We start from the raw sequence: 144,179 nt of genomic DNA, 5'->3' as shown, positions 1-144,179 counted from the left end.
CTCCATGATTTTAGCCCCCAGAATGATGCAACTTTTCAACTCGATTCTACTAGGTGGTAGCTTCCCAGAGGAAATGCTGTTAGCCAACATGTCACTGATCCCTAAACCCAATAAGAATCATAATTTACCTCAAAACTTTAGGCCAATTTCGGTTATAAATAATGATATCAAAGTATTTAGCAGAATCTTAGCTGACAGACTAGCAAAATTTATCCCTTCTCTAATTTCCCCCTTCCAATCTGGGTTTATTCCGCATCGTTTTATCACTGACAATATACGCCTTGCCTCCAATGTTATCCAAGATGCCAACCTTTTTTCTCGTAAGCTCCTCCTGTTGAGTTTAGACATACAGAAGGCATTTGACAGTGTTACATGGAACTATTTAGACACACTTTTGCCTCTCATGGGCTTTCGGGGTAACTTTCTAGCAGGATTCCAAGCCCTCTACAATAATCCTATGACTCGCATTAAGTTGCCCGGCTGTAACTCGGAATTCTTTCCCATAGGTAAAGGCACTAGACAGGGGTGTCCCCTTTCCCCTTTGATCTTTGCCCTAGCCCTGGAGCCCCTCGCAATTGCTCTCCTTAGACATCCTGATATTACTGGTTACACTAAGCGGTCCGAAACGTATAAATTTTGCATGTATGCAGATGATGTTTTGATGTTTATTACTAACCCTCATGTCTCCCTCCCTAATCTTTTCTTGACTCTGTCTCATTTTGCGAAAATCTCTGGCCTGTCCATTAATGTGTCTAAATCTGTAGCCCTCCCTATAGGCTTTACACCCGATGATTTGGCTCTTATTAAACAAAACTACTCATTTACTTGGGCCTCCACCCACATTTCTTATCTGGGGGTTGGTCTACCCGGGAATTTCGGGGACCTCTTTGGGGTTAATTATCCCCCACTGATTAGCAAACTTAAAAACACCCTGAAAAGTTGGCTCTCTCTACGTATCCCCTTTATAGGTCGAATCACCGCCCTCAAAATGGTCATCCTACCCAGGCTGCTATATCTATTTCGCTCTCTATCGGTTAAGCTCCCCAAGAGCTTTCTCCTTGACCTTCAATCTCATTTCAATAGGTTTGTTTGGAACAATAGACCTCCCAGGTTTGCGAGAGGGGTACTTTATAGATCTACGAAAAATGGTGGGCTGGGGGTGCCTCAGATTTGGTTGTACTACCTTGCCTGTAGATTTACTCAACAGGCACAGTGGTCGATCCCTAATTCTAAAGTCCCCTGGGTGAGGTTTGAGGGTGAGTCGATCACTCCATTCTATCTCCCCGGCCTTATGTGGTCAACTAATCATCCTCTCCTGACTCTAGCCACGCGCAATACTATAGTGGCGGATTGCCTCCAACTGTGGCACCGCTTTAAGCAGAGTTACGACAGCACCCTGGGACGCTCTTTAGGGGCCTCCTTCCTGGGTGACCCTAGGTTCCCCCAGGCTTATCTCCATCCTGAATCTTTTGATATTTGGGTCCGTTGTGGGCTTACCCAGTTGAAGGACTTTGTGACGGGCTCTGGCTTTGCTCAATTTTCGACTCTGCAGGCCCAGCACCAACTCCCGGACTCTGAATGCTATAGTTACTTGCAGATCCGCCACTTCTTCCTCTCCCGGTATGGACTCCGTCCTGGGGCACAGCTCACTGTCTTTGAGGACGTGTGTTTCAATTTCCCACGCCAAAAGGGATTGATCTCTCTGATATATAGGGCCCTTGAGGGACATTCGGAGTGCCAATCCCTTCGATATAGAGCTTGCTGGGAGGAGGAGTTGGCTCTGGAGACGGGAGTGGTGGATTGGGAGGAAGGTTGGAACAACATGCGCAAATGCACTAGATCCCTAACTGTTAGGGAGACTGCCATTAAGGTTCTCACTAGATGGTACTACACCCCAGTACGTTTGCACCAGATTTATCCCCTTACATCCCCCAACTGTTTTAGAGGGTGCAATCGTCCCGGCAACTTTGTACACATTTTTTGGGAATGTGACTTAATTCGCCCTGTCTGGCAGGAGGTCTTAAAGCTGGTGGATGGGCTCGCGGGCCGAACACTGTCCCTCTCTTTTCACCACTGCCTTCTATTCCAGACCCCCCCCGACACCCCTAAACATTTTATAAGACTAGTGCACTCGATCTGTGTTGCTGTACTGTGGACTATTGCTCTCCATTGGAAGTCCCCGTCTATACCTTTAGCACAGGTTCTCACTCGTATTGATCAGGTAATGCTGTCTGAAAAAATCTTTCACACCCTACATGACACTGAACACATCTATGACCTTAAATGGAACCCATGGTTCTTGTTTCGTTTACAGCAGTGATCGCACCTTAGGTTTTTCCTTTTGTTTCTCTTTTCTGTTTGCTTTTTCTCCTCTTTTTCCTTTGTTTCTCTCTGCTCTCCCTCCCCCTTCTCCCTGTCATGATCTTTTTTTCATAATTGGGTTATGATGGTCAGCACGGTTAACCTGTCATTTTCTTTACCATTTTGATTTATGGTTGGAATATAAGACCCATACAGTGTATCATTTATCTATTGTTTGTCCTGCAGGGTTCTGTTATGTGTTTATTACCTTTTGATAACCTGGTCTTCAACCATTTTATGCCAATGTTGAAATATGCTTCTTTTTGCTGACTTTGTATTTCTATTGATAACTTTAATAAAACCTCTTTTGAAAACAAAAAAAAAACTGTAATAGGTGGTTGAGAAATGAAATGTGTAATTTATGCTCCTAGAATGCCTGAAGGTGCTACTTCAAAATTAGGCCTCTGTATATGGTCAGGCTGTGCGAAAGTCTCACACATGTGGTATCGTTATATTTAGGAGGAGTAGGAGAATGTATTTTGGGGTGTTATTTGTGGTATGCACATTCCGTGTGGGAGAAATAAGCTATTACAATAAAAATTTTGTGGGAAAAAAAAAAATCTTAATTTTGCAAAGAATTGTGGGAAAAAATGACAACTTAAAATAACTAACCATGCCTCTTACTAAATACATTGGAATGTCTACTTTCCAAAAAGGGGTCATTTGGGGGGCATTTGTACTTTCCTGGCTTGTTAGGGTCTCAAGAATGGAGATAGGCCTTAGTACATCAGATGTGATCTTTTTTTGCAAATCTTTATGATTTGCACCATAGCTTGTAGACTCTATAAATTTCACACAGATCATATAATATGCAAAAATTTGGGTTATTTTTACCAAAGATGTGTAGTAGTATAAATTGTGGCCAAAATTTATGAAGAAAAATTGCTAATTTGCTACATTTTGTCACAGAAACGAAGAAAAATTCATTTTTTTTCAAAATTTTCGGTCTTTTTTCATTTATAGCGCAGAAAATAAAAAACCGAGAGGTGATCAAATACCATCAAAAGAAAGCTCTATTGGTATGAAGAAAAGGACAAAAAAATCATTTGGTTACTGTGTTGCATGACTGAGTAATTGTCATTCAAAATGTGAGAGCACTGAAAGCTGAAAATTGGTCTGGGACTGAGGGGGGTTTAAGTGCCCAGTAAGCAAGTGGTTAAGTGGATCTGTCGTCAGTCTCTGCAGTTTTCCGGCCATCTACCTCGGGAAACCCCTAGACACTTACGAGGTGAAGAAGGTAATGGTAAGCCCAATCAAATCAGCCGCTCCTTTGAGAGTCAGTGTTACAGTAAAGAAAGAAACTATAAAATCATAATGAGGTGGTACCCGAGCCCAGTGGACCTAAATAAAATAAATAAGGTCAATACAGATATCTGTTGGAGATGTCTTAAGGTTAGAGGAACAATGATACATATCTGGTATGGGTGCCATAAGGTGAGGGATTTCTAATATAAGATATTTCCGATATATCAGGAATTGAGATACAACCAACTGTCAATATCGATACTATCCATAATACCAGGGGCAATTAAATCCATTAGGATGGATATTCTTCACTAAATGATAACAGCTGCCAGGACAATAATAGCCCAAAATTGGTCGAAAAGCAAAAAGTCCTATAATAGTAAAATGTGGGGTAAAAGGGGGGTAGCCCATTTTGGCCCCCTTTGCCTCTTGGGACCGTGGTGTCGGCTAATATAATATATATATATATATATATATATATATATATATATATAGTTAGGGACTTAGGGTCATGTGTCCTTGGAACTTTTTGTAAGCTGTTTGGAGGGCTATTTATAGAACCCCCCTGACTGGAATTTAGCCAGTCGCCAGAGAAGAGTCGTAAGAAGAGCTTCAGCAAAAGAGCTATAATACAACAGAGGATACCGCTGGTATCATGAAGATGCTGGTTTGACCACTTTTAGAGAGAGCAGAAGCAGTGGGAGGAGAAGAATGGCTGCGGAGCTGTTTAGCTTTACCTTCGGGTCAAGACTCATTCGGAGCCGGTGGCAGAATTAGCGGAGGAACGGAGGAGCTGGAACAGGTCGGCACCAGAGCTATGCATCGCCATGTTTGTTCCATGGAGGGAGAAGAGCCGGCGGAAGAAGACGCAGAGGTCGGGAGACAGGAAGGCGTCATCTGGAGGGGCAAAGAGGACGGTTGGAGGGGTGGAAAGAGGCGGCACCAGAAATGAAGGAGCTTCAGTCCTGTCACTCACACTACCCCTGGAGGCAGAGGAGGGAGGTCAGTGGACAGCACACAGGAGCAGAGCCATCATGGAGGGGAAGAGGTGGACGGAGACAAAGTCTTGAGTCACAAGCCAGATGCATCGCCATGGAGAGAAGGCAGGGATGGTCTACTAACAAGGCTGCATGCTGTTGATGAGGCAGCAGCACAAGGGCCAAGCAGAGGAGTTATTTTAGGGGCAGTTGAAGCCGGCAATGCTATTCCTGTATGGCAGGGGCAGACTGACAACATCCAGGGCCCCCGGACCAAATTAAGCAAGGGCCCCCTGTCAGGCCCTGCCCATGACCCGCCCCTGGCCCTGCTCCTTCATTTTGCATAAAGTACAACTTCTGCCTTTTTTTTTTTTTAAACACTATTTAACAGAGTCTAATGGGACCTGGAGGGAGGTCTTTCTCTGACAATGTCCATTGGACAGTCTGTTACAAAGTGTCCCCTCCAGGCCCCATTAGAGACTACAACAGAGTCTAATGGGACCTGGAGGGGGTCTCTTTCTAACAGTGTGCATCAGAAAGTCTCTGTTAGAGAGCGAGACCACCTCCAGGACCCATTGGAGAATTCAAAAGAGTCTAATGGGACTTTCAGTGTCCATTGTAGAATCTGAGTCACCCCTTTAGGTCCAATTATAGACTGAAAAGGAGTATAATGGGACCTGGAGGGGGGCCTCTTTGTAATAGACTGAAAAGTTAACACCTTCATTCACTCTGGCCCTCAGGGGATCCCCTCCTTGTGCCATGGCTCTCAGCCCTGCCCATAGGTGTGCGTGGCCTACTGTATTGGAGTGTGCACCTCAAAGCTCCAACATATATGCATTTGTGACATATTAACCGGCCTTGTCCCCACTCATCATCCTAAAACAATGGGGGGGGGAGCAGGTGAGCACACAGGGGGACCTGGGCAGCAGAAAGAAAATGAACTGGGAAAAGAGGGTGGCATACATTGGTACCAATCCCTGTATTTTCCCCGATGGGGTAGGTGCCAGGTAGATAGCAGGCGGGCAGGCACAGCAGCTGCATATTATGGGCACAAAGCCTGCAATTGATGGAGCACAGTTGGCTGAATTTGCTGTGATTATAGGGGGTGTATGAAGAATGTATGGAGTGTGCTGTGAGTATAGGGGGTGTATGAATAACGCATGGAGTGTGCTGTGAGTATAGGGGGTGTATGAAGAACGCATGGAGTGTGCTGTGAGTATAGGGGGTGTATGAAGAATGCATGGAGTGTGCTGTGAGTATAGGGGGTGTATGAAGAACGCATGGAGTGTGCTGTGAGTATAGGGGGTGTATGAAGAACGCATGGAGTGTGCTGTGAGTATAGGGGGTGTATTATGAATGCATGGAGTGTGCTGTGAGTATAGGGGGTGTATGAAGAATGCATGGAGTGTGCTGTGAGTATAGGGGGTGTATGATGAATGCATGGAGTGTGCTGTGAGTATAAGGGGTGTATGAGGAATGCATGGAGTGTCCTGTGAGTATATGGGGTGTATGAGGAATGCATGGACTGTCCTGTGAGTATAGGGGGTGTATGAGGAATGCATGGAGTGTCCTGTGAGTATATGGGGTGTATGAGGAATGCATGGAGTGTCCTGTGAGTATATGGGTGTATGAGGAATGCATGGAGTGTGCTGTGAGTATAGGGGGTGTATGAGGAATGCATGGAGTGTGCTGTGAGTATAGGGGGTGTATGAGGAATGCATGGAGTGTGCTGTGAGTATAGGGGGTGTATGAGGAATGCATGGTGTGTGCTGTGAGTATAGGGGCTGCATGAGGAATGCATTGAGTGTGCGTATGAGGAATGCATGGAGTGTGCTGTGAGTATAGGGGGTGTATGAGGAATGCATGGAGTGTGCTGTGAGTGTAGGGGGTGTATGAGGAATGCATGGAGTGTGCTGTGAGTGTAGGGGTGTATGAGAAATGCATGGAGTGTGCTGTGAGTATAGTGGGTGTGGTGAATGGGTGGGTGTGGTGAATGCATGGAGTGTCTTTATATCTATATATATGTCTTTATGTCTTTTAGATCTTTTTCTGCTGTTTATAAAAAATATATATATTTTTTAAGGGGGTGGGGGTTGGGCTTGCCCAGGGCACAGTATAGTCTAGCACTGGATCTGTTTGGGCACTGTAAATCAGGCACTCCTGATCTGGGAGGGCAATCTAATGATTTCAGTGCCAGTGCCCAAGGCAAATCAGAGTGCCAAGATCACAGGGCAGAATTCCTATAGCAGCAGATCAGGCTGCCTGCTGCTGACATAAATCAAATGACAGGACCACAGAGTGGAGTTTCCCTCCCCCTCCCCAGGCTCAGCAACAGCTCCCTTATGAAAACAACAGCCATCAACCATCCTAATTCCTCCTCTTCACCACAGCCAGCCTGCACAACAGGGAACCCCCTCCCCCTCCTGCCAGATGACTCGGTCAGCTCTCTGCCTACAGCAGCTCTGCTCCCTCCCCCACGGTCTAGCAAGGAAACAGCTCAGCAGTCATCATCTTACCTTCCTTGCTTCTGGGCTCTCAATCTTTCTGCTACACCCTGTCTTCTCTCTTCTCTCTTCTCCCTTCTCTCTTCTCTCGCCAGATGCAGAGGCACCATGTGACACAGGGGAGCTTTTAAAAGGTAGCACCTCTGCACAACATTCTGAATCAATCCGCCCCCCTCTCAGCCGGGACTAACTAAACATCATCGGCTTATGCAGCTGTATCCCTCCTCTACAAAAAAAGAGTCCCCAGCCAAGTAGCAGACAGGATTCACAGCAGGTACAATATTATTTAAAATAAATCATGTGAATTGTATGCCAATACCTCAGTCAATTTTTGAGGGTGCTATGAGGTGCCACCCCTGTGGAGCGCTCATGGGGCCCCCCTAACTACGGGCCCTCGGTCCATGCCGAGTGACCGACTGGTCAGTCCGCCCCTGCTGTACGGTGTGAATCTCCTATGCACAACCAAACAATACCACCTAATGTGACACCTGTTGATAATGGTATGCATGAATCGTTAAATCAGTTGTCAGCATTATTATCCTCTTTAGAGCAACTACTGCATGCTTTAAGAAAGAATATTGAAGTGCAGCCTATACAAGATGGGGTTGAATGAACAATTAGATTGTATCATAGCACAGAGTGGTACTGTGGATATATAAAAAGTAACAGAGTACCGCGTCCTATAAATTGTTTGTAAAAGTAGGGGGGAGGGACTTTGGACTTTTTAGGCACAGTAACAAAAGGGTTAATACAAAAATATTTATTGAAAAAGCATATAAAAAATATACATTTGCATAAAAAACACACAAAAAATAGATACACATATATTCAATGTAATTACTGCTGTGCAAAACCATAAACCTATAGAAACACTTGGAAATATGGGCGTCATTCCATGGTAAACGAAGGTCCGAGAGTATGGTTGAACAGCAGACAGACAGTATAGTATTTCAACATAGAAGTGTGCTCAACATGTTGCGCGTGCATTCACGCTTCTTCAGGAGTATTGTGGCTAACAGGAATATAGAAAATCATACAATTAATATAGAGTAATATAACAGCAGAGATCAATGTCATAATTCGTCACAGCTAAATACCATGTGGTGCTAAACTCAAGCAATGCAAGATAGGTAGAAGGGAACAAATACAGTCACTACAGGGGCGTACTGTCAGGGCTGGCTTAGCCCTTCATTCTCTGGGCTGGCTGCTCAGCTGTCCGCTAATTGCCAGCTCTCATCTCACTCCACAGTTACCAGCTGTTCCTGATCATGCTCGTCTGACCTGCCTACTTAAAGCTGTCCAGCTCCCTTCACCTCTGCCTTCGCCTTGGTCATATCACAAGAAACCATCTCCTGCGGTTCTGTTTAAAGACTGGCTTGCTGACATTCCTTCTGGCTCCTTATCCTGCTTGCCAGATCCCTGACTTCTGACCTGGCTGACTACCCAATCTGGTTATTGAACTCTGGCCTGGCTGACTACTCTATCCGGTTACTGGACTCTGGCTATGCTTTGACTACTCTTTTTCTATTTACCTTTTTATTTTTATTTAATAAACAAGTGTAATTTAATTGTACTTCTGTCTTGGTCTGATTCATGGTTTCTGACACGTACATAACATTTTACCAGGATGTAGAAGTAGGGAATTAATTAATAAACTGGTTATTGTATGAGAAATTTTGAAAAGTAGCCAGAAATACCACACCCAATAGTAGTGACAATATAGATAACTATATCCAAGATAAATGGTAGGTAATTGTAGCCTAAAGTCGAAGTTTAATAAGATACAGGTAGTGCTTACTGCATGTAGTGTATTAGAATGGAGAATTTAAAACCAGAAATAAGAGCAAAGACATCTACAGGAACGGTATCAGAGGCGCTAGGTGATGGGGAAAGTATATAAAATGAGGTCCAGTGCCACTAGTCCCCTAGTTTAATCACTGCCTATAAAGGAACATAGAAAATGTAATAATAATGAAGAATGGCAATGGCCAAAATACTTAGTAAGGTAGATAAATTGCAAAAAAATCACCAATTAGAAGGTAAACTGAGTCCCGCACAGGATAGAAAAAGGGGGGTATCAATAGGGTAACCTAGAAAGTAAACAGCATGACCAGATAAGAATAGTATAATGGACAGGACTCTACAGTGAATACAAACAACCCATAAGGGTAAAAAGGTAATAGGGCAGGACATACCTTAATAACATGGACCCCACCGGGACCAGCAAGCTGAAATAGTCACTGCGCATGCGCCCGATCAGTGAACGCGCCATCTGGATGTGATGATGCCACATCAAGGAAAGGGAAGCATTTGGACTGACTGACGGTGGTCAGCGGAGGTGGAGAGCATGGAGCTCCCCCCTCTGGCCAGAGCGTGTGCCACACCAACAAATGTATAGATGGTGTGACGCTGGGGGCCGCGTAATAACTGGAATAGAACTCTAATTCCACCCATCTGCAGTGAGTGAGCCAGAGAAACACAGGGGATATGCTGCTGGACAATAATATACAAATATGTACACCAAAACGATACTATAGTAGCAGTAATATAAATATACAGAGAGACAAACTTATCAATAATTACAAATGGCAGTAACAGTGATCGGTGCCCACAGATGGGAACCACACACTGACATAGCAATGAACAAAATACTGATGTAGAGCATTAATAATGCGATCTAGCCGTCTACAATCTACACAACGACGTGCACACTCCCCAACCGACTATACAAGGCATTCAAACCTTCCTGCAAAATATTAATCTCCCTTGCTTATCAGCAGATCATATCACCTACCTTAATGCTCCGTTCACACTCCAGGAGCTACAAAAAATAATTTGTTCGATGTCCAGTGGTAAATCCCCAGGCCCGGATGGCTTCGGGAATGAATATTATAAAATCTTCCAAGGCTCACTATCCCCACACCTTCTGGAAGTTTTCACTAAAGCTCAACTGACATCTTCCTTCCCCCCTGAGATGCTGAGAGCTCATATAGTGACTTTACCGAAACCGGGTAAAGATCCTACTACTCCTTCCAACTTTCGGCCGATCTCTCTCCTAAATTCTGACACAAAAATCTATGCGAAACTACTAGCCAACAGGCTGATGACAGTCATACCACACCTTATATCTAAAGACCAGATGGGCTTTGGGAGGGGGCGGCAAACCTCAGACGCCACCAGGCGCATTGTTAATGTTATTCACCATGCAAGATCATCGCGAACGCCTTCTCTGCTTCTCTCTGTAGACGCAGAGAAGGCATTTGATAGAGTACACTGGACGTATATGAGGGCTGTGTTACATAAATTTGGTTTCCAGGGACCAATACTTAATGCCATCTTGGCACTTTATTCCTGCCCATCGGCACAGGTGTATACGGTGGGCCTGTTATCCAAATCTTTTACCATAACCAACGGCACTCGCCAGGGGTGCCCTCTTTCCCCTACCATATTCAACCTAATCATAGAACCGTTAGTAGAATCTATACGGGTGAATGATCTCATCAAAGGTTTCTCATTTAACCACTTGCCGACCGCCGCACGATGATGTACGTCGACAGAATGGCACGGGCAGGCATATGGGCGTACCTGTACGTCCCTGCCTTCCCGTGGGTGGGGGGCCCGATCGGGCCCCCCCCCCGGTGCCTGTGGCGGTTGGTATTCGTTCGGGAGCGATCCGGGATGAGGGGACGGCCATTCATTCATGGCCACCCCCTCGCGATCGCTCCCGATGAATGGAAATGCTCCGTGACATCACTTCCTCTCCTGTAATGTAAACACAGGAGAGGAAGTGATGTAATCTCTCCTCCGCGTCGGTATTTTTCGTTCCGGCACCGAGGAGAGAGGATCGGTGAGTTGCACCAACACGACACTTCACAGTAGAACATGCCAGGCACACTCACACCCCCCCTTCACCCCCCGATCACCCCCCCCAATTACCCCTGCCCCCCCAGTCACAGTGACACCAATTGCATTTTTTATTTTTTTTTGCATTGGTGTCATTTGTGACTGTAATAACTGTTAGGGCAGTTAGGGTTAGCCCCCTTTAGTTCTAATGTACCCCCCTAACCCCCTCAATAAAGGTTTAACCCCGTGATCACCCCCCGTCGCCAGTGTCACTAAGGCTGGGTTCACATTGCAGCGGTTTATGAGAACGGATGTGATTCGCACCACACTGCAGTGCAAATCACATCCGATCTCTGTGCGATTCGAGTTCAGCCATACAGATAGTATGGCTGAATTTGCGTCGCACCCGCCGCACCCGCCGCAAATTCGCACGGGACCCTTTTTTTGGTCCGCAGCATAATCGGACCGCATGGGTGTTCACACCATGCGATCCGAATTTGCAGATCGCACTGCGATATGCGAACTGATCTGGGGGTGTCATTAACATTTCACTGACACTCCCAGCAGTTCGCATAGGGCAGTGTGAACTGCCGCCGGGAGGCATGCGATGCGGGAACCCGCCGCGGATTCGTGGCGTTCCCGCATCGCTCCAGTGTGAACCCAGCCTAATAAGCGATCATTTTTCTGATCGCTGTATTAGTGTCACAGGTGACGCTAGTTAGGCAGGTAGGTATTTAGGTTCGCCGCAGCTTTTTATAGCGCCAGGGACCCCCATATACTACCGCATAAAGCCCCCTGATTGCCCCCTAGTTAACCCTTTCACCAGTAATCACCATATAACTGTTACAGGTGACGCTGGTTGGTTAGTTATTTTTTTATAGTTTCAGGGCACCCGCCATTTATTACCTAATAAAGGTTTAACCCCCTGATCACCCGGCGGGTGTCATTTGTGACTGTAATAACTGTTAGGGCAGTTAGGGTTAGCCCCGTTTAGTTCTAAGGTACCCCCCTAACCCCCCCCAATAAAGGTTTAACCCCGTGATCACCCCCCGTCGCCAGTATCACTAAGGCTGGGTTCACATTGCAGCAGTTTATGAGAACGGATGTGATTCGCACCACACTGCAGTGCAAATCACATCCGATCTCTGTGCGATTCGAGTTCAGCCATACAGATAGTATGGCTGAATTCGCGTCGCACACGCCGCACCCGCCGCAAACTCGCACGGGACCCTTTTTTTGGTCCGCAGCAGAATCGGATCGCATGGGTGTTCACACCATGCGATCCAAGTTTGCAGATCGCACTGCGATATGCGAACTGATCTGGGGGTGTCATTAACATTTCACTGACACTCCCAGCAGTTCGCATAGGGCAGGCATGCGATGCGGGAACCCGCCGCGGATTCGTGGCGTTCCTGCATCGCTCCAGTTTGAACCCAGCCTAATAAGCGATCGTTTTTCTGATCGCTGTATTAGTGTCACAGGTGACGCTAGTTAGGCAGGTAGGTATTTAGGTTCGCCGCAGCTTTTTATAGCGCCAGGGACCCCCATATTCTACCGCATAAAGCCCCCTGATTGCCCCCTAGTTAACCCTTTCACCAGTGATCACCATATAACTGTTACAGGTGACGCTGGTTGGTTAGTTATTTTTTTATAGTTTCAGGGCAACCGCCATTTATTACCTAGTCTCACTAGTGTACCCCTAAATTTAGGGGTGTCTACTTTCCAAAATGGGGTCATTTGGGGGGGGTTTGTGCCATCTTGGCCTTCAAAACTGTAAAGCCCTTAGAAAGCCTGAAGGCGGTGCTTGGTTTTCGGGGCCCCGTACGCGGCTAGGCTCCCAAAAAGTCCCACATATGTGGTATCCCCGTACTCAGGAGAAGCAGCAGAATTTATTTTGGGGTGTCATTTCACATATGCCCATGGCATGCGTGAGCAATATATCATTTAGTGACAACTTTGTGAAAAAAAAAAAAAAAAAGTTTGTAATTTTCCCGCAACTTGTGGCAAAATATAAAATATTCCATGGACTCAACATGCCTCTCAGCAAATAGCTTGGGGTGTCTACTTTCTAAAATGGGGTCATTTGTGGGGGTTTTGTGCCATCTTGGCATTTTATGGCCTTCAAAACTGTAATAGGTAGTGAGGAGTGAAGTCAAATATTTACGCCCTTAGAAAACCTGAAGGCGGTTCTTGGCTTTCGGGGCCCCGTACGCGGCTAGGCTCCCAAAAAATCCCACACATGTGGTATCCCCATACTCAGGAGAAGCAACAGAATTTATTTTGGGGTGTCATTTCACATATGCCCATGGCATGCGTGAGCAATATATAATTTAGTGACAACTTTGTGAAAAAAAAATAAAAAAAATTAAAGTTTGTAATTTTCCCGCAACTTGTGGCAAAATATAAAATATTCCATGGACTCAACATGCCTCTCAGCAAATAGCTTGGGGTGTCTACTTTCTAAAATGGGGTCATTTGTGGGGATTTTGTGCCATCTTGGCATTTTATGGCCTTCAAAACTGTAATAGGTAGTGAGAAGTGAAATCAAAAATTTACGCCCTTAGAAAGCCTGAAGGCGGTGCTTGGTTTTCGGGGCCCCGTACGCGGCTAGGCTCCCAAAAAGTCCCACATATGTGGTATCCCCGTACTCAAGAGAAGCAGCAGAATTTATTTTGGGGTGTCATTTCACATATGCCCATAGCATGTGTGAGCAATATATCATTTAGTGACAACTTTGTGTAAAAAAAATAAAAATAAAAATTTTTTTGTCATTATTCAATCGCTTGAGGCAAAAAAATAAAATATTCAATGGGCTCAACATGCCACTTATCAATTTCCTTAGGGGGTCTACTTTCCAAAATGGGGTCATTTGGGGGGTTTTGTACTGCCCTGCCATTTTAGCACCTCAAGAAATGAGATAGGCAGTCGTAAACTAAAAGCTGCGTAAATTCCAGAAAACGTACCTTAGTTAGTAGATGTGACAACTTTTGCGCAAACCAATAAATATACAGTTATTGACTTTTTTTTTACCAAAGACATGTGGCTGAATACATTTTGGCCTAAATGTATGACTAAAATTGAGTTTATTGGATTTTTCTAATAACAAAAATTTGAAAATATAATTTTTTTTCAAAATTTGCGGTCTTTTTACGTTTATATCGCAAAAAATAAAAATCGCAGAGGCAATCAAATACCATCAAAAGAAAGCTCTATTTGTGGGAGGAAAAGGACGCAAATTTTGTTTGGGTACAACATTGCATGACCGCGCAATTACCAGTTAAAGCAGCGCAGTGCCAAATTGTAAAAAGACCTCTGGTCATTGACCAGCAAAATGGTCCGGTCTGAAAGTGGTTAATAAATCCAAACATGTCATAAACTTGTTTGCTGATGACATCATACTATTACTGACAGACTCTATACGTTCCCTCCCTCAAGCCCACAAAGTTCTATCGGACTTTGGAGATGTATCCTACTATAAAGTTAACCACACCAAATCATTGATCTTGGATCTAGGAGTCCACCCAACTGCTAAAATGCTCTTGCAAACTACCCTCCCTTACTGGTCTAAAACAGGTATCACTTATTTAGGTCTGACATTGACGGGTACAATATCCACTTTAGCTGAAAAGAATTTTATACCATTATTGACAAACATAGATCGACAACTTGCGGACATTGGGAAGAAAGAGCTATCTTGGTTAGGCAGAATTGCAGCCTATAAAATGTCCATACTACCACAGATACTATACATATTTCGCTCCTTGCCAATTCCAATACCCCTTCAGTACATTAATGCGTTGTCAAAAAGTATGTGGAAATTCACGTGGGGAGGTAAAAGGGCTAGATGTCCTCGTCGGGTTCTTCTGCCCCATAAATCGTTTGGGGGAGCTGGTTATGTAGACCTCAAAGATTACATGTGGGCCACCAGACTTGATCAACTCAAACATTGGTTCCGCTCTGTAGAAAGCCCACTGTGGGTGACCATAGAAACTTCTATGCTCCCCGTAGATGACCCCTCAGACTTCCTACTCAGCGATGCATGGGATCTCTGGGTCACTAGTCATATGTCCCCGACCATACAGGTGTCACTACAAGCGTGGTGTTATCTCCTTAAATACAAGAGCGCGGAAGTGACTGAGCTACACTATGACTTACCTATAGAAATCTTACACGCCAAACTCCCGTCACTACAGACGTCGCGCCTCAAGGCGAAAAACGTATGCTATATAAAGGACCTATTCCAGGACACAGTGCCTAAATCAGTAAATCACATTATGTCAGAATTTGACTTATCACACTCAATGTGGTTCTCATGCACTCGCGCCCATCATTTTTTAAAATCACGCCCGATACCTACTATCTCACTGCCCACCAAAGCCTGGGATTTCTACTCAAAATCAAAACCAAATACCAAAGGCATCTCACTGTTTTATAACACCTTCTAGGACAAACAATGGTTTCACAAACAGTCTGCCCTTAGTAAATGGGAAAGGGATTTAGCAACCACCTTCACTGAAGAACAATGTCTCTCTGCCTTCAAAACCATCCAAAAATCATCTCACTGCGTTAGTCACTGGGAAATGACCCTGAAAATCTTACATAGATGGCATTATATTTCTTACAGGTTGTCTGTCATGTTCCCGTCCTCCTCACCTCTATGCTGGCGTAACTGTGGTCAAATTGGGAACCTGATACACGTTTTGTGGGACTGCAGGTGCCTGAGAAGCCTATGGAACAAGACATTCCAAACAATCTCAGATCTAACAGGTATTCTAACTCACCCGAACCCTAATTTAGCCATCTTACACATTGGTATAGACGCGTTTCCATGTGGTGATAGGGCCATGGTAACACACATTCTCCTGGCAACACGTAACCTGATTCTTCGTAATTGGAAGAGTACACTAGCCCTTAACTTCTCTGAGGTGATTGCTATTGTGAATAGAAACCACTCCTTTGAAAGATTGTTGGCACTCAATTCTTTTTCATGTAAAACCTTTGATAGTGATTGGAAATTATGGACCACTAGGTTTAAACCTTGTTAATGGTATTATCTTGTTGCATTGTCTATATTGCCGATACTGTATGATCTTCCATCTCCAGATCTTTCCATGCTTTACTGTGTCCAATAACCCAACCCAACCCACCTTTCTTTATTTCCTTGTATTTTGTTTTGTATATCTATAAAAATTCCAATAAAAATGTATTGAAATAAAAGAAAATGAAATGAGAAAAAAAATAAAAAATAATGCGATCTAGAACAACTTTTTTAATGGACTAGAAGATAGGTCGCAGTAAGGAACTAAAGACATTAGGGCAGAATAAGACAATAATTATCTAAACATTAGAGCTATCTATATGTGAATTGGCAAGATATCTTTAACAGGTGAGAGTAAAAGTCAAATAGGTTACAGAAATGGTTTATAGGACTAAGCCTCATTAATGCCAGGGACATGGATGGCATCAAGGTGCTCCATCCACAAGGTTTCCTTCCTAAGGACCTTATTGTCCCAATCGCCACCTTGTGGGTCCTTTGGGACAACTGCAAGAGCAATAAAGGAAACAACAGAGGTGTCAAACTTGTGGTACAAATCGAGATGTCTACTCATTGAGGTGACCATCTGGCCACCCGCAGAGTAATAAACATGGTCCTTTATATGGGATCAAAAGTGTCTAGCGGTTTTACCCACATAGTAAGCTCTCTCCTGCTCTCCACCTCCGCTGACCACTGCCAGTTACTCCAAATGCTTCCCTTTCCTTGATGTGGCATCATCACGTCCAGATGGCGCGCCCACTGATCGGGCGCATGCTCAGTGATGATTCGGCCAAGTCCAGATGACGTCACATCGGCTTAGCCGATTTGCTGATGACGGCAGGACGTACTGTAAATACAAATAGGACAGGTTTGAGGCACATTCTAGCAGCTGACACTGCTGACGGTCGCTGGACTATTTCAGCTCGCTGGTCCTGGGGGGTCCATGTTATTAAGGTATGTTCTGCCCTATTACATTTTTTAACATCAAAGAATTTTTATTGAAAGAAGATGGTTCATATAACAAATAAGAATGGAACATGCACATCATGTTTGGTACATAACTTGTCATGGAAACATGAACTGACATAAACATAAACATAACAGCCTCTTCTGTGGGTCACGGCCACTTGTCTTTTATAAACTTAATCTCACTGCGGCTAGTAGCGGCCTACTATTTTCTACCGCCCTTGCCCAACTCTTGAAATCAATTATGTTTTTGCACATTTTGAGTAGTGTGGAGAAAACAGGAAAGAGACAGAAAGAAGTAAGAGCGTGAGATTAGAAAAGTTTAGAAGAGAAGAATGATTTTGGAATGCAGTCGATAGTTGGTATGGTGTCTGGTCTAGGTTGAGATACACCTTAAGCTTTCCAGCCTCTAATGGTGTTACTTGAAGAATCTGTTAATGGTTGATCAGACTATGGTACTCTCGAGAGTGTCTAAAAACAAAATAACGGAGACCTAGTGGCATAATAGCGTTCAACCCTTTCCTCAGATTGGGCACAGGTATCTTCCAATTCACAGATGTATGCAATTTTTTGTAACCAGTCTGACATGGAAGGGACCGACGTGGATTTCCACGACAGTGGAATGAGGGATTTAGCTGCATTTAGAAGGTGTCTAGTGAGTGAATTTCTGTATCTCCTAGAGTAAGAGTTTGAGATGTGCAATAAGCAACATGCTGCATCAAGCTTAAGCTTGGTCTCCGTGATTTTATGTGTTAATGCTATTACTCTGAATGTGCTAATTCACTTACAATACCACTAGACATGGATTAAGGTACCTTTTTCCTTGCCGCACCTCCAGCAGACGTTCGTTGCCTGCGGGTACCACTTATGGATTTTGTCTGGAGTTGCATACCAGTGGGTCAGATTAATGGATTCTTCAAGAGTTGGGATATGCTGTTTCCTGCATCCTTGTGCTCAAAGAGCATTCATGTGCCATAGTGCAGGCCCGTTTCCATTGGGCGTCTGTGATTGCCATGTCTATATCCTCTGACCATCTCTCCCTGAGCCTATCAGTGTCTGGGTCTGACATATTTGTTAGCCATTTGTAAGCTTTTGAGGTGGTTTTTGAAACCTGTTCTCCTTTTAAACATATCGCTTCCACGCTAATGAAGTATCGTTTGCGATCGGCCATGTTCACATAGTTTCAGACCTGGAGGTAAGTCCACAGCATTAAGGTAGGCAAGTTATTATCTTCCTTGAGGTTGGCCAGATCTTTAATTTTCTTGTTGTGAAAGCATTGACCTGCTAGGAGTGGCTGTTTTTTATCTTTTGAGCGCAGAGAGTGGTTTGTTAAACCCAGTGGGAAGTCCGGGTTGCCTTGCAGAGGGGTCAAGGGGCCCGGGGGGGTGAAAGTCTGTGTTTTTTTTTATAAGTTGGTGTAAAATTCCCAATGTGGTACCTATCATGGGGTGTTCCCTCAACTTTTGGGGGTATTTGGCATAGGGGATCCAAGGGGAGAACCACAGGGAAATCGGGCTGGAGTCATTTTCTATTGATAGTCCTTGGCCTCCGCGTGGCAGTGCCAATCTATCACTCTGGCCACATGCATGGCATGATAGTATCTTCTATAGTCTGGGATCCCCATCCCCCCTCTGGTTTGCTTCTCGTTAATAAGGAGAATTTAATGCGTGGATGTTTATGGGCCCATATGAATTGCATCTGTATGGTCTGCGGGGATCTAAAGAAGTTTTGAGGTATCTTTACGGTGGTCATTTTGCATATAGCTACCCTGCCGAACCATGAAAAATATTTGACGTGCCAGTTATTTAAATCCTTTTCAATCGTTTTGAGGAGCGGGGGTAAATTTCTTGCAAAAAGCGAGGTTAGGTTGGGCGTCAGCATTACCCCATGGTATTTAATAGCATGGGTTTCCCACTTGAAAGGGCTATTGTTCTTTACTATAAAAACAAAACAAAAATATTGCGCTTGGGGCAAACCTGAGAGCTGCAACTAAAAACCATCTAATATCAAAATATGGGTCAAATCAGAAAAATTATACATAAAGTTGCGCTAAATATACGTGAAAATTGAAGTGAAAAACTCAATACAAATCACAAAGAAAATGCAAATCAAAAAAACATCCTGTGTAAAGTTCAATCAAGAAAAAAAGGAGTCTTTGTAATCAGGGAATCTTAGTTCCAAAAAGAAGCCAGCGAACAGGAAAATCAATCCTTTTTATGAATATAGTGGAATCTTCCTGACTTTGCCACTATCACATCCAGATCTGAAAAAGGTATGACTCTTACCGCAATGGGTGGACTGCAAACCAACGGAGTCGTTAGCGCGAGCAGACAGCCCTCTGCAGGGTTCTTTTGCGTGTATTCCAACAGTTCTCGTACTCTGTTTGATGGACATGAGGCACTTGGCAGCAGAAGCGGAGTTTGCGGGAACGTCAAATACCCTTTTAAAGGAGGCAACAAACTCAGGGTAACTCAAGACAACAGGTTTTTGCGTCTCCCATAGAGGGTTAGCCCAGGCCAAGGCTCTCTCAGAAAGCAAAGATATCACGAAACCTACTTTGCTTCTGTCTGTGGGAGCCACAGTGGGGGATTCCAGGTGAGCCGTGCGACTCAGGAGCGTTTGTAAACTGATCCATGCGGTGATCTTGCTCATCCAGACTGGAAAAAATATTGCTACCAAGTGGATTGACTGTATCTTCTGAATTCATGGCCTTTGCCTACTGTCAGAAACCATGATTCAGACCGAGACAGAAGTACAATTAAATCACACTTGTTTATTAAATAAAAATAAAAAGGTAAATAGAGAAAGCGTAGTCAAAGCATAGCCAGAGTCCAGTAACCGGATCGAGTAGTCAGCCAGCCCAGAGTTCAATAACCAGATCAGGTAATCAGCCAGGCCAGAAGTCAGGGATCCAAGTAGAGCAACAGCAAGCAGTATAAGGAGCCAGAAGGGATGTCAGCAATCCGGTCTTTGAACAGAACCGCAGGAGATGGTTTCTTCTGATGTGACCAAGACGAAGGCAAATATGAAGTGAGCTGGACAGCTTTAAGTAGGCAGGTCAGACGAGCTGGATAAGGAACAGCTGGTAACTGTGAAGAGAGAGGAGCTGGAAATTAGCTGACAGCTGAGCAGCCATCCCAGAGAAGGAAGGGCTAAGCCAGCCCTGACAGCAGGGCATAGTTCGCAGACTCGAGACCCAAGAATGTAATCAGACTCAGGTGATGCGATTCCTTCAAGATCTAGCTTCCCACTTTGAGCAGCTCCAGGCCTCCTTGGGAACCCCGAACTTGCAACCTCAAGTAAGTCAGCAGCTGCACCTAGCGCACCAGTTACAACCATGCATTCATTATTACTGCCAGCTCCGTCCCGTTTCTCTGGGGACTCCAAGGCCTGCAGGGGCTTCCTCAGCCAATGCACCATTCATTTTGAGCTCCAGCCTCAAAACTTTCTGTCTGATTGGGCTAAGGTAGATAATATCATTTCCCTCCTCTCCAGTGAAGCTTTAGCCTGGGCTGCCCCCCTGTGGGAGAAGAGTGATCCGGTGGTTTCCAGGCTGTCCGACTTCTTGAAGCTCTTTTGTAATATCTTTGAAGGCCCAGCTTGGGTTTCTTCTGCGGCTAGTGCCCTTTTATGCCTTCACCAAGAATCTTGTTCAGTGGGACAATATGCGCTTCAGTTCCATACCCTCACAGCTGAATTGAGCTGCAACAATGAGGCCCTGGTCGCAACCTTTTTACATGGCCTCTCTGACCGAGTGAAGGACGAATTAGCAGGAAGAGCCATCCCCACCAGTCTGGACGATGTAATTTCCTTGTGCAATCAGATTGACATTAGTTTCCAGGAGAGGTCCCTAGAAAAAAGAAAAAAAGATGCCAGCACTCCCTAGGTCCTAGTCAGCCTGAACTCTTCCCCATTGCCCTGTGGAGTATCCTCTGCCTGCTTAGGAACCTATGCAGCTGGGCTAGACCAGACTAACCCCCGAAGAACATGCTAGATGCAGAACTCTGGGCTTGTGTCTTTATTGTGAGGGCAAGGGTCATTTTCGTGACTCCTGCTCGCTTTGTCCGGGAAACGCTTGGGTCTAATACATTTGGAAGGTGGAGTATTGGACCCAGAAACATCACCTTCTCGTCTTCTTCTTCCAGTGTTCCTCCATGTAGGCACTTCTCCCCAATCAGTCCTAGCATATCTGGACTCTGGGGCTGCCGGCAATTTTATGGATTGGAGAACTGCTTCTTCTATGAAGCTTACCCTTTCTCTCCTCGCTACATCACTGGTAGTCTTGGCAATTGATGGCACTGCGCTCCCAAAGGGCCCTATCCGTTTCCAGACGCTTCCTATTAGGATGTCGGTAGGGATATTCCACCAGGAGTGGATTTCCTTCCTCATTCTACCCAAGGCCTCTACCCCCATTGTATTGGGCCTTCCTTGGCTACAGCACCACTCTCCACATGTGGACTGGGTCTCTGGGCAGATCCTGGCTTGGGGTCCTTCGTGTTTTTCATCCTGTCTTCTCAAGGTGGCTCCCAAGGGGAAACTTCCCATTGCTACCACATCCGTATCGTCTGATCTTCCCATGGCATACATCGATTAGCGGGATGTGTTCTGTAAGAAGTCTGATGAGGTGCTTGCTCCCCACAGATCTTTTGACTGTGCTATCGACTATGTCCCTGGAGCAACCCTGCCCAGGGATCGTACCTACCCTCTGTCCATTCCAGAGACCAGGCCATGTCTGAGTATGTCGCTGAGAATCTGGAGAGAAGTTTCATCTGGAAATCCTCATCACCTGCAGGAGCAGGGTTCTTTTTCGTTGCCAAAAGGGATGGTACCCTAAGACCCTGCATCGACTATAGAGGGTTAAACGCAGAGACTATCAAAACCGATACCCCTTACCTCAAATTTCTGAGCTATTCGGCAGGTTTAAGGGGGCTTCCATTTTCACTAAGTTGGATCTCAGAGGTGCATACAATCTCATTCGAATACGGGAAGGTGACGAATGGAAAACTGTGTTTAACACTAGCAACGGGTATTACGAATACCTGGTTATGCCTTTTGGTTTGTGTAATGCTCCAGTTGTGTTCCAGAACTTTGTTAATAAAATCTTCAGGGATCTACTGTACCAGTTTGTTGTCATCTATCTGGATGACATTCTCATCTTTTCTGAAAAGCTGCTTGCTCACAGAAACCATGTCTGCACCATACTTCAGTGCCTTAGAGAGAATAATCTCTATGCCAAGCTGGAGAAATGTTCCTTTGAATGTTCTGAGGTCCTGTTTCTGGGATGTTTTGTTTCTAGCTTGGGTCTTCATATGCATCCCGGAAAGGTCTCGGCTATTACCAACTGGCCCCTTCCTGCTAGCCTCAAGGTCACACAGCGCTTTCTTGGTTTCACAAATTATTATAGGCAGTTTATAAGGAACTACTCTTCCATTGCCACGCCTATTATCGCTTTGACCAAGAAGGGTGCGAATGCCAAAGACTGGCCTCCTGAGGTTGTCTCTGCATTTCACGACCTAAAACAGGCCTTTGTCTCTGGACCTCTCTTGAGGAGATCAAATCCTGGGGAACCATTTTTTATTGAAGTAGACGCTTCTTCGATGGGGGTGGGAGCTGTGCTTCTTCAGTTCTTTAAGAAGAAACGTCAACCATGTGCGTTCTTCTCCAAAAAAAATTCTCAGGCAGAGAGAAATTATGCCATTGGTGATCGGGAACTTCTCGCAATTAAATTGGCATTGGGGCAGTGGCACCATCTCTTGGAAGGTTCCCCTCACTCAATAACGATCTTTACTGATCACAAGAATCTACAATACCTACAGAATGCTCATTTAATGCCTCTGCTCGGCTGGCTGAGCTCCAAAAGGAGTTGAACCTGCCCAAGAACCGCCTTATATGTGACATGCCCACCAGGTGGAACTCAACGTTGGCTATGCTGCAGCGGCTGCACATGCAGCAGAGGGCCATCAATGAGTACCTGTGCGACTACGGCACCAGGACAGGGTCAGGGGAGCTTGTTTTTTTTCTCACCACGCCAGTGGAGCATGATCAGGGATGCATGGACTGTCCTGTCACCGTTTGAGGAGGCCACAAGGATGGTGAGCAGTGACAGTGCATGCATCAGTGACACTGTACCTCTTGTCCACCTCTTGGAGCATACGCTGCGTGGAATAATGGACAGGGCACTTGAGGCAGAACAGAGGCAGGAAGAGAAGGACTTCCTTGCCTCTCAAGGCCCCCTTTATCCAGACAGTGTTCCTGCTGTGCCACCCATCACACAGGAAGAGGATGAGGAGGAGGAAGAGGAGGAGGAGGATGATTGTGTCAGCATGGAGGTGGAGGTTGGCACTCAGCATCAGCAGCAGCAGCAGTCTTGTAGGGATGATTTACAGTCCCAAGAAACACGTGGACTTGTACGTGGCTGGGAGGAGGTAGCTGCGGATCATGTTGCCCTTAGTGACCCAGAGAACTCCGGACCGAATGCCTCAGCTAACCTACGCTGCATAGCCTCCCTGATCCTGCAAAGCCTGCGGAAGGATCCTCGTATTCTTTGGATCAAGGAGAGGGACCATTACTGGCTGGCCACTCTCCTTGATCCACGGTACAAGGGTAAGGTTGCCGACCTTATCTTGCCATCGCAGAGGGAGCAGAGGATGAGACATCTCCGGGAGGCCTTGCAGAAAGGTCTGTGCGACGCGTTCCCAGAGACTGGGAGGTTACAAACGTGTTGCTGAGGCATCGGTCAGAAGGAGCGGTGGAGAAGGTGGCCGTCTGACTGATGCTTTCAGACAATTTTTTAGTCCGCAGCCCCAAGGTATGATCGGTTCCAGCAACCATCGCCAGCGTCTGATTTACATGGTGCAGGAATATCTAGGGGCAAGGTCAGACTTGGACACCTTTCCCACCGAAAATCCTCTGGCTTACTGGGTCTTGAGGATGAATCACTGGCCAGAGCTTGCACAGTATGCAATTGATCTACTGGCCTGTCCTGCATCCAGCGTTCTTTCGGAACGCACCTTCAGTGCTGCTGGTGGCTTTGTTACCGATCACAGGGTGCGCCTGTCCACCGAGTCAGTTGATCGACTGACCTTCATCAAGATGAATCAATCTTGGATCACCCACAGCTACCAAGCACCTGAAGCTTATGTAACCGAATAATTTTTTTTTAAATATTACATCCCTTCAAGACTGCCTATGCTGATGCTGAGTGACTGTCCTGTTATGTTGATTGTCTATCCTCTTCCTCCTCCGCTGATATGTTGGAAGAACATTTCTGGGTCTGGGCAATTTTTCTGCCCCTGGGGCTAATTCCTGCAATAAAACTAGAGTATATGGGATAGGTTGCAGTGTGGTGGCACCAGCACCAGTGCCTAAAGCCCAATTTTTCTGCCCCTGTTTAACAGGGGCGTTTAAGTACAATTTTTGATGCAATGCTTTGCAGCAGGGCTAATTCCTGCAATAAAACTAGAGTATATGGGAGAGGTTGCAGTGTCGTGGCACCAGCACCAGTGCCTAAGGCCCAATTTTTCTGCCCCTGTTTAACAGGGGCGTTTAAGTACAATTTTTGATGCAATGCTTTGCAGCAGGGCTAATTTCTGCAATAAAACTAGAGTATATGGGAGAGGTTGCAGTGTCGTGGCACCAGTGCCTAAGGCCCAGTTTTTCTGCCCCTGTTTAACAGGGGCGTTTGAGTACAATTTTTGATGCAATTCTTTGCAGCAGGGCTAATTCCTGCAATAAAAATAGAGTATATGGGAGAGGTTGCAGTGTGGTGGCACCAGCACCAGTGCCTAAAGCCCAATTTTTCTGCCCCTGTTTAACAGGGGCGTTTAACCACTTGAGACCCGCGCTATAGCCGAATGACGGCTACAGTGCGGATCTCCTTTGCCGGGACTACATCTATTGACGTTGTCCCGTGCACGAGCGGCCTGCGCGCCCCCTGAGGGGCACGCACGGCGTGCTCTGTGATTAGCGAGTCTATGAGACTCGCCTGATCACCGATCCGTGCAAGGGGTCGATCCCGACCCCTTATCACGTGATCAGCTGTCAGCCAATGACAGCTGATCATGTGATATAACGGAGCCGGTAATCGGCTATTATTCCTCCTCGCGCTGACAGCGCGAGGAGAAAAAAAAAGCCGATCACCGGCGGCCGTGATCGGGACATCAGTCCCGATCACGGCCAGCCCTGCCAGTGCCCACCTGCCCCCTGCCAGTGCCCACCTGCCCCCTGCTTTGCCACATGAATAAAAAATGTGTCCCCCCTGTCAGTGCCACCCAGCAGTGCCCATAGTGCCACCCAGCAGTGCCCACAGTGCCACCCAGCAGTGCCCACAATCTGCCTCAACAAAGGTGCTGCACCCCAGTGCCACATATCTGTGCCCAGCAGTGCCGCCCATCAGTGCCCATCAGTGCCCAGCAGTGCCGCCCATCAGTGCCCAGCAGTGCCACCTATCAGAGCCACCTATCAGTGCCACCTATCAGTGCCCATCAGTCCCACCTATCAGTGGTACCTATCAGTGCCCCTTAGTGCCACCCATCCGTGCCATCCATCTGTGCCACCCATCCATACCTTCTTATCTGTGCCCATCTTTGCCCATCAGTGCCACCTTATCTGTGCCTATTAGTGCCGCCTTAACTATGCCTATCAGTGCCCACCAGTGCAGCCTATCAGTGCCCACCAATGCAGCCTATCAGTGCTCACCAGTGCAGCCTATCAGTGCCGCCTCATCAGCGCACTTCAATGAAGGAGAAAAATGACCTGTTTGCAAAATTTTATTATAAACTATTAAACATGATTTTTTTTTTTTGCATCTTTTTTTGTTTGTTTAGCAAAAAATAAAACTCCCAGCTGTGATTAAATACCACCAAAAGAAAGCTCTATTTGTGGGAAAAAAATGATAAAAATGTCATTTGGGTACAGTGTTGTATGCCCGCGCAATTGTCATTCAAAGTGCATCATCGCTGAAAGCTGAAAATTGGTCTGGGACTGAGGGGGGGTTTAAGTGCCCAGTAAGCAAGTGGTTAATTACAATTTTTGATGCAATGCTTTGCAGCAGGGCTAATTCCTGCAATAAAACTAGAGTATATGGGAGAGGTTGCAGTGTGGTGGCACCAGCACCAGTGCCTAAAGCCCAATTTTTCTGCCCCTGTTTAACAGGGGCGTTTAATTACAATTTTTGATGCAATGCTTTGCAGCAGGGCTAATTCCTGCAATAAAACTAGAGTATATGGGAGAGGTTGCAGTGTCATGGCACCAGCACCAGTGCCTGAGGCCGCGTACACACGCGGGGACTGTTCGCCCAACTTTGTTCGTCAAACAGTTTGAGCGGACAGTCCGCTCAAAATTAGCATGGACGGACTTGGCCACACACGACGAACGAACAGTCCGCTGAAACTTGCGTGATGACGTGAACGGCACGTACGACGGGACTAGAAATACGACGTCCTATACACTGCAATGCAACCTTCGGCGTGTAAATCCTTTCTGAGCATGCGCGGAACTTAGTTTGACGAACAAGCCTACACACGGGCGGACTGTCCGCTCAAACTAAGTTTCAGCGGACAGTTTTACGGAATTTCCGAAAAACTTTGTTCGTCAGACTGTCCGCTGAAACTGTCCGCTGAAGCCCACACACGAGCGGACTGTCTGCCGAAACACTGTTCAGCGGATAAAGTTGAGCGAACAGTCCCCGCGTGTGTACGCGGCCTGAGGCCCAATTTTTCTGCCCCTGTTTAACAGGGACATGTAATTACAATTCTTGATATAATATTTCACAGGAGGGCCCGTTCCTGTGCCCACCCAGAGTAACTGTGAGGACTTATAGTGTTGTGGCACCAGCACCACAACCACCAAAGGTCAATTTTTCTACCACTGTTCAACAATGGCATGTAATTACAATTCTTGATATAATCGTTCACAGCAGGGCGCTCCAGCGCCCAGCAAGAGTCACTTTGAGGGCTTACAATGTTGTGGCAAAACCAACACCTTGTTCCGCCATTTCTGCAGAGCATATAGGGCAGGCCCCTACTTTCAAACATCCAACTTACAAACATCTCCTACTTGCAAACGGAAGGAGACAACAGCAAGTGAGATGAAAAAAGATGGACGACAAAACAAATTATACAGGGGTGATAACCCTTCCCTATGTTTTCCAAAAAGCTTAAAAATAGTTTTTTAGACTGGAGCAACATTTTAAAAATGTACCAGTTGAAAATTACAAACAGATTCAACTTAACACAACAAACCTACACAGTCCCTGTCTTGTTTGCACCGCCTGTATACTGCTGTTCTGAGTATATAGGGCCTGGGGGCCACACGCATTTCCTTTTTTTAATATGGGTACTGGGTTCCCCTTAATATGCGTACAAGACCCAAAGGGGCTGGTAATGGGCAGGGAGGGCTACCCATGCCATTTTTCTCAATGATTTTCAACCATATTGCAGGAACCAGATATAACATTAAAACCGCAAGCAGTTTTAAATGATGTTATTTCCGTTTAATGTCATTTTGTGCAGGGACTGTTCTAAACACGGGAAACACGTGGCACTTCACAGGCATACTACAGACTACTTTTTTTTTTACTTTAATCATCATTAAAATCAGTGCTCCAGCCAAAACGGCCATTTTTAAAAACATTTTAGGCATTGACCCATGTCCCCTGGGGCAGGAGCCAGGTCCCCAAACCCTTTTTTAGGACAGTATCTTGCATATTAGCCGTTAAAATTAGCACTTTTAATTTCAAACGTTCGAGTCCCATGGACTTCAATGGGGTTCTAAAGTTCGTACGAATTTGGGGTCCTGGTGCGAACCGAACCGGGGGGTGTTCGGCTCATCCCTACTCAAGAGTTAGGTTTCTCATCTCGTCATGTTGAGCTGGAGAGTGGCATCCAAGGTATGTATCAGTTTTATGGCATACACTTATCGGATGTTGGTTTGGACATTCTGAACCTCAACCTGCAAACATGCATAGAAAAGGCAGATGTTTTGGAGGGTGGTGACAGAAGGGCTGTTTTATGAATAGCCTCCTTCCTGTCGGTTGGTATATGTGAAAATATGTTTAAAGAAGAGATGATGATCAACCCGGGTCTTAGTGGCTGGGTTGAGTTTTGGTGAATTGTGAAGATGAATTATGTTAAAAAATTATTTAAGTAATATGAAGTGATATATAACTTTGTTGTAAACCAATAAACCAGGCCGTGGCCATATTTTATCCAAGTTGAACTTTGTGTGTGGTGTGGTTTGTATTTTATTATACGTGTTTGCAGGTTGTTTGTGTTGGCCTGATGTCTACGGTCCCATGTAGGGTAAAAAGGGGGTAGCCCATATATATCATTTCAACAAAGGGATTATTCTATTGGTCACAGAGAAGAGAAGTTACCAGAGGATGAGAAGGCGGAAGGTGATAGGTCAGTTAGGGTCAGGTTTCCTTAGAACTTTTCTGGAAGCCAAACCCCCCCTCCTGTCACAGCCGGTTTATGTGGTAGTGTCCCTTAGGTCAGAGACCCCCCTCCTGTCACAGCCGGTTTATGTGGTAGTGTCCCTTTGGTCAGAGAGTCAAGGGGGATATGTAAGAATATGTTTAAAGAAGAGATGATGGTCAACCCAAGTCTTAGTGGCTGGGTTGAGTTTTGGTGACATCTGAAGATAAATTTTGTTTAAAATATTATAAGTAATATGAAACATGTTTGCAGGCTGTTTGTGTTGGCCTGACATCTACAGTCCCATGGGTTTGTGAAATGCAACACATGGAGGAACAGATAAGGAGAGAAGAGAATGTAAGAAATCAAAGGCCAAAAATATGGCAACAATGCGAAGCAATTTGATTCTAGATAGGTAGGCATAATAAAATACTTATGAAAGGATAGGTACCGCCCCATGGAAATGTGGTGGGGTTTTTTTTGGGGGGGGGGGGGGTTTGTGAGTAATTTTGTTTTGTTTTGGTTTATCTAAGAGATATAGTTTAAATGTTGTGGGATGTTTGGAAATCAAGTAGAAAATGCACGAGGTTCTGTGTAGGTGACAAAGGTAAGATGGAATGATATAGAAATGGAGGATAGAACATAATATAAGGAATTACTGCTCAGGGACATAGAACATTATTTAGAGCTATAAAGTAAGGTAAATGTATTTGTATAAATTGTTTATAAAATAATAAAAAGAGATTGAAACAAACAATACACAGACAATTTTGAAAAAAAAATAATTTTTACTTTCTGCTATGTTAATATTATTATTATTATACAGGTTTTATATAGCTCCAACAGTTTGCACAGAGCTTAAAAAAATAAAGGCAGGCATTACAGTTAAAATACAATTTGGTACAAGAGGAATCAGAGGGCCCTGCTCATTAGAGCTTACAATCTATAAAAGATATCCAATAAAAAAAAAGGAAAACAATCTAATTTCTTCATAAATTTAGACCAATATGTGTTCTGCTGCAATTTTTGGTAACAAAAAAATCCATGTATATTGATTGGTTTTTAAAACAAGTGTGTAGCATTACCCTTGTGATGGCTGCCGATAGAATACATACCCCACTGGTTGCCCCGACTCTGTAAATCCTCCGTCACATCTGACACCCTGGGTTCAGTCATTTTTACCAACTGTCAGCTATAATAAGGAACTTACACAATACCAGTGAGACAGTTCAAGTTTGTTTACTGTGGTAAAAGGGACACACAAAAGTGTAAAACATTATTCTGAACAATATAGCACTGGTTATAAACAATATTTGCAATTGATAACTTTTTGGTAGTAAAGAGAAATGCAAAGTATAAAAAATTACCCAAATTGTGCTAAACCCTGGTTCCGTCACAGTAATATACTGTATGTGAACAGGTCAGCAGAAGGATAGGGGACTGACAGTTGATTCACTATGTCAGGTTTACTCCCCTCTGTTTCCTCAGCCCACAGGCCATTAACATCAGTACAACATGACAAACATAATGCAAACTACTGTGCTTAAATTGGCTGGCTTCTTTAAATAGTGTTCCAGAGAAAGTGAGAGCAGACCCTTTGTGCTAAAAACCACTTTAGTCACTTTAGCGAATAAAGAGAGGTTAAAAGGGGTTGAAGTTACTCCTTTGAATCTGGCAAATCTTCAGCTAGCCTTGATGTATTAATAAAAGGGTGATCCTTGCTAATAGGGTAAAGCAAATTTGGCTGATCTGTGGTGTATCTGTATTTTACTTCACACTTTTCCTATATAGCTGGGATAATATTGTATCCAATGAGATTGCTGATGGTAAAGATGTGAACAGGATATAGATGTCTGCATACAGTGTTCGTTAGAAAACTGGGTTGAATAAGGGATGTCTATATGCAGTGTCTTAACAGAATCTAAATGGGCAAATGCCTGATCACCAGGACTGGACTGGCCGTCTGACCTGGGGCCGCTGTGGGAGACTGCTGTGTCACTGAGCTGAGTGTGAAAAGTTTGGCCGAACTGTGATAAAAGTCCCGCCCTCCTCCTAGACCAGCTCGTGTGATAGATTCAGTGTTCAGTGTTTTTACACTCAGCTCCGTGACACAGCGGGAGATGCCCGCTGTTCTCAATGCACACACTGACTGGTGAGGCTGCAATGAGGGCACAGTAAGGCGGCAATGATGGTGAGGGAGGCTGCAATGAGGGCACAGTAAGGCTGCATTGATGGTGAGGGAGGCTGCAATGAGGACACAGTAAGGCGGCAATGATGGTGAGGGAGGCTGCAATGAGGGCACAGTAAGGCTGCAATGATGGTGAGGCTGCAATGAGGGCATGGTAAGGCGGCAATGATGGGCACAGTGAGGCTGCAATGATGGGAACCATGAGGCTACAAAGATGGGCATGTGAGGCTGCAATGAGGGCACGGTAAGGCGGAAATGGTGGGCACAGTGAGGCTGCAATGATGGGAATGATGAGGCTACAATGATGGGAATGTGAGGCTGTGATGATGAGCATGGTGAGGCTGCAATGATAGGCATGGTGAAGCGGCAATTATGGGCACAGTAAGGCTGCAATAATGGTGAGGCTGAAATGAGAGCACATTGAGGCCGCAATGAGGGCGTGGTAAGGCGGCAATGATGGGCACAGTAAGGCGACAATGATGGGCACCGTGAGGCTGCAATGATGGGCACAGTGAGACTGCATTGACAGGCACAGTAAGGCTGAATTTGATGGGCACTGGTGAAGCTGCATTGCTCTCTTGTATCATGTCCGCAGTCTCTGACCATCTCTTGTATCATGTCCGCAGTCTCTGACCATCTCCTGTATAATGTTTACATTCTCTTAACATCTTTAGTATCATGTCCTAAGTCTCTAACCATCTCCTGTACCATGCCCACAGCCTCTGACATCTTGACATCTCCTGTACTATGTCTGCAGCCTCTAACCATTTCTTGTATTATTTACGCAAAATCTGACCATCTCTTGTCTTATATCATGTCTGCAGTCTCTGAGGGAGTCTGGAGAGGAGTCAAGAATGGGAGCACCCCTGGGATGGGGATCATGGGAGAAGTCAGACGTGTGTGGACTGTGGAGAAGAGACTATAGGAAAACCAGAGCCACCAAGCTGGAGCCAACTGACTGATCCCTGCAAGGTGCACCTGAGAGGAGGTCAGTGACAGTGCGCCAGGCCAGTCTGAGGGGGGGGGTCACTGATGTAAGGGGGAGTAAATACAATAATGTAAGGGGGCACTGATATAAAGGTTTCCCCCCTATATCATTAATCCTCACCCCCCCCTTACCCTAGTGTATTCTTTCTGTGGAAGGTGGCCTCTGGTCACCAGAGTCCCCCCCCCACATTCCCAGAGTGTCCCCCATGATGATTGCTCCACTTTTACTACTTTTAACTAAAATTTACTGATATATATGTATATACTGTTAAGGCTAATTTGCCTACCTCACTTATATACTTACCTATACATAAAATATGTGATTAAAAACCTTTTATCTATATGAATCAAACCATGAAATTAAGAACGTATGATACATGTACGAAAAGGATAACAATCAAATTTATTTAAACATACTATAGTACAGAAAATAAACGTTAGAGAGCACCCCATAGAATGTGGAGGATACAACCTTAAAAACAACGATGTTACCAAATATTGCTATAATGGTCATACACGTCCTTTGCAAAAAAGGGGGGCACACCGGGATGAAGAGAGATAAGGAAAATACATTTGCATCAACCTCTACCTCAACCTTGCATCAACCTCTGATTGGCTGATTCTGAAGTCTAAATGCCGATTGGTTCTAGTTGGCTCACACTCTGATTGGCTAATTCTGGAGCTCCCTGAAATGTCCATGTTTCGTGCCGGTTCACACTAGCACGATGCCAGACATCGCATTTAATTCGCAGTGCACTGCTGTTCACATTACATGCGATGTCTGTGCAGGTGCGATGTCAGCCATACAGATAGTATGGCTGATATCGCACCGCATATGGTCCAAACACGCACAGGACCCTTTTTTCTGTTCGGACCAGAATCGGATCGCATGTGTGTTCACACATATGCGTTCCGATTCATGTCCGAACTATCAGTTCGCAGTGCGATATGCGAGCTGAAATGGGGGTGTCGTTAACATATAATGACACTCCCCATGAGATCTTATATGGCAGTGTGAACTGCCATGCGTGTCAAGTGCGATGCGGGAACCCGCAGTTGATTCGCAGCCTCAATGTCTGCAAAGATGATTGGTAACACAAAAGGGGAATTCACCTAACACCTGGGGACATTCAATGATTCCTAAAAGGTAATCTTATCCTGATATCTTCCAGTAAAAACCTCTGCCCACATACACACATAAACCTGAAAATATTAAGTCATACATTCCTATATATATATATATATATATATATATATATATATATATATATATATATATATATATATATATATATATATATATTACATAAAACGGGGCATGGAAATTTAATTAGAAAGTCTTCAGAATGGTTTCCTTTAAGCTCCTTGCTATAAATATTGGTTTTTATTCTCAGTCCGGCCCTGCCACTCACCACACTGGTCACAGAAGCTGCTGGCAGCGATGCAAATCAGGTGAAAAATATTATCAAATATTATTTCAAACATAGTACAGTAAGTCATGAAAAAGTCTATTAAAAGATCAACATAAATGTCTGTGCAAAACACTGCAAAAAATATAAAATAAAGTGCAAACTTATAGTGTCCCAATATAACACATATAAAGTGCTGGTGTTAGTAATTACAATAATAATAATGTCCGTGCAAACAATTTAAAATATGTGTAAGCTTAAAGTGACCAAGGATATCACAAATAAAGTGCTCGTGCTGATAGGTTTTTCTTGCAGTGCAGTGCCTGTGATGGGTGATTTTCTCCCCTTCTCCGTAATTAAATGGATGGGTGTCCCCTTACCTTACTGCTGTAAGTTTACAGCATGAAAATAGGCTTTGTAATGGGACCCTTGTATGTCCCCAGGAGGGGTGTCCCCAAAATGGCCTCACGGGTGTCTGGTCATTTGGTGTCCCTTTAAGTTCACTTGGAGCGAGTATGTGGTCTCCCTTTTTACACACTCCCCTTTTTCGCTGGAGTAGGTGAACCTCATAAACAGGGCAAGAGGGATGCTCGATAGTGTAGTATTTTTTTTTAAATATTTATTGATACAACATGGTAAAAAATAGATACTGACATTAATCAGTGATAAACAGGCAAAACAGAGACGAGCAGCGAGCTTGTGTACATCACTTCCGGTATCTCGTTTCCCTCCGGTATCTCGGAAAACAAGATACCGGAAGTGATACTGGAAGTGATGTACAGGAGCTCGCTGCTCGTCTCTGTTTTGCCTGTTTATCACTGATTAATGTGAGCACCTATTTTTTTTACCATGTTGTACCAATAAATATATTTAAAAAAAATACAAACATCTAAGGTGTGCAGGCATAACAGGGGCTGTTACAAAGGAACTGCATTTGGAGTGCGCTCGATCTGTGGCTGTTAGCTGGGCTCCTGGTTGACCCAAACCACTCTTGTAAGTTCCAGAACCTGGTTCAAATGTATGGGCTGTGATATGCTCATGTTACCTTGCCCACTGGGTATAATATTATGGATGAACCAAACTGCCCTGGGTTTGGTTTGAGAAGGGTTCATTGAACTTCAAAGAACTTCAAAGAAGTTAGGGTGCCCAAACTGAATCCTAATGAAATCAATAGTAGCTATATCTGTGAAATTAAAAATGCCAATTTTCTGGGCTAATAGGCAAAGGGTTGTAAAAAAAAATAGCATGGGGTGGGCAATTCAATTTGGTTGTGAGCAGTGATTTTTTTTTTTTAAGCACTGACATTTACAAAAAAAATGGTTTTAATTGCCTGCAAATTACAATTCTCTTCTGGCTTCTTTGGCATGTTGTTGTTGGCTTTTGTTTAAATGGCTTTTGCCCTCCTAGCTGCTTTGTTATAGGACTCTCATCATACATCTATTAGATAAAAGGCAGTGTAGGCAGATTAATAAATAGACTGGATTAGCTTTACTAGAGCAATCTTCTTGGGGAAGAGAAAACAACAGGAAAAGTAGGGGCAGAAGGCTGTTTGTGAGTCTTGATTTTTTTAATCATGTGTTGGCAATACCCTGCTGCAGTTACTAAAGTAGGGGAAAATGAGAAGTCCTTATCAGACTCAAAACCATTCAGCCAGAGAAAGCCAGCTAGCGTTTTCAGAGGGGCATCTTCCATATGTCTCTTTGAGAAGGTTCCTCTAAAAATTAAACTACTTAAAACTGCCGATCACAAAAAAGCATTTTTAGGAAAATTGCATTCATGGAAAATATCTATTGAAAAACGGGTTCTCACAATTTTCTGTTTTATAAATAGATGCAAATCAATATTGGCAAAATGAAAAAAAATATCCTAGAAATCCCACTGACCTTGGTATCAGCAGTTGCAAATTAGTTTCCTTTTCTATCCACTGATTTCATTAAAACATGCAATTGCATCTACCGTATTTCCAGAATTTCAGTGGACAATTTCAATGGACAAGTGTTAAGGCCGGTTCACACAGGGGCGACTTGTCAGGTGACTTAACCGCCTGACAAGTCGCATTTCGTTCTGTACTATGGAACCGTTCTATTAGGAGCGACTCAAGTCACTCCGTCTTGGAAAAAGGTTCTTGTATTACTTTTGGGGCAACTTCAGGTGGCTTGCATTGACTTCCATACAGAAGTCATTTTGCATGCCACCTCTGAATTCGTGTGCAGGTCGCCTGAGGCAGATGCTTTGACTCTATACAGACAAGCTACATGAAGTAAACAGTATTTGCCACAACTTGTTCTGTCTCATTTCTTGTACCTAATTAGGCCTAATTGGCCATGGTCACAAATTTCCATTACAGCAATCCCCTTTTATATTATACAGTATATTGAACTTGTGTATAGTTATTCATTTTCGGGTCATTGCAAAGGACAAGGGGATACTATTTACAACTGGAGGAAAAGAGATTCTACTTCCACATACATAAATGCTTCTTTATAGTAAGATCTGTGAAAATGTGAAATGGACTCCCTCAAGAACTACTTGTGGCCCCCTCAGAATATTGTTTTAAAAAGAGCTAGATGCATTCCCAAATGCGCAAAATATTACTGGATACTAACATTTATAGGTAATAACACCGGAGAATGTTGATCCACGGAATATACTGTATAATTGGTGCCTGGAGGATCAGGGAGACATTTTTTTCTCCTGCTGAAGCAACTTGGATCATACTTCATAGTGTTTTTTTTGCCTTCCCCTCGATCAACTGTGGGTATAGGATTGTGGAGGTAACTGTTCTGAAGAAATTGTGGTTTGTTTCATGAATAGGAGGGTCTGAGTATATTATGCTCTCTTGGGCAAAGTCAGTATCTGTGTTTCCTTAGAAGTGAACAAGTCCAGGATCTTAAGCTGAAGGTCTGTTGACTTCCACCATTTAATCACATGTGAGTAACCCATTTGGGGTAGGGTGGATTGGGCTGTCAAGATTTGAACAAAGCCTATTTTTATATGCCTTTACATATACAAATACTGTTTACAACAATCATAATTGTTATGTTCTCTTTTGATAAAATAAAAAATTTATGGATAAAAAAAAAACACAGTTTTTTTTTTCCTTGTACGTGATTGGTATTGTTTGCAAAATGAATGTTTCCCACATTTAACAAGCTATTGGGAAATTCCCTTGGAAAGTTAACAGCCTATTTGTTCTTAGTAAATCATTCCCATGGTCTTCAGTTTGTATACACACACAAAACATTGAACTGGATAGACTGGTGACTTATCAATCTTACCAACTATGTACATATGTAATTAGTGTATGTATAGGATCAGGAAGTACAATAAACTTATACGAAGCATACATTCATTTGTGACGTTTGGTTAAATCCTTCTAATATCTCCTAGAAGCTTGATTAAAATACCACAAGATCCACCGTTAAAGTGATATTGAACACACACTGTTTAATTTACATTATCCCTGCTCTTTCTGTATGTGGATGATGGCAATGTATTTATTTTAATGAAAGAAAAATCTAAGTATCCTTTTTCCTAATTGATATGCAACTGTCAACAGTGGCAGTAGGTGCTTCTAATCTGCTGCTGCTGGTCACGTGTTCAAAATACAAATACAAAAAACCCATAAAAAAAAAAAAAAAAAAATTAATAAAAATAAACTGTTTCAACCGTTGTACGGACCTAACGGCAGGGGGGATTACACACAATTTGATGTCTGCAGACACCGGGATTGTGTGTGAAACTGACAGGCAGACTCCTGCCTGCAAGGTGAAAGGCTCGCACATACCCCCGGTACCAGCGCTCCTCCCCTCCGCGGCACCCCACTATGCTTACCGGATTCTGTTTGCCCATTGGAAGGCCCAGGATCTCGATGGCGGGGGCCAGCGGGTAGATGGGAAGGAGAAGAGTGGACACACGTCCGCTCTCCTCCCCTTCTTCTTATGACCCGAAAAGCGACGTCTCTGACATCACTTCCGGGCCAAGCTCTCGGTGTCCCCAGTTTGATTTGCAGAGAAAGGATGTTTTGCAATGCAATCTGTACGCCCCCCGCATATACGTACACTGGAATGAGAGCAATAATTCACACCAGTCTTTCTCCGTAACACTAAACTGATACCTATAGGGGGCTTTTAAAGCGTTGGCTATAGAAAATACAGGGTACTGAAGTTTGTCACCATTTCACGGGCGCACATAAACTTAAGGTTTGGGATGTTGGGTATCTATTTACTTGGTGCAACCTCGTCTTTTATATTTTTCCCAAAAATTTGATAATTTATGTTGTTTGCCCTAAAATGTTTTGTTTCCTAGACCTTTCAGGTAATATTGTGTAACATGAAAAATTGCAACCACTATTTTATTCTCTAGGGTGTTTGCTTTCAGAAAATATATAATATTTGTGGGTTTTGTGTAATCTTCAGGCCTAAAATTATTTTTTATACATTTGTGCAAAAAATGCAAAAATGGCTCTAGCAGCGAAATGGTTAAATTGTCATACAAATATATATTTCAAAATCAATATTTTGGCATTAAGATGGAGTGGGCGGATTTCTGCCAGTCAGAGGCTGTGTTACACCCCTCCAGCCTGTGTCTTAGAATAACAGGGAGGTGAAGCCATTGTCAGTGAAGATGTAATATCCTACACCTATTGTGTTTAGCTGGCTAGGGGGTAGGGAGGGAGTGCGCTCCCATTTACCAAAGTGTATAAACCCATCCCCCATGTTGAAGGCATGTGACCTGATATGGTTCAGGAGGGGGGGCGGTCACTACTCACTACTTTCCCCCCCTTTTCCCGACCTCCCAGGCTGCAAGCTTGGATAAGGGTCTGTTATGGATTTAGGTGGGGACCTCACGCTGTTTTTTTTTAAATGTTGCCATTTATTTATTTTTTTACATTTTTTTGGTGACAGATGAATTTTTTTGGTGACTCATCAGTTGTCAAGGACGTAGGCACCTGGCTTCCCAGCCCGCTGCTTAACAACCAGCTATTCTTCGCACAGAATTAAATCGGTCGATTGTTTATTGACCGATCTGAATTCTAATCGTTCTGAAACGTTAGAATTAGTTAGAAAACAAATAAACTAAGCAAATTTTATTGGATTTCAACAAAATGCGTTACTATTTGCTATAGAGGTTGACCGATATGGGTTTTTCTCTGGCCGATGCCGATATTTAGAAATCGCGCCGGCCGATGGCTGATATGTGATGCCGATTTTTTTGGGCCCATATGTTAGGCCGATTTTTTTTTTCTTTTTCTTTTTTTTTCCCCTTTTCTAATGCCCTGTACTCACGGTCGGAAATTCAGATGGAAAAGGTCCGATCGGATTACATTGTCGGAAAATACGAACGTGTGTGGGCCCTATCGGACTTTTTCCTTTGGAAATTCAGATGGAAAAAATTTGAGAGCAGGATCTAAAATTTTCTGACTAAAAAAATCTGATCTGACTTTTTCTGATCATTTGTAGAGAATTCCGACGGACAAAGTGCCACGCATGCTCAGATCAAATTAGGAGATCAAAGCTATTGGCTACTAGCCTCTATGTAGTCCTATTGTACACAACGAACGTCACCACATTCCGAACGATCGGATTTTCTGACAACTTTGTCCGACCATGTGTATGCAACACCAGTTTCTGAAAAAATCCAACAAATTTGGTGGTCGGAATGTCCGACCGTGTGCACAAGGCATAACAGTTAGACACCTTTCACACTGGGGTGTTTTTCAGGCACTTTTGGGCTAAAAATAGCGCCTTTAAAGTGCCAGCAAAACGGCTTCCATGCAATCTCAGTGTGAAAGCCTGAGTGCTTTCACAGTGAGGCGATGCACTGGCAGGACGTTAAAAAAAAATCCTGCAAGCAGCATCTTTGGAGCGGTGCATACCGCTCCTCCACCACTCCTGCCTATTGAAATGAATGGGCACCGCTGCTGAAGTGCCTGCAATGCGATTCGGCAGCGGCGCTTCACGGGCGCATTTAACCCCTTCCTCGGCTGCTAACTGGGTTATAAGCGCCCCACTAGCAGCTGAATAGTGCCGCTAAAATGACACTAAAGCACCGATAAAACTAGCAGCGTTTTACCTGCTCCAGTGTGAAAGCAGCCTTAAAGGGGTTGTAAAGGTAAATATTTTTTCACCTTAATGCATTCTATGCATTAAGGTCAAAAAACATCTTACAGTGCCACCAGCCCCCCCCCCCCCCCTGTTTTACTTACCTGACCCCTGAAAAGTCCTGCGCTCACCCCCGACATCCTCTTCGGCGCTCAGCCTGGCTGCTGATTAGCGGGAGTGGATGGATTGAAAGCAGCGCAGCCATTGGCTCGAGCTGCTATCAATCACATCCAATGATGCGCCGGGGCGGGGCCGAGTGATACAGCGAGGGGCTATAGCTGCCGGCTGTATCACGGGAGCACACCCACAAGTGCTTCTCACCATGCGAGGGAGCTCGCATGAACGTAAGAAGAACTTGCGGGAGGAAGCAGAGACAGCTGCCGAGGGACCCCAGAAGACCAGGTTCGGGGTCACTCTGTGCAAAACGAGCTGCACTTGGGAATACCACCAGGTGGACTAAAGAGGAAGTTAACCCTTTGATAAAAAATTTTCCTTCTCCCTCCACTGCAAAGTAAAGATATAATGTTCTAGTGTGCATCGCATACTAGTACATTATGTGACACTTACCTGCAAATGAAGCCTGTGCAGTCCCCATCCATCATCGCTCCTCTTCCTTCTGGGGCTGCGGACTCCAGCTCTGTGACTGGCCAAAGCCACGTGACGTCACTTATTAGTATAAGGCTTACTTATAGTTACTGTAACTATCGCCTAAATGTGTGCAGTTTAGGAGATATTTACAGTATACTCTGAAGAAATGGGCACCTATAGGTACAAAGTGTAAAGCCTATAAGTAGAGTAGTAATGTGGCTCTTGTAGCGTGCCATGGCAAACTGTGGGTGGGTCCACAATGGGGTAAGAGTGGGAGGAGCATAGTTAAACAAAACAAAAGCCTTCTTTACTCATAAAATATACAGAAATTGCTGTCCTCCAAGCCAGAGTCTCAGGGACATATTAAAACCTCAGTACTATCATTATTTTAAAAATGAAACACTGCCATTACTTATGATTTTATGTAAATAGAGAGCTAACACTCCAAACTATAATCCTTACTCTGTTACCTCTGGGCATCCTCCTTCCCCCATCTGCTCACCTTTGCGGCACAGGCTGTGTAGAGTAGGTGAGTTGGTATGGGGGGGGGGGGGGGAGGTTATGGTGGCAGGGACTAGGAGAGAGGGTGGACTGTAATGAAATTGGGGTTGGAGGAAGGTGTTGTGATTATGGGTAAAAGTGATAAATAATGTAGCACTAACAAATATACACAAATATTGTGAAATATGTGGAAAAATACTAAAAAATTACAGTGATAATGAAAAAAGAACTCAAAAGTCCATCTGTAAAGAATGACAATATGGAAACAATGTGTAATAATGTCCAACAAAGTAAATAATGTAGAACAAAAGCTGTAGCTTCCAACGTCAGATGATAAGAGCTCAAAGATAAGTAGAGTGGAAAAACTATGTCCGTTGAAGAATCATCAGGGCAATAAAACATCAACCATGTAATGATATGTAAATACTCTTACCAGAATAGGTGGACTCTAATGTCAGCAACACAGAGTCTAACAGGCAAAGTGCCGCCAGACGGCAGGTGTGTGGAACTCATGATTGTCCAAACATTCTTGCCCCTGTAGAAGAAACATTGGTCGAAAAGCATAGGGCCTGGTTTACTACTCTCCACACTGCCTTACATTTTATACGTGATCACTTTTTATTTGTATGCTGGTTTTTAGAAATAAATAACCTTTTTGACCTACACATGTGGAAGCTATTTTCCTTCTTTCCACATATTATCTGGATGTGAATGGATGTGTGGTCCTTTTTGAGCTGATTCCCTAGATCCAGCTGTGACAATTTTCGTTTGGAAGTCCACTCGGAGGTTAACCATAGTCCTTCCAGATCCTGCTCTGGATGTTTGGACCATCATGAGTTCCACACACCTGCTGTCTGCAGCACTTTGCCTGTTAGACTCTGTGTTGCTGACATTAGAGTCCACATATTCTGGTAAGAGCATTTACATCTCATTATGTGGTTGATGTTTTATTGCCCTGATGATTCTTCAATGGAGTTTTTCTACTCTACTCATCTGTGAACTCTCATCTGGCGTTGGAAGCTACAGCTTTTGTTCCACACTATTTACTTTGTTGGATATTATTACACATTGTTTGCACATTGTCATTCTTTACAGATGGACTTTTGAGTTCTTTTTTCATTATCACTGTCCTTTTTTAGTATTTTTCCACATATATCACAATATTTGTGCATATTTGTTAGTGCTACATTATTTACCACTTGTATCCATTTTATGTTTGTCACATTAGTATGTAGCTGCTTCTTTTCCCTTTTTTTGGGGGTTAGCGCAGTAATTATTCTAATTTCCATATATGTTGTGCTTATGGGACCTTGTCAATGCTACCACTAGCTTGATACAGAGGTATATATTGCTCAGGAGACTCCTGACTTAAGGAACTACTCCTCCAGATCCAGGGCTGCTGATCTCGCATTCCAGAGAAAATGACAGCAAATTCACTACCCTCTCCTGCGGTATTTAGTGCTTCTGGCCAGCCTGGACCAGTGGTAGAGCTTGCTGTTGTCCCACCTGCTGTGATATCACTACCTGCACTGTGGCTAAATTGTAGGGAAGGGTTCAGTGTGTGTGTTTCCTGGTTTCATTTCTGGAGAGCTAGTGACACTGTGCTGCCAGCTGCCTAAACTGATATCAATACTGCTGTCAGCACACCTTTGCAATCAGTAGATCAACAAAATGTCTTTTGGGCATGGACACATAGTTCTCCTCCTACAATTTATCAGCACAATGCAGGGACTGATATTGCAGTGGGCAGCCTGCAGTAGTCACAGGACCCCATACAGAATGTCAGGGCCCCCTCAGTTTGTTGCCCTGTGGCACCCCTCTGCTTTGGTTAGCTATGTTATATATAGCTATGGTTTGGGGGGGAGGGGGGTGTTAAAGGCGGCCGTACACGTACAAGATTTGGCCAATTCAGCAGGCACTGGGCGAACTTTGATTCATGTACTGGCTAGCTTGTTGTCCACACGTTGATCTATCGATCATCTTGTGTGCAACCAGCCTGTCACGTTTTTCCCAAATGACCAGTGCTGCCAGCTATAGCAGTGATTGTGTGGATGGGGGAATCAGCTCTTTTTTCATTCAACACGCTGGTTGAATGAAAAAAAAAAAGAGTAATATCTGGTCCGCCTTACACTGGCTATAAAGATCATCAATTCATTGGGAAGGAGGAAACGTTGTCTTTGACACAGCTGCTAGCACTTGGAGTCCGTTCACACCAGTGGGCGTGTGTTATGGTCCATTTGATGCATGCAATCTGTTGTGTGCAATTGGTAAAATGCTTTGCATTGTTTGACTTTTCCTTTTTTTAAATCTAGTAAAAATTAAGGAAAGACAATTCATTGTACTTTATGGGCTGTTGTCACATGGGTTGTGCTGCAATAAAAATGCAGACCTGTTTTCTCTGTTAACCACTTAAGCCCCGAAAGAATTTACCCCCTTCCTGACCAGGCCATTTTTTGCGATACTGCACTGCAGCGCTTTATCTGACAATTGCGTGGTTGTGCAATTCTGTACCCAAACAAAATTTACATCCTTTTTTTCCCAAAAATAGAGATTTCTTTTGGTGGTATTTGATCACCTCTGTGGTTTTAATTTTTTGCTCTATAAACAAAAGAAGAGCAACAATTTTGAAAAAAACACAATGGGGGTTATTTACTAAAGGCAAATCCACTTTGTATTACAAGTGCACTGAAAGTGTACTTGGAAGTGCAGTCGCTGTAGACCCGAGAGGACATGCAAGAAAAAAAAAAAACAGCATTTTAGCTTGCACACGATTGGATGATAAAATCAGCAGAGCTTCCCCTCATTTCAGATCTACCCCTCAGATTTACAGCGATTGCACTTCCAAGTGCACTTTCAATGCACGTTTAGTGCAAAGTGGAGTTTCCTTTTGTAAATAACCCCCATAATCTTTTACTTTTTGTTATAATAAATATCACAATTTAAAAAAACCAAAAAAATTTTTTTTTCCTCAGTTTAGGCCGATATGTATTCTTCTACATATTTTTGGTAAACAAAATCCGCAAATGGGTGTATATTGATTGGTTTGCACAAAAGTTATAGCGTCTACAAAACAGGGGATAGATTTATGGCATTTTTATTATTTCCTTTTTTTATATACTAGTTATGGCGGCGATCAGCTATTTTTATCGGGGCTGCGATATTGCGGTGGACAAATTGGACACTTTTCACACATTTTTGGGACCAGTGACAATTATACAGCGATCAGTGCTATAGAAATGCACTGATTACTGTACATATGTCACTGGCAGGGAAGAGGTTAACATTTGGGCCCGATCAAGGGGTTAACTGTGTTTCCTAGGGAGTGATTCTAACTGTAGGGGGAGGGGTTTCACAAGGGGATCACAGGTTAATTTGGTCAGACTGGTTGGTGAGTTGAGCTATGGAATGTTCTGTTTCTGTCTTTCATGTGTTTGCCCTTCCATGTGCTCCTTGCTATGAAGGCCAGTTATAGGTGGGGGCAGGGGCCATTTGTTTGTTACTGGTGTATATATGGTCCAGGGACACACTGGGCACCTTCGCCACCACTGTGCTATTGCTGGGTGTCCAGTGTGCTCTTGTTCCTTTTAGGGGGATTGGGCTGCCTCCAGGCCCACCTGCCCCTCATCTATCCATTTAATGCATGTGCTTCCACTGTGGAGACACTTATAAATTCAGTAGTGTTAGGACTGCAAGCAATACACAGGGTGCCGTGAGGAAGCCTTGCAGCTTATGCATGCGTTTGCAAATGCGTTACTAACGTAATCCCTTTTTTTAACGCAAACTGTTGGACAGGTTCATTTGGTCAGTTGGCAAACTGGTTGATGAGCTGAGCTATAGAATGTTCTGTTTCTGTTTTACAGAACAATACAGCCTGCTGTCTGCGATTTACATAACGATACAGCCAGTAATTTATATATTAATCGGGTACACACACACAGCAAACAGCATTAATGACTTACTGGGCTGGGCCTATCTCAAAGTAGGGGCCTGAAGATACAGCTACAATAGCCCCTATGTTAATCCGACCCCGCCTGATGACCATTGTCACCAAGACAGAAAGTGATAGAAAATACAATATTTCAGCGCTGTCACCAGAACAAGCAGTAAGGGGAGATCTTTCAATGAGAACATGTGTTCTAGTGATAACTAAAGATTTTTGTAGAAATTTCTTTTAATTTCCTGTTGCGTCTTTAGGACAGCATGTGAAAAGAAAGCTCCCCAACTGGACACAGACAGCAAAAAAGTAAATTGACAGGGATTTGAACCCTTCTATACTATATTAACAACTGTAAAAACATTTTGACTATACACACACATTTTTTGTACCCAAATACCCAGTAAACCTGTACCTGAAAGTGTCCCTTTTATCTTGATTTCCTTCAGAAAAACAGCAGTGCAGTTGCTGCTATGAGAAGGTATCTAGACACTCCGTTGCCCTATAGCTGTAGGTACAGCTACATTATAATCAGAAGGTCGGTCATGTTCTTTTTTTATGTTTATCAGGGAGAGGTCATTTTAATGCTCATGACCCATATTCAGCTTCAGATTTGATGAACTTTATTGATCAAACCAGATAGATCAAGTGGTTAAACATTTGCATTTGCCATATGATATTATGATACCTAAATGTTATTTCTAGTAATATACCTTACATCTAATATTTGTGATCATTGACAGACTGCATTTAACTTGATGGTAAAATTGTAAAAACAGCTTTCGGCACTAATCTTTCGATAATGGACTACTGCTAGTGTAATACTGCTGGTGTAATAGTTATTACACCAGGGTTTTGTAGGGATTCTTGTAAACAATAACTCAACACTTGATCAATTTATTTTCTTTATCCTGCATTAAAAAATATGCAACTTCAAAAAACCTGACTGCACCATAAAACCTGCAAAAACCTGTATAGCTAGCTACAGAGGCGGCTCTCTAATTAGGCAAATTAGGCGATTGCCTAAGGCCCCGCAGTCTCAAGGGCCTCGCAATCGACTAATTTGCCTGTGATCAATGCGGTGGCAGCAAGTGCGGGGAGCGGGACAGTAGAGTCCTCTAGGTGGCGCAGTGGCTGGATGACAGACGGCATGAGGGCGGCATATCCATGTGGGACCCTCACCTGAGCTTCTCTCTTGTGCCGCTCACCAGACCTCTCCTCCGCACCTGCCTCCTATTTGGTTCTGGAGTGGGGGGGGGGGGGGGTTGCTGAAAAACCACCCAGCTGGATAGTCCCACCATGAGTGTGAAGAGGGAGGAACTCTTATGCTGCCGACCAGAGGAAAGGTGAGTGCCCATGCCGTGCAGCCTTCCCTGTGTGCCTGAATAGGAGGAGCAGGGCCGCTGATAAGCCAGTACAGCTGACCCTGTTGTACTGGGCCCGGCCAGCAGGGGGGGCCCGAGCAATCTTAACAGCATTTAGAATAATAAAGAAAAAAGTCTGACTACACAGGGCGGACCGAGGGAGGAGGAGAGCGTACCACAGGAGCAAGAGTGGACATGTATCCGGACATGTATTCCTATCAGCACCCGAGCCTCCCTCCCCCCTCCTAGGGAAGGACAGAACATCAGAGCTCTCCTCAAGGCAAGATAACAGGTGACAGATTGCATTCTTCTCCTGTGATCACCGTTGTTCTGTCTCTGTACAAATCTGTGCTGTAAACTTGCACTGTACCTCAGCAGGACAGGTCTGGTGGAAGTGAAACTAAATTCATGAATATGTTAGGAAAATGATGGGACTTTTCAGGTACTACACACAGATGCATTTCACAAAATCATTCTTTTAATATATGTGTATGTTGAATATATTTATATAGCACCTGAAAAGTCCCAGTATATTCCTAACATATTCATAAAGTTGAGTATTAACAGCAAAGAAAGTGTGTTCACTTACCTGTTTCCATGCTCCAGCCAGCTACAGAGCCCTCCTCCTCCACCAAAACTCAGCCTCATCACATCGCAAGGGGGCTGAAGTGTGAGCAACTTGGCTTTAGTCAGTAAAACATACACAAGCACTGTAGGGGACCATTCAGCGCTGGAAGAAGCCAGCTAAAGCAAGAAATTGGGTAAAGCTGGGTACACACACATCAAAATTCAGTTTAGCAGTAATCGGACAAATTTTGATTTATGTGTAGCCCTCCTTGTTAGAAGCCAATCATTATACCACCTTAGTATATTCATATGCCATCCCACATATCGACTCCTACCACCTTTGATCACTTCAAATCACTGAAGTGGTCATTGTGGTTAGAGTGTTCCTTTAATATCTCTCAGAAAAAGTTAACCTTTGTATACTGATTCCACTTCATTTGATCATCATCTAGTTGTGTTAAATTGGTGGGGGGGGTGCTGTCTGTATACCCTAGCCTCTCGGTATAGGGGCGGGGCCAGGCATGGCGCTAAAGGGGGCCCCGTCAGGTAGGCTGTACGGGGCCCCATGATTTCTATCAGCAGCCCTGAGGAGGAGCGGTGGGGAGACTGCACATAGATATTGGAATTGATTTTTCCATATTACTCCATACAGCCGCTGAATGTCTGCAGGGAGGAGAGGTGATCATTCAGCGGTTGCATGGAGGAATATGAAAAAATCAATTTCACTATCTATGTGCAGTCTCTCCACCACTCCTATCTAACTTTTTCTGCATCCCCGTACTCTCCGGCCCCTCCTTGTGCTCCCTGGCTCCGCCCCTCCTTGTGCTCCCTGGCTCCGCCCCTCTGTGTGCTCCCTGGCTCCGCCCCTCTGTGTGCTCCCTGGCTCCGCCCCTCTGTGTGCTCCCTGGCTCCGCCCCTCCGTGCGCTCCCTGGCCCCGCCCCTCCGTGTGCTCACTGGCTGCACCCCTCCTGCTCTCCAGCCCCTCCTTGTGCTCCCTGGCTCCGCCCCTTCTTGTACTCCCTTTCTCCACGCATCCTGCTCTTCAGCCCCTCCCTTTGCTCCCTGGCTCCGCCCCTCCTGCTCTCCAGCCCCTCCTTGTGCTCACTGGCTCCGCCCCTTCTTGTGCTCCCTTTCTCCACGCCTCCTGCTCTTCAGCCCCTCCCTTTGCTCCCTGGCTCCTCCCCTCCTGCTCTCCAGCCCATTCTTGTCCTCCCTGGCTCCACTCCCATTTCGCCAGCACCCCCTGCTCTCCAATTCTTTCTGCCTCCCCTCTCAAGCTCCCCCCCAGCACTCTTCACCCCCCACCCTTAGCACTATCTGGCCCCCAGCACTCTCCACCCTACACCCCCTGCGGCTCTCTCTGGCCCCCAGCACTCTCCACCCCACACCCCCTAGCTCTCTCTTGCCCCCAGCACTCTCCACCCTCCGCCCCCAGCACTCTCCACCCTCCGCCCCCAGCACTCTCCACCCTCCACCCCCAGCACTCTCCACCCTCCACCCCCAGCACTCTCCGGCCCCCACCCCCCAGTACTCCCCGCCCCCCACCCCCCAGCAATCTCTGGTCCCCACCCCCCAGCACTCTCTGGCCCCCAGCACTCTCTGCCCCCACCCCCCAGTACTCTCTGGCCCCCAGCACTCCCCGCCCCCCACCCATCTCTGGCCCCCACCCCCCAGCACTCTCCGGTCCCCACCCCCTAGCACTCTACAGCTTCTCCCTGCTCTTTGCCCCCCCAGGGGCTACAGACAGGGACAGATCTCTAGATCTCTCTCACCCCCTTTCCCTCACCCCCTCTTTCTCACTTCCCCCTCTCTCTCTTACCCCCTCTCTCCCCCTCTTTCTCTTACCCCCCTCTCCCTCCCCCTCTCTCACCACACTCCTCTCCCTTACCCCTTCCCACCCCTCTCTCTCCCTTCTCTCCCTTCTCTCCCTTCCCTCCCTTCCCTCGCTCTCTCCCCTCCCTTCCCTCGCTCTCTCCCATCCCTCGCTCTCTCTCCATCCCTCGCTCTCTCTCCCCTCCCTCGCTCTCTCTCCCCTCCCTCGCTCTCTCTCCCCTCCCTCGCTCTCTCTCCCCTCCCTCGCTCTCTCCCTTCCCTCTATCCCCCCTTCCCTTCCCTCTCTCCCTCCCACTCTCCCTTCCTTCCCTTCCCTCTCTCCTCTCTCTCCCTCCCTCCCCTTCCCTTCCCTCTCTTCTCCCTTGCTTCCCTCTCTTCTCCCTTGCTTCCCTCTCTATCTCCCTTCCCTCTCTCTCCTCTCCCTTCCTTCCCTCTCTCTCTCCCTCCCTTCCTTCCCTCTCTCTCTCCCTCCCTTCCTTCCCTCTCTCTCTCCCTCCCTTCCTTCCCTCTCTCTCTCCCTCCCTTCCTCCCTCTCTCCTCCCTCCCTTCCTTCCCCTCTCTCTCCCTCCCTTCCTTCCCTCTCCCCTCCCTTCCTTTCCTTCCCTCTCTCCCTTCCCTTCCTTCCTTCCTTCTCTCTCTCTCCCTTCCTTTCTCCTCCCTTCCTTTCTCCTTCCTCTCTCCTCCCTTCCCTTCCTTCCCTCCCTCTCTTCCCCCTTCCCTCCCTCTCTCCTTCCCTCTCTCTCTTCCCTCTCTCTCTTCTTCTCTCTCTCTTCCCTCTCTCTCTTCCCTCTCTCTCTTCCTTCCCCCTCCCTTTCCTCCCTCTCTTCCTCCTCCCTCCCTTCTCTCTCTCTCCTCCCTCCCTTCTCTCTCTCTCCTCCCTTCTCTCTCTCTCCTCCCTCCCTTCTCTCTCTCTCTCTCTCCTCCCTCCCTTCTCTCTCTCTCTCCTCCCTCCCTTCTCTCTCTCTCTCTCCTCCCTCCCTTCTCTCTCTCTCTCTCTCCTCCCCCCCTTCTCTCCTCCCTTCCCTCTCTCCCCCTCCCTCCCTTCCCTCCCCTTTCCTTCCCTCCCTTCCCTCCCCTTTCCTTCCTTCCCTCCCCTCCCCTTCCCTTTCCTTCCCTCCCCTTCCCTCCCCTCCCCCTCCCTTCCTTTTCTCCCTCCCTCCCTTCCTTTTCTCCCTTCCTCCCTTCCCTCCTTCCCTCTCTCCTCCTCCCCTCCTTCTATCCTCCCTTCCATCCCTCCCTCTCCATCCCTCCCTCTCTCCTCCCTTCCCTCCCTCCCTCCTCCCCCCTTCCCTTTCCTCCATCCCTCTCTCCTCCCTTTCCTCCATCCCTCTCTCCTCCCTTTCCTCCATCCCTCTCTCCTCCCTTTCCTCCATCCCTCTCTCCTCCCTTTCCTCCATCCCTCTCTCCTCCCTTTCCTCCCTCTCTCCTCCCTTTCCTCCCTCTCTCCTCCCTTTCCTCCCTCTCTCCTCTCTTCCCTCCCTCTCTCCTCTCTTCCCTCCCTCCCTCTCTCCTCCCTTCCCTCTTCCCCCTCTCTCCCCCTTTTTGCCCACCCTTTCTCTCCTCCCCCTCTCTCCCCCTCCCCTCCTCTCCTCTTTCCACCACTCTCTCACCCCCCTCTCCCCCTCTCACTCACAATGTCTTGCTCCCCTCCCCCTCTCTCTCTTTCCCACCCCCTATCTCTCACATTCTCTCTCTTCCCCTCCCCTCTCTCTCCTCTCCTCTCTGTCTCCCTTCCCTACTCTTGCTGCCCCTGCACTGTGCTGGGATCCCCCCGCTCTACTTCCTCTGCGGATATGGAATGGCTCAGTGACATCTCCTCCCCATTCTCCAAAGACACAGGAAATTCTTAGAGGGGTTGCCACCTTGGTGGGCCCCAGATGTTTTAATTGCTGCATATGTCTGATGGGTGAGGAGGGTGCCCTGGAAGTGGTGCAGATGAACTGTTTGCTAGATCTGTGCATCTTTTTGCAGCCATTTTTATTGCTTGAATTTTTTTCCCATTATGGGCGTGATTGGGGCCTCATGTGTAAGTTTTGCCTAAGGCCTCACAAATCCTAGAGCCGCCTCTGGCTAGCTATATACTGTTGACCCCGCAGAAATATCAGATCTTTCCAAAACTGATATTTTACTCTTTGACCCTCTCCTCTAGTTTCTTTTATTTCCTAAGACCCAGCAGTGATATCTCTGCTCAGTTGTTTCAAAGGGCTCTATACTAGCTGCCTTTACAAATTATGTTGAGGAGACCCTATCAGGTCTCTAAAGATATCAAAATGGCAGCTCCCTGCTGGAGAAGAGGATGTATACTCACCTGTCCAGGAACCTGAGTTACTTACTTCGTCTTAATTTCATTGCTCCAGCCTCTACCAGTGTCATCAGCACTTCCCATGACACTTCCAGCATTTCCAGATACCGCTGTTCCATGCCATCCGCTGTGGTTACTTCTTCCGACCCCTACACCACTTAAGGACTTAACAGTGATGTAAGGGATTAAAGGGTGGAACTAAGGTGCATGGGAAAGCAGACATTTCACACTCCTGGAAAAGCATAACAGAGATTGCAGCACTGGAGCAAAGAGGAGGTAGGAGAGGGAAGCTACTGGAGACAAGGTGACTATACTACCTCTTCTCTTGCAAGCAGATGACATTTTCACTTACTGTGGGACCACACAGGGTTCCTTGAAACCGTACCTGTTAGACTTTACCAAGGGGGCCCCCAGATCCCGGCCTCCCCATGTGAATGTGTATGGGGTACATAGTACGCCAAACCATTCACCCCCCAAAAAAACAGTGTAGTGTAAAAAAAAAAAAAGAAAAAAGGTGGTGGTTTTTGACAAGTCCTTTATTTTAAATTAAGACTGTACCCCTGTGGTAGCTAAAACCTCAAACAGGGGTGGTTAAAATATAAATAGATATAAAATAATTTATAGAAGGAAGTATAACCATATGGGGATTTAATGCATGATTAGAAAACAAATACATTAGGATGGCAGAACATTTGTAATGTATGATCTGGTATTTGATAACAAAAAAACTAAACTAGAACAGAATACAATGAGGGTTATTTACGAAAGACAAATCCACTTTGCACTACAAGTGAAAACTACAAGTGCAAAGTGCACTTGAAATTGCACTGAAAGTGCACTTGGAAGTGCAGTCGCTGTAAATCTAAGGGGTAGATCTGAAATGAGGGAAAGCTTTGCTGATTTTATTATCCAATCATGTGCAAGATAAAATGCTGTTTTTTTATTTTCCTTGCATGTCCCCCTTAGATCTACAGCGGCTGCACTTCCAAGTGCACTTTCAGTGAAATTTGTAGTGCAAAGTGGACTTGCCTTTCGTAAACAACCCCCATTGGCTTCTCTGAGTGAATTCTCTGACTTTTATCATCCTCTGATGTTCATATATCTGGTACTTAAAATTCTATTAAAATGATTGTATTAGCTTACCAGATGGTATTACAATAACTAATACAATTTGCATTCTGTTTTTTTCATATTGTATAAAACACAACTTCTTTTCCAAAAGAGATGCAGTTGCCAAATGTCTGGTGTCATCTGTGGCCATCTTTCTGGTTGGAAATCAGACGTTTTACATGCTTGTCTGCTAGCACTCGGCCTGAGTGCTGTGTTTGTGAGTAAATCTGCTTTTTATGACTATTAAAATAAATTATTTATACGGAGAGCACTAGATTGTTCCCTTTTTTTATCCATATGTGCTATGTGACCATCGGCCAGATCGCTTAGGATCGGTACTCCAGGTGTGGGTCATATGCTGTGTGACCTTTACAAGTCGAGTATATGAGGTGAGCGGCTGCAGTATCTGTGGTGGATGGGCTGAAATCACCTCTTTACTGTTTTTTGTTCAAGATTGCACCTTAGGAGGTTCTTCTCATTTAGAAGATTCGTTCTTTCATCAAACAGATGATTCTATGGACTGTTTAATATAATTGCGTTGCACTTTATTTTATTTTTCCAGTTGCCAAATACTCTTGGTATTGTGTTAAACTCCAATTCCTAAATTGATGTTAAGGGTCTTTCTTTTCCAAAAGTGGAGAGAGGTCTGCAGGAATACCAATCCATTCTGGAAGGAAAGCAGCTTCATACTTAAAGAGTTTAAGGAAAGGAGAGTCAGGAAGTGTGTAGTTTGTTAAATAGATGGTTTCACCACCTACTAAGTAGCCCACCCAAACACCAAAGGTCCCTATAGTCATGATGGTGTGGTTACAATGTGCCAAGAGGGCAAAGTCCCGTTCTGGGGATCCCTCGTTACCATCTCCAGCGAAGTGAACATCTCCCAGTGAATTATCAATGTTCTTCTTACACCAGTCCATCCCGTTACTGGTTACAATAAACAGTGGGTTTTCATACTTGTTTCTGAAATAGTCCATGGCCTTTTTCAAATATCCTTTGTCAGCAACCACCCCTTTCCACGAGTTGGGCATAACAAGCACATAGTCCCCTCGACGGACATGTATACCTACAAAAGTGACATTTTTTTTGTCTTCTCGCACATTGTTTAGATATGCATAGGACTCTTCTTTAATGAAGTCATGGAATGTAAATTCTCTGAGAATTTCATCTTTTATGTGGTGGTAAAATGTAAAAGAACATGGGTAGCCATCAAGATGAACATATTCTCCTTCAATATGTCTGTATTCATCAGACATCCAGTCATGAAGTCCGTAACGTTTCCATTTTATGCGGTTAGCTACATCCTGGTGAAGTACTGGCAATGTTATCTTAAACATCCTTGATAATTGATTGTGCATCTGTGGCAAGATGAAGGCATTTCGGCCGTTTATCTTAGCAAGAGAGTAAAGTGTAGCATACTCTCCCATTAAATTACCTAGGCGACCAATTGCATTGACAGTCCACATACCAGTCAACGATTTTGGTTTCTCCACAACTATTGCTTTGTTAGTGGCCAGTTCTTCTGTTGTAGAAAGCGGCTTGCTTTTTTTCATAAAGTCCATAAACACATTGATGTTCATGTTGTTAGTAAAAATGCAGGAAAATTTCATAACAACAAGGAAAACTACAGTAACTCCTATGGTCCAGAAGAGACATTTGATCATTTTGCCAGGGGACTTAGCTGGAGACAAATAAAAAAAAAAGTACACATTAACAAAAAACAATAAAAAAATAAAATCAATTATACATGTGAAAAGCAAAGTCTGCAGACATGTATGACAGCTTACCCAATTTAAAGTACTTGTAAATTAAATTAGCAAGGAGGGCACCCTATACTCCTCTATCTACTCCTATATCAAGAAAGCTTTTCAGGAGTTTAAATAATAGTCATGTGGGTACAGTACTCAACAAGGTTTTCATGGAGCTGGAAAGCCTGTAACATCATTGCTCTATCCCATGCTGTCCCATCTATTATAACAGTGGCAGGGGGTGACAGTGTGCAGAGACTACAGGTATGCTGTGTCAAGGTAGAAATCCCGGAGTAAAGAAAATAAAAGCAATGAATGTAGGGCAGGCATGACTGGGTTAACAGGGTGGCAACTGCAGGAAAAGTTTATTGTTAGATTGACAGTGATTGGATGGGGGAGAAAACGGGGGTGGAGCGGAGTTAACTGAGCAGAAGGAAGGTTTCTCCCCAACTCAGTTTTGCAGGAGGAGCAAGCATGGTAGCATGGCAGCAGTGGAGGATCTGTTTGCCAGGTTGAAGGCTGCATCCAAGGGGCCTAGATGGCTAGAGGAGAGACTGACAGCGGTGCTGGATGAGGGGTCCACAGCAGTCAATACTGCGGGATGGGAGTCTGCACAAGCCCTGCGGTCCCGGCCACTGGCTCACTTCTCTCCAGACCCCCCTTTCTCCTAGAGCGCAGCAGCAGCACAGCAGACTAGGCCGGGCACTTTCAGGGCCCCACACAAAGCGGCGCCCATGGTGGGGTGGCCCGGGAAACATCACCAGGCAAAACGTGGATCCGTGGGTGGAAGCGCCGGCAGCTTCCGGGCGGATGCTGGGCCGAGCCCGAGGCTGGAGAAGGAGAGAGCAGGCCTGGCCTCTGACTTTGATGCAGCGGGGCGGGGCTTCTGCGGGGAAGTACCACGACAATGGCCATTGGGCATTCCAGATCCGCAGCCGGCGGTCCTCCACAGGTGGGACAGAGGGCAGCAGAGAGCAGTGTCCTGGGGCGGCACTGAGGGACGGAGGACAGAGGCCCAAGTAAAGTGACCCACAAAACAGTGGGTGGATCTGGCGTGTGGAGGAGGGGCTTGGAGCACCGCGGATCCCCAGCATCCAGTGACGCATTCGCTGGAGGGTTGTCGACAAGTGAGGAAGAGATGGCGGTCGACCGTTTGGAGGGTGAGTTGTCGCAGTCTGAGGATGAGGGGCATCCTGGTAAGTCAGTATTTTCTTCTTCACATGTTTCGGGTACTGATGTGGGGGGCTTAGTGCAGTGAGTCAGGTCTCAGCGGGGCTGTCGGCCACAACCATGCCCCCCTCTATGGCCGCGATGGTTTCAGACTGTGCAACGGTGGACTCTGGGTTTTTTAGTGGGTTTGAAAGAATTGGTACACAAGTTTGAGCCAGGGCCGAGCGGCATACCATCACCGGCCGCAGAGTGGGTGGCTCCTGGGGGTGAGGGGTGACTAGTGGGGGACCCCAGGGCCAGGCTGGACCCCCCCAGACCTGCTACGGTGCCGGCGGCGCCCGCGACGGAGGTCGTAGGGGTGGTGGAAAAGGTTGCGGCACCCAAGACATCAGGGGATGAAACAGGTGAGGCTTCTAAAAAAAGTGGAGGTTTTTGCGCTATTGCCGCTGGAAAAGTTTAACCTGGATAGGGTTAAGCTAGAGGATCATAAGAAGGAGGATGAAGAAAAAAGGAGGTATAGGCTCATCCAATTCTTCCCAAATTGGTTGCAGGCCTTTCCCATAATGGCAAGCATTATTGGGGAGAAAAACCCAGAACACTGCTTGACGCTGTTCTGCTATTTGGACGCTGTGGGAGAGGCATACAGAGTCTATGAGGGAACAGCATGGTTGCGGTCCGATGAGCAATTTAGGCAGCGGAGGGCAATATGCCCATCCTTGAGGTGGTACCACAAGGACATCAGTTTATAGATGTGCCTGATGACTTTGGCGAGGACGGCAGTCAGTTTTTTCCAGTTGGGGCCGGTGGCTCATCAATCGGCCACAAGAAAGAGAGGGGTGTGTTGGCAATTTAATGAGGGTCCCTGTAGGTTCAGGGGGTTGTGCAAGGGGAATGCTCCGGAGGAATGCCCCGGTTGTGGAGGTGCGCACCCCACGTCCTGTTGTTTTAAGCAAGGAAAAGGCCGCGCAGGCGAATCTGTCATTAAAGGGGACAATGCCGGTGAAAGTGGAAAGAATGCAGCCTTTCCTCGATAGGTACCCAGATGGGGGGGCAGCATTGTTGTTGGGCCTGTTTTTTTAGAGGTGGTTCAGATTCCGGCACACAATTTGTGGTCAGCCTTGCAACATGTGGACGTGGTTTCAGAGAAACTGCGGAAGGAGGTTGCGTAGGGCCACATGGGTGCCCCTTTTCCTTCTTTGCCGATTCTGGAATTGGTGGTGTCACCGTTGGGGGTCGTGCCAAAGTAGGAGCCTAATAAATTTAGGTTGATCCGACATTTTTCGTTTCCAAAAGGGGGTTCAGTGAATTATGCCATCGACCCAGAGATATGCGCTGTATCATAAATGTCCTTTAATGCAGCGTTGTTTTGGGTTCGGAAGTACGGGCGGGGGGGGGCGCAGATGGCAAAAGCCGACATAGACTCGGCTTTCCATTTGCTCTCGCTCCATCCAGATAGCTTTCGTTTGTTAGGTTGTCACTGGCAAGAGGAGTTCTACGTGGATCGCTGCCTGCCCATGGGGAGTTCTATATCCTGTGCATTGTTTGAACAGTTTAGGTCATTCGTGGAATGGGTGGTGAGTAAATTAGATCATATATTATTTGGACAATTTCCTTTCCATGGGCCTGGCCTTATCGGAAGTTTGCGTGGTCCTGTTGGCAACACTGGAACATGTTGCTGACAAGTTCCTTTCCCTTTGGCTCCGGAGAAGACGGAGGATCCAACGACGGTACTGAGTTTTCTGGGCATTGTCCTGGACTCGGATGCAATGGAGTGTAGACTTCCGGACAGCATTGAAAGCAGAGATTCGGGGGGTTGTGGGATTACGCATGGTGCAAATTCGAACCTTACAGTAATTGCTAAGTAAGTTGAATTTTGCCTGTCACATTCTGCCTATGTGGAAGGTATTTTGTAGACGGCTGTCGGGAAGTACCGCGGGGGTTATGTCCCCCAAGCACTATGTGCGCTAGGGAAGACCTGATGATATGGCACGCGTTCCTGGCTAATTTCAATGGCAGTGTGCTGTGGATGTCAGGGCCAGTTAGCAACTTCGATTTGGAACTGTAGATGGATGTGGCAGGTTTGGCAGGTTTTGGAGCCCTTTCTCAAGGTAAGTGGAGTGCGGGTTCTTGGCCTGAGTCGTGGAAGAAAGTGGGGCTAGTGAGGAATATGTTGCTGCTGGAATTGTTTCCCGTGGTTCTGGCTGTGAAGTTATGGGAGGCATCCTTCAGAAACTTGAAAGTGTGATTCCATGGGGACAACCTGGGGGTGGTACAGATAATCAACAAGGTGTCGGTGGCATCCCCGCCGGTGGTCCGGTTTCTCAGACACCTCGTATTGCGATGTCCGCAGCTGAATGTGTTCATTTATGCTGATCAACTCCGGGAGTGGAAAACTTCATTGCTGACGCTTTGTCTCGCTTTCAGTGGGACAGGAGGAGCAGTGCAGGGGGCCTTGTCCTGAGTGGCTGTGGAGGATTGCCTTGGACGAGTATCCGGATGGATCAGGCAGTCGGTGAGTGCCGCAACGGGGTCAGCATATAACAGGGTATGGCATGAATGGGGATCCTTGGAGCAGCAGGTCATGGAGGGGCAGGAGTAACAGGATCTCCGGTTGCTAGTTCTGTATTTTGTTTCACGTAATTTGAAAACTGAGTTGTCAGTGTCTGGGTTGGAGAAGAAGTTAGTGGGATTGGCGTTTTGGTTAAAATTTCAGGGGTTACCCGACTTCACCAAGGATTTTTGGGTGCAAAAAGCATTGAAGGGTTATTGGTGTTCTAAGCCGGGCAGGGACTCCAGGTACCCGGTTTCGTTTGAGCTTTTGGGAAGGATAGTGGCCCAATTAGGTATTATATGTTCATCAGAGTATGAGCTGGTGTTGTTCAAAGCGGTGTGCACTTTGGCATTCTTTGGGGCCTTTCGGATTAGCAAATTATTTAGGCCTTCTAAGAAGTCAAAAGGGGGCATAGGTTAACTGTGGTGTGGATAGGATGACCAGCAATGCAGGGGAAGAACGGTGCAGATTTTTTCACTGCCGGTTCGCCCTTGTGCTCAGTAGAATTGGTACGGGGGTTCCTCGCAATATGCCCGGAAGTGGCGGGGTCCTTCCTGGTGCACCGGGATGCGCATTCCTTGTCATGGTTTCAATTTATTGCAGTTTTTCGGAAATGTTTGGAGGCTTTGGGTTTGGGGGAGCAGAAATGTTCTTCCCATTCATTCAGCAGTTAGATGGGGGTTGGATGAGGCTGCGGTAAAATGGATTGGGAGATAGGAATCATGGAGGTTTAAATCGTATGTTCACTCCCATTTGTTGACTGTTTAACAGGGTAAGGGCTAGGTAAGATTTGTGGTACATTGATATATCATGTTCTGGGTGAATATTTACTGTTTTGGGGGTTGTTTCTTTTCTTTCAGGATGAACACAGGGCCTGGTCTGGATAGTAGGCAATTCATATGTTTGTTGGGGGGCATGGCATAATGGAAGACAATTGGGATTTTCCAGACAGGAAGCCTATATCAGGTGTTGGGGGTGCCTGGGATGCTTTGGGGTAGGACAGTTCTGGAGGTGCACAGATTTACATGTCTGGAGAGGCCACCTGATGTTTTAGTGTTACACGTGGGCGGCAACGATTTGAGGATCAGGTCAATTTTGGACTTGGTGCGAGATATCAAGTTTGACTTCTGGCGACTCTGTATGGCCTTTCCAAACATGCTAATAGTGTGGTCAGACATTGTAGCAAGGACCACATGGGGGTTGGCTAGGTCAGTGAAGAAGATTAATAGGCCAGGAAGAAGGTGAATAGGGAGGTTAGTAGACTTGTGGTCAGGAATGGGGAGTTGGCAATTAGACACCTGGAGTGGCAATGGACACCTGGCGTATCTGTAAGGGACGGAGTACACCTTAATGATGTGGGGATCGACCTGTGAGCTTTGAGTTTGCAGGATGGGATCCAGAGTGCATTGAGGGTGTGGCAGGGGACACAACGGTAAGGTTTTCCCCTGATGTGTGCTGTGACGTGGTGTTGGTCTTTGCGGGTGAAGGAAAAAACCCCAGATATGGAAGAGTCAGGACCCATCGGTGGTATGGAGCCCGTTGGTGGTAAAATTGTGGTTTACCTCAAATTTGGTTATCGCGTGCACTGCGGTCAGTGGTTTGTTGTCTACGAGCTAGTATGTCAGCTGGAGGCCTAGTTCAGTTTAAAGTACTGCAGTGCCGGAATGGATCGAGTGGCAAGATTGTTTTTTTTTTCCTGCAAAGACCAACAGGAGTAACTGATGGGGGTGGTTCTTACAGATGTTATACAGTTAATGTTAATTTTATTTAAGTGTTAATAAAGAAAATGGCTGCTACGGCCAATATTTACTCCAGCTTGGTGTGGTCTCAGTTTCTGGGGAAAAGGTTGGGGGGGAAATAGCAGTTGAAGGGTTGGTATGGCAGTAGAGAGTAAGCAGGATACATCTGTTATGTCCCGTACACACGACCGGACTTTTCAACATCCAAAGTCTGACGGAATGATTCCGGCAGACTATTCGATCGTGTGTGGGCTGCAACGGACTTTTGATTCGCAAAAGTCTGACAGACTTTAGAAATGGAACATGCTTCAAATTCTTCCGACAGAACTCTGCCGGACCCAGTTCCTACCGAGAAATTTGCTCGTGTGTATGCTATTCCGACGGACTAAAACCGACGCTAGTGCAGTTATTGGCTACTGGCTATGAACTTCCTTATTCGAGTCGAGTCGTACGTCATCATGTTAGAATCCGTCGGAGTTTGGTGTGATTGTGTGTGGCCAAGTCCGCTCATTCGGAAAGTCCGTCAGAACTCTGCCGGAACTCCTTCAGAACTCCTTCGAAAGTCTGTCGGACATAAGTCTGGTCGTGTGTACACGGCTTTATACAATAGTCAAGAAAACCCGGAGTAAAGAACATAAAAGCAATGAATGTAGGGCCGATATGACTGGGTTGCAACTGCAGGCAAAGTTTATTGTGAGCGTGACAATGATTGGAATGGGCGAGAAAAGGGGGGTAGACCAGAGTTAACTGAGCAGAAGGAGGGTTCCTCCCCAGCTCAGTTTTGCAGGAGGAGCAAGCTTCCCACCCTCCCTCCCTTATCATGGTGAGTATGGTGTTGTTGTTAATCTATATGATTTTGCATTCTACAGAGCAGTGAATGTCGTGGCAGCAGCGTGGTGTTGGTCTTTGCGGGTGAAGGAAGAAACCCCAGATATGGAAGAGTTTGGGACCCATCCGTGGTATGGGGCCTGTTGGTGGTATTCCAACTAACGGTAGTTTACCTGGAATTTGGTTATCGTATGCACTGCGATCAGTGGTTTGTTATCTTCGAGCCGGGTACTGCAGTGCCGGAATGGATCGAGTGGCAAGATTGGTGTTTGTTTTTCCTGCAAAGACTAACGGGAGTATTTAACTGATGGGGTGGTTCTTACAGATGTTATACAGTTAATGTTAATTTTATTTGAGTGTTAATAAAGAAAATGGCTGCTACAGCCAACATTTACTCCAGCTTGGTGTCATCTCAGTTTCTGGGGAAAAAGGTTGGGGGGGGGGGGGGGGGGCGTAGCAGTTGGAGGGTTGGTATGTCAGTAGAGAGTAAGCAGGATACATCTGTTATACAATACTCATGACAATGCCCCTGCTGCTTTGTAATGCAGTTAGCAAGCATTGTTACCCTAAAAAAGTTGTCAATAAGCAGAATACCAAATTGAAGAAATACTAAAAATGTATTGTAAATTAAACATGAAAAGTGCTTTTAATACTAACAGGGGCATGGCAAAAGCAGGGTTTTTGTACTTACTGTAAAATATGTTTCTTGAAAAAGGACAAGGGGGGCTTCAGTAACTAACACTGCAGTGTTTATCTCACATCACAGGAAGCACCTCCATGGTTAACAGAGGACAGAATTAAAATTAGACTTGGAAAACTTAACATTAACAAATCACGGGGCCAGATGGCTTGTGCCCAAAAGTACTTAGGGAACTCAGTCAAATAATTGCCAGACCATTCTTCCTAATTTTTACTGACAGTCTACTGACTGGAATGGTACCAGGTGATTGGAGAAAAGCCAATGTAGCACCAATATTGAAAAAGGGCCCAAAATACATCCATGAGAATTACAGACCAGTTAGCCTAACATCAATAATATGTAAACTCTTGGAGGGGATGATAAGGGACTACATACAAGATTTTAGTAATGAGAACAGTATCATTAGCATTAATCAGCATGGATTAATGAAGAATCTATTAACCTTCTATAAGGAGGTGAGTTGCCATCTAGATAAAGGAAGGCCGTAGACATGGTGTATCTAGATTTTGCAAAAGCATTTGCCACATTCCCCCATAAACGTTTACTGTACAAAATAAGGTCCGTTGGCATGGACCATATAGTGAGTACATGGATTGAAAACTGTCTTCAAGGGCGAGCTCAGAGGGTGGTGATAAATGGGGTGGGTAGTGGGGTCCCCCAGGGTTCTGTGCTAAAATAATGCATTTGGGTGGCAAAAATATGAATGCAATCTATACACTGGGGGGAGAACCTCTGGGGGAATCTAGGATGGAAAAGGACCTGGGGGTCCTAGTAGATGATAGGCTCAGCAATGGCATGCAATGCCAAGCTGCTGCTAACAAAGCAAACAGAATATTGGCATGCATTAAAAGGGGATTAATTCCAGAGATAAAACTATAATTCTCCCACTCTACAAGACTCTGGTCCAGCCGCACCTAGAGTATGCTGTCCAGTTCTGGGCATCAGTCCTCAGGAAGGATGTACTGAAAATTGAGCCAGTACAAAGAAGGGCAACAAAGCTAATAAAGGGTCTGGAGAATGTTAGTTATGAGGAAAGGTTGCGAGCACTGAACTTATTCTCTCTGGAGAAGAGACGCTTGAGAGGGGACATGATTTCAAATTACAAATACCGTACTGGTGACCCCACAATAGGGATAAAACTTTTTCACGGACAGGAGGTTAATAAGACTCATGGCCACTCATTAAAATTAGAAGAAAACTAACTTGAAATCACCTGGTCCAGATGGTTTTACAGGGGAATATTTGAAAAAAATGTCAAAGTACTCTAACACCTATACTATGTGACATTTATAATTTAGCAGCCAATTCTTCATCATTTCACAATGAAATGCTGAATGCTCTTGTTGTAACTCTTCCAAAACCAGATAAGGAACCATCTTCACCTAAAAATTTTAGACCAATTTCCTTACTCAATTTAGATGTTAAAATTTATGCGAAACTTATAGCCAAAAGACTAGATAGTTTGTTACCCTCTCTTATCCATAGAGATCAATCAGGTTTCACCAAAGGAAGACAAGCATTGGATGCTACTAGAAGAATGATAAATATAATACACCATGTAGAACTCACCAAATCGCCATCCCTGTTTCTGTCGCTTGATGCTGAAAAAGCATTTGATAGAGTTCATTGGGGATACCTCTCATCCGTTCTAACTAAATTTGGCTTAACAGGTCAAACCAACAAAGCAATATTAGCCCTGTACTCTGTCCCCTTGGCTTGAGTGTATACTACGGATTCTTTATCACCTCCATTCCCAATAACAAATGGTACACGACAAGGATGCCCCTTACCCCCCCTAATTTTTAACCTTGTTATTGAACCCCTAGCTGAGAGTATTAGGTCCAACAAAACAATTCTAGGAGTTACCATTGCTGAACAAGAATATAAAATCAACCTTTTTGCAGATGATGTTGTTCTTATGATTACTAATCCTGTGAAATCCTTACCGGAAATTCAGGAAACACTAAATATGTTCAGCAAAGTTTCTTATTACAGGCTTAACGCGAATAAATCTTGTATATTGAACTTGGGGATAGATGAAAATACTACTAAACATCTTAAATTAAAATTCCCTTATACATGGACTGAAAGTACAATTAAATATTTGGGTATTCAATTATCAAATTCATTTAAAACACTGTTCCAATATAATTATATTCCACTTCGTAATGCATTACAAGAAAATCTCACTAAACTAGCATCCCATGAATTTTCATGGATGGGACATTTGGCAGTATTTAAAATGCTTCACCTTCCACAAATGTTATACTTTTTTAGAACTCTCCCGATTCCAATTCCGTTAAAATATTTCCAATCCCTTCAGACTTTGTTTTCTAGATTCATCTGGCAGGGTAAAAAATCTAGATGTGCTCATTCAAACTTAGTGAAGAAACGTCAAGCTGGGGGAACAGGGTATGTGGATTTCCAAGATTATTATTTAGCCTCGGTTCTTACACAGTCTAAGGAATGGTTTCTATCTCCTCCATCTACAATTTGGGGGAAGATGGAAACTGCTAAAATCCCAGGAAATAATCTATCAATATGGATTCCTTCCATGGCACTTGGAGCCAAGATACCTTCTCGCATCTCCCCAACAATATTAGCGACACAAATTCTAGGTTCGATTTTTGCATCTAACTTCCTCACACCCTCTTCCTACCAAAGTCCAAATTCCACTAAATACTCTACATAATTTCATGAAGATAACCTCATTTACACCATGGATAGAGAAGGGAATTAAATATCTATCTGATCTATATGATAATGGGGTGATCACACCATTTCCTACACTTCAAAAGAAATTTCAATTGCCAAATTCAGATTTATTCCTCTAAATCCGAACTAAGAATTGCATTTCCAACCTCCCATCATGGACCTATAATGTTCCCCAAACAGCTTGGTCCTTCCTTAAGATCCCCATACATCAACAAAAAGGGATCTCTCTTTTCTATAATCTTCTTCAACAAAAAAGTGTGTTTACAAAGACTATCCCTTTAATTAGATGGGAAGAAGACTTAGGATACACCTATACAGTTGACCAATGGGAAAAAGCTTGTAACACCACATATAACGCCACATGCTGCTCTACATTATGGGAAGTATCCATTAAATTGACTCAACGCTGGTATCTTACTCCTGAGAAAATATCTAAATTCAACGGCACATTTGACGACAAATGTTGGAGATTGTGCGGCAAAAAAGGCGATATGTTGCATACATTTTGGACATGCCCAAAACTTGGGAAGTATTGGGAACAAATCTTTCAAGTTATGTCTGAAATTACCAAAACAGTCATTCCTCCAAATCCCTCACTTGCTCTATTATCCATTGACCTTGATCGATATCCTATCCAGTTTAGAAATGTGTTTACACATATTTTGCTGTCAGCCAGGATCAGTATAACGAGGAACTGGAAAAATCCTGATCCTCCTTCCATAAAAGAAGTGATAGAATCGACTCAAACTCATTACATTTATGAATCAATTCTAGCTCTTCGGCCTCACAAAAAAGAACATACCGTATATACTCGAGTATAGGCCGACCCGAATATAAGCCGAGGCCCCCAATTTACCCCCAAAAAAACTGGCAAACTTATTGACTCGTGTATAAGCCGAGGGTGAGACATGCCTGTCCATCCCTGTGTGTGTGTCCGTCCATCCCTGTGTGTCCGTCCATCCCTGTGTGTCCGTCCATCCCTGTGTGTCCGTCCATCCATCCCTGTGTGTGTGTGTGTCCATCCATCCATCCATCCCTGTGTGTGTGTGTCTCCATCCATCCATCCATCCATCCCTGTGTGTGTGTGTCTCCATCCATCCATCCATCCATCCCTGTGTGTGTGTGTCTCCATCCATCCATCCATCCCTGTGTGTGTGTGTATCCATCCATCCCTGTGTGTGTGTGTGTCTCCATCCATCCATCCATCCGTGTGTGTGTGTCTCCATCCGTGTGTGTGTGTGTGTGTGTGTGTGTGTGTGTGTGTGTGTCCAGCCTACCTGTGTCCCGAGCCTTTGTCCTGAGCCTCCGTCCCGTGTCGTGCCTTGCCTTCGTCCCGTCCCGTCCCGTCCCGTCCCGTGCCTTGCCTTGCCTCCGTCCCGTGCCCTCTTCGTCGGCGGCCATTGTAAAATTCAAAAGCCGCGCCTCCTCCTTCGCCTGTGATAGGCGGAACACTGAATTTCCCAGCAGCCTGTGTTCCGCCTATCACGGACGTCGTATCATCCTCGTCCGTAGTACGAGGATGAGACGATGCCCGTGATAGGCGGAACACAGGCTGCTGGGAAATTCAGTGTTCCGCCTATCACAGGCGAAGGCGGAGCCGGAGGCGCGGCTTTTGAATCATAGAATGGCCGCTGTCTGTCTGCTCGACACGCTGATCGAGCGGGCAGACAGCGATGACTCGAGTATAAGCCGAGGGGGGCACTTTCAGCCTCAAAAAAGAGGCTGAAAATCTCGGCTTATACTCGAGTATATACGGTACTCATAAAATATGGCAGCCATGGTTAAAATGGGCTAGTCCCCAAAACATTGCACGAGTTCTTTGTTCCTAGATAACTTGAATTAAAAAATTACTTACCCCGCTCTAATATTTTAATCTTTGTTTTCTATTTATTAAATGACAGGTTACTATTACTGTCCCGAACACAGTTTAGCACCCATAGGGGTGTTCGGGAATATATTTAGGTTCATCATCTTTGAATTACTTAAATTGGCAGTATATAAATATATGAAGATAATATTTATATTACTTTTGTGTATTGTCTCCACAATGGATGTATTAATAACCTCCTGATCGTTATCTTTATTATCCCGATTATAATTGAGATATATTAATATGGTTTTCTTTATATTATATTTTTTATTATTTTTGGATACTATTATCTATGTATCTAAATACTGTAACTGATCTGTTATTTAGTCATAATTTCTGTAATTTGTCTTGATAAAAATGTTAACTTTAATAAAAACTATTGATTAAAAAAAAATTAGAAGAAAAGAGATTTAACCTTAAACTATGTAGAGAGTTCTTTACTGTAAGAGCGGCAAGGATGTGGAATTCCCTTCAACAGGCGGCAGTCTCAGTGGGGGGAATCGATAGTTTCAAAAAACTGTTAGATAAGCACCTGAACGACCACAACATACAGGGATATACAAGGTAATACTGACATATAATCACACACATAGGTTGGACTTAGTGGACTTGTGTCTTTTTTCAACCTCACCTACTATGTAACTATGTAATATAGATATTCAGGGTATAACTTAGCTGTAGTGCAGACTACAAAAACCTTTGTACACTGGCAACCAAAAATAAAAATTGACCAGCCAAGTATAACCTCTCCCACTTCCAGCATGCTTCAGTTTTGTAGAAAAGCTGAACTAGGTGTAGATCAAAAGCAGAAGAAAGGTAGAACTTATGTCCCTTAATGAACTGCAAGAAATTGATTTTAGAGCAGTAGTAAACTAGCACATTATGAAATACTTACCTTAAAATGAAGGCCTCTAGCAGCGCGCTGTGGCCGCTGACAGGGCTTACATATTCAACTGGTCTTCCTTCCGGGTTTGCGTGCTCATCTTCTGATAGGCCACACCGCGATGACGTCACTTCCACGCATGCACGCAGGAGTCATTGACCGCGGCGCATGACTTTTAACCACCTCAATACAGTGCACTTACACCCCCTTCCTGCCCAGACCAATTTTCAGCTTTCAGCGTTTGTACAGTTTGAATGACAATTATGCCGCATGCATACAATCGGACTTGGTCCGCCGGACAATCCGCCCGCGTGCGGGCTCCGGCGGAATTTTTGTTCCCAAAAGTCCGGAGGACTTAGAAAAAGTCTTGACTCAAAATTGTCCGCCGGACTCGGCAGTCCGGTGGCCAATCCGCCCGTCTGTGTGCTAGTCCGCTGGACTTTTGAAATGAACGGACTTGTCCACACACAGAGTAAAGTCTGTTCATTTTGAACTTGGCTCCAGGTAGACGGGACTAGCGCAGGAATTCAATGTCATCGCCTCCATCGGCAAGATTGATTCACCTCGCGAGCCCCGTCACCTGGTATGGATTTAAAGGGGAACCCCTACGCTGAAAAAACGGCATGGGGTCCCCCCTAAGTCCATACCAGACCCTTAACCAAGCACGCAGCCCGGCCGGTCAGGAAAGGGGGTGGGGACAAGCAAGCACCCTCCCCTCCTGAGCCGTACCAGGCTGCATGCCCTCAACTTGGGGGGTGCTTTGGGGAAGGGGGGCCGCTTTTTCAGCGTAGAGGTTCCCCTTTAAATCCATACCAGGTGACGGGGCTCGCGAGGTGTCAATCTTGCCGATGGAGACGATGACATTGAATTCCTGCGCTAGTCCCGTCTACCTGGAGCCATGTTCAAAACTAATGGACTTTACTCCGTGTGTGGGCAAGTCGGGTCATTTCAAAAGTCTGGCGGACACCCGCCATAGTCAGGCAGATTGTCCAGTTGTGTGTGGACGTGTGTGGGCAGGTCCGCTCGTTCGGTAAGTCCGGCGTACCTCCACTGCAAAGTCCGGCGGGTTGTCCGCCGGACTAAGTCCGCCGAATAGTCTGATTGTGTGTACGCGGCATTACTCAGTCATGCAACACTATACCCATATGAAACTTGCGTCCTTTTTTTCACACAAATAGAGCTTTCTTTTGGTGGTATTTGATCACCTCTCCGGTTTTTATTTTTTTGCACTGTAAACAAAAAAAGTGTGTCAATTAAAAAAAAAAACACATTATTTTTTACTTTTTGCTATAATAAATATCTCCCAAAAATATATTAAAAAACTATTTTTTTCCTCAGTTTAGGCCAATATGTATTTTGGTAAAAAAAAAAAAAATCACAATAAGTGTATATTGATTAGTTTGTGCAAAAGTTATAGCATCTACAACATAGGGCAGTGATGGCGAACCTTGGCACCCCAGATGTTTTGGAACTACATTTCCCATGATGCTCAGCTACATTGAAGAGTGCTTGGGAATCATGGGAAATGTAGTTCCAAAACATCTGGGGTGCCAAGGTTCGCCATCACTGACATAGGGGATAGTTTTATGGTATTTTTTATTATAATTATTTTTTTACTAGTAATGTTGGCGATCTGCGTTTTTTATCAGGACTACGACATTATCGTGGACACATCGGACAATTCTGACAAATTTTTGGGACCATTGCCATTAATACAGTGATCAATGCTATAAAAATGCATTGATTACTGTAAAAATGTCACTGGTAGTGAAGAGGTTAACACCAGGGGGGCGGTCAAGGGGTTAATGCATTCCCTAGTTTGTGTTCTAACTGAAAGGGGGGTGTGACTGTGCAGGGGAAATTACAAATCACTGTTCATACTCACTATGAACAAACGATCTGTCTGTTCTCCCCTCAGAGAACCGGAAACTGTGTGTTTACACACACAGATCCCAGTTCTCCGTGTGTCAGCGGCGATTGCGGGCCCAGTGGTGACGGTGACCTCCGGGCACTCACATCAGCTAGGGGGGAGAGCGGGGGGGGTGCACACCCCCTAGTGGCCACAGGGCGAAGCAACGTTACATAACCTAGTTTCGCCCAGCCGTGCCATTCTGCCGCAGTACTACTGCGGTGGTTGCTCGGCAAATGGTTAATCAAGCATGTAAGATGCTTACTGTACAGACATTCCCCCACTTTATAAAGTGGAGCATCCCTTCATGCCAAGGGAGACTTGTCTCTGGGTTTAAGAGACTTATGAGCCCAGGGTTTGCGACTGAACTGAATTATTGGCTTAGGTCTAGCTTTTGAGTTTGAAGCTTGGGAAAAACAAAATTAACTCTTCTTGGCTTTAGAGGTGGGAAGAATATTCCAAGTTTGAGGCTTAAGCTTCTTCTGCTGGGGAAATTGAGTACTCTTATTCCAATTACATCTTACGTCCCAAAGAGACACTCACTATCAAAAAGACATGCATAGCAAGGTTTTTTTTTTACTTTGCTGTTAACCACTTCAATACTGGGCACTTTAATCCCCTTCCTGCCCAGGCCAATTTGCAGCTTTCAGCACTGTCGCACTTTGAATGCCAATTGTGCGGTTATGCTGTACCCATATGAAATTTTTATCTTTTTTCCCACACAAATAGAGATTTATTTTGGTGTTATTAAATCACCACTGGGCTTTTTATTTTTTGCTAAACAAAAAAAGACTGAACATTTCTGTGAGAAAATTATGCAAATAAATAATCATTCTATATAAATTTAGGCCAAAATACATTCCACTACATTTTATTTGGTGAAAATAACCCAAATCAGTGTATATTATTTGGTCTGTAGGAAAGTTATAGAATCCACAAACTATGGTATATATCTCAAAATCAATCAATTCTGATGTTCATGATGGCCTTTCTCATGTTTTGAGGACTGAAAACACCGTGACAGTACAAATATCCCCCAAATAAACCATTTTTGGAAAGTAGAAAGTCCAAGGTATTTAGTAAGAGGCATGGCGAGTTTTTTGAAGTTGTAATTTTTTTGTCACAATTTTTTGGAAAATGAAGAAAAAAAATGTTCATTTTTCTTTAATACATAATGTCACCAATTCAGTACAGCATAATCATATAAGGGCATGGCAGTGATCAGCGACACTGACTGATGACAGTATGTAAAAAAAAAAATATATTTTCCTGACAGACTCCATGGCAGCAACGTGTGGGTTAAGTCCCGCCTCCACTACCCATAGGACACTACTCCCATAAATCTTTGCTCCCTGCCCCTGGCCGTGTTCTTTTTTTGTCCTCCTCCGAAGGACCCAGAGGTGGTCTTTCTACCTGAAGATTTATCATCCCCACGATCGAGGTCGGCCGGTCTGCGACTCTGGGTCTGGAAAGTCGCATTACTCCGCTAAGCCCTAGCTATTAGCAGGGTATGGAGTGGGCAGTGGAAGAGGCGCTGTGAAGAAGCCCATGTCCTGGCCACTGGCAGGCAGGCTGCGCATTGGTCGGATAGCCAGCTATTAGCAGGTGACCTGTTTTGCCCCCTGGAAAGTCCGGTGTCATCTTACCTTATCTTCGGCCGAGTGATCGATCGTGGTGGGAGTGGTGAGAGGTTCTAAAAGTTCTTATGGCAGCAGTTTTTGTATTTTTTATCTGTCTTCGTTTGTTTCTGTTTGTTTGTATGAGCAGGCATGGCGGCTGGTTCTTCCGCGTTCCAGCCGCCGTTCTACTTCCGGGTTTGCGTTTTCGGCCGTACTGCGCATGCGCGAACGCGGTTGAGATCGAGGCTTGGTTTCGCGCATGCGCGATAGCGGCAAATTGCCGCTGTTTCGCGCATGCGCACAGGCACGGCGGTGACATCACAGGGGTGGGCTATTTAAAACAGGGAATTAGTCTGCAAGCTTTGGGAATGCTTGCGGGCTGTTGCAGTGACTTCCCCCTGCCTCTGTGTTGCATCTACTGGTAAGTGGCATTCTGGGACAGGGTGGCAATCCCTTCCCTGTCCCTTGCACTGATCCCTTGTCATCTTTTCAGCGCGTATGGATATCGCTGAGGACATGGATTCTTTACCGCCTGTTTGTGGCCAGCCCTCTCATAAAAGGTATTCCTAATGTTCACCTGAAGGTCTGGTGGGGGAGGGGTAATTATCTGTTAGCTCTGTCCTGATGTCTTGTCTCTTGTGGTTTCTTGTCTTGTTCTTGTCTCAGCCCTTCCAGGTCAGAACAGCATCGCAGCTCTCATAGAGGGAGCGACTCCTCCAAGTCGCATCACCGGCACTCCTCTTCCAAATCTAATCATTATGGTTCCTCCTCAAGATCAGGACACCGTAGTGAAGAAAGATCGCACTCCTCGAGGACTCAATCTAGTCACTCAGCTAGTGCCTGTTGGGGGTGCAGAGCTCTTGTACCGGCAGGAAAATCTTTATGCGATCCTTGCTACGCCAAGGCTTCCAATGAAAGGGGTGACGCAGATCAACAACTTAAAACCCTGGTGGAAAAAGTTGTTAAGGAGTCCCTCAGAAATATTGAGGGCCAGTCCTATGTTCCCCCGGCAGAGCCGCCACTTTCTCCAGGAAGGGAGACTCAGCTGCAGGATACTTGGGAATCCTCTGCGCATAGCCACCCCTCAGCGGCCATATCTGACAGTGACCATAGATGAAAGTGATCCCTGTGTGGGCTTTGATTTCGCTCTACTGCCTCCTCTGGTCAGAGCTGTTAGAGAGACACTGAACTGGGAAGATTCTGTGGCTGCTCCTTCCAAACAAAGAAAATTCTTTAAGCAATTAAAGAAGGATCGGATTAATTTTCCTTTTATCTCTGAGCTAGGTGAGATTATCACAGATGAATGGGGCAAGGTGGAGAAGAAAAACTCCATGCTATCGAAGGTTTCGAAACTCTATCCTTTCAATTAAGAAGAGGTGAAGCATTTGGAGTCAGCGCCATTGGTAGACGCAGCAGTCATGCGGCTGGTGAAACATGTCACTCTTCCCTTAGAGGATACCGTGTCTTTTAAGGACGTTCTGGACAGACGAATTGATGCTGATTTGAAGAGAGTGTATCTCACAGCAGGAATGGCCTGTAAGCCAGCGCTAGCTCTGGCCGCTATGTCCAAAGCAATGGAGATATGGACAGATAGTGTAGATGAGACACTTAGAAATATCTCTGAAGATACAGCTAAGAGCTCGCCTATCCAAGAGCTTAGGCTGGCCTCCGCCTTTCTTGGGGAGGCCTCTATCGACATCATACACCTGGTGGCGCGTATGCTTTCTTCTGTTACGGCTAAACGGGCTCTTTGGCTCCGCCCTTGGCTGGCAGACCCAGCCTCAAAACAAGTATGGTGCCGCATCCCCTTTGAAGGGTCCTCCCTTTTCGGCAATAAGTTGGATGAGGCTATTACCCGAGCCACTGGTGGGAAGTCGGGGTTCCTCCCCCAGGACCGGCGTTTGCAAGCCCAGAGAAGGTCTTTTTCAAAGAGACAGTACCAGGAACGAGTCGGGGAAGCTCGCAGTTACAGACCAGGCCGTGAATTTTCCAGGTCCTGGAAATCAAGACAATCCTCTTTTAAAAAATCTACAAAAAGTGATTTGAAGGGAGAGAGGGAACCAACTAAATCCTTTTGAGGTTGGGCCCGCGCAGACAGGGCAAGTGGGGGCTCGTCTTTTCCACTTTCGCCATGTCTGGGCGGCCTCGATCCAAGACTTCTGGACCGTCAAGACCGTCTCCTCAGGTCATGTTTGGACCTTCAAGGAATCTCCCAGACTCAGATGGGTCCCCACCTCTCTCCCGGCCTCAGACGAAAAAAGGCAAATTCTTCTAGCCTACGTGGAATCTTTGTTGGCTCAAGGCGCCATTATCCATGTTCCAGTCATTCAGCGAGGCATGGGAATCTACTCTCCTTTGTTTATGGTCCGGAAAAAGAGCGGGGCCTGGAGGCCGGTCATAGATCTAACCCACTTGAACAGTTTTATCAAAAAAGAAAAATTCAAGGTGGAGTCATTATCCACAATTCAACAATCTGTCCAAGCAGGGGACTGGATGGTCTCCATAGACCTCAAGGACGCCTATTTTCATGTCCCAGTTGCAGAAAATTACCAGCAGTATCTCCGCTTCTCCGTGGGCGAAAGCCATTTTCAATTTACTTGCCTTCCCTTCGGGCTATCAACTTCTCCTTGTGTATTTTCAAAAGTACTGTTGGCAGTGGTAGCTCTTCTGAGAACCAAAGGGATTCGTCTACATCACTACCTAGACGACCTTCTGTTGTTGGCTCAAGACAAGGATCAACTTCTGGTACACAGAAAGCAGGTCATCTCCACCCTACAGGAATCCGGGTGGATCTTGAACTTGGAGAAGAGCCAGCTGGTCCCATCTCAGCGGCTGGTGTTCTTAGGGGCCCTATTCAACACTGTCAGAGGCACCATCTCATTACCAGAAGAGAAGTTGTCAGTGGTCAGGGACAGAATCCGTCCAGCCCTCTCTGCCTCTCACCTCCAGGCTCTCCAGTGCCTGAAAATTATAGGCACTATGGTAGCGACAATTCCGATGGTGAGGTGGGCACAGTGGAGGATGAGGCCCTTTCAGAAGGGTTTCCTTCATCAATGGTCAGGCAGCAAAACCCAGCTGATTCGGATCACCTTATCCATGAGGAATTCCCTTCTGTGGTGGCTCCAACGGGAAAATCTCTGCAACTGCCATTCCATTCTCCCCATCTCATGGGTCACCATAACAACAGATGCCAGCAACAGGGGTTGGGGCGCCCACTGTCTGGCGGAAGTGGCTCAGGGCACCTGGATTCTCCCCTCCAGGAGTTAAGGGCAGCCTTTCAAGCTCTGCTAGCCTTTCGGCATCTGATTTCAGGAGCCTCGGTCTCACTCAGACTAGACAATACCACAGCGGTGGCGTACATAAGAAGGCAAGGGGGTACCCGAAGTCTATCCCTTCTCCAGAAGGTGGAACCAATCATGACCTGGGCTCAGAGGAACCTGAAGGATCTGACAGCATCCTATGTCCCAGGGATTCAGAACGTTCAGGCAGACTTTCTTTCCCGGATACTTCTGGACAACAACGAGTGGTCTCTCCACGAGGAAGTGTTCAACTGGATCCTGACAATGGGGCTCTCCCCAGAAGTCGACCTGTTTGCCTCTCCTTGCAACAAAAAACTGGAGAGGTACTATTCAAGGTACAGGGATCCTCAAGCCTACGGGGTGGATGCCTTGACAGAGAAATGGTGGTTCCACAAGGCCTATGCCTTTCCCCCAAACTCCTATTATTCATCAGTTCCTGAGGAGACTCAGGTCAGAGACAGCAGAAGTGATAGCCATAATCCCTTATTGGCCCAACAGACCCTGGTTTCCGCTTCTGATGCTCCTCAGTGTCAGGGATCCAATTCCTTTACCATCCAGGCCAGACCTTCTGTCTCAAGGGTCGAGATTACATCCTTGCCCGGATCACCTGCGCCTAAAGGCTTGGTTTTTGAAAGGGGACGGTTGAAGGCTTTAGGCTGTCCTGAAGAAGTCATTCCCACTCTTCTTAGTGCTCGAAGAAGCAGTACTAACCGGGTATATGAGAGAATTTGGGCGAAGTTTGCAGATCACTTGACAAAATGCTCTCAATCAGAGAATTAACCCTTAAAACCTCTTTTCTGGTAGCCATAACTTCGGCGAAGAGAATCTCCGAAATTCAGTCTCTAGGCGCAAAGGAACCTTTTCTCACCTTCTTTCCAGATAGGGTAGTCCTAATTCCGATGTTGGGGACAAATCCCAAGGTGACCTCTGTTTTCCATGATAACCAGGAAATCACTCTTCCTACCTTCTATTCTGCTGGAAGTCAGGATCCACATCCACTCGATTTGGGAGTTACTCTAAAACAGTATCTGGATATTACAGCTTCTTTTCGTCAATCTGACTTCCTCTTCGTGCTATTTAACGGGAAAAGTAGAGGCGCCAAGGCCTCCGTTAGATCCATCGCTGCTTGGGTGGTTCAGGCAATTCAATGGGCTTATAGAGAGAAGGGCTTGGCTCCTCCTGAGGCGGTTACAGCTCACTCTACCAGAAGTCTCTCAACCTCATGGGCGGCTTCGTGCCACGTTGCACCTGATGTAATCTGCAGAGCGGCCTCCTGGTCTTCAATTCATACTTTCATGTCTCACTATTGTGTTGAGCCAGCATCTTTATCCTCTGTTGATTTTGGTTTAAAAGTCCTGTCGGCCGACAGTGTTAAATAAATCTTTTTTTCAGCATTTTGCCCACCCGGGTGTGTTTGGCGAGTTATTTCCCACACGTTGCTGCCATGGAGTCTGTCAGGAAAATGGAAAATTCCTATCAAAATACTTACCGTAATTTTCCTTTCCTGATGGACTCCATGGCAGCAGGAGTTCCCTCCCAAATGGCTGGAGTAGGCTAGTTACCGAACACGGCCAGGGGCAGGGAGCAAAGATTTATGGGAGTAGTGTCCTATGGGTAGTGGAGGCGGGACTTAACCCACACGTTGCTGCCATGGAGTCCATCAGGAAAGGAAAATTACGGTAAGTATTTTGATAGGAATTTTCCATTTTTTTTCAATAGTTTTTTCTTTTTTAATACATTGTATTTCTTTTTTACATTTTATTTCTTATACACACTGTGACCAGAGCAATACAGTGTTATCATAGTAACACTGTACTACTCTGGGGAAGTAACCCTGATTTATTTATTTATTTTACACATTATGGTTGTTTATAGCAGTGAATTTCACTGGTATAAGCAACCGTTTTTACTGAATGAAACTGATTCAGTGACAGTTTAGTCACAGTGTTGTTGACTACCTGTGATTGGTCACATCTAATGACATGGTACTGATGGTCTGTGATTGTCCCTATCTGCACCATGTGATCACTGTGACCAATGACAGCTAGCAACACAATTGTACACAATGGATGGCATTAAAGGAAGTCATCCATTGTTTACAATTGTCATGTGATCTGCTGTGATTGGTCACAGTGACTGGCAGTGAGCCAGTAGGGATGGCCGAACGGTTCGCCCGGTGGTCGTTTCGCGGCGAATTTCGGCTGTTCGCGGTCCACCCGATCGGGCGGACTATTGCCGCTGTTCGCCCGGCGGACTTCCGTGTTTACTGTGTAAAAGAACTTTGACCTATGATGACACATCCATCATGTGGTACAGGACAGCCAATTGAGACATTACAGCACATGGACACTTGGACATTCCCCCTAACTTATAAATAGACCCAATCCGGCGGCCATTTTACATTCTTTCGTATGTCACTATAGGGAGAGGTTGCTGTGTGGAGCAGGGAGAGACTGCAGTGACCCAAATCGCTAGCTATTAGGTCCACAAAAGTTCTTTTAAGGACTGGTATGGTATAGGTGTTAGGTGTAGTTCAGGATATAGGTTTGAGGCACTGCTGTGCTAGTGATTGTTGCAGCAGCCTGTCTTTTGTCAGTGTAGAGAGAGGGACAGGATGCTGTGTGCAGCAGGGACAGTCAGTTTAATCATTAGCTGTTACTATTAGGTCCACAAAAGTCCTTTTCAGAACTGGTATGGTAAAGTAGTACAGGATATAGTTTTGAGTGCTATTCAAGTTATTGTTGCAGCAGCCTGTGTTTTGTCAGTTTAAATAGGGACAGGCAGGAAGCTGTGTGTGGCAGTGAGGGGCAGTCAGTTTAATCAGTAGCTGTTACTATTAGGTCCACAAATGTTCTTTTCAGGACTGGTATGGTAATAGGCTTGCACTTGTATAATATTCTTTCTTCCAAATATAGAAAGAATATTATACTTGACTGCTGCCCTTCTGCTGCAGTAGTCCTTTATGACTATAGGGACTGAGGTACAGTCTGATAATCACAACCTACTAGTTCCACAAAGGTCCTTATAAGGACTGGTAAGGTATAGCGTACTACAGTACATAGGGTTGAGTGAGGTACAGTCTGCTATTCCTTAAGGACTGGTATAGGTCCACAATATATAGGGTTGAGGCGCACTACTGCTGACTGCTGCCCTATTCTGCAGCAGTCCTTTATCAGTATAGGGACTGAGGTACAGTCTGCTAATCACAACCTACTAGTTCCACAAAGGTCCTTATAAGGACTGGTAAGGTATAGCTTACTACAGTACATAGGGTTGAGTGAGGTACAGTCTGCTATTCCTTAAGGACTGGTATAGGTCCACAATATATAGGGTTGAGGCGCACTACTGCTGACTGCTGCCCTATTCTGCAGCAGTCCTTTATCAGTATAGGGACTGAGGTACAGTCTGCTAATCACAACCTACTAGTTCCACAAAGGTCCTTATAAGGACTGGTAAGGTATAGCTTACTACAGTACATAGGGTTGAGTGAGGTACAGTCTGCTATTCCTTAAGGACTGGTATAGGTCCACAATATATAGTGGTGAGGTGCACTACTGCTGACTGCTGTCCTATACTGCAGCAGTCCTTTATCAGTATAGGGAAGGAGGTACAGTCTGCTAATCACAACCTACTAGTTCCACAAAGGTCCTTATAAGGACTGGTAAGGTATAGTGTATAGGGTTGAGTGAGGTACAGTCTGCTATTCCTTAAGGCTGCTTATTATGAGGGGCTCCCACCATCCCTGTGCTATGCTGACTTACTCCTGGGGCTGTACCTCTGCTGTGCATATTATGAGGGGCTCCCACCATCCCTGTGCTATGCTCATTATGAGGGGCTCCCACCATCCCTGTTCTATGCTCATTATGAGGGGTTCCCACCATCCCTGTGCTATGCTCATTATGAGGGGCTCCCACCATCCCTGTGCTATGCTGACTTACTCCTGGGGCTGCTTACAGGGCAGGTATCAGTGCTCTCTATCACGGTGCTGGTGTCAGTGCTGTATATCACGGTGCTGGTGTCAGTGCTGTATATCACGGTGCTGGTGTCAGTGCTGTATATCACGGTGCTGGTGTCAGTGCTTTATGTCACGTTGCTGATGTCGGTGCTCTCTATTACGGTGCTGGTGTCAGATCACTCTATCACGGTGCGAGTGTCATTGCTGTATGTCACGCTGCTGATGTCAGTGCTCTCTATCACGGTGCTGGTGTCAGTGCTGTATATCACGGTGCTGGTGTCAGTGCTGTATGTCACGCTGCTGATGTCAACGCTCTCTATCACAGTGCTGGTGTCTGATCACTCTATCACGGTGCAGGTGTCATTGCTCTATGTCACGCTGCTGATGTCAGTGCTCTCTATCACGGTGCTGGTGTCAGATCACTCTATCACGGTGCAGGTGTCATTGCTGTATGTCACGCTGCTGATGTCAGTGCTCTCTATCACAGTGCTGGTGTCAGTGCTGTATATCACGGTGCTGGTGTCAGTGCTTTATGTCACGCTGCTGATGTCAGTGCTCTCTATCGCGGTGCTGGTGTCAGATCACTCTATCACGGTGCAGGTGTCATTGCTGTATGCCTTGCTGCTGGTGATCATCTCCTGCACCCTCTTCTTTGCCTACCCTGACCTTCCCTCTAATCCATTGCCTTCATGCGCTCCACAGTCCTGAATTGTCACAATTTCTCATATAAAAAAAGAATGCTTGTAGTTGTCGATCCCAGATTCACCTCATACATGTGTTATGTCATTGGCCATGTGGTGGGACTATGTTTGCACAGCTAGTAATTATTTTGTGGCTGCAAATTTGACCTGTAGGTTTGCAAAGTTCGCCTCCCATTGAAGTCAATAGGGCCCGCCGCAAACGTTACGGTTCGCGAACTATCGGCGGAAGTTTGTCCACCACTATGAGCCAGTACACTGATCTGTCATCGGCTGTGTGTGGTCCCACCCAGATCGACAAATGTCCCACCCGGCCATCATTTTGCTATAGGCCAGGCGGAACTGGGTAAAGAACATTCTTATCAGTTCTCTGCATATTGGAAAAAATATTATTTTTTTAAAAAACTAGACTAAAGTTCAACCACAATGTATGAAAAATTGTAATGTATACCTAGATAAACTGTATATGTGGGAGACCCAGCAAATCACTTGACACATGTACGGATTAAAGTAAAAATAATGCTAAATTGAATAACCTAGAACATACAAAAACCTACTGTCTAAATTGTAAAACCACGATTGGCCAACTATTAAAAACCCAACTATAGCAGTTGTAGGAAAAAATTGTTATGTATTATGCATCACCCCCAAAAAAGCGACAAGATTGCATGGATGGAATCCGAACAAGTATATATCCTCCAGTGGGGACACAGTCTGTATAGCTGTATCATATAAGAAAGACCTCTCCTCCATATTAGTATCCAAAGATGGGCCACTTCATATGTCTAGATGACCACTCAGAGTCCATGGAGAAATCCTGCTATGGAATACAGTATATTGTAGGACCAATCCAGCACCACACCACTTCGTTAAACTAAATCTCTCTAAAACTGAGCTATTAATATTCCCCCCTGCACATGCCCCCCTCAATGACTTTTCCATCAAAATCAACAATGCAACCATCAGGCCCTCCCCTCACGCCAGGGTACTAGGTGTAATCCTAGACTCTGACTTGTCATTTCAGCCCTAAGTCCAATCGTTGTCAAAAGTTTGTAGAAATCACCTCCGTAACATCTCTAAAATTTGCCCCACCAAATGATACCAAATGATACCACCAAGCTCCTCATTCACTCCCTTGTTATCTCTCGCCTTGACTATTGCAACTCCCTTTTCATTGGCCTGCCTCTCCATAGGCTATCCCCTCTTCAGTCTATCATAAAGGCTGCTGCCAGACTTATTCACCTGCCCAACCGCTCATTGTCTGCCAACCCTCTCCTCTAATCCCTACACTGGCTCCCAATCACCCAGCGAATTAATTTCAAAATACTAACCACAACATACAAAGCCATCCCCATCTCTGCCCCGAGCTACATCACCAATCTTGTCTCCAAATATCACCCAAATTGTCCCCTCTGCTCTTCTCAAGACCTCCTACTCTCAAGCTCTCTTGTCTCCTCCTCCCATGCTCATCCCCAGGATTTCTCCAGAGCCTCTCCCATCCTCTGGAACTCGCTACCTCCACTGGTCCGGCTATCCCCAACTCTTGCTACCTTCAAGCGATCCCTGAAAACTCACAACTTCAGGGAAGCCTATCATGTCTCCAACTAATCTCCTACCACTTCCATCAACTCATTCCCCACAGCTTAAACTTTTGTACCACCTGCCCCACACTATTAGATTGTAAGCTCTTCTGAGCAGGGCCCTCTTAATTCTCTTGGATTTTATTGTATTGTAACTGTATTGTCTCCTTTTATATTGTAAAGTGCTGTGTAAATTGTTGGCGCTATATAAATCCTGAATAATAATAATAATGTGGACAGTGTAGTATGAGAGCGAATTATGGCAGATATGTAAGAAATCGCTGGAAGACTCCCAGGGAAAGGAGCCATCACATGTATTCTTGTGTGTAGCTCATAGTATTTTACCTTTGCAAGTGATCCCCTGTTGGCATGTAAATCCACACAAGAAAGGTTTTCCAAATGTGTGAAGCATAGCCTGTGATTGCCTAATAGGGGAGCCATCAGCTTGATCAATCACTGCAAGACTCCCAGGGAAAGGTGCCCATGTCATCACTTATTCTTTTGTAGGGCTTAAGTCATCCCCTGTTGGCAATTAAATCCTCATAGGAAATTGATAGGAAAAGCCAACAGCTTAATCAATGAGAGTTCAAAGCCATAAAATGCTCAAATGGATAAAACAATACTTAGCCATCCATGTAGGTTATGGTAAATCTAGACTGTTCTCATAGATGGTGGTCTATAGATTTGTGTCCAGAGTGATCACAGTCTCTTCTATAGATGGAGGTGATTGGGGGGGGGGGGGGGGGGCATCCCAACAGCTGACATTATAGGAGAAGGGCTGGAAACCTGACTGGTTTTGCCAGCCATGCCTGCTGCTTCAGAGGTCACCAATGGGAGTAATTAATTAGTAATTTTTCCTGCAGCTGCTATGGTTGGGTATTTTAATAGTTGACCAATTGTTGTTTTACAAGTTATTATTTAATCCATACAAGTGATTTTTTTAGATTTCCCGCACATACAGTACAATTTATTTAGGGATACATTACAGATACATTACAGATTTTGATACATTGAGGTTGAGCTTTGGTCTGGTTTTTACCACTTGTTTTTTTTTTTTTTTATTTTACAAAAGTTTTATTAACAAATAAAACATAACAAGAATATCCAAATGGTTGCTGGTTACAATAGATATCCATAACAGAGAGGAAAAAAGAAAAAACAAATAAGAGAAAAAAAAAATTCCCAACAGCTGAATATTACATGTTTAGCATGGTGTACAGCAACATGAGTACTAAGAAACGATGTAAAACAAACGCACCCAGAGTGAACAATCACATAAAAGTAAATCAAAAGGACGTTAATGAAGATATAGTGCAATCTGTCGGGTTTAACTATTACCAACCATCATAACCAGCAAGACAAATGTGGGTCCTTCCCAAACTAAGTCAAAGGAAGGAAAGCACATATATACAAGAGAAAAGAAGAAGTAGGTTAGAAGCAAAGGACAGAAGAAGAGTAAAGACGACGAATAGAAAAGACCAAGAGAAAAAGAGGAGAGAGAGTCCGTTCCACGCAGGGAGGGGGGGGGCGCACAGAACCCTTAGATTGACATCAAGCGACCATCAAACCTGGAGGTCGGATTACAAGATATCCAGGGACTCCAGGTTCTAAGAAATTTGTTTGTTTGTGTCAGAGGTTAAAGACGTTAGTTTCTCATTAACCATGATGTCATTCATGCGATTCTTAACTGCCTCAAAACTGAGTACAGGAGTTTTCCAAGAGCGGGCAATGGTCAATTTTGTTGCATTAAAAAGATGTTGGGCTAATTGGCGCTCTGAGCGAAGAAGTTCTTGGATAGGTTTACAAAGCAGGGCTTCATATGGATCTCTCTTCAGGTTGGTATGAAACATATTTCGTAGCAGCGCGTAGACCCTAACCCAGAGTCTACAAACTTTTGGGCATGTCCACCAAATATGTGCCATAGACCCTATTGTCATACAGCCCCTAAAACAATGAGGAGAATAAGAGGGGATAAATCTCGCAAGTCTGTCGGGCGTATAGTACCACCTATAAAACACTTTATAAGCATTTTCAAGAATAAGGACATTCCTTGAACTTTTCATGAGAGTTAATGTCATAGTCTGCCAGTCCTCCGGGTCCAGCCGCCTCGCCAAATCCTTCTCCCACTGAAGATAATATTTGCTTACGGGGGGTTTGCTGATAGAAATGATAGAAGAGTATAATAGGGATATAGTCCCCGGGGAGTGAGGAGTAGCCCTGCATATCTTTTCAAAGGAGGTCAGAGTGTACGGAGTAGGCTGGGCCCGAAGGAGTTGCTGGAGAAAGTGCTTAATTTGTAGATAACTATAATGTTCCCTCAAAGGAATGTCATGGGAAGAACGAAGCGTTTCAAAAGAGATTATTTTCATGGGGGTAAGCAGTGAATAAACATCTATGAAGCCCCCATCCGCCCAAGAAAACTGACCCGGATTATCACAACTAGGGGGGAACATTGGGCAGTGCGCCAGACGTAGTAAAGGCAAATGGGAGGATATAAGATTTGCTGAATATTTTATCGAGTCCCAGAGGCGTAGCGAATGGACCATACACGGTCCAAGCCCTTTCGGGCGCTTCGCTGGAGGAAGCCAGGGGATGGACGAGATGGGCGTAGGGTGTGAGTCAACCAGGTCAATAGTGGCCCACAATGGCATTTGGTAGTTATCGTGAAGGCGAGTGATTGGGGCTATATTTGCCGCCAGATAATACGCCCGAAGATTAGGGACCGACAGGCCCCCCTCAATCCGTCTGGCGTATAATGTCTGTTTGTTAATACGAGGGCGAGAGGACCCCCATATAAATTTCAAAAGCTTACGCTGATGAATTCGCAATATGAGAGGGGCAATGGGGATGGGCAGAACCCTAAAAAAATACAATAACTTAGGAAGATAGGTCATACGGACCGCGGTGATTCTGCCAAACCAGGAGATCGGGCAGTGGGACCAAGAGGACAGCAATGCATCTAGTTTGCGGAAAAGAGAGGGAAAATTGGCCTGGTACAAACCGTCATACCTAGGGGAGATATGAATACCGAGATAGGGCAATGAAGGAAGCCATTGAAAAGGGAAATTTGCTTTTATAGAGGCTAATTCTAGAGATGAAAGATTGACCGACATAGCTTTGGACTTAGTAGGGTTAACTCTTAGACCCGACAGGGACGCAAAAGTCTCTAAAAGAGAAAACAAGTTAGGTAGGGAAAGTCTGGGTGAGGTCAAAGTTAACAAAATATCATCCGCAAATAGCGAAATTTTATGTGGAAAACCCGCCACTTCAATGCCCTTGATGTCAGGATGTGAACGGATCGCCTCCGCTAGAGGTTCCATGGCCAAGACAAATAGTAGGGGCGAAAGTGGGCAGCCCTGACGAGTGCCCCTTCGAATAGGGAATTTGGGTGATTCAAACCCGTAGTATTTAATTTTGGCTTGGGGGGCGTCGTACAGTGCTGCCAACCAACGCAGAAATGAAGCTCCAAAGCCAAAATGGCGAAGCACGGTCATAAGATACGGCCAGGATAGCGTGTCAAAAGCTTTGTTCACATCTAGCGACAAGAGCATAGAGTGTAATGATCGGCTATGGGCGACATGCTGCAGTTGAATAATTCTCCGGATCGCATCCCCAGCCTGTCGCATCGGAACAAAACCTACTTGGTCCTTTTTAATTAGGCGGGGAAGGAAAGAATTAAGACGATTAGCTAATATTTTTGTAAGAATTTTCATATCTATATTAATTAGGGAAATAGGACGGAAGTTCGCCCAGGAGGTATGGTCACGATCAGGCTTCGGTAACATCACTATATTAGCTGTGAGCAACTCCTGGGAAAGATTCCGCCCATTCTTAATGGAATTGTACATTGCCGTCAATGGGGCTGCCACCACATCGACTAGCTTCCTATAGTAAAGGGCCGTGAAGCCATCCGGGCCAGGACGCTTCCCAATTTTTAGATCCTTAATACATTGCCTAACCTCGGATTCACGAATATCACGGTCCATAAGGCCTTTCTGGGCACTTGTTAAGGAGGGGAGTGTAACTCGCTGGAGAAATTCTGTCCTATCCTGCTCCGATCCAGAGTCCTGGGCGGAGTACAGAACAGAAAGTCTATGGCGGAACTCATCCAGTATACGTACCGGGTTACTCGTGAGTTGGTTATGTCTAGTGCGCAAGGTTATAGGAGCTGGTTTAGAAGCAAACGTCCGTAATCTCCTAGCCAGCATCGCAGTGGGTTTATTTGCTCTGGCGTACCAGCGTTGACGAGACCAGCGCAAGGTACGTTCAGCTTGATCAGTCAGACAAAGGTCTAATTCCATGCGAGCCTGGTCCAGGAGCTTACGGTTAGCACGAGAAGGGGTAGTTTTAAAAATAGTAGAAGCAGAGTCCAGGCGGGACTCCAACTGCCTCTGCAACTTTTGTCTTTCTTTTTTGCGTTTCGACGCTAACTGGATAATACGGCCCCTTAGAACAGCTTTGTAGGCTTCCCATAGGGTCACTGGGGAAGAAACCGAGGCCGAATTAAGGCGAAAGTACTCCGTAGACGCTTCCGTTAAACTGTCCTGAATATCTCTTAAAGATAATAACGAGTCATTCATGACCCAGGGGGATGGTTGCGGATTATGCAATAAAGACCGACAAACTACTAACAGGGGATCATGGTCTGTCCAGGGAGCTGCTAAAATAGACACCGACTCTACTAAAGGAAGATGTTTTCTATACATGATGACATGATCGATTCTGGAGTGTGAGTGGTGCGGATGGGAATAGTAGGTATAATCCCTGCTTGATGGGTGGCATTCTCGCCAGAGATCTACCAAATCATGGGAGCGTAATGAACGGGAAAACGCTTTAGCTGCCGAGGAGGGGGCCAACTTGTCCGAGGGACATTTATCCAAGGTTGGATTTAGGGCGACATTGGAGTCTCCCGCTAACAACAGGGTCCCTCTCTGGTGCAATGTCAATAAAGTACAGATATGGGAGAGGAAAGGGCCCGGGTTAGAGTTGGGGGCATAATAAGTCAAAATAGTAACCTCGGTGTCCTGAATGCTCCCTAAAAGCAGGAGATACCTACCAGCTGGGTCGGCTATCTGTCTATCACAGCGAAACGGGACTGTCTTACGAAAAGCAACCAAAACTCCCCGTTGCTTGGTCTGACCATTGGCCTGGAAGACTTGGGGATAATGGGAATCAAAATATTTAGGACAGGAGGTAGAGGAAAAGTGAGTTTCCTGCAAACATGCTATGTCAATACGTTGTTTTCTGAGATATTTAAATATTTTAACCCTTTTCTGTGGCGAGTTCATACCTTGCACATTCAGAGACAGCCAGTGTAATGTCATTTTGCGTATGGAAAGGGAGGCTTAATATATGCTCTGTGCGCCACCCCCCTGGACTCTGGGGAAAGAGGAAAAAGAACAGGAATAGGAAAGCCCAGGAGGGCCAAGAAGGAGCGATAGAAGAAGAGAGAAAACAGAGACAGAATGGAGCCGAGAGAAGCTCGGATGAGAAATATAAAATGAAGCAATAATGCCACTAAGCGTGGACCGGTGGGTCCACCTAAAGATCGGCAGTTGGGCGGGACCATGATCCCACGCAAGTACCGACACAGGAGGGGCGCAGTGATCCACCGGGCCCACCCGGCATATCTAAAAAAAAATATGTATAAATATAACAAACATGAGCACCAAAAAAAAAAAAAATTCACAAAACGTGTTATTTTGTCAGACACAAACTGTTGAGACTAAAACCAAGCCTGGTAAACAATAATAGAACAATGTAATAATCACGAACTCCGGTAATAATTACAAGAACCCCGTGACAATGAACCTGTTAGGAGAACCAATATGAGCCCGGGGAGGTGACCACCATCCGAAGACGGAGGCGGCCTCAACCCCTAGTTTGCAGCCATCAGTCATATTACATTTGATAAACTGTAAAGTGGTCCCTTACACCTAAATGATAGTAACCAGAGGGCCCCGGAGGAACCCGGGGAAAGTCCGCCCCGCACACAAAAAGAAAAGAAATCAAAATAGAGGGGGTCCACCCCTCGCCAAAGGGCACAGTGCCTACAACATGCTCTCCCAGAACTGCTCCTGGAGCATAGGGCACGATAGGTAATAACCGCATCTCCAAAATAAATTGGAGGTAAAATGCAGAGAAAAATAGCAGTGAACTAAGTTACGATGCAACAAAAAAAAGCACAAAAGAAAGAAAAAACAAATCCGTTCACAGTGCCAAGCAGAAAAATAACCAGGTCATAGGCAGAACAAACGTCATCCTGTAGGGACATCCTGGTAGCGTTGAGCCTGAAGCGATCGCAGAGCCTGGGATCCCTGCAGAGAAGCCTGTGAAGAAGTGCGGGGGGGGGGTGCCCCTGTCTGGTGCGGGAGGACGATACAGGTGGGTCACTCTGAGATGGAGGGAGATCCAACTGTAAGTCTTGGAAATGACGTTTCAGGTCGGACACAGAGGAAGCGTGAACTTGGTGTCCACGATATGTAAAAGACAACTTGAAGGGGAATCCCCATCTATACTTTATGCCTTGATTTTGCAGGATCAGTAGGTAAGGTTTTAAAGCCCGTCTCTTGGCGATTGTTACTGGAGACAGATCCGTAAACAGCTGGAGGGAAAGATTCTGAAAGCTAAGGTCCTGACGTTCTCTCGCTGCCTGCAGGAGCCTTTCTTTCGTGCGATAGTAATGCAACTTAATAATGACATCCCTGGGGGGGCCTTCTGTAGGTTTTGGGGCCAAGGACCGATGAATGCGGTCAAACTCCAGCCGGTCGACAGGAATCTCCAGGGCCAACTCTTGGAAAAAGGCCGTGGCCGTACCTTGCAAATCAGTAATGGCCTCAGGAATCCCACGGATTCTTAAATTATCCCTGCGGGCTCTATTTTCAGAGTCCTCCAGCTTATCCCGCAGTCCCTCTAGCTCACCAGTCAGTCTATCAATTTCCTCCTCATGGCCCTCTAGCACTGTTGTAGTTAAGTCCATCCTTTGCTCAAGCTGGTTGGTGCGATGGCCTATCTCTTTAAGACCTCGCATGAGGTCAGAGGAAAGTTTCCGTGAGGCTACTGAGATTTCATCTCTTACTATGGACCTGAACCTGGTTAGCATGTCCTCCGAAGTCTGTTGATCAGGGCTTACCAGATCCGAAGGATACTGTAGCAGACTATCAGTGGGCGATGCAGGAGCTGCTGCGGAGAGCCTCGTGGTGTCATCTGGCTCGGGAGGCTCCGGCGCCATCTTGCCTTTCCCTGCTGCTGGTAGCATTTTGTGCTGTTTGGGGGTCTTCTGCCTGCCCTTCTGCGAGCGGTGCATTCCCGCGGGAGCCCGCCGGTGTCCGGTGCCTGAGGCGCTTATCGTTGTGTGTCTAGCCCGTAGTGGTGCCGTGCTAGCCGGGTGTGAGACGGCCGGTGGCGCGGAGCGCTGAGATCAAGCGGCCATCTCGGCGATCGCGCGCATGCGCCCCGTTTTTTATTTTTTTTCAAATATATACATGCCAACTGTTCCCTGTTTTTTTTTCTCTTCTTTGAAGTCTTGAGAACACATTTTATCTTAGCTTCTGGTTTTCTGCATATTAACAGGCTTCAGATCGTCAGAAAATAAAACAGACTAAATCAACTATGCTGTCTTTGCAATAGTGTAAGGCTGTAGGCCTAAGCCGTATGCACACACAAATAAAGGTTAGTAAGAACAGAAGCTGGATTCTAATTCCGCATACACACGATCTGAAATTCCGCCAGCAAAAGTCCAATGAGAGCTTTTGGTTGGAAAATGCGATCGTGTGTATGCTCCATTGTACTTTTGCTGGCGGAATTTCCACCAGCAAAAGACTGAGAGCATGTTATCATTTTTCGGTTGGAAAAAGTTCCTATCCAAAAATCCATATGCAATTCCGACACGCAAAAACTCACGCATGCTCAAATTCAAGTGCGAGACAGAAACGCTTGGTCCGGTAAAACTACCATTCGTAATGGAGATGGTACATTTGTCACACTGACATTTTTTAAATAGTTTAATGCAGCGCATTCTCTTATTCTTTAGAATGCTAGAAGAATGAAGTTGTTTTGCTGCTCACAAACTTCTTTTTTTATTATTTGTCGTGATCTCATGAATAATATTAATTGTTTTTTTGTCATATCTCCATAATAATGTTTTTTTTTTTATCAAGATCTGCATTTTTTTTTCTAGTGATCTCCAAAATATTATTTCTTGTTTTGTGTGTCAAGTTACCACAACACCATTGGTGTTGGTGTCCCTTGTTAATTTGACCTTGCATTTTTTAAATGTACCTGCCTACTCACAAACAAACTATCCTTTTTGAAGTAAAACATATAGCCAAATATTTTTCAAAATAAAATAGCCATTTATTCTGGGTCATAACAAAATAAAGAGGAAGGCAACGCTGGAGAAACTGTTGACATTAGCAAAGCCTTTGTACCCCAGGGCACACATCAATTATTTTACAGTCAAAATTGGTAGCCTGAGGAGTCCTTATAATAGTGAGCACAATCCGGTCCAGGACTACAAGAGATCAGGAACAGCAGCAGATGACATATCTGTCCCCAGGCTGAGGTCATACAACAGCCTGCATCTTTTGTCAGACCAGACTGAACCCAGACCATCACTCTCTGGTCTTCCTTACATGCTTCCTTCCAGGCTGTGGCTCTGGTGTTGGAAGTGTGGCAGGAGCTGGAGGAGGAGGAGGAGGACCTGGAGGAGGAGGACAATGGTTGAACTCACAAATGTGGCTTTGGCTTGTGAGTTCGCCCCTCAACCCCTTATTTAGGGCTTGCAAGATGACTTCCTCACATAAGAGGCGTTGGCCCTCCTCCATTTCTAGCATTTTGCAGGCTGTCATGTAGGCATAGTCCTCTGGAACATGGGTGGGGGGGGATTCTGAGGGCTGCAGTAGCCTTCAGAAATAGGCCAGTTGCTGCCTCCTTCAGGTTACTCCTCTTTCTAGTACTTTTTTGTGGAAGGTGGAAGGGAGGGATCTGGGATTCGGGCAGACTACTGGGCCTGGCCTCCTCCTGGCTGCCACTTTCCGTGGCCTGACTGAGGTCTTCCTGTGTATGAAAAAGGGACATAGTTTTAGTTTTTGGTTCATCAATCACACACAATTTTCATCTCATGACTGTTGCAAATTGAATATTAACAAATAGAAAAGACCAACATTTTTAATTCTTGTCCCAATCATCTGTGGCCACTACTATCTATTGATATGTAAAACCCTTTGTGAAATCAGAAATTAGTGATCAAAACGAATTAACATCATTAATTTGACAAACAGAAATATTTTGAAGAATGCTATACCTAACTTAAGCTGGGCTTCTCCACATGTTACTGCCTGGAATGCCCAGGTTGGATGTCAGAAGCCTCAGCTGAGGTGGAAGGAAGCCTTGAAGGAAGACTGGAGAGTGCTGGCCTGGGTTCAGTCTGGCCTGCCAGAAAATGCAGTTTGTCATAGTACCACAGCCTGGGTACATAAATGTCATCTGCTGCTCCTGAACTCAGGGAATTCTGGACCTTCTTGCTCTCCCTATTATAAGTGCTCCTCATTGCACTAATTAGGGCCTTCAAATATGGGTTGTCACCGGCTTCACAAATTCCTCCAATTGATCCAGCTCTGCCTTCCTCTTTGCTTTATTGTTATAAAAGGGGTAGTTTACCTGCCACAGACAGGGCAGCTCCATGCACATACCAATGAATATGGGCATAAAGTCCTCATCATTAAAGAGTTCCATTTTCTCTGCAAGACACAACACAAACCGTAATGTCAGGCAAAACTCTCCTAATCTTGGCCCAATATAGGCCTCAATCTATAAGCTGTATAGGCCACTGATGCACCAACTTAAAATTGTACCTTCGTTATAACGATTGTTGGTCCTGTTACTTCATCCTCCACTCACAGATCATACGCATGACAAATGCGTGTTAGCTTTATATACACTGTGCATGCATGAAACTCTGCCTGCGTCACCCGCCCCTGACGTTCTTTCTAGAATATTCCCCGCCCCAGCAGTACGAGAGGAACATGGTGGAGACAGAGCAGGTGCTTAATAGCAGTAACGAGGAGGAAAGCCCGGATCAAGAAACGCCCCGATCTCAGAGGAGAGGAGGAGATTTAAGGCATCAAATATGTTCTTTGGTGATATTGTGGACATCTTGAAAAGGGCAGGATGGGAAGTATGTACTTTACCTAAACCCAAATGAGAGAAAGGCAAGATCATGACTAAAGTTGTGAAATTATGGGGTACAATGATCCAAGGAGCAATTGAGCTGGTCAGACTTCAAATTAAGGGAGGAGGATCAAGAAAGTGCTTCTAAATAGTAAGTAGTTGTCATGCGTTTCTATTATGATTATTACTTGCATGCTGCTCCATGTGCTTTTCTTTACTGTTGTAGTTTAAAAGGGCTATTTTCACGTTCGTGGGCACAGTAATTGATCGTAAGAAACATTGTTCATTTGCCAATTAAATGCAATGTTTTGGGCAGATACAGGGTTAACTACATTTGGTCATGCTAATTTGTATTAAAAGAAGTTTAGGACATTGTTGCCTAGATGTGTTTGTAACTAGAATGAATTGCAAACTTGATTCAATGTAATGTAAGGAGAGGACACTCAGCAGCTTTTTACACATCTGGACTCAGGAGCACTAGTGTGGGACACCAGAACAAACTTTTGAAGGTGTTCCACACAGGTACTCCAGTGGATACTTGGTGTCTACATGTGTGAAACTTGTCCAAAAAAGGTAAGTATTCTAGCTTGGTTAAGGGAATTAATCATGTTTTCAACTTGGAACTTTGCCCAAAGAGACAATTGTACCCCACTTCCAAGCAATGTTTCACATTCATATTTCTGGCCACAAATATCTGTGTGCTAAGTATACCTTTTGTTTCATTCTCATAGGGGAGAAAAGACTCAGGACATCAGAGGACAATAGGAGCCCCACACCTCCAAAAGAAGGGAAGCAGAGGTCACAACCACCTGAGGATGTGGAGGAAGGAGAGGTGGAAGTAGTGGTTGAGATTGTCACCACAACAGGTGAGTGTCTGACACCACAGATTCAGGTAATGGATGTATGCCTGCATATTTATAATACATGGTTGTGGAAGAACAATCTACTCATTTCACCAGTGACAGTGCACAACGGCTTATCCAGGACATAATGTGTTGTAGTCAGGATTCAGACCTTATCAAAGAAAAAAACAAGGATATTGAACAAAGACTGATGAACATGATTGATGTACTAGGGAGAATCTAAATCCAAAGAAGATTACTTTTTTTTTCCCTAACGTTTTAATACAGTTTAAAAGCCAAATTTTGAAGATGCACACAGTGTGTCAACATGTGCTATCTGCCATCAGGGGATTTCAATGTACACGTTTTGTGGGTTCCTCCCAACTCTAGTAGGTGAGAGGAAGTGGTTGCACCCACAAAACACATCCATTGATCCAACTTGATGGGAGATAGCACATGTTGACACGAGGTATGGGATCAGAAAGGAAATCCCCATTTTGACTCAGAATTTGTGTGCATCTTCTAAATTTGGCTTTTACAGGGGGGACTTCACCCCATCTGATGAAGGCAATATCAACACATTTTTGACACTATAATGTCTGATATTGCCTTCATTTTAGAAAATTTTGAACTTTGTAAGTTCCAAAGTTGTGTATGTTATGTTTGGAAACATGCCTGTTTCTGTACTTTTTCAAAAATTTCAAGGTAAAACTTTTACAAAAAAAATGTGTTTTTTTTACCAGAAAATATTTTAGAACGCACATGTGAATGTGCACGGAGTAAAGGCTTTCTACTCAACAATGTGTAGCTTCTTCTTTCAATGCTCAATAACACTTTTTGTATTAAGTTGGTGTTTACAGTGACAATTTAAATGTTAAAATCACTTGGAACTACAAGTGCACTAGGAGAATCTAGGAGACAGCTAAAAGAAACACAAGCAGTAAATCCAAATCAAGATTTTATTATATCAAATTTTTTTTTATTTTGAATTTTTTTTTTTAATTAGCTGCCATAGCAATGCCCCCCCCCCCCCCGTTTAAATATTCAAAAAATTTCATGTGTGCTTTGGTGGGGGGGGGGGGGGGGGGCAAGCCAGCTTCCAGGGCCGTCATAGTATTCTCATGAAGTCCTGCCTCAGGCCCAGCTGTGGCAACATAACCAGGTGCATTTTCTTAAAAAATGTGTGCAGTATGCAGCAGGATAAAACAATGTGGTTAAGTTTGTTCTCCGCCATGTTGATTGTTGTTATAAATAAGCGGAACCGGCTGACCATTACTATTATTCTCCACGACTCTTCTGGCTCTGGCCAGCCAGTAATTAAAAACCCTCTTCTCAGGGGTGAGGGTCCTCTGGGGGATTGGCCTCATCATTTGATCACCCAGACCAAATGCTTCATCAGCAATAAAAACAAATGGGAGTCCTCTGACATTCTCTTCCACAGGTGGCAATCCCAAGTCACCACTCTGGATATGTCGGTAGAACTCGGTCTGGGCAAAGACTCCACCATCTGACTTCCGGCCATTCTTCCCCACATCCACATAGAGAAACTCATATGTCGCCGACACCACTGCCATCAACACGATACTATGAAACTCCTTATAGTTAAAATAGTATGACCCTGAATGGGGTGGTGGGACTATGTGGACGTGTTTCCCATCAATTGCCCCTCCACAGTTGGCAAAGTGGGATGCCACAGTCTGCCATTCCTGTGGCGTTGAAACTGTGGAGTCAAAACACAAAAAAAAAATTAGTCATTTTGCACATAACATTACAAGCAGATTAGACACAAACATTCTTGGCCAACATCAGCATAACATTTTATTTGAAGGAGTCTTTAAAGACAAAAATCTAAGGTCCACTTATCAGATTCCTCCCCCTTCTGAATGCTCATTGTAAAAGATTTTGGGGGGGGGGGTGTTTTGGACAGGTAACCCTCTCCACTTCATTGGGAGCTGAATGCATAATGTGTGTTACTTTGGCCAGCCCCTTATTACTTACACTACTGGCAGCCCAATGGACAGGAAAGGAGTGTCATAATACAAAAATTAAAAATACACACTGTACAAATGGAAGCACATTTTTAGCATTTGAAAGTATTCAGGTAGGCCCTTTCACTACATGATTTGGGGAATTCATCCCTAAATCTGACCACAAAAGAGGTAAGTATAGTGTGTATGGCTTTGGCAAAGTCAGCAGATAGAGTATTGGTATTGATTGACTTAGCGGTTGGGGGGAGGGAGGGTTCCAAATGATTTTGGGACCCCCAAAAAAAGCATCTGGCACTCTGCATGAATTTAAGCACACAAATAACATTTGTACACATTTTAGGTGGTGTTTGGGGTAAAGCACTACAATAGAGCTGACAAAATACATTGTTATGTGACTAGGCTAGGTGTGTATGGGCCCAGGATAGCATGCTGGGGAGGTTAGTGAAGGCAAATATGCATATGGGCCAAAAAAGGAGCATTAAAAAAATACAGCATGCATAAGGATAAAGGGGACATTCACAGCATATTACAATCATGGTAATTAGGGAAAGATGAAATAAATACAATGCATTAGCAAACATTAAATTCAAAGAATGTGATGTTAATAAAGGATAAAACTTACCCTAATATAGTCCTTCTGCAGGACCTGTATGATGGCAGAACAGGTCTCTGGAATAATGATTCCCAAAGCCTAGGGGGAGATGCCTGTCGAGAACTTGAGGTCCTGCAGACTTCTCCCAGACGCCAAGTACCGCAAAGTGGTGACTAGCATCTGCTCCGGAGTGATGGCTTGCCGCATGCAAGTATCTTGCCTGCTAATATAAGGAGACCGCAAAGCCAACAGATGGTGAAAAACAGGGTCCTCATCCTGAGATAATTCCTGAAATCATCAGGATTATTCTCACGGATCTCACGCAGCAAAGGCATATGAGAGAATTGATCAAGCTGGAATAACCAATTCTTGGTCCATGAACTCCTCCCCACCCTGTTCATGGACTGGGCTTGGGTCAAAGTAAGAACCCCAACACCAAGCCCCCACACAGCATGAACTCTACGATGAGTACGTAACTGCAACGTGACTTCAAAATGGTCAGCTGAACAGAACGAACTAAACAGAACGTACTGAAGTGCCAGCTGAAAATCAGAAACGAGCGGACAAGAACGCACTGAAAAACAGATATGAATTGACTGCACGCACTGAAAACCAAATACAAACCCACAAGTACAAACTGAACAGCAGTAAAACGATCTGAAAAAGCATGAGTCTGAAAAGCGCAAATCATCTCTCGCCAAACTTCTACTAACCCAAGATAAGCAGAAGGAGCCCAAAGGGTTGCATACTAGCTATTGAACTTCCTTTTTCTAGTCCCATTGTACGTTTTGTACATCACCGCATTCTTGACGGTCAGAATTTGGTGTGACCGTGTGTACGCAAGACAAGCTTAAAAGAAATTCCGTCGGAAAAACCACCATAGCTTTTTCCGACCAAAATTCCAATCGTGTGTACGCGGCATAAGATTTGGTAAAATTTTCTAAGGTTTTCACAGATTGCCATCATGGCTATGGCAAATTGCAAAGCTGGTCCTGCTAGTAAAAACAAGGATTAGGAAAAGACTTATGCATCCTTAAAGCGGAGTTCCAGCAAATTATTTTTTTTTTATTGATCCTATCATTATTACTAATACAATTAAAAAACGAATATACAATGTTTATTATTTTTTTTGCAAAAATATACATTTTTTATGCCGCGTACACACGATCAGACTATCTGGCGGACTTTCCAGCGGAGGTCTGCCAGACTTTCCGAACGAGCGGACTTGCCCACATACATCCACACAAGACTGGAATGTTCCGGCATACAATCCGCCGGACTTTTAAAATGAACGCGTCCCTGGCATTGCGGACGGAGAGAGCGTCGTGTCAACATCGGAAGAAGGGAAGAAGAGAAGAAGAGGAAGAAGGCGAAGAAGGCAGTGACAGAGATAACGGAGGCCCTTCAGAAGAACGGAAGAGCGGGACAAGACTCCCAAAGTCGGAATAAGACTCCCGGACAGCGGCGGCCGCGAAGGAGAAAGCCGAGCTCCTCCGCTAGTAAAAGAGTGGTAAAAGAGCAGAAGATAGCGGAGGAGCCCAGCGAGAAGACCCCCGAATTCAGAAGAATACCCCCGGAGCTGTCTAATAAAGTACTTTAAAAACCTGTGTTGTGTTTTTTTATTAACACTTTTTCCCCTCAGGTGAATGGGTAGGGGTACTATGTACCCCATACTCATTCACATAGGGTGGGGGACTGGAATCTGGGGACCCCCGTATTAAATCCCAGATTCCGATAAGCCCCCCTGCCTGCAGACCCTGACAACCAATGGCCAGGGTTGTTGGGAAGAGGCCCTTGTCCTCATCAACATGGGGACAAGGTGCTTTGGGGTGGGGGGGGCCGCACTCGCTCATCTCCACCCCCTTTCCTGACCGGTCGGGCTGCGTGCTTGGATAAGGGTCTGGTATAGACTTTGGGGGGACCTCCATGCCATTTTTTCGGCATAGGGGTTCCCCTTAAAATCCATACCAGGCGACGGGGCTAGTGAGGTGTCAATATCGCCGATGGAGGCGGTGACATTGACTTCCTTCGCTAGTCCCGTCTACCTGGGGTCACGTTCAAAATGAACGGACTCGGACTTTACTCCGTGTGTGGGCAAGTCCGTTCATTTCAAAAGTCTGGCGGACTAGCACACAGACGAGCGGATTGTCTGCCAGACTGCCGAGTCCGGCGGACAATTTTGAGTCAAGACTTCTTTCTAAGTCCGCTGGACTTTTGGGAAGAAAAAGTCAGCCGGAGCCCACACACAGGCGGATTGTCTGGAGGACTCTGGTCCGCCACACTAAGCCCGCTGCATAGTCAGATCGTGTGTACGCGGTATGACTGTATATTTACTGCCTCCTGTTGTGGCCATTACCATCACAATTGTGGACATGTGAAGCCCAATCGAGATCTCTTCCTGGATTCATTTTGAAGAGGTGCATGCAAGATAACCTCATGCACGATTGACTGGCCATAGCGCTGATTGTTTCTAAAGTTGCCATAACAACGGTCGGTCCTATACCATTGTTATGGCAACATCACACTACTGCTCACCGACTCCTGGGAAAAGATGATACATCATTTCCCAGGAGCACAGGCAAGGGAGGAAGTGACGGGGAACTCCACGGACTAGGAAGTAGCAGAATAGGAGGACTACATAGACATATACATTAACAGGGCGATTCTGGTAAGTAAAAAAACTTCCGCCAAATGTTTTTTTTATAGGTTTAGAGGTGTTCGATCCTGAAAAAACTATTTCAGGGTGGAACTCCTCTTTAATCAGTATAGTCAATGTGTTGTTAAGACAGGATATGGCCAGATCCACAGTGGTTATGGATAGGGTTGCCACGTCATCCCTTTAAACCCAAACATATCTTAATTATACTGGTTCTGAGTCTAATTTAATGTAGGTAGGACAATAAATGAATTTAATTACCACCTTAATCTGGCACAGAACCTGTGTAATGATAATGTGTTTGGTTTTAAAAGGATTACGTGGCAACCCTAGACCGTATGGACCACTTCTTAATGACAGTTTGCTCAAATATATATAAAAAATATATAAAAAAATTATCAGGAGGGTCCCAATCCCCGTACAGAACACCTTCAACTAAAGAATATATTGGAAAAGTCTTGCGGCTTTTCAGGGAACCCAGACTAGTTACAGCACTAGTAAAAAAAGGCTGTTCTTTTTTAAGGTGGCTTACACTGCAACAATAGGAATTAGTTTGGTATCTTCAAGTCTGAGTGCTAGGGTAGCTGTATATGGCTCATCAGGGGCAAAACCTTCCAACATGGATTCATGAGACTTTTCTTCAGGCAGAAGGCTCAGAGGCCGTTACAGCTGCAGGCTTGTCATACAAAGATTCTAAAGGGGAAGGTGTAGAAGTAAGCCTACAGTCTCTGTGTTCTGAGTCATCAATGGTAGTTTCCACTTTGTATAAATAGTTCATCATAGCTGCAGAGAACTCCCCCCTGGATAGAGCAGAATAGGGGGCCACATCTAACAGAGCAAATGGAGACACTGAAGACTCAAGCAGTGGACGATGATCCAGACTGTCAATGTCAGGTTCCAGAGGAGGAACACTGCAGGCCTCTCCAGAACTGTTTGCATTTGGGATCCACCATGTTACACTGTTTAGCTGAGACAACCTAAAGTGGAATCCCAGTCAAAATCTCAAATTTCACATTTGTTTCTATGAGCCAATTAACTTTAGAACCGAGCCTCTTTCTGAGATTTGGTGTTTACAAGTTAAAAACATTTTTTTTTCTAGAAAATCACTTAGAACCTCCAAACATTATATATATATTTTTTCTAACACCCTAGAGAATAAAATGACGTTCATTGCAATACTTTCTGTCACACCGTATTTGCGCAGAGGTCTTACAATGGCACTTTTTTTTTTTTAAATACACTTTTTTGCATTAAAAAATAGGACAATGGTAAAGTGAGCCCAATTTTTTTTTATATTGTGAAGGATAATGTTATACCGAGTAAATTGATAGCCAACATGTCACACTTCAAATTTGCTCCAGCTCGTGGAATGGCGACACACTTTTACCCTTAAAAATCTCCATAGGCAATGTTTAAAAAATTCTACAGGTTGCATGTTTTAAGTTACAGAGGAAGTCTAGGGCTATAATTATTGATCTTGCTCTAATGATCGAGGTGATACCTCAAATGTGTGGTTTGAAAACCGTGTTCATATGCGGGCACTACTCACGTATGCGTTCACTTCTGCACGTGAGCTCGACGAGACAGGACGCATTAAAAAATTTTTTTTTCCTTATATTACTTTTTATTTTTATTTTTTTTACACTTTTTTTTTTTAAAATCACTTGTATTCCTATTACAAGGAATGTAAACATCTCCTGTAATAGAAAAAAAGCATTACATGACCTTTTATGAGATCTAGGGTCAAAAAGACCGCTGATCTCATATTTACACTAAAATGCAATAATTTAAAAAAATAAAAAATGTTCCTTTAAGAGCTATGGGCGGAAGTCCCGTTTTGATGTTGCTTCTGCCCTGCAATGGTATGGAGCCGGTGGGGGCCATCTTCCCCTCACTCAGCTCCATACCAAGCAGGGGACAGGATCCAATTGCCTCCGCCCCTGCCGGTGGCTCCGGAAGGCACCGGAGAGCCATGGAAGTCCCCTCTCCCGCCGCTGATAAAAGTGATCTTGCGGCGAATCTGCCACAGAGACCACTTTTATCTGAAACCAGACCGCCCACTGAAGAAGAGGGTACTGGGGGTTATGGCAGCTAGCTACTGCCATAACAACGATATCCCTCTTCAAAGTGCCGACGTATATCGTCATAAGCTGGTCCGGAAGTGGTTAATTACCTTTTGTATTATTCATTGTTGTCTCCTAGTGACCTTTCCCTGGCTGACAACGTTATAATGAGGCTACTGAGTCCTGCTTCCTTACACTGTTGTCAGATCGGCAGCTCCCTTCCTGTCCTGTGGCATATGCATGTCAGATAATTTCTTATGAACGAGGGTGCAAAATAGCTCCTCTCATTCTCCTAGACACACTTTTGCTTTGCAGGGGCGACAGAAGAAGTGTACGCCTCTTTTCGGAAAGTTGTGTATTAGCAGGCAAGGTACACACCGACCAGCTTCTCAATATTAGCAAGTGTGGGGGAATTTTGATCATGTGATCATGTGGAAAATCATGGAAATAAAGGGTAAAACAGTGATTTTTGGTAATTGAGCTATAGCAACAAGGATAGGTGTACATATTATAAGCACATGGAGTTAGGACATTTGAGGCACGAAGGGTTTAACTTAATGCGGAGTGTCAATAATAGCCTAAGTTTGTTCCATGTATTCTCTAAAATAAGGGAAATCTGATACAGTATAGCTACATAATTATTAGAGCATTTATGCAAATAGGATTAATAAAAATAAAATCAGGATTGATCGGAATAATGATTTTATACGGTTAAAACGGACCCAGGACTGTATATACATAAAAATTGGCTCATTATTAGAGAGATGTCTCTAACTAATGTCTTAACATTGTGGAGTTCACTAATGTAACCATCATACCCAGTACGAATGAAAAGTTCGTTAGTCATATTGAATATGGACAACAACCATAAAAGTTTCTTCACATCGATCGCATGGCTATAAACTTTCAATGAGCTTTGCGGAGGATGTGAATACATACGATTGGACCACTGCCCAATTACTAACATCCGGAGACACCGGATTCTACATCCGGACGTGAGTAAACCGGAAATACATAGGTTGCAGACAGTGATCCGACCGGATGAGAGGCAAACGAGCGGAGATGGGAGGAGCCATAGAGGATGTGGCACCACCCTGCCTCCTTAAGCCTACTATAAATTACTACAGCGTACACTGCGTGACCACGCCCTCTGAAGACGTAATCACAAAACGTGTCAGGGCGTGGTCATGCGAAGTAGTGAGGTTGAACAGGACCAAACGAACACCCGGGACTCCACTGACAGGCAGTAACGTGAGAGGATATCGGCCTGGTGGTGAGACATTCGTTTTTGCAGTACTGACAACCTGTGTAGATGCTTTTATTACATTGTTTTTAAAGTAAGCGCAATATGTAAGGGGGGAGAGGGTGTTTACAATAAAGGATATAACACGATGTTGGACCCCTTGCATTTCTTTCACGCTTAATACCAACGAGGACACCAGAATATAGCGGAGGGAGCAGGAGGAAATAAGAGGTGCCTACCTAACGTGATTAAAACAGACAGGCTTCTAAGTTGCAAGCTTCTGGTAAGCGACCATTTAAGGGGATCCACACAGCGGTGCAAACGGTGAAGGTGTAGGACTCTGATTATTGCCAGCTGCACGGGAGGACTTCTTTACTATTGCCCTGCATGTCCCTCAAAAATAGACTATTGGAAATATTCTGATGTACCCTATGTTGGACTGTTTTATATGCATTGATTTATTTTCCTTTTAAAACTTCTCTTCGATATTGATTGGTGCTAGTCACTAAGACTAATGGTGGTACACCAAACATATGTGGACTGAAGGAAAAAAAAAATTTTCATACAACAGGTGAAATCGTACATAGTGATACAAATAGTCAAGATTGATAATGTAACATCGTCAAAGAAAACCGCCGCAGGATACATTTAAAAAAAAAAAAAAAAAAACATATGTGGACTGCATTTTTTAGAATTATAGATAATTAGTATTAATTTGAATATGCAATAAAGCGCTGTTAGTGCTTGATTCTTTTTTAGATCAATCACATCAGTTACATTGTTATTTTAATACATAATAGCTGCTAAATGATAAAAAGAGAGAGATTAGTATTCTAGCAATAGAATCTTATTTTACTGTTTTACTTGAGCGCTGAGGTCAGATATATGTGCATGTAGTATATATGTATATATTTTATATTGTTTTGTTGTGAATGTAGTTGTAACATAATGTAAATATTTATTAGTAAACATCGTCTGTTACATTTTTCCTTACTGATTATCGTATGGTATGTTTTTTTTTGGAAGCACTTGTTTTATTGCACTTGGCACTTTAAATTTGTGGTGGAGTATTGAGTCTAGCACATCACAATTTTTTTAGCACAGTAAGAATGGTGGCCACACAAAATATTGACACTTTGGACCCAGTTTGGACCTTTTCACTTAGGGGTGTACTCACTTTTGTTGCCAGCGGTTTAGACAGGAATGGCTGTGTGTTGAGTTATTTTGTGGGGACAGCAAATTTGCAGTGTTATAAAGGTTGTACATTCACTACTTTAATTTGCCATTTCTTCAGTGTTCTCACATGAAAAGATATAATAAAACATTTAAAAAAATGTGAGGGGTGTACTCACTTTTGTGAGATACTGTGCTTAGCGATTTGGGTTAACATACATTCTTTTTCCTCACGTAAGGCATCTGAATGGGACAACAATGTGCAAATGCATGAAGAGGGTTCTCTGTGATATAAATTTGGTAAAAAGCTTCATGTCCATACGTATGGGCATACGTTATTCATAACTGAACTTTTAAAGAGTCCCGAAGCTAATGAGAGGAGAGATGGGCACAGGGACGGCATGACAGTGCTGGAAAGCACAGTTTTAAGAAAGGGGGAGGATCTGGGTTAGGGTGGCACTCAGAGTGGAGAGAGGAAGGGAGCGGGGGAAGTGACGTCAGTCGTAGAGCGTAGCAGGAAGCGATTCCTACCCACCCACCCTGAGTTGGGTTGTAAAGGGGGTAAGGGACAGGTCAGTATGACCTGGCAGTTTTTAGGTTGCTGGAGGAGGAGAAGAGGATGAGGAGAAGAGAGAGGTTACATGTATATAACATGTTGTACCCATCCATGGGATGGGGGTTGTTTCTCGTACTTTCAGGTTACAAGGGGTTAACCTGGAAGGGTTACAAAGGGTAGGACACGGCAAAGGTTGGGTACCACCTCCGAGTCAGGGGTTTCCGACTGGAGGCCTAAAGTTTAACCACTTGCCGACCGCCGCACGACGATGTACGTCGACAGAATGGCACGGGCAGGCATAAGGGCTTACATGTACGTCCTTGCCTGCCCGCCGGTCGGGGGCCCGATCGGGCCCCCTGCCCGGTGCCTGCGGCGGTCGGTATTCGTTCGGGAGCGATCCCGGACGAGGGGACGGCCATTCATTCATGGCCACCCCCTCGCGATCGCTCCCGACGAATGAAAATGTCCCGTGACATCACTTCCTCTCCTGTAATGTAAACACAGGAGAGGAAGTGATGTATTCTCTCCTCCGTGTCGGTATTTTTCGTTCCGGCACCGAGGAGAGAGGTTCGATGAGTTGCACCAACACACCACACATACAGTAGAACATGCCAGGCACACTCACACCCCCCCTTTACCCCACGATCACCCCCCAATTACCCATGCCCCCCCAGTCACAGTGACACCAATTGCTTTTTTTTTTTTTTTTTTTGCATTGGTGTCATTTGTGACTGTAATAACTGTTAGGGCAGTTAGGGTTAGCCCCCTTTAGTTCTAATGTGCCCCCCTAACCCCCCCAATAAAGGTTTAACCCCGTGATCACCCCCCGTCGCCAGTGTCACTAAGGCTGGGTTCACATTGCAGCGGTTTATGAGAACGAATGTGATTCGCACCGCACTGCAGTGCAAATTACATCCGATCTCTGTGCGATTCAAGTTCAGCCATACAGATAGTATGGCTGAATTCGTGTCGCACCCGCCGCACCCGCCGCAAATTCGCACGGGACCCTTTTTTTGGCCCGCAGCAGAATCGGATCGCATGGGTGTTCGCACCATGCGATCCGAGTTTGCAGATCGCACTGCGATATGCGAACTGATCTGGGGGTGTCATTAACATTTCACTGACACTCCCAGAAGTTCGCATAGGGCAGTGTGAACTGCCGCCGGGAGGCATGCGATACGGGAACCCGCCGCGGATTCATGGCGTTCCCGCATCGCTCCAGTGTGAACCCAGCCTAATAAGCGATAGTTTTTCTGATCGCTGTATTAGTGTCACAGGTGACGCTAGTTAGGCAGGTAGGTATTTAGGTTCGCCGCAGCTTTTTATAGCGCCAGGGACCCCCATATACTACCGCAAAAAGCCCCCTGATTGCCCCCTAGTTAACCCTTTCACCAGTGATCACCATATAACTGTTACAGGTGACGCTGGTTGGTTAGTTATTTTTTTATAGTTTCAGGGCACCCGCCATTTATTACCTAATAAAGGTTTAACCCCCTGATCACCCGGCGGGTGTCATTTGTGACTGTAATAACTGTTAGGGCAGTTAGGGTTAGCCCCCTTTAGTTCTAAGGTACCCCCCTAACCCCCCCAATAAAGGTTTAACCCTGTGATCACCACCCGTCGCCAGTGTCACTAAGGCTGGGTTCACATTGCAGCGGTTTATGAGAACGGATGTGATTCGCACCGCACTGCAGTGCAAATCACATCCGATCTCTGTGCGATTCGAGTTCAGCCATACAGATAGTATGGCTGAATTCGTGTCGCACCCGCCGCACCCGCCGCAAACTCGCACGGGACCCTTTTTTTGGTCCGCAGCAGAATGGGATCGCATGGGTGTTCACACCATGCGATCCGAGTTTGCAGATCGCACTGCGATATGCGAACTGATCTGGGGGTGTCATTAACATTTCACTGACACTCCCAGCAGTTCGCATAGGGCAGTGTGAACTGCCGCCGGGAGGCATGTGATGCGGGAACCCGCCGCGGATTCGTGGCGTTCCCGCATCGCTCCAGTGTGAACCCAGCCTAATAAGCGATCGTTTTTCTGATCACTGTATTAGTGTCACAGGTGACGCTAGTTAGGCAGGTAGGTATTTAGGTTTGCCGCAGCTTTTTATAGCGCCAGGGACCCCCATATACTACCGCATAAAGCCCCCTGATTGCCCCCTAGTTAACCCTTTCACCAGTGATCACCATATAACTGTTACAGGTGACGCTGGTTGGTTAGTTATTTTTTTTATAGTTTCAGGGCACCCGCCATTTATTACCTAGTCTCACTAGTGTACCCCTAAATTTAGGGGTGTCTACTTTCCAAAATGGGGTCATTTGGGGGGGGTTTGTGCCATCTTGGCATTTTATGGCCTTCAAAACTGTAACGCCCTTAGAAAGCCTGAAGGCGGTGCTTGGTTTTCGGGGCCCCGTACGCGGCTAGGCTCCCAAAAAGTCCCACATATGTGGTATCCCCGTACTCAGGAGAAGCAGCAGAATTTATTTTGGGAAGTCATTTCACATATGCCCATGGCATGCGTGAGCAATATATCATTTAGTGACAACTTTGTGAAAAAAAAAAAAAAAAAGTTTGTAATTTTCCCGCAACTTGTGGCAAAATATAAAATATTCCATGGACTCAACATGCCTCTCAGCAAATAGCTTGGGGTGTCTACTTTCTAAAATGGGGTAATTTGTGGGGGTTTTGTGCCATCTTGGCATTTTATGGCCTTCAAAACTGTAATAGGTAGTGAGGAGTGAAGTCAAATATTTACGCCCTTAGAAAACCTGAAGGCGGTTCTTGGTTTTCGGGGCCCCGTACGCGGCTAGGCTCCCAAAAAGTCCCACATATGTGGTATCCCCGTACTCAGGAGAAGCAGCAGAATTTATTTTGGGGTGTCATTTCACATATGCCCATAGCATGTGTGAGCAATATATCATTTAGTGACAACTTTGTGAAAAAAAAAATAAAAAAAAATTAAAGTTTGTAATTTTCCCGCAACTTGTGGCAAAATATAAAATATTCCATGGACTCAAAATGCCTCTCAGCAAATAGCTTGGGGTGTCTACTTTCTAAAATGGGGTCATTTGTGGGGGTTTTGTGCCATCTTGGCATTTTATGGCCTTCAAAACTGTAATAGGTAGTGACATAATAATTTAGTGACAACTTTGTGTAAAAAAAAAAAAAAAAAAATTTTTTTGTCATTATTCAATCGCTTGAGGCAAAAAAATAAAATATTCAATGAGCTCAACATGCCACTTATCAATTTCCTTAGGGTGTCTACTTTCCAAAATGGGGTCATTTGGGGGGGTTTTGTACTGCCCTGCCATTTTAGCACCTCAAGAAATGAGATAGGCAGTCGTAAACTAAAAGCTGCGTAAATTCCAGAAAACGTACCTTAGTTTGTAGATGTGACAACTTTTGCGCAAACCAATAAATATACAATTATTGACTTTTTTTTTACCAAAGACATGTGGCTGAATACATTTTGGCCTAAATGTATGACTAAAATTGAGTTTATTGGATTTTTCTAATAACAAAAAGTAGAAAATATCATTTTTTTTCAAAATTTGCGGTCTTTTTACGTTTATATCGCAAAAAATAAAAATCGCAGAGGCAATCAAATACCATCAAAAGAAAGCTCTATTTGTGGGAAGAAAAGGACGCAAATTTTGTTTGGGTACAACATTGCATGACCGCGCAATTACCAGTTAAAGCAGCGCAGTGCCAAATTGTAAAAAGACCTCTGGTCATTTACCAGCAAAATGGTCCGGTCTGAAGGTGGTTAAAGAAGTTGTTTGCAGTGACCAGTGGTATTTTGTTTCCCTCCATGACCCCTAAAAAGTATAATGGTTATTTATAAAGATGTTATTTATGTTACTTATTTAATTTTATAATTTGTTAATAAAAAGGCCGTCAAGGCCATTTACTCCAAAACCTGGTCATGTCATTTGTGAGGGATTTGGAGGGGTGAAGTTTTGGGGAAAAGGGTGTGATAAAGGATACTGGGCTTAAGTCCTACAAATGTCATGAATATCTCTAATGCCATGTACACACGATTGGAATTCTTGTTGGAAGAAGCTCTGATGGTTTTTCCCTACGGAATTCCGACAGAATTCCGCTCAAGCTGTCTTGCCTACACACGGTCACACCAAATTCCTTTCGTTTAGAACGCGGTGACGTACAACACGTACAACGGGACTAGAAAAAGGAAGTTCAATAGCCAATAGCTTCTCTCTCATAGTTGAAACTGAGCATGATTTTTGGCGTGTCGGAATTGCATATACACGATCGGAATTTTGAATCCGAAAATTGAGAACATGCTATAAATTTTTGGCTGGCGGAAATTCGGACAGCTAAATTCCGATGTCCCGGAAACCTGTGTTACATCAGAGGGGGGCGAGGTCACCCATACGTCATTGGGGAAGCCCTGGCGTCAGGGGGGCGAGGTCAGGTGACGGGGGGCCCCGCCCTCCTCATATAAGAAACGTCAGGCCGCCAGGATCCCGCAGTGTCTCTGCTCAGTGGAGACAGGGGAAAGATGGATGGGCTGCGCTGGACGGAGAGATCACCCGTCGCTGGATCAGATCAGCCATCGCTGAACCCTGGAGAGATGATCATCCATCGCTGGATAGCAAGAGTGGATTACCACCGCTGGAATCTTTTTTTATTTTTTTTATTTTTAATAAAGGACTTTTTTAAAAGAGTGTTTGTCTTTTTATTTTTATTTTTACACTTTCTTTGTGAAATGGTAGGGGTACTTTTGTACACCCTTACCATTTCAAACGGGGGGGGGCTGGGATCTGGGGGTCCCCTTGTTAAAGGGGGCTTCCAGATTCTGATAAGCCCCCCACCCACAGACCCCCCCAACCACCGGCCAGGGTTGTGGGGATGAGGTCCTTGTCCCCATTAACATGGGGACATGGTGCTTTGAGGGGGACCCCAAAGCATCCTCCCAATGTTGAGGGCATGTGACCTGGTACGGTTCAGGAGGGGGGCTCTCTCTCGCCCCCCTCTTTTCCTGCGGCCTGCCAGGTTGCATGCTCAGATAAAGGGTCTGGTATGGATTTTTAGGGGGAACCCTGCTTCAATTTTTTTTTTACATTTTTTTTACATTTTTACATTTTTTTTCACATTTACATTTACATTTTTTTATCAATCACTTTCAATTAGTGTTCTCTGTATTACGGGAGCGGACAATTCATTATAGCCACGAGTGATTTTAAATGACTTTTTTCCTGCAGAAATTACACTTTGTGCAGGGACAGTTCTAAGCATGGGAAACATGCGCCCCATTCACAGGCATACTATAGACACCCCCCAGGCACGAAATTTAAAGGAATATTACACTTTTATTGTTTCACTTTAATCATTATTAAAATCACTGCTCCTGAAAAAACTGCAGTTTTTAAAACTTTTTTTTGCATTGATACATGTCCCCTGGGGCAGGACCCAGGTCCCCAAACACTTTTTAGGACAGTAATTTGCATATTAGCCTTTAAAATTAGCACTTTAGATTTTGAACGTTCAAGTCCCATAGACTTTAATAGGGTTCTAAAGTTCACACGAAGTTTAGGTCTGTTCGCAGGTTCTGGTGCGAACCGAACCAGGGGGTGTTCGGCTCATCCTTAGCTGGGAGTGATCTACTGTTGAGGGAGGGGTCTATTGATGCTGGCTGCTGAAGGAATCTATTGTTGCTGGTGGGAGACTATTGCTGCTGGGGGGGGGGGGTCTGTTGTTGCTGGCTGCAGGGGATCTATTTTATTGTTATCATTAACACATATACAAATGACTTAGGGCCACGTGATTCCAAGGGATGGTGCTCAGAGGTGGGTTGGAGAGGGAGGCAAGGGGTAAATCAGAAGAAGGGAGTACCTACACCTATTCTCTGAGAAAAAAAGCCCTGGGTACGACAGATTCCAAAAAGTTTTGAATTGGTGTTGACAAGGATCTGCAATCCACTTTCATATAAGGTTTATGGTTAAATATGTTTATGAGTTAATAAAAGGCCAAGCGGCCATTTAAATCCAACACAGTGTTCGTGTTATTAATGGGAAAGGAAGGCAAAGGTTGGTTAGGTATAGGGATGAGCTTCGTGTTCGAGTCGAACATACGTTCGACTCGAACATCAGCTGTTCGCCCGTTCGGCGAATTCCGAACGTTATTGGCCATTCGCGCCAAATTCGTGTGGCACTCACGGCCCACAATGCACTGCGTAATCGCATTGCTGGCTCATGATTGGCCAAGCATGCACTGTGACCCCGCATGCTTGGCCAATCACAGAGCCAGCACCGAGGAGAGCCATGATTGGCCACAGGCAGGATGCCTGTGGCCAATCATAGCTCAGGCTGTGTAGTACACGCCCCACACTATATAAGGCCGCCAGCGCGGCGGCCTAGTGTAGTGTGTTGGCGTCTGAAGCAGTTAGTGGGTGTTCTGTGTACCTTCAACACAGTACACACCGATCGTTATCGGCCGATTTTCGATCTTGCTCTTCTGTAGTGGTTGTTGTCTGCTTGCCCTGACCGCAGTATACACCTCTATATTCACCTCACCTATATAGCTAGTGATCTATCTTTTATAATAGAGCTTGCAGTCAGTTGTGTTAGGAGCTTGTGCGTGCTGTCTGCGTGCTCTGTACCCAGTACACACCGCTATATCCACCTACATAGCTCTTCTCTATTTGAGCCCACTTGCCATCTGCAGGAGTTATTGGAAGTTGTGTGTGCCTCCAGCACAGCACAGTATACATCTGTATATACCCCTTTATCTCTGGTGTTCTATAATAAAGGCATCTGCAGGAGTTAGTGGGTTTTTTGTGCCTCCAGCACAATATACACCTGTATCTACCCTTTATTGCTGTTCTCTAATAGGGGCATCTGCAGGGCTTAGTGGGTGTTGTGTGACTCAATTACAGTATACCCCTTTATCTCTGGTGTTCTATAATAAAGGCATCTGCAGGAGTTAGTGTGTGTTGTGTGACTCCAGCACAATATACACCTGTATCTACCGTTTATTGCTTTTCTCTAATAGAGCCATCTGCAGGGCTTAGTGGGTGTTGTGTGACTCCATTACACTGCTGTTTTACCCAACTCCCTTCAGGCCATTACCATGTCTGGAAGGCCAGCAAGGAGAGGTAGACAGGCGCGAGCCGATAAAAGAGGGCAAGCAGGCTCTGTGTCTAGAGACAACATATGTCTGGTCAAGCATGTGGTGCCCAAGCGGCTGATGTTTTGGCCACGCGAGATACGCTTGAGACATATGTTGCAAATAGCAGCGGTGCGATCTGATGCACTCGTCTCAAAAAAGGCTCGTTGGCAAGCGTACCTCAAAGACCCACACCAAAGAACAAAGCGGACCTCTCCTTGCTCCTCATCAGCTGGCATCTCCAACCCCACTAGACCTTCAGTCCTCTCTGAAACCTGCTCTGAGAGGATTGAAGGTGTAGAATTAGGTGTGTCACAGCCAAGTGCTTCCGGGCCCTCTGCTAGCAGTACACCCACGTCCGATTATAGCAGGCAAATGTCCCTGCCCCAGCTGCTGGACCGGCGAAAGAAGTTCACTCCCAGCCATCCACATGCCCAGCGGTTGAATGCTAGCTTGGCTAAATTGCTAGCACTTCAACTGCTGCCTTTTCAGTTGGTAGACTCGGCCCCCTTCTGTGAGTTGTACAATGTGCGGTTCCTCAATGGTAGGTCCCCAAACACCACTTTTTCTCACGGAAGGCGATTCCGGCTCTCTACCGGCATGTGGAAGGCAATGTCCTTGCCTCGCTGGACAGGGCGGTCAGCGGTAAGGTGCATATTACCGCTGACTCATGGTCCAGCAGGCATGGACAGGGACGTTACCTGTCTTTCATGGCCCATTGGGTCACTCTTCTGGCAGCTGGGAAGGATGCAGGACAAGGTGCAGTAGTGTTGGAGGTTGTTCCGCCACCACGCCTCCAAAATGCTACTATTGGTTGTGACACACCTCTCTCCTCCACCCCCTCCTCTTCTTCTTCCTCCATGGCCTCTTCCAATGCTCTGTCCTCAGAACCAGCGGTGCTCCGTAGGAGTTCCAGGGGCTACGCAAGTACGCAGGCAAAACGATGCCATGCCGTGCTTGTGCTGGTTTGTTTGGGGGACAGGAGCCACACTGGGGCGGATGTTTTGTCAGCTCTGCAGGGGCAGGCCGAGAGGTGGTTGACGCCATGCCAGCTTGAGGGATTCTCCTAGCTGCCAGGAGAAGAACTCCTCCAGTGAAAGTGGGGGGGAGCGAAGGGAAAGGAAAGACAGATTCTGGTGGTAGGGGACTCAATTCTTAGGAGGACAGAGAGGCCAATCTGTAACAACAACCTGAAGTGCCGAACTGTATGTTGTCTGCCGGGTGCTCGGGTTCGGCACATCACGGATCTGGTGGACAGATTACTGGGAGGGGCTGGGGAAGACCCAGCTGTCATGGTGCACGTTGGCACCAATGACAAAGTCAGAGGCAGATGGAGTGTCCTAAAGAATGATTTTAGGGACTTGGGAGCTAAGTTGAGGAAAAGGACCTCCAAGGTAGTATTCTCAGGAATACTACCAGTACATCGAGCCACACCAGAAAGGAAGAGGGAGATTAGGGAAGTAAACAAGTGGCTCAAAAGCTGGTGTAGTAAGGAGGGGTTTGGGTTCCTGGAGGACTGGGACGACTTCTCAGTCGACAACCGGTACTATAGAAGGGATGGACTGCACCTAAATGAGGAGGGTGCAGATCAGCTGGGATTGAGGATGGCCAAAAAGTTAGAGGGTTTTTTAAACTAGGTGATGGGGGGGTGGGTTCAGAGATAGAGATAGTCAGCGTGGAGCATATTCCAGAGGGTAATATTAGGGGCATTAGTGGTGGGGTAACCGAAGCACATAAACCCAAGGTAAATATAGTAGCAAGTCCTAGTTGTAATCTTGGAACACCCAAGAGGATAGTGTGTGACCGGTCAAAATATATTAATACATTAAAATGTTTGTTCGCCAATGCCAGAAGTCTGCCAAGCAAAATAGGCGAGTTGGAAGCTCTGGTGCATCAGGAGAGCTATGATGTAATCGGTATTGCTGAAACTTGGCTTCATTCCTCACATGACTGGACTATTAATATTCCTGGCTATGCACTCTTTCGAAAGACAGAGTAAAAAGGAAAGGTGGAGGGGTCTGTCTGTATGTGAGAAATAATCTCAAAGCGAGTGAGAAAGAGGACCTGGTGGGCGGAGAGTGTGATGAGTCTGAGGCATTATGGGTAGAACTGCATACAGATGCGCGTAGTTCAAAGTTAATCATTGGAGTTTGTTATAGACCACCCAATGTTAATGAGGAGGTGGAGACTCAGCTCCTTGCACAGATAGAAAGGGCTACAAGGGCTGGGACAGTGATAATAATGGGGGATTTTAACTACCCAGAAATTGACTGGGGTAATGGCACTGCTGGGACAGTTAAAGGGCAAAAATTTGTAAACCTATTACAGGACAATTTTATGGTACAGTTTATTGAGGCCCCAACTAGGAATGATGCTCTGTTGGACCTGGTAATCTCAAACCATGCAGAACGTATTACTAATGTTCAGATAAAGGAACATCTGGGTAGCAGTGACCATAACATGATTTCATTTGATGTTAGCTGTAAGCAAAAATCACATACGGGAAAGATAAAAACACTTAATTTCAAGAGAGCAAATTTTCCAAGGATGAGGGCTGCTCTCCAGGACTTAGACTGGGAGAGAATATTGGCACCAATGGGCACAGAACAGAAATGGGAATTCTTCAAAAAGCTTGTTTGTGATCTCACGGCAAAGTATATTCCCATGGGCAATACGTTTAAAAGGTTAAAAATAAAGCCGATGTGGCTCACGGCCAAAGTTAAAAAAGCTATAAACTATAAAAAAAGAGCTTTCAAAAAATATAAAAATGAAGGAACACTAGTGTCATTTAAATGTTACAAGGAATTTAACAGAATATGTAAAAAGGAAATCAAGGATGCAAAAATTCAAAATGAAAGACAGATTGCAAAAGACAGTAGGACAAACCCCAAAAAATTCTTCAAATATATTAATAGTAAAAAAGGTTAAGTCTGAGCATGTAGGCCCTTTGCAAAATAATCTGGAGTGGGTGACTGGGGACAAAGAGAAGGCTAACTTATTAAATACTTTCTTCAGCTCTGTGTATACAAAGGAGCATGGGGGAGCTCATGTCCACAATGGGGGTGGTACTGACGCAGCCCCTAATCCACAATGGCTCATAAGTGATATGGTCCAGAAATATTTGGACAGAATAAAGGTGGAGAAAGCACCTGGACCTGATGGCATCCACCCACGGATCCTAAAAGAATTGAGCTCTGTAATTTCAAAGCCATTGTATCTAATTTTTAGGGACTCATTAATGACAGGAATAGTACCACTGGATTGGCGCAGGGCCAATGTGGTGCCTATATTTAAAAAGGGAACAAAGTCTTTACCAAGTAATTATAGACCCGTTAGTTTAACTTCTATAGTTGGGAAGATACTGGAGGGATTAATAAAAGACCACATAGATGAGTTCTTGCAGGAAAAAAATATTTTGAGCAACAGACAGCATGGATTCATGAAAGACAGGAGTTGTCAGACAAACCTGATTTCTTTTTATGAGGTGGTAAGTAAAACCTTGGACAGAGGGGTGGCGGTGGACGTGATATATTTGGATTTTGCAAAAGCGTTCGATACTGTTCCGCACACACGGCTCATGTGTAAGGTAAAGTCTACAGGTTTGGAAACATCAGTTTGTAGATGGATAGAAAACTGGCTAAAAGACAGAATTCAGAGAGTAGTGGTTAATGATTCTTACTCTGAATGGTCTAAGGTTATGAGTGGTGTACCCCAAGGTTCAGTGCTGGGACCCTTACTTTTTAATATCTTTATAAATGATATTGGGTCTGGGATCAAGAGTAACATTTCCGTCTTTGCAGATGACACCAAGCTATGTGGTGCAATAACGTCCTTACAGGATGTCACCAATTTACAAGCAGACCTCAATGCTCTGTCTAATTGGGCGACTATGTGGCAGATGAGGTTTAATGTTGAGAAATGTAAGGTTATGCACTTGGGGGCTAAGAATATGCATGCATCATACACGCTAGGGGGAGTACAACTGGGGGAATCCATAGTGGAGAAGGATCTGGGGGTTTTGGTAGATCATAAGCTCAATAATAGCATGCAATGCCAAGCTGCGGTTTCCAAAGCGAGCAAAGTCCTTTCCTGTATTAAGAAAGGTATGTACTCCAGAGAGAGAGATATCATTTTGCCCCTGTTCAAATCATTAGTAAGACCTCATCTGGAATATGCCGTTCAGTTTTGGGCACCAGTTCTCAAAAAGGATATCGGGGAACTGGAGAAAGTGCAGAGAAGGGCAACCAAACTGATAAGAGGCATGGAGCAACTCAGCTATGAGGAAAGATTAGAGGAACTGAATTTATTCACTCTTGATAAGAGGAGATTAAGGGGGGATTTGATCAACATGTACAAATATATAAGGGGTCCATATAGGGAACTTGGTGTCGAGTTATTCACTTTAAAGTCAACAAAGAGGACAAGGGGGCACTCTTTACGTCTAGATGAGAAGAGATTTCATCTCCAAATACGGAAAGGTTTCTTCACAGTAAGAGCTGTGAAAATGTGGAATAGACTCCCTGCAGAGGTGGTTATGGCCAGCTCAGTGGATTGCTTTAAGAAAGGCCTGGATTATTTCCTAAGTGTACGTAATATAACTGGGTACTAAAAATTATAGGTAAAGTTGATCCGGGGAAAATCCAATTGCCTCTCGGGGATCAGGAAGGAATTTTTTCCCCTGCTTTAGCAAATTGGATCATGCTCTGCTGGGGTTTTTTGCCTTCCTCTGGATCAACTGTGGGTATAGAATTGGGTATATGGGCTGGTATATGTATATGTGTATGTATGTGTGTATATGTATATATATGTATATGTATGTGTGTATATGTGTATATATATATATATATATATATATATATATATATATATATATATATATATATATATGTGTGTGTATGTATATGTATGTGTGTATATGTATATATATATGTATATATATATATTTTTTTTTTGGTTGAACTGGATGGACTTGTGTCTTTTTTCAACCTGACTAACTATGTAACTATGTAACTATGTAGCTTAAGCCAGGAATGGTGGTTTGTGACAATGGCACCAACCTCCTCTCCGCCCTCCGACAGGGACAACTGACCCATGTGCCCTGTGTAGCTCACGTCCTTAACCTGGTGGTGCAGCGGTTCTTGGGCAGGTACCCGGGCTTACAGGATGTCCTAAAGCAGGCCAGGAAAGTCTGTGTGCATTTCCGCCGATCATTTAATGCCTGTGCTTGGCTGGCTGAGCTCCAAAAGGAGTTGAACCTGCCCAAGAACCGCCTTATATGTGACATGCCCACCAGGTGGAACTCAACGTTGGCCATGCTGCAGCGGCTGCACACGCAGCAGAGGGCCATCAATGAGTACCTGTGCGACTACGGCACCAGGACAGGGTCAGGGGAGCTCGGTTTTTTCTCACCACGCCAGTGGGGCATGATCAGGGATGCATGCACTGTCCTGTCACCGTTTGAGGAGGCCACAAGGATGGTGAGCAGTGACAGTGCATGCATCAGTGACACTGTACCTCTTGTCCACCTCTTGGAGCATACGCTGCGTGGAATAATGGACAGGGCACTTGAGGCAGAACAGAGGCAGGAAGAGGAGGACTTCCTTGCCTCTCAAGGCCCCCTTTATCCAGACAGTGTTCCTGCTGTGCCACCCATCACACAGGAAGAGGATGAGGAGGAGGAAGAGGAGGAGGAGGATGATTGTGTCAGCATGGAGGTGGAGGCTGGCACTCAGCATCAGCAGCAGCAGTCTTGTAGGGATGATTTACAGTCCCAAGAAACACGTGGACTTGTACGTGGCTGGGAGGAGGTAGCTGCGGATCATGTTGCCCTTAGTGACCCAGAGAACTCCGGACCGAATGCCTCAGCTAACCTACGCTGCATGGCCTCCCTGATCCTGCAAAGCCTGCGGAAGGATCCTCGTATTCTTTGGATCAAGGAGAGGGACCATTACTGGCTGGCCACTCTCCTTGATCCACGGTACAATGGTAAGGTTGCCGACCTTATCTTGCCATCGCAGAGGAAGCAGAGGATGAGACATCTCCGGGAGGACTTGCAGAAAGGTCTGTGCAATGCGTTCCCAGAGACTGGGAGCTTACAAACTCCTGGTCCTGGACAATGTGTTGCTGAGGCATCGGTCAGAAGGAGCGGTGGAGAAGGTGGCCGTCTGACTGATGCTTTCAGACAATTTTTTAGTCCGCAGCCCCAAGGTATGATCGGTTCCAGCAACCATCGCCAGCGTCTGATTTACATGGTGCAGGAATACCTAGGGGCAAGGTCAGACTTGGACACCTTTCCCACCGAAAATCCTCTGGCTTACTGGGTCTTGAGGATGGATCACTGGCCAGAGCTTGCACAGTATGCAATTGAGCTACTGGCCTGTCCTGCATCCAGCATTCTTTTTCGGAATGCACCTTCAGTGCTGCTGGTGGCTTTGTTACCGATCACAGGGTGCGCCTGTCCACCGAATCAGTTGATCGACTGACCTTCATCAAGATGAATCAGTCTTGGATCACCCACAGCTACCAAGCACCTGAAGCTGATGTAACCGAAATTTTTTTTTTGAAATATCACATCCCTTCAAGACTGCCTATGCTGATGCTGAGTGACTGCCCTGTTATGTTGATTGTCTATCCTCTTCCTCCTCCGCTGATATGTTGGAAGAACATTTCTGATTCTGGGTGATGCCATCAGCCCAATTTTTCTGCCCCTGTTTAACAGGGGCGTTTAAGTACAATTTTTGATGCAATGCTTTGCAGCAGGGCTAATTCCTGCAATAAAAATAGAGTATATGGGAGAGGTTGCAGTTTAGTGGCACCAGCGCCTAAGGCCCAATTTTTCTGCCCCTGTTTAACAGGGGCGTTTAAGTACAATTTTTGATGCAATGCTTTGCAGCAGGGCTAATTCCTGCAATAAAAATAGAGTATATGGGAGAGGTTGCAGTTTAGTGGCACCAGCACCAGTGCCTAAGGCCCAATTTTTCTGCCCCTGTTTAACAGGGGCGTTTAAGTACAATTTTTGATGCAATGCTTTGCAGCAGGGCTAATTCCTGCAATAAAACTAGAGTATATGGGAGAGGTTGCAGTGTGGTGGCACCAGCACCAGTGCATAAGGCCCAATTTTTCTGCCCCTGTTTAACAGGGGCGTTTAAGTACAATTTTTGATGCAATGCTTTGCAGCAGGGCTAATTCCTGCAATAAAACTAGAGTATATGGGAGAGGTTGCAGTGTCGTGGCACCAGCACAAGTGCCTAAGGCCCAATTTTTCTGCCCCTGTTTAACAGGGACATGTAATTACAATTCTTGATATAATATTTCGCAGGAGGGCCCGTTCCTGTGCCCACCCAGAGTAACTGTGAGGACTTTTAGTGTTGTGGCACCAGCACCACAACCACCAAAGGTCAATTTTTCTACCACTGTTCAACAATGGCATGTAATTACAATTCTTGATATAATCAATCACAGCAGGGCGCTCCAGCGCCCAGCAAGAGTCACTTTGAGGGCTTACAATGTTGTGGCAAAACCAACACCTTGTTCTGCCATTTCTGCAGAGCATATAGGGCAGGCCCCTACTTTCAAACATCCAACTTACAAACATCTCCTACTTGCAAACAGAAGGAGACAACAGCAAGTGAGATGAAAAAAGATGTACGACAAAACAAATTATACAGGGGTGATAACCCTTCCCTATGTTTTCCAAAAAGCTTAAAAATAGTTTTTTTGACTGGAGCTACACTTTAAAAATGTACCAGTTGAAAATTACAAACAGATTCAACTTAACACAACAAACCTACACAGTCCCTGTCTTGTTTGCACCACCTGTATACTGCTGTTCTGAGTATATAGGGCCTGGGGGCCACACGCATTTCCTTTTTTTAATATGGGTACAGGGTTCCCCTTGATATGCGTACAAGACCCAAAGGGGCTGGTAATGGGCAGGGAGGGCTACCCATGTGATTTTTCTCAATGGTTTTCAACCATATTGCAGGAACCAGATATAACATTAAAACCGCAAGCAGTTTTCAATGATGTTATTTCCGTTAAATGTCATTTTGTGCAGGGACTGTTCTAAACACGTGGCACTTCACAGGCATACTACAGACACCCCCCAGGCACCATATTTAAATGAATATTTCACTTTTCTTTCACTTTAATCATCATTAAAATCAGTGCTCCCGCCAAAACGGCCATTTTTAAAAACATTTTAGGCATTGACCCATGTCCCCTGGGGCAGGAGCCAGGTCCCCAAACCCTTTTTAGGTCAGTATCTTGCATGTTAGCCGTTAAAATTAACACTTTTCATTTTGAACGTTCGAGTCCCATAGACTTCAATGGGGTTCTAACGTTCGTACGAATTTGGGGTCCGTTCGAAAGTTCTGGTGCGAACCGAACCGGGGGGTGTTCGGCTCATCCCTAGTTAGGTACATAATTGAGTTGGGGCAATAAGTTATCTGAACTACCCTAGTCATGGTTGCTACAGGCAGTGTAGACACATCTCATTTCATACTGCTTTTATAAATAGAAAAAGCATGGTTTTTGTTTGTTATGCAACTCTTTATAGTTTTCCAATCTTGGGTAAGCAAAAAAGTTAGGACACTTCAGCTGAATGTATTCAAGACTTTACAGAGCACAAAGTCCAACAAACAGAAAGCACAATGTATGTGTCATATTTACACATACACACATATCTAATATATCTATGTCTATATACAGTATACAGAGTTACATAGTTAGTCAGAAACACACACAAGCCGATATGGGTCAGAAAAAAATAAATAAATACATAGAAAAATTCCATATAAACAATTATATATATATTGTATTACCAAAAGTATTGGGACAACTGTCTTTACATCAGTGTTTCTCAAATCCAGTCCTCAGGCCCCCCCAACAGGTCATGTTTTCAGGATTTCCCTCAGATGAAACGGCTGTGGTAATTGCTAAGGCAGTGAAACTGATCAAATCACCTGTGAAAAATAATGGAAAACCTGAAAACATGACCTGCTGGGGGGGCCTGAGGACTGGATTTGAGAAACACTGCTTTACATGAACTTTAATGACATCCCAGTCTTAGTATGTAGGTTTCAATATTGAATTGGCCCACCCTTTGCAGCTATAACAACTCTTCCAGGAAGGCCATCCACAAGGTTTAGGAGTGTGTCTATGGGAATGTTTGCATAGGTCAGAGAACAATCCGCAGAAGAACTAGCATATCTATCAACAGCCAGCAGAATTGCGGATTAACAATCGCAAATTCGCCAACGCTAATGCGCACACAAGAAGAACAGCAAAGAAGTTACATTCTCCAGTGCATGTGCCAAACCGCACGCAATATGCAAGAGGCTCTAGCCACCCAGTAGTCTATTTAAAGCCTGCAGCAGCAACTATTAACTTCTGAATGATCTTCAGCTTCCCTGTGTATTCCTGAGTTCTTGTTCCTGCTATCACTGGATTCCGTGTTACCGACCCAGCTTGCCTTTGACCAGTCTTATCTATCCTGGCTTTGACACTTGGCTTGTTTCATAGTTAGTAAGGTTGAATAAAGACACCAGTCCATCCAGTTCAACCTGCGTGAGTGTCTACAATTGTCCCTATCCCTGTACATTGCACACTCACATCTGTCCCTACCCTCAAGGAGCCCACAATCCAAGTTCCTCATTCATATACTAGGGCCAATTTTGGACAGAAGCCAATTAACCTACCTGCATGTCTTTGGATTGTGGGAAGAAACCGGAGTACCCAGAGGAAACCCACGCAGGCACAGGGAGAACATGCAAACTCCAGGCAGGTGGTGTTATGGTTGGGATTTGAACCAGCGACCCTTCTTACTGCTAGGCGAGAGTGCTAACCACTACACCACTGTGTGCTTGTTCCTGTGCCTCCGCTTCTGCCTGCTGATCCGTGTATGACACCAGCTTACCACTGGCTGATCCTCTGTGTATGACTTCTGGCCTGGCTCCTGACTCTGCTCCTGTCTCTCCCTGCTGCCAAGTATCATTTGGTACCCCCGAAGGATTCCTGCTCAGCAGTCCACCCTGCTTGTCAGCCAATTTCCAGCGGACATCTCTTCATCACTTCAGCCTGTCACAGCTGGAAACCCCTGCTTCTTTGCGTATAGCACTCCCTGTACCACCTTCAGGGGGCGCTCTGCACTTAGCCGTAAGGGAATCCCTCTCAGCACTTTGGCCTCTGACAAGGTACGTGACAGTATCATCCAGCCAGATGTTGGAGGCCGTCAGAGGTGGTTACCCATACAAGGCTCTGTGCCAGCAAGTTGCAGCCTTTACCCAAGCAGTGACGAGCCTACAGGAGCGGTATTTTCAGTTGGAGGGTTGCCTACAGAACTGGACAATGTCCTCTGCTACAGAAACTCCTAATCCACCTGATGCAGTTGCTACATACACACCATGGTAGTTCCACCCCCCAAACCAAGTGTATCCACTCCAGAATGCTTCTCAGGTGACCGAAGAAAGTTCTGAGAATTCAAGAATACCTGCTTACTTTACCTGGCCCTTTAATCAAGAACTTTTTCTTTAGAGACTGTTAACCTCCCTGGCGGTACGATTATTTCAGATTTTAGGTGCTGAAAACGGTACCATTATTTTGCATGGAAATTTGGCGTTTTATATTGTAGGCCTGTAATTCTTAACTCACTTAAATCTGTCCAAACAAGAGTATAGTAGACATCCCGGGTATGATAAAGTTTGAAACAGGAAATCATAAATTATAATATAATAAATAAATATAAATAATTATAAAAAATAATAATATAATAATAATAAAAAATATTCAGTAATGTAATCAAATAAAAAACACTGAAAGTTGCTCAGTTGCAGAATTGTCACTGTCATTAATTTTAGTGTTTGATGATGAATTTCCCCACGAATCACTATCGCTCAGTTCTGCAAGTGATTCTAATTTATTATCCCTGTTTTCTAGCTGGTCTAAAATTACTTTTGATGTAAACGGACATTTTTTGGTTGCTATGGACAGTCTCCAGTTTCCATGCAAAAATAATAGTATTTATAATATAAAACTGCATGCAGGACACTGCACAAACCACTAGGGACAACAGAGATGTGTAATTATTTGATACAGTACTGTAAGCTGTAAGATTACAGTATACTGTATTTATACTGTATTCAAAGTTTGATTCTAGCCTCCATCAACACCAAAAAGAAAAGCACCTCATCCCAATTAGAATATTTTAGATAATGAAGAAGCCAAAGGAGAAAGGGGATTTTTCCGGCACTTAATTATTTGAAGTATTTTAAGTAGAACAGCAGAGAGAGAACAATACATAAGAAATGTAAAAGCAATTATTTTATTGTCATATATTAAAATTAACACATGGCATGTGTTAAGTAAATATCTACTTGTACAAAAATAACATGTAGTGACTACATGTTGTTTACTTTTTAATATTGGTGCCGAACTCCGTCCCTGTGCGTCGCAAATCTCACAGGGAATGGAGCCCTGCACTGTGACAGATCGAGCGAGACATGGCGGCTCGCAGATCAGAGCGGGGAGAAATCGCAGGATCCAGGGGACAAGGTAAGTAAACCTCTACATGGATCCTGCAATGCGATCCTGAGTCTTGCTCGGGTTACCGCTTTCGGTACTGAAATCTCACCCCAAGCCAGACTTGAGAATACCGCCAGAGAGGCTACAGTGGGATTCATCATTTCTCTGCTGTCCAATGAACCTCAGTCTTGGGCCCATCAGCTGCTAGAAAAATAGAATCCCACTATTAACTCGGTGGATTTGTTCTTTGAAGCCATGGCCAAATTGCCACTGCTGAAGCTGTCCTTCATGCCTTGCAGCCCTTTAGAAGACTATACAGTGGACTTTTGTAATTGGGCTGCAGACACAGGGGGGGATGAGGCTGCTCTCAAATATCAATACTGACTTGGCCTTTCTGAAGCTCTCAAAGATGAGCTAGCAAGTATGGATGCCCCAACCACATTAGAAGGGCTCATTCGGTTAGCCATCCAACTTGATAAACACCTGCGGGATCGACGGTCAGAACATGCGCAATCAGTGGCGGCTGGTGAAGTTTTTGGATGGGGGGCGCTAGACCCCACCCATCATGACCCCGCCCATCATTTTGGCCCCTCCCACTTCTCATAAACCACGCCCCTTATGTAATCTGAAAAAAAAATTGGCGTGGGTTCCCCCCTCTGAGAGCATACCAGGCCCTTAGGTCTGGTATGGATTCCAAGGGGAACCACCTACGCCGAAAAAATGGCGTGGGGGTCCCCCCCAGACCCTTATCCGAGCACGCTACCCGGCCGGCCAGGAAAGGGGGTGGGGACGAGCGGGCGCCCCCCCCTCCTGAGCTGTACCAGGCCGCGTGCCCTCAACATGGGGGGTGCCTTGGGGGAGGGGGGGCGGGCGGCCCCCCCACCCCAAAGCACCTTGTCCCCATGCTGATGAGGACAAGGGCCTCTTCCCGACAACCCTGGCCGTTGGTTGTCGGGGTCTGCGGGCGGGGGGCTTATCGGAATCCGGGAACCCCCTTTAATAAGGGGGCCCCGGATACTGGCCCCCCACCCTATGTGAATGAGTATGGGGTACAATGTACCCCTACCCATTCACCTGTGAAAAAAAGTACAAAAAAACACAACACAGGGTTAAAATATTTTATTGCACAGCTCCGGGGGTCTTCCGTCTTCAGGGGTCTTCTTGCCGGACTCCTCCCCTATCTTCTTGTAGCTCTTTTGCTAGCGGAGGAGCCCGGCTTTCTTCCTCGCCGCCGGCCTCTTCTTCTGACTTCGGGGGTCTTGTCCCCCTCTTCGGTTCTTCTGCCGGGCCACCGCCTGTAAAAGAGCTATAAGAAGGCGCGGTGGCCCGGCAGAAGAACCGAAGAGGGGGACAAGACCCCCCCGGTCTTCTGTCGCCGCCGCCGCCGCCCGTTCTTCTTCTTCTCCAGGAGATGTTGACTCGACGATCTCTCCGGCCGGAATGCCAGGGACGTGCTGCGCTTCCACTTATATAGGGACAATGGGGCGGTGTCACATAAGTTGATGTCACATGGGTTGGTCACATGGGTTGATGTCCCCTCCCCAAGGCACCCCCCCATGTTGAGGGCACGCGGCCTGGTACGGCTCAGGAGGGGGGGCGCCCGCTTGTCCCCACCCCCTTTCCTGGCCGGCCGGGTAGCGTGCTCGGATAAGGGTCTGGTGTGGATCTGGGGGGGACCCCCACGCCGTTTTTTCGGCGTAGGGGGTTCCCCTTGGAATCCATACCAGACCTAAGGGCCTGGTATGCTCTCGGAGGGGGAACCCACGTAAAAAAAAATTTCAGAAATTTGGCGTGGAGTTCCCCCTTCAGAGCTCATTCTCTGATTGGCCACGGCAAAAGTCGCCTGGCCTGGGGAAACCTTTCTGGCTGTGAAAGCTTTTTTTCCATTCATTCAGCTAAATGCATGAACATTCTCAACAAAGTAGAAACTAGAAAGCCTTTATGCGGTGACTCACCTCCTGCCTCACTGTCTTGCAGCTCCGCTCGGGCTGAGGAACGGAGCTGCCGACGTCACTTCCGGGTTTCGTGAAGCAGCCGAAAGCCGGAAGTGACCTGCCTGTCTAAGATTGACAATGCTCCCGCCCGTAGAATCACAGTGATTTTACGCGCAGAAGCTAGTCGGCGTTCTGCGGTGCGCCGCAAGGCGGGTTTTTAACCCGCAAATGAAGTGCCATTGATGCAATCTTGTGATTGCATCGACGTGGCGCTTCTCATAGTGCACTGTGACCGGCGCCACAGTACACTATGTTAAATTGTTAAATGACATTTTTTTTTTAAATGTCTTAAAGGGCCCGTTTTTGTTTTTTTTTTACTTTTTTTTTACTTTTTTTTTTTTTTTTACTTTTTTTTTTACACCTAGGGAGAGGGGGGGGCGGCGCCCGGGCGCCCCCTATGGGTGGGCCGCCACTGTGCGCAATCCTTTCCGGCCTTCATGGATGCTGCCTAAGGTTCCAGCTGCTCCTGCCCCTTCCATTCCAGTCACTTCTGAAAGAGGGCCTATGCAAATTGACGTTGTTCACTCTGCCCTAACCTCTACATTACAGTTGGCAAGAGGGGAGGTCAAACTTCCAGCAATAGTCGATTCCAGGGCTTGCAGTTGCTTTATGGACATTACTCTTGCAAGAGACTTTCAGATTCCCTTACGGGATAAGAGAAATAAACTTGAAGTTCATTTGGGTGAGGGTCCACACCTCGGTCTGGGCCTGTTATTCAAGAGACTTTACCTTTTCTTACCTTAACTGACTTGAGCCATCAATAATTCCTTTGCTTTGATGTTCTTTGCTCACCAATAATTCCTATAATTTTGGGAATCCCCTGGCTCCAGGCACACAACCCACAGACTGGAACACAGGGAATATCTCCTTCAAGTCAACCTACTGCCTTCCGCATTGCATAGTGCAACCAGTTTCCAATTCCAGCCAAGATGTCCCTCTAGTTTAACATGACTTCCTAGACGTTTTCGATAAAAAGAAAGCCGACACATTACCACCCCATCATCCTTACGATTGTCCAATCGAGTTGTTGCCTGGTGCGGAGATTCCTTTTGGACGAATATTTCCACTTTCAGAGACTGAGCTTGAGACCTTATGTCAATACATTGACGAGAACCCAGAAAAGGGGTTCATCCATCCATCATCTTCCCCAGTTGGTGCCAGGATCTTCTTTGGGGAGAAAAAAAAGACCATGCCCTCAGGCCCTGTGTGGACTACAGAGAACTAAACAAAATCACCATCAAAAACCGTTATCCTCTCGCTCTAAACTAGACTTATGAGGAGCCTACAACCTTGTACGCATTCGGGAGGGAGATGAATGGAAGACCTCCTTTAGAACTTGCTTTGGGCATTTTGATTATCTTGTTCTGCCTTTTGGACTGTGTTAATCCCTGGCTACCTTCCAGAATTTTATGAACATCTTCAGGGAGTTCCTGGATAACTTCTTTATCATATACTTGGATGATATCCTTATTTTCTCTGCCACCTTGGAGATGCATAGAAGCCACGTCGAGAAGGTACTATGCATACTGAGAGAATACGGGCTCTATGCAAAAGCAGAGAAGTGTGAATTTGAAAAAACATCCATACTATTCTTGGGCCTAATTATTTCAACATCTGGGGTAGCCATGGACCCTCAGAAGGGATCCGCTATTCTGGAGTGGTCAGCCCCTCCTGACAAGAAAGTCATCCAAAGGTTTGTGGGCTTTGCTAACTTTTATCGAAAATTCATCAAAGTCTTTTCTAGCATTATTGCCCCAATTACTCAATAGACTCAACAGCATACCCATTCCAGTGGTCCCAGGAGGCCCAAGTGGCTTTTGATACGCTAAAGGCTTTGTTCACCTCAGCTCCCATTCTGCAGCATCCAGATCCAGCTTTGCCCTATGTCATGGAGTTCGATGCATCAGAAGTCACCACAGGGGCTGTCCTGACTCAACGACAAGGTCCTAACGCATTATGCATTCAGCAGCTTTTTTCTCCCAAAAGTGAGCCAGCTGGAAAGAAATGATGATGTGGGGGATCGGGAACAGCTGACAATAAAAGCTGTAGTTGAAGAATAGTGGTATCTACTAGAAAGCGCTGCTCACCCATCATGATATTCACAGATTATAAAAACATAAGAGCATCTCAGATCCATGAGAAGCCAGGTGGGCCTTGATCTTCTCGAGATTTAACTTTCATCTCACTTATCGCCCAGGGTCCAAGAATGGGACCTAGATGCTCTCTCACACATGTTCACAGAAACCCTGGAGACTAACGCCCCCAGCACCATCTTGTCCACTCAGAATTTTCTTCTGAATCAGCCTGATCTAAGATCAACTCTCAAATAAGCCTCTGCTCAATGCTTTGAATCTGAGGGTTCTGCACTCAGAAGACAGGAAGGACTCCTGTGGCACAAGGACAAGATTTTTGTTCTCAAGGAAGCCAGACTTCAGGTCCTCAAGATCTTTCTTGAACATCAGCTTGTTGGACATTTCGGAGTCCATAAGACTTCTGAGCTGATTCAGCGCTCCTAACGGTGGCCTAACCTGAGGCAAGATTGCAAGGACTTTGTAGGTTCCTTTACAACCTGTGCCCGAAATAAAGGAAGCTGCCAAAAGCTTGGGGTATGCTAAGACCATTACCTGTCCCAGACCCCCCTTGAAAGATGTTATCCATGGAATTTATAGTGGAGTTACGCCCCTCCAAAGGTTTTTCCACTATCCTGCTGGTGGTCAATCAGCACATAAAAAATGTAAAACAAAGAAAAAAAATACTGTGCTATCCAAACAAAGCAGCTAACACGCTAAACATGGATATTTTAGCTCAAACTGTTAAAAAATTGTATATAAAGTGTAGCGCTAAATAATTATACGTAAATCTGTGCACACATTGAACTTGTGACAAAAAGAATTGCAATTGATTTCTATTTTCTAATACTTCAAAACAGTGCACTCCAATATTACTGTATATTGGAGTTTATTTAAATATATGTGACAATAAAATAATCAAATACGTGAAAGAAAGAAATATTCTGGAAAATTAAACACAAAAAACAAGATCCATTTGTGAAAAATAAAGTCCCAAATGTAAGATGAGGATTTTGAAGAAATAATCCAAAAATAATTCTGTTGGAATATTACCCAAGTGCCGATACCACCACCTTAGCAGATGTAGGCTTACCAGACGGTGTTGACCCAAGTGAACATATATTCAAAGGGTCGTACGTGATTATCACTCTGGTTGTAGAGAACATGCTTCAGATTCTAAATGGACCAATCTCACTATGAAACTTGCTTTCCTTCAACTCCTAGATGTGTTTGTTCTTTACCACTTAAAATAGATCTCCGACACCAGTATGTGGACTTCGGTTGGTTGGGTTATGTCAATACTATCCCCAATATGGATTCCCCAATTTTTCAAAGTTAGATTGGTCCATTTAGAATCTGAAGCATGTTCTCTACAACCAGAGTATATATATATATATATTCCTCCTCACTGTCCATAAAATATTTTTGTCCTGTTTTGTAAATATCACAGTGACATATTATTTATTTGGTTATCTGTAAGGATTGTAGCAGTTTTTGCAGGGGGTCAAACACATAAGGTATTTAATATTAAGATCTACCATCATAGTATCATATGTCAATTGGAGGTTTTACCACTTCGCATTAACACAGTGTTAACTACACGTTTAATACACTTTGCACAATACAGGGGGTCTAACACACTTTCAGCACATTACATAGTTCATTACATAGTCCGGTGTCCTTTTCTATATCTGTCATTCACATTGTTCCACCAATTATTATTATTTTTTTTTTTGATTCTGCCTCCTGCTAATGAGTTTTTCTAGCAGAGGGTCAAACACACTTGTTGTTTGAAAGACCACGGGATTCACCATAATTGCACTACATGTAAATTGGAGGCGCCACAACTTTATACCTAGTCAACAACACACTACGATACACCTCTGACTTTTGAATACATAATAAATTGATCTTTTTAAAACAATCAGTTCTCTCACTTTTATTTTCTTTTCTTTTAAAATTGCATTTGGCGGAAGTTTAGCAATTCAATATCCCCTCCTTTTTCCTTGCTGTAACTTCACACACCAGACAGAGGGTGTAACCCAGCAGTACTTGAATTTTATTTTTATTATAAATTTTTTTCAATTTCTTCAGAAAATTTTCCATTTCTTCTATCCAAAATAGGATCCTGTCAATGGATTTTGTTACAGCTTTAAGTTTCCATCACCCGATCTCTATTTATTTACCATTAAGTGTATCACCCAGTTTATATTAATATCCAATACCTTTACAAACTAGAGCTTTAGCGCCACATCTACATCTTCCCATTCATTCATTAAAACATTCCTTAAAAGATGGACCGAGGAAAGGTTCCATTGAATAGGTAAAGAATTCCAGATTGTTGATAGTGACATTTTATGGGGCTTTGGGTGGTAAGACTTGGAAATAAAAGAGCAATTCTGAAATAAAATGGGCCAAATACTGAGATCAAATTGCAGTGTCCCAATTTTTTTGAATAGCATACTGTGTACTTCTTGATTTTATGCAATTCTCTGCATTTATTATGTATTTAAATATGAATATATATTTAAATATTATATGATATATATTTAAATATTATATATATATATATATATATATATATATATATATATATATATATATATATATATATATATATATATATATATATATATATATATATATAAACATTTTTTTAAACAATATGAACCTACCACACAGATTACATATCACTTAAATCTAATGGTAAATGTTTCACCCATTCATCAATTATTTATGTAAAATGTATTCTAACATTGATTTATTGTAAATTTATTTAAATTAGTTTGTAATGTGTGTATGACAAGTTTAAAACAGCAGGTCCTTAACCAGACAGGTACCAGTGGCTCTTAAGCAATTGTCTGGGGATATAAAAGGACAAACTAATACTGAATAATGATAATAATAATAATAATTATAATAAATATTTTATTTATTTATTTATTTATTTTTACAAAAAGTCAACCAAGTAATGTGGGCAGATGGCAGTGTCATATGACTAAGTCCTCATTCACATTGGCAATATACATAAAAATAAATAGAGGACATTTCTAAATGCATATAAATACACAGTTATTATTCAAACAGTATTTGCCTGCATTTAGATGCAGCCAATTTAGCTGCATTGAGAGAAAATAGAGTTCTGTATTTGCATGATCAAATAAAATGCATGCGAATAAAGCCTTGTTACACATGCTTTGATTTTCGGACAACAGAAGGTCTGATTTTTGTGGCATGTTAGTCTCATGTCGAAAGTGAAGAGGTTACTAGCAATACGAGAATTTTCATTTGACAGAATACAACATCAGAAGTGACGTAACGCGTTGAATACTTTTGTATGTATTCTTTTGTTTCTGAGCATGCGTAGTCTTGCTCTTATGATTTTTTTGTACGAAAACCATACTAATGAAACCAAAATCAGACGTTGAGTTCACATCCGACAAAATCATTATAGTTTGCACATCCAGCTTTTGTCTGATGAAAAAGTGAAATCGGCTGTTGAAAGCACCGTACTAACGTTAAGATTTGCGGACGGTTGGTCGTCATCACACAATTGATTTCCGAAAATCAAAGTGTGTGTACGAGGCCTAAGGCTAAATCTACTTTAAAGCAAGAACATCTAAATGCAGGAAAAAATATCTGGGAGGCATAAAAAGTTATTCCTACTTCCCAAATAACTTCTGTTGTATTAAATAAAGCTAAATGCAGAAATTCCAGTGTGAATATAGCCTAAGGCTTTGTATACACGGTACTAAAATCAGAAGAGAAAAGTCTGAAGACGAGCTGTCTGCGGATTTTTGGATCGTTAGTACGGTGCATTCGACAGACGATTTGACTTTTACATCAGACAAAAGCTGGATGTGCAGGCTATAAAATTTTTGTCTGATGTGAACTCAACATCTGATTTTCGGATGGTCAGTACAGAAATCGTCACACAAAAGTCGAAAGTACAAACACGCATGCTTGGAATCAAGGAACGACTGGGAAAAGTTTGGTCTTGTAAACTACCATTCGTAATCTAGAATTAACATTCGTGAAGTGGCAATTGATGAAATGTCAAATTTCTCAACTTCTTTAATGGGATAATAATGAAGCTGCTTTGCATGTAGTTATGCCAAACATATTTTAAAAAGCATTTGTTTTGTATGATCTGAAAATCGTGAATCAATGCTCACCAAACTTCTACTAACATGAAATTAGCAGAAGGGGCCCAAAGGGTGATACTTGAGAAATTAATTTCCTCTTCATACTCTCATAGTACGTCACTACGTGTGTGTCTGTCAAACGACAATTTGCGGATAGTTGGTATACTAAACAAAATCCTGCACACACCCTTTCGACAAAAATTTGACGCTCGGTCATCCAACAATAAAACCGTGTATACAAGGCTTTAGGCTACTTTCACACAGAGGCACTTTACAGATGCTACAGCGCTAAAAATAGCACCTGCATAGCGCCTGTAAAGAGCCTTTTCTGTCTCTCCAGTGTGAAAGCCCGAGTGCTTTCCCACTCGAGCGGTGTGCTTGCAGGATGGTAAAAAAAGTCCTGCAAGCAGCATCTAAAGATAGTGCCCCTTTACTGCAGAGTGTGAAAGTAGCCTAAGAGTGGGAATAGAGAGTACTACATAAGCAAATGCACTCACCTGCAATACCAGGCTGCCACTTCATGTCTCTTCTGTGTGTGTGTGACTTCAACTATGCAACCCGTTTTCTTCACTCCAGTCAGCCAGAACAGCAGGAAAGCACCTGCTCCATAATTACCTACTAGTATAAGGTAGAGGAGTGTGAATACATCTGTGACAGGTAAGCTGAACATTGAGAGATTGTGTCATTCGAGGTGTGGCAACCTGTTTACCTGCTTCTCTCTATAATCCAAATCACAGACTCAAGAGCAAACAAATTGTCTTTGGACATCCATCATGTTAGATACACATGAGATGTGATTGAATTCAAGATAATAAAAATTATGCAGCACAGAAAACCTAAAGGCTTAAAAGGCACTTAGGAAATCATCCTCATTACAGGGCTAAGATCGTGTAATTTGGAGGGTGGTCGGATGGGTAGGTAGAAGCTAATCCTTTTCAGGATTGGGGATGAGCTCAGGGGTGTTTGGATCCTATTCTGAACCCACCTGAGCGGTCCTGCTAGGAAGCCCTGTGCTGGGTCAATCATCTGAGGCCAAGAAATTGCCCACTAAAGATACAGACACACAGATACAAGGCGCTCAGGGCCGGCACATCACGGATCTTGTGGACAGATTACTGGGAGAGGCTGGGGAAGACTCAGCTGTCATGGTGCACGTTGGCACCAATGATAAAGTCAGAGGCAGATGGAGTGTCCTAAAGAACGATTTCAGGGACTTGGGAGCTAAATTGATGAAAAAGACCTCCAAGGTAGTATGCTCAGGAATACCACAGGTACATTGAGCTATACCAGAAAGGCAGAGGGCGATTAAGGAAGTAAACAAGTGGCTGAAGAGCTGGTGTAGTAAGGAGGGGTTTGGGTTCTTGGAGGACTGGGCCAACTTCTCAGTCTTTAACCAATACTATAGAAGGCAGTCCATGAGGAGCACCTTAATGAGGAGTGTGCAGATCAGCTGGGAATGAAGATGGCCTAAAAAAGTAAGAGGGTTTTTAAATTAGGCAACTGGGGGGAGGGTCCAGAGGTAGAGATAGTCAGCATGGAACATATTCCAGAGGGTAGTATTAGCATTAGTGATAAGTTGACTAAAGCATATAAACCCAAGATAAGTATAGTAGCAAGTCCTAGTTGCAATCTCGGAACACCCAATAAGAGGATAACATGTGACCGGTCTAAACTGCGTGGCATGTTCACCAATGCCAGGAGCCTGGTGGACAAGATAGGTGAACTAGAGATACTGTTGTACGAGGAGGATTTGGATTTTGTGGGAATTTCAGAGACCTGGTTCAACAGCTCTCATGATTGGCTGGCAACCATTAAAGGGCATACCCTTTACTGCAAGGATAGAGAGGGTAAAAAAAGGGGGAGGGGTATGCCTATATATCTAGAATAATGTACAAGTGAATGTGAGAGATGACATCACTAAGGGAGCTAGGGAGGAGGTGGAATCCTTATGCGTAGAGCTCCAAAGGGGTATAGTTAAAGGGAAAATAATACTGGGAGTATGCTATAGGCCCCCTAACCTGAAGGAGAAAGGAGACAGTTCTTCTATAACATAATGGGGGATTTTAATTATCCAGACATAGACTGGGCAGAGGGAAGCAAACATTTATCTAAGGCTTGCCAGTTCCTAAATGTCTTGCAGGACAATTTTATGAGTCAGATGGTAGATGCACTGTGACAGACTCACAGAGGCTTTTGAAGGGGACTGAATGCTAGGCTCTTGCTACTGATTATGGGCCCTGGCATTTGGGGGAACGTTGCGCTTTGTGAGCTGTATGCCTGGGGACCCTTGAGGTGGTGCTACTTTAGATTCTGGTCCCCCAGGACACACAGACTCTGGGAACCCTGTGTATGCCATATTGGAATTGGTGACTTGAAGGGTATCTCTTGGATTGCTTAAAATGGGACATTAATATTTATCCACAATATTTCCCAGGATATATGTAAAGACTATTCTTGGTTTGTTTGATTCTGAACTCAACATGCTAGTTGAGAGAGCTGATCACATTGGCATCTAGAACTGGGTAGGACTGGACAGTCTACTCCTACTATAGTTTGTTGCATACTAGGCTGAGGAGGGGGGGAGATCACTGTTTATATTGTTAATTGTAATTAGTTCCTGCTATTGTGTCCTGTGTTTATACTACTGTGTGAAGCTCGGTAACCACAAGTCTGACCTGTAGTGAAATCCTGATTAATCATAAAAATGCTCAGGAGGGCACAGAGTCACATTGGCTGCTTTAAGGGATTAGTTAATTAACTCATGTTAATTCTGTTTCTGGTTACAGAAGTATTGTTAGAGTTCTACTGTATATAAGACTTGTAATTTTGGTTCTAATAAAGAGTCCATGTCAGCAGTTAAACAAGTATCATCTTGTTTTGTGCTTGTGAGTGGTTGGAATATCTGATATCTGTATTCAGACTGGGAGGAAGTGGTATATGACGAAAGCACTCAAGCGGAGTGTGGGATGTTTTGTTACATTGGTGACAAGCAGTGGGATGTTTCCTGTAGTCTGGGACATCCAAACTTACACCTGGATTCCAGGTCTGGATAGCAGGAGAGGATAGGAGAGGTACAGATACCAGCCGCCATGGAAGAGGAATTCAGAAGGAGGTTGCGAGAGATGCAGATACCGCACAGAGGACCAGTTTCAGAGCAGGTCCTGCTGGGATGGTTTGATTCTATCCACTGTGGACTCTGGAAGGAAGCGATAGCCCATGAGCAGCGACACCAGGGAAAAGTTCTGCCCTCCATCCAGGAAAGGTACTGGTCGCAGTATGGATTGCAGGTGCTGTTTTGGGGAGAAAAACACACAAGGAGCAGACAGCTGAATTAAGCAGGCTGGTATGGGCAGAGATGGGGCTGGATGAGAGCTGCAGAGCCCTCTGGTGGCATGTATCCCAAGCATGCCTTTGGATAACGGATGACAGCCCAATGGAAGGCTTTAGCTACGATGGCCTGGGACTGTTGTATGTGAAGCTGACAGGGGACCCTAACTTTGGGAGTGATTTGGAATGGCGGTTGGACGAAATCATGGATTTCAGAGAAGGGCTACTGAATGCCTCGGAAGTGCACTGGGCACTGGAAGAGTTTCTGGTTGTTCAGGAATGGGAGCTGGAGATTGCCTACAGATGGCTGCTAGACTCTGCTCAGCACCAGGGCTGGGCTCCCTTGGCCTGGGACTATCAGGAAATACCAGTTGACACTCTGAAATCCTGGCTGAAGAGTCGGCAATGTGGCAGAGTAACAGTGTGCTTTGCCAACCTGCCCCGCAGCTATGGACACGGAGGTCTGATGGCAGATGCAGCAAGTGCTGACTGACCTTGATAATCCTGTTTTTGCATGGGATGATCTTGGATGGAGGAATGTGCCTGTCCAAGCATGCCAGAGAATCGACAGTGGAAAATCTGGAGGTTGCAATCCCCAAAGCTGAAGTGCTGACAACAGGGCAGAGCTCTGCTAACCTCTCCTCAGCACTGATAGAATCTTTTGGGTTCCACAGACAGGATATGCTGAACCTATATCCCCAGACACCAGTTGCAGAGAAAGGGGATTTGATAGACTTCTCTGCTGAGAAATAAAAATCTGATGAGCCTCCAGGAGAAGAGCTGGTATCAGGGCCAAAGTTCACTGTGCTCTGCTCAGCACCAACAGCAGTATCTGTGGAGTTGCAAGTAACTTCCTCAGCTGAAGCGCTAGTCTCCAGACAGAGGGTCCAAGACCTTTGCCCCACACCTGTGGCAGTTTTGGAGACTCAGGGTGAGAAGGTGGTAGTCACTTCCCAGCAGCAGATACAGGGGAAGAAGGGAGAGGAGGTGTTTGTGGTCCCTCCCCAACAGTTGAGCAGGGTGGAGGAAGCAGTCTTTCCTCCCAAGCAAAGATCCGTGCACCTGGGAGACAGTACCAGAAACATGTCGTCCCAGCAGCCAGATGAGGGAATAAAAAAGGGAGCAGCCAGCTCACCTCCCCAATGGCAGCTACACAGTTTGGGAGTGGAGGAATCCAGCCTCCTGCCCCAATGGTTAGCCAGAGCAAAGGATGTGGAGTCCCCAGCAGACATGCTGGCAACAGGGTAGAGGACTACCAACCTCTGCCTAGCACCGGCAACAACTGTGGAGATCTAGGGAGCTGGGCCTTTCAGTTGTTACACCAAGCTGATGTAGTGAAGCTGCTACTCCTAGCACTCCTGAATTGCTGGCAACAGAGCAGAGCACCGCTGGTCTCTGCCTAGCACCTACAGTTTCTTCTCAGCTTCAGGGAACTGGGGCAGTGGGCCCCTTTGCCAGCAACAGGCCAAGCCATGGAATGGTAAACACCACCCAGCTGAAGAGCTGACAGCTGGACAGAGAGTCAATGACCTCTGCCCCACACCTACTGAGGTCAACTATTCCTTGCAGCCAAGAAAGGAGATCATGCGGATAGATTATGAGAGTTCACTCTGCCTGATTAATGCATGTAGGGTGTCCAGGTGTCCCAGATTGCCCGGGATTATCCCATAATTGATATCTTTGTCCCTGATCCCGGGCACCTTCATTCCGGGACAATACAGTGTCCTGGAATGAAACTGACACTGGGAACCAGGGCCTATCCTAGGCGGGTAATAATAATAATAATAATAATACATTTTATTTATAACGCACTTTCCATCAAAAGATCTCAAAGTTCTACATGGTTACAATCAAAACATACAACTAATATAAATTATTATTTTTTTTTAAAAATAAAAGTCTTTAATCCCTTATTAAAACTTTCAGTTGATTTAAATACCCTCAGACTATCAGGCAGAGCATTTCACAAACGTGGGGCAGATGCACAAAGGGCCCTAACTCCCATTGTCTTTAATCTGGTTTTTGGAATTTGGAGAAAATGTAATTGTGTTGGACGAAGGGAACGAGATACATTTTGCAATCTCAGAAGCTCCTTAAGATAAGGTGGTGCATGTCCATGAATGCATTGGTGTGTAAGAAAAGAAACCTTATACTCATTCCTAGCAGTGGCCGGGAGCCAATTAAGTGATTTAAGAATCGGAGTAATATGCTCATGCTTCTGTATTCTCTGTTAAACAGGGGCTGAAAAATTGGGCCTTAGGCACTGGTGCTTGTGCCACGACACTGCAACCTCTCCCATATACTCTAGTTGTAGTGCAGGAATGAGCCCTGCTGCAAAGCATTGCATCAAAAATTGTAATTAAACGTCCCTGTTAAACAAGGGCTGAAAAATTGGGCCTTAGGCACTGGTGCTGGTGCCACGACACTGCAACTGCTCCCATATACTCTAGTTGTAGTGCAGGAATGAGCCCTGCTGCAAAGCATTGCATCAAAAATTGTAATTAAATGCCCCTGTTAAACAGGGGCTGAAAAATTGGGCCTTAGGCACTGGTACTGGTGCCACGACACTGCAACCTCTCCCATATACTCTAGTTGAACAGGGGCTGAAAAATTGGGCTGGTGGCATCACCCAGAACCAAAAATGTTCTTCCAATATATCAGCAGAGGAGGAAGAGGATAGACAGTCAACATAACAGGACAGTCACTCAGCATAGGCAGTCTTGAAGGGATATGATATTTAAAAAAAAATTTATTCGGTTACATCAGCTTCAGGTGCTTGGTAGCTGTGGGTGATGCAAGACTGATTCATCTTTATGAAGGTCAGTCGATCAACCGAGTCGGTGGACAGGTACACCCTGTGATCGGTAACAAAGCCACCAGCAGCACTGAAGGTGCGTTCCGAAAAAGAATGCTGGATGCAGGACAAGCCAGTAGCTCAATTGCATATTGTTGCACGCTCTGGCCAGTGATCCATCCTCAAGACCCAGTAAGCCAGAGGATTTTCTGTGGCAAAGGTGTCCAAGTCTGACCTTGCCCCTAGGTATTCCTGCACCATGTAAATCAGATGCTGGCGATGGTTGCTGGAACCGATCATATCTTGGGGCTAAAAAATTGCCTGAACGCATCGGTCAGACGTCCACCTTCTCCACCGCTCCTTCTGACCGATGCCTCAGCAACACATTGTCCAGGACCAGGAGTTTGTAACCTCCCAGTCTCTGGGAATGCGTTGCACAGACCTTTCTGCAAGGCCCCCCGGAGATGTCTCATCCTCTGCTCCCTCTGCGATGTCAAGATAAGGTCGGCAACCTTACCCTTGTACCGTAAATCAAGGAGAGTGGCCAGCCAGTAATGGTCCCTCTCCTTGATCCGAAGAATACGAGGATCCTTCCGCAGGCTTTGCAGGATCAGGGAGGCCATGCAGCGTAGGTTAGCTGAGGCATTCGGTCCGGAGTCCTCTGGGTCACTAAGGACAACATGATCCGCAGCTACCTCCTCCCAGCCACGTACAAGTCCACGGGTTTCTTGGGACTGTAAATCATCCCTACAAGACTGCTGCTGCTGCTGATGCTGAGTGCCAGCCTCCACCTCCATACTGACACAATCCTCCTCCTCCTCCTCCTCCTCATCCTCTTCCTGTGTGATGGGTGGGACAGCAGGAACACTGTCTGGATAAAGGGGGCCTTGAGAGGCAAGGAAGTCCTCCTCTTCCTGCCTCTGTTCTGCCTCAAGTGCCCTGTCCATTATTCCACGCAGCTCCAAGAGGTGGACAAGAGGTACAGTGTCACTGATGCATGCACTGTCACTGCTCACCATCCTTGTGGCCTCCTCAAACGGTGACAGGACAGTGCATGCATCCCTGATCATGCCCCACTGGCGTGGTGAGAAAAAACCGACCTCCCCTGACCCTGTCCTGGTGCCGTAGTCGCACAGGTACTCATTGATGGCCCTCTGCTGCGTGTGCAGCCGCTGCAGCATGGCCAATGTTGAGTTCCACCTGGTGGGCATGTCACATATAAGGCAGTTCTTGGGCAGGTTCAACTCCTTTTGGAGCTCAGCCAGCCGAGCACTGGCATTGAATGATTGGCGGAAATGCACACAGACTTTCCTGACCTGCTTCAGGACATCCTGTAAGCCCGGGTACCTGCCCAAGAACCGCTGCACCACCAGGTTAAGGACGTGAGCCACACAGGGCACATGGGTCAGTTGTCCCTGTCGGAGGGCGGAGAGGAGGTTGGTGCCATTGTCGCAAACCACCATTCCTGGCTTAAGCTGCCATGGAGTCAACCACCTCTCGGCCTGCCCCCGCAGAGCTGACAAAATATCTGCCCCAGTGTGGCTCCTGTCCCCCAAACAAACCAAGTGCAAGCACGGCATGGCATTGTTTTTCCTGAGTACTTGCGTACCCCCTTGAACGCCTACGGAGCACCGCTAGTTCTTAGGACAGAGCACTGGAAGAGGCCATGGAGGAAGAAGAAGAGGAGGGGGTGGAGGAGAGAGGTGTGTCACAACCAGTAGTAGCATTTTGGAGGCATGGTGGCGGAACAACCTCAAACACTACTGCATCCTTCCCAGCTGCCAGAAGAGTGACCCAATGGGCCGTGAAAGACAGGTAATGTCCCTGTCCATGCCTGCTGGACCATGAGTCAGTGGTAATATGCACCTTACCGCTGACCGCCCAGTCAAGCGAGGCAAGGACATTGCCTTCCACATGCCGGTAGAGAGCCGGAATCGCCTTCAATGAGAAAAAGTGGCGTTTGGGGACCTGCCACTGAGGAACCGCACATTGCACAAACTTACGGAAGGGGGCCGAGTCTACCAACTGAAAAGGCAGCAGTTGAAGTGCTAGCAATTTACCCAAGCTAGCATTCAACAGCTGGGCATGTGGATGGCTGGGAGGGAACTTCTTTTGACGGTCCAGCAGCTGGGGCAGGGAAATTTGCCTGCTATAATCGGACTTGGGTGTACTGCTAGCAGAGTGCCCGCAAGCACTTGGCTGTGACACACCTAATTCTACACCTTCATTCCTCTCAGAGCAGGTTTCAGAGAGGACTGAAGATCTAGTGGGGTTGGAGATCCCAGCTGATGAGGAGCAAGGAGAGGTCCGCTTTGTTTTTTGGTGTGGGTCTTTGAGGTACGCTTGCCAATGAGCTGCATGGCAGGTCAACATATGTCTGGTCAAGCATGTGGTGCCCAAGCGGCTGATGTCTTGGCCACGCAAGATACGCTTGAGACATATGTTGCAAATAGCAGCGGTGCGATCTGATGCACTCGTCTCAAAAAGGGCCCACACCAAAGAACTTTTAGAATAACGCGCAGAGGCAGCGCCCTGCACAGACGGAGCTCTGCGGTGTGATTCAGTCGTGTGCTGCCCCTAAGCTGGGCCCCGGAGGGCATCCTGCCTCGTTGGACATGTGCCTCCTCCTCCTCCTCTCTCCTACCAGGCACCCACGTGGAGTCAGTGCCCTCATAATCCCCTACCTCTTGATAAGTGGAGCAAACCTGGCAGCATGCTGCAGCTTGTGGAACATGACTGCCAGATTGCTGTCCTTCTTGAGCATCCCCTCTCTCTGTGCTAATGCTACTGCCTTCCTCTAGCTGAGTATCATCATCAGAGCCTACAAAACACTGGGCATCCTCCTGGAGCATGTACCCAACACTGTGCTCAAAGAGTTAAGAGGACTCCTCAGAAGGACGTGGTGGGTCTAGGGAAGGAGTCACTGATGATGACATTGAGACGAGGGATGATGATGCGTTGGCAGCTGCTTTGCTAGTACCCTGAGCCTGGGTGAGAGAGGATGAGGAGGATGAAGAGGGCTTGGTCATCCACTCTACCAAGTCTTCGGCATGATGCAGCTCAACACGTCCAGCTGCCGAATACAAGCGTGTCCCATGGCCACGTGCTGATGATGAGAACAGGAATTAAAGGGTAGATACCGGTGTATACTGTGCTGTGCAGGAGGCCCACAACACCAACTAACTCCGGCAGATGGCTCAATTAGAGAAGAGCTATATAGGTGGATAATGGTGTATACTGCGGTCAGGGCACACAGACAACACCCACAATCTCCTACAGCTGACTGAAAGCTCTATTGCAGAAGAGCAATATAGCTAGCTATATAGGTGGATATAATGGTGTATACTGCGGTCAGGGCACACATACAACACCCACAATCTCTACAGCTGACTGAAAGCTCTATTGCAGAAGAGCAATATAGCTAGCTATATAGGTGGATATAATGGTGTATACTGCGGTCAGGGCACGCAGACAACACCTACAATCTCCTACAGCTGACTGAAAGCTCTATTACAGAAGAGCAATATAACTAGCTATATAGGTGGATATAATGGTGTATACTGCGGTCAGGGCACACAGACAACACCCACAATCTCCCACAGCTGACTGAAAGCTCTATTACAGAAGAGCAATATAGCTATCTATATAGGGGGATATAATGGTGTATACTGCGCTCAGGGCACGCAGACAACACCCACAATCTCCTACAGCTGACTGAAAGCTCTATTACAAAAGAGAAATATAGCTAGCTATATAGGTGGATATAATGGTGTATACTGCGGTCAGGGCACGCAGACAACACCCACAATCTCCTACAGCTGACTGAAAGCTCTATTACAGAAGAGCAATATAGCTATCTATATAGGGGGATATAATGGTGTATACTGCGGTCAGGGCACGCAGACAACACCCACAATCTCCTACAACTGACTGAAAGCTCTATTACAGAATAGCAATATAGCTAGCTATATACGTGGATATAATGGTGTATACTGCGGTCAGGGCACACAGACAACACCCACAATCTCCTACAACTTACTGAAAGCTCCATTACAGAAGAGCAATATAGCTAGCTATATAGGTTAATAAAATGCTGTATACTGCGGTCAGGTCACGCAGACAACACCCACAATCTCCTACAACTGACTGAAAGCTCTATTACAGAATAGCAATATAGCTAGCTGTATACGTGGATATAATGGTGTATACTGCGGTCAGGTCACACAGACAACACCCACAATCTCCTACAACTGACTGAAAGCTCTATTACAGAAGAGCAATATAGCTAGCTATATAGGTGGATATAATGGTGTATACTGCGGTCAGGGCATGCAGACAACACCCACAAACTCCTGCAGATTGCTAAAAGCTCTATTACAGAAGAGCAATATACCCCCACTCCCTCTCGCTCTCCCTCTCTCACCCCCTTCCCCACCTCTGTCTCCCCCATCACCCCTCTCTCTCTCACTCACCCTATCTCTCTCACCCTCACCCCATCTCTCTCACCCTCACCCACCCCCCTTACCAATCCCCTCTCTCCTCCCACCCCTACCACTGCCACTGACCTCATCCTCCTAATGAAGGTCTACAGGTCCCAGCATTAGACCCTCAGAGCGGAGGATGCGACAAGCCCCCCGGTAGGTCAGTGTAGGGTCAGGTAGGTCAGTGTAGTGGACAGATAGGTCAGTGTATGTCCAATTTTTACTCAAGATCCCTCGGTTATTTGTATTCCCTTTGTAGTATAAAGTACAGGGTTTTATATACAACTTTAGTGCCTTGGATATAAAAAGCATTTGTTTCATGTATGTTAGCCCAACATTGTAAGAACAATTACACTCTGTGACTCTAAGTGGTCACCTGCAATGTTGGGCTAACATACATGTAACAAATGCTTACATAGGTAAGGGGCGGTGCCACCCAGCGATGTCACATGGTGGCATTGCCCCCTTGTGATGTGACGGACTGGTGCATGCTGAGGGGTGTTCCTGAATGGCAGTTTGGAAATGTGGTCACCCTAAACGCATGTCCAGACCAAGTGAAGGTCTGGGACCTTGTTAGTCAACTTTTGATGGGGGAGAAATGTGACAGACTCACCCGGGACAGAGGCTTTTGGATTTTGGAGGGGACTGAATGCTAGCCTCTTTCAACTGATTATGGGCCCTGGCATTTGGTGGAATGGTGCGCTTTGTGAGCTGTATGTCTGGGGACCCTTGAGGTGTTGTTACTTTGGATTCGGGTCCTTGTTCCCCAGGACACACAGACTCTGGGAACCCTGTGTATGCCATATTGGAAATGGTGACTGGGAGTGTATGTCTTGGATTGCTGAAAATGGGACAGTAATATTTATCCACAATAAATCCCAGGGTATATGTAAAGACTATTCTTGGTTTGTTTGATTCTGAACTCAACATGTTAGTTGAGAGAGCTGATCACATCGGCCTCTAGAACCGGGTAGGAGCCGGACAGCCTACTCCTACTATAGTTTGTTGCCTACTAGGCTGAGGAGGGGGGTAGATCAGTGTTTGTATTGTTAATTGTAATTAGCTCCTGCTATAGTGAGAATGCGTCCTGTGTTTATACTTCTGTGTGAAGTTCGGAGACCACAAGTCTGACCTGTAGTGAAATCCTGATTAATCCTAACAATGCTTACGAGGGCACGGAGTCACATCGGCTGCTATAAGGGATTAGTTAATTAGCTCATGTTAATTCTGTTTCTGGTTACAGATGTATTGTTAGAGTAATATGGGCAGGAGAGGGGGCCTCCTCTTCTACTGTATATAAGACTTGTCATTTTGGTTCTAATAAAGAGTCCATGTCAGCAGCTAAACAAAGTATCGTCTTGTTTTGTGCTTGTGGGTGGTTGGAATATCTGTATTCAGACTGGGAGGAAATTATATATGGCGAAAGCACTCAAGCAGAGTGTGGGATGTTCCGTTACATGCACCAACTGGAAATAAAGTGTTACTGGATCTACTGGTTACTAGGGGTGAGCCGAACACCCCCCCCCCCCCCCCCGGTTCGGTTCGCACCAGAACCTTCGAATGGACAGACATGGATCAATGCAATTTTTTCTTTTAAAAACGGACGTTTTTTCGGGAGCATTGATTTTAATGATGATTAAAGTGAAAAAAAAAAGAAATATTCCTTTAAATATCATGCCTGGGGGGTGTCTATAGTATGCCTGGGAGGTGGCACATGTTCCCCGTGTTTAGAACAGTCCCTGCACAAAATGACATTTAACGGAAAAAAAGTCATTTAAAACTGCTTGCGGTTTTAATGTAATGTCTGGTTCCGGCAATACGGATGAAAATCATTGAGTAAAATGGCATGGGTAGCCCCCCCTGCCTATTACCAGCCCCTTTGAGTCTTGTACGGATATTAAGGGGAACCCCGTACCCATATTAAAAAAATGAAAGGTGTTGGTCCCCCAGGCACTATATACTCAACAGCAGTTTACAGATAGTGCAAACAAGACAGGGACTGTGCAGGTTTGTTGTGTTAAGTAGAATCTGTTTGTAATTTAGAACTGGTACCTTTTTTAAAGTGTAGCTCCAGTGAAAAAATCTATGTTTAAGCTTTTTGGAAAACATAGGGAAGGGTTAACACCCCTGTATAATTTTTTTGTCCGTCTGTCTTTTTTCATCTCACTTCCTGTTGTCTCCTTCCGTTTGCAAATAGGAGACGTTTGTAAGTTGGATGTTTGAAAGTAGGGGCCTGCCCTATATGCGCTGCAGAATTTTGGCCCTAAGGTGTTGGTGTTGCCACAAGTTAACACTGTAAGCCCTCAAAGTGACTCTTGGTGGGCGCTGGAGCGCCCTGCTGTGAACTATTATTTCAAGAATTGTAATTACATGCCATTGTTGAACAGTGGTAGAAAAATTGGGCCTTTGGTGGTTGTGGTGGTGGTGGTGCTGGTGCCACAACACAAGTCCTCACAGTTACTCTCGGTGGGTGCAGGAACGGGCCCTGCTGTGAAATATTATATCAAGAATTGTAATTACATGCACCTGTTAAACAGGGGCTGAAAAATTGGGCCTTAGTCACTGGTGCCACAACACTGCAACACCTCACAGAAACTCTAGTTGGAGAGCAGGAATGAGCCCTGCTGCAAAGCATTGCATCAAAAATTGTAATTACATGCCCCTGTTAAACAGGGGCTGAAATATTGGGCCTTAGGCACTGGTGTTGGTGCCACGACACTGAAACCTCTCCCAGATACTCTAGTTGGAGTGCAGAAATGAGCCCTGCTGCAAAGCATTGCATCAAGAATTGTAATTACATGCCCCTGTTAAACATGGGCTGAAAAATTGGGCCTTAGCCACGGGTGGCGGCACCCAGAACCAAAAATGTTCTTCCAAGCTATCAGCAGGATCATTAAGGAGGAAGAGGATAGTCAGTCAACATAACAGGACAGTCACTCAGCATAGGTCTTGAAGGGATGTGACATTTAAAAAAAAACTATTCAGTTACATCAGCTTTGGGTGCTTGGTAGCTTGGTAGCTGGTATGTGAAAAACCAATTTAAACAACTGGGAGAACTCCGCGCCAAAGAAACTAAAATCAAAAAGCTGCTCCCCTGAAAAGAGGTATAAAACTCCTTTGTAAAGTAAATAAAGTGATAAACGGGCGCTAGAGTAAATTAATAACTTATTGAGATATAATCCTAATTATCTCAAACAAGATAGAAAACCAAAAAAATTATATATGAAATATCACATGCAACATCAGTGATAACACATCATGATAACCGCCACTATTTTCAAAATATACTGTATGTGCATCTGACAAGAAAAAAAAAAAAAATATATATATATATATATATATATATATATATATATATATATATATATATATATATATATATACACACAACACTCAGTTATCATAATGCCACGTACACATGATCGGAATATCAGGCAGACTTGGTCCGTGTGTGGGCTCCGGCGGACTTTTTTTAGAAAGTCGTTTTGACTCAAAAACTGTCCACCAGACTCGCAGTCACAATCCGGCCATGAGTGTGCTAGTCCGCCGTACTTTTGAAATGAACGGACTTTCCCGCACACGGAGGAAAGTCCATTCATTTTGAACGCGGCTCCAGGTAACCGGGGCTAGCGAAGGAAGTCAATGTCGCCACCTACGGCGGCGAGATTGACATGTCGCTGGCCTTTCACCTGGTATGGACTTAAAGGGTAAGCCCTACGCTGAAAAAACGGCGTGGGGGTCCCCCCAAGGTCCATATCAGGCCCTTATCTGAGCACGCAGCCCGGCCGGTCAGGAAAGAAGGTGGGGACGAGCGAGCGCCCCCCTTCCTGAGCCGTACCAGGCCGCGTGCCCTCAACATGGGGGGTGCTTTGGGGAAAGGGGGCCGCGCGGCCCCCCCACCCCAAAGCACCTTGTCCCCATGTTGATGAGTACAAGAGCCTCTTCCCGACAACCCTGGCCATTGATTGTTGGGGTCTGTGGGTGGGGGGCTTATCGGAATCAGGGAGCCCCCTTTAATAAGGGGGCCCCCAGATACCGGCCCCCCACCCTATGTGAATGAGTATGGGGTACAATGTACCCCTACCCATTCCCCTGTGAAAAAAAATGTAAATAAAAAACAACACACAAGGGTTAAAAATAATTTAATTTAATTTTAATTTTATTTATTGCCCAGCTCCGGGGGTCTTCTTCCGTCTTCGGGGATCTTCTCGCCGGACTCCTCCGCTATCTTCTGCTAGCTCTTTTACTAGCGGAGAAGCCCGGCTTTCTGCTTCGTCGCCGCCTGGGGGTCTTCTTCCAACTTCGGGGGTCTTGTCACCCTCTTCGGGGGTCTTGTCCCCCTTTACGGTTCGTCTTGCCGGGCCTCCACTTTATTCCTTTAGCTCTTTTACTAGTGGTGGCCCGGTCTTCAGTTGCCGCCTCTTCTTCTGACTTCGGGGGTCTTGTCCCCCTCTTCGGTTCTTCTTGCCAGGCCTCCGCTCCTTCTTCCAGCTCTTTTACTGGTGGTGGCCCGGTCTTCTGTCGCCGCTGTCTTTGCCACCTTCTGTTCTTCTCTTCTTCTTCCTTGAGATGTTGATCCGATGTTGTCTCTGGCCGTAATGACAGGGATGTGTTGCGCGGCGACTTATATAGGGGCAATGGGCGGGGTCGCCCATTATGATGTCACAGTCCCATAGGATGCTAGTCCCGGCTACCTGGAGACACGTTCAAATGAACGGACTTTCCTCCGTGTATGGGCAAGTCCGTTCATTTCAAAAGTACGGCGGAATCCCGCCATAGTCCGGCAGACCTAGTCCGCCGGAAAAGTCTGGTCGTGTGTGGGCAGGTCCGCTTGTTCAGAAAGTCGGACTTTACGGCGGTTTTTCAACCAGACTAAGTCCGCTGGATAGTCTGATCGTGTGTACGCGCCATTAGTGTACAATCCAATCAAAATTATTGAAATCCCGCAATAATAAAACGTATCACAAAACAAAAGTCCCTTTCATGAGACAAACAATAAATTAAGTGTGGCATTGCAGAATCTACCAACACAGGAACTTTCCAAGTGTGGCAAAATCCTCTGAATGCGTTGAGTGAACCTTCACCAAAGCTAGTTTCTTTGGCGCGGAGTTCTCCCAGTTGTTTTTCAATTGGTTTTTCGCATACTATAGTAACAAGGAATAATTGTACACTTGTACGCTTTAGAACTCACGCAGACATGGATGTGTTCAATTTTATGAAAGAACGGCACATCAATATAAAGGAGGTGTTTCAACAAACCCCTAGCCCTAACTTAGATCTTGATAGAGGCTTTAACCACTTAAGCCCCGGACCAATTGTCAGCCTAAGGACCAGAGGTCTTTTTACAATTTCGCACTGCACTGCTTTAACTGGTAATTGCGTGGTCATGCAATGTTGTACCCAAACAAAATTTGCGTCCTTTTCTTCCCACAAATAGAGCTTTCTTTTTATGGTATTTGATTGCCTCTGTGATTTTTATTTTTTACGATATAAAAGGAAAAAGACAGAAAATTTTGAAAAAAAAATATATATTTTCTACTTGTTGTTATAAGAAAAATCGAATAAACTCAATTTTAGTCATACATTTAGGCCAAAATGTATTCAGCCACATGTCTTTAGTAAAAAAAAATTCAATAAGCGAATATTTATTGGTTTGCGCAAAAGCATAGAGCATCTACAAACATTTTCTGGAATTTACACAGCTTTTAATTTATGACTGCCTATCTCATTTCTTGAGGTGCTAAAATGGCAGGACAGTACAACCCCCCCCCCCCCCCACAGACCCCATTTTGGAAAGTAGACACTAGTGATGGACGAACTTCCGACGGGACGTTTCGCGAACGCGAAACGCGAACGGACACAAACGTTCGCGAAAACGACCGTTCGCCGCGGGCTCCATTGACTTCAATGGGAGGCGAATTTCGCAAACCTTTAGGTCGAATTTGCGGCCACGGGGTAATTATTAGGGGGTAGCACGTAGTCCCACCACCTGGACAATAGCATAATACATGTATGAGGTGAATTTGGGATCGATAACTACAAGCATTTTTTTTTTATTTGGGAAATTGTTCTGACAATTCAGGACTATGGAGCTAATGAAGGCAATGGAGGAGAGGGAAGGTCAGGGACCAGGGTAGGCAAACAAGAGGGTGCAGGAGATACAGAGCACTGACAGCAGCACCGTAATACAGAGCACTGACATCAGCACCGTGACATACAGCGCTGACAGCAGCTCCGTGACATACAGCGCTGACAGCAGCTCCGTGACATACAGCGCTGACAGCAGCTCCGTGACATACAGCGCTGACAGCAGCTCCGTGACATACAGCGCTGACAGCAGCTCCGTGACATACAGCGCTGACAGCAGCACCGTGACATACAGCGCTGACAGCAGCTCCGTGACATACAGCGCTGACAGCAGCTCCGTGACATACAGCGCTGACAGCAGCTCCGTGACATACAGCACTGACAGCAGCTCCGTGACATACAGCGCTGACAGCAGCTCCGTGACATACAGCGCTGACAGCAGCACCGTGACATACAGCGCTGACAGCAGCTCCGTGACATACAGCGCTGACAGCAGCTCCGTGACATACAGCGCTGACAGCAGCTCCGTGACATACAGCGCTGACAGCAGCTCCGTGACATACAGCGCTGACAGCAGCACCGTGACATACAGCGCTGACAGCAGCTCCGTGACATACAGCGCTGACAGCAGCTCCGTGACATACAGCGCTGACAGCAGCTCCGTGACATACAGCGCTGACAGCAGCTCCGTGACATACAGCGCTGACAGCAGCTCCGTGACATACAGCGCTGACAGCAGCTCCGTGACATACAGCGCTGACAGCAGCACCGTGACATACAGCGCTGACAGCAGCTCCGTGACATACAGCGCTGACAGCAGCTCCGTGACATACAGCGCTGACAGCAGCTC

The 144,179-nt window shown here is 45.2% G+C and overlaps 1 protein-coding gene across 1 annotated transcript; it reads right to left on the bottom strand.

The window, feature by feature from the left end:
- Positions 1-50,641: 50,641 nt before the first annotated feature.
- LOC143933946 (galactoside alpha-(1,2)-fucosyltransferase 2-like) lies at positions 50,642-127,296 on the bottom strand. Its single transcript, XM_077457141.1, has 2 exons — positions 127,138-127,296; positions 50,642-52,911 (listed from the first exon to the last, which is right to left on the bottom strand). Exons 1-2 carry the CDS (start codon positions 127,160-127,162, stop codon positions 51,845-51,847), a joined length of 1,092 nt encoding a protein of 363 aa, XP_077313267.1. The 5' UTR covers positions 127,163-127,296; the 3' UTR covers positions 50,642-51,844.
- Between the last annotated feature and the right edge of the window lie 16,883 nt (positions 127,297-144,179).

Source organism: Lithobates pipiens, unplaced genomic scaffold (genome assembly GCF_037356315.1).
Source record: "Lithobates pipiens isolate NorthernLeopardFrog02 unplaced genomic scaffold, aLitPip1_a1.2 Scaffold_27, whole genome shotgun sequence".
NCBI lineage: Eukaryota > Metazoa > Chordata > Amphibia > Anura > Ranidae > Lithobates > Lithobates pipiens.
This window is presented reverse-complemented; position numbering and strand designations above follow the sequence as displayed.

Coding starts and splice junctions, on each gene's coding strand:
- LOC143933946 (XM_077457141.1), bottom strand. CDS start 127,162: ATGAAGTGGCAGCCTGGTATTGCAG. Junction 52,912..127,137: donor GTGGCAGCCTGGTATTGCAG/GTGAGTGCATTT, acceptor ATTTGTCTCCAG/CTAAGTCCCCTGGCAAAATG.